This window comes from Cydia strobilella, chromosome 9 (assembly GCF_947568885.1).
Source record: "Cydia strobilella chromosome 9, ilCydStro3.1, whole genome shotgun sequence".
NCBI lineage: Eukaryota > Metazoa > Arthropoda > Insecta > Lepidoptera > Tortricidae > Cydia > Cydia strobilella.
The window spans coordinates 16,956,641-17,078,536 of NC_086049.1; the positions used below are offsets into that span (position 1 = coordinate 16,956,641).

The window sequence follows — 121,896 nt, forward strand, 5'->3', positions numbered from 1 at the left end:
ACATGACGTCTTTAACGATTCTTAGCTTTCTATCAGTTAATAAGTAAAAAGAATCATTGCTAAGCGGACCCCAGCAGCATCCTATGAGGTGGAACGCTGGGAAAAAAGTAAAAAGGATTACTAAAACTCAGTTCATATCGAGGTTTTGGGGTCTCTCCTGACCCCTACAGTAGCTGGGATGTTGGAGAAATAAGAATGTAATTTTGAATCCCATTATGTAAGCGAACGGGGTTAAGCACTGCCACGGCAGATCCCGTATCGCACCTCGCCTACGTTTCACGTCATGTTTCACGAAACCCTGCATTCATAAAGCGGTAGCCACAAAGGCACCTGTCAAAAGTGAACCAACTCCAAAATGTCTCAATAGATGGCGCTGCGTCGAATAACCTTCTAGACTCCTCCGGTACGTACACTTTGCCGGACAAGCATTGCCTACTTAAACGCAAATAATGCAACCTAGATACGCACACACTCATCAAAGAGAAAATATAGAGAGTTATTGTCATAGTAAATTTCGTAGTCACAGTAAATTTACTGCCATCTATCGACAGTATCGACACAGCATTAAAACTAAAAATTTAAATGTATAAAAATATCAAAAAACGTATATATATGGATAAATCATTTTCTTTGTATGCCATATGACTTTGACCCATGTTCTTTCACTGATATGTGTTAAAATTGTTAAACATCAAATGTGTGGCGCCATCTATTCGAGTATAACTTTTTCCTCATATTCCGAGGCACGTTTTTTCCTTAGACATTTATCTTATACGGAGTTGCATCTCTTTGCTATCATCTTACTTACACATGACGTTAAATAGGTAAGCCATTATGCGTTCAGCGCGGGCGCGGAGCGCAGCGTAGCGAGTCGGACGATGTTATTTACATTTTAGGAACGGTATTGGACCAAGAGCTTATAAAAACACTATAGCACGTAAAGCGAAAAGTGAAGGAAATATGACCTTTAGGCACCTATTAATCTCGTTCTGCAAGTTTCAAGTTTTTCTTCGTGTTTTTAAAACTTGAATAATTTTACTTTGTCCATTTTAGTTTACTAAAACGAAACTTTTGTCGTATACCGTTTCGTAGTCTGATCTTATAGGTATTAAACGGAATGTAAAGAAACGTGACTATCACGTAATCTGTGAGATAAAACCACATACAAAATGGCTTTGACTGCATGACCTAGTCAACTGATTATTTTGTTTACGTTCGGTCGAAGTCCTAAAAGACTAGACTAGAATATTGAACTTCTAGCATGCTAGCATTGCCTTTAAAGTGTCTTTATGTGTACCATTGCTGGCCTTATTCATTGTCCTTTGGCTGTAATGACCGCTAGTGTGCTGGCCTCGTCCGCTCGCCGCGCCGTGCGACGCTTAGTTACTAAATTGTACATATTGAATAAAATATTTTTACAAAATCTATGTTTTAGTTTCATTCCTTGCGTTTTAAGTACCTAATTAAAACAAGATGAGAGAAAACATGCCTTATGTAGCATTTTAAAAACATGACTACACACTTATAGCGCGCCATAAAATAGTAGAAATTAAATAAATTGGACTACAAAAAATCCATAATAAATTGTTGCCGTTTTTTTTTTATACTACGTCGGTGGCAATCAAGCATACGGCCCGCCTGATGGTAAGCAGTTACCGTAGCCTATGGACGCCTGCAACACCATGTTTAAGCATTTTGCGTCAAAAATGTGACAGTTACATAGGAAGTGGCGCCCTCAATAATTTTCTACAATTTCTTGTCTGACTATAGCATATCATAGTAATATGTGTGGATAATAAGGCAAACGAGTCTGAGCACCCATTGCATAAAAATTGAGACCTAGACTGCCCAAAAAATGTTGTGCGTAGTGATGATTCTCGGATTTTTTTATTTTATTAATGGGGTAGGCAATTGTTAAAGGTTTGTATAGATGGCGCCAGCATAGGTTTTACTTGTATCTAGTTTGGTTTTATGAGGATAAATTGGAATTGCCTGCACATATATGATGGATAAGAGCGAGTTGCTAACGATAATTAATCCCGTTTTGAACCCGTCTAAAGATTAAAGGATATCAGCCTGTATATATGTCTAAGTTTAAGAAGGGGGCAAATAGAATGAACCTTAAAGATATTAGATATTACACACAGGTATAGGCCTCTTGCAGTGCGTTACCTGTCATTTTAGCTTAAAGAGTAAGAATTTACGTCAGATCCTCCGAACGCAAGTGGGAAAACTCCTCATGGTCTTCATCGTTGTCATATTCGAAGGAAAAAAGCCTCGAGCTCGGCAAATGTGCGTATGGTAGGTACTTTTCGAGAAGTGTAAAAGACTTATTTATAACTAGCGACCCGCCCCGGCTTCGCACGGGTGCAATGCTGATGTATTATACATATAAACCTTCCTTTTCCTCTTGAATCACTATTTAAAAAAAACGCATCAAAATCCGTTGCGTAGTTTTAAAGATCTAAGCATACATAGGGACAGACATACATCCAGACAGCAGGATGCGACTTTGTTTTATACTATGTAATGAAGAAATGTAAACAGCTAGTTATCCCTACCTATATTTTCGTGAACTTAGATGATTTTTTCCAGGTTCGATTCCTGGAAGGTACACCTACTTTGTTCTATTGTACACTCAACGTCAAATACTTTGTAGCAACCAAAGTAGTCAAATAGTTCGGTACACCATATATTATATATTTAGTATGGTGTACCGACCTATTTGGCCACTTTGACTGCTACAGAGTATGTGACGGTGAGTGTACCATGGTCAGGGGTGGTAAACAGGGTTCGAGAGGATAATTATCAATGATAGTTATCTTGACAATTATCGCGATTTTTATGCCTGATAATTATCCATTTAATATTTTGATAATGACCTAAAATTTACGAAATATAATTAGATTGTTACATGATATATTTCAATGGTTAATAAAAAAACTAATCAATGTTAGGTCAGTTTTTATTTGTACATAGCAAAAAACGCCCCAAACATTATTTTTTACTATCAAAGAATTCAAAGATAATAAATATAGCACCATCCATACCTGGGATCATTTTTCGATGTTTATCGGATAATTATCGCGATATTTAATTATACGAACGGGTCTACCGCGATTTAATTTAATTGTTTTTCAGCTGAGTCAGTTGTGGTCACGGAATTAAATCGCGGTAGATCTGTTCGTATAATTAATTAAATATGTGTTCAAAACGCGAGAGTTATTTATCAAAGACTATAATTATCTGGATAATTTCGAACTCTGGTGGTAAATAAAACAAGCTAGTACAATGCATTATTATTAATCTTCTCTCTTGTATATAAAAGTCGTGGCCGGTCCGCGCGGCGCCACCGTGCAACGTGCACCGTGCGCCGTGCACCGTGCGCCGTGCACCGTGCGCCGTGCACCGTGCACCGTGCACCGCCGCCGTCGCGCGCCGGTCGGCGTCCTACTCTAACCCAGCTCGCTTCATGTATTTACATAGCGTTACTCGTACCCCTGCGAACAAAACAGTATTCTAGCAGATTAGAAAAAATACATTAACAAAAAGTCGCACAAAACGGCCAGTGTAGACGTGCTTCGCGAGGCGTCTACACTGGCCGTTTTGTGAGCGAGGAAATTGTGTGGACCCGGCTATTGTACCCATACAATAAATAATACTTATATATTATATAATCTTGTACAAAAAACTCGTTCTCTTGAATAAACTGTTTGCTGTGCCCTACAGGGTGTCATGTTGTACACAATTCTATGTTAAGTATAGGTTAAGATACAATGTGATATGCAATAAAGATTATGAGTATGAGTATTGATAATGACTCATTAGGAGGCGATCAAATATTACGTAACGCAATTTTCGGAGATTTTTGTATTCAACATCAACATCAACATCAAACATTTATTCAGCAAATAGGCCACAGGGGCACTTTTACATGTAAATTTTTACAAGCAATACAAAACCAAAATTTACAAAAAACAATTACAAATATGGAATCAATAAAATATTAGATACTTTGTCAGAGATGTATCCAGTCTAAATGTCGAATTACACAAAAAAAGAAAACTAATAAAAAATATACAAACAACAGATATTAGATCCATAACTAATCCAGATCAAATTACTATTCTCTTATTAAAATCAGAATACGCCTGGAGGTTTTCCTTCACCTTAGAGTAACTGCAAACTACCTAGTATCACTAGACTTATATTGACCGGGATATAGACCGTGATTACCTTTTGTATTATTTGTGAGCTCCCGATATTTCGACGCAGTTACATGCATCATGTTCACGGGTGACTGAAGATAGCGGGTGGGTGTCACAAATAATACAAAAGGTAATTACGGTCTATATCCCGGTCAATATAAGTCTAGTGAAACTAACCGTGAATCATTCAAAACTCTACCTCGTATCACTCACCTACCTAGTATAAAGTTATCACTCACCGTGGCATAGCGCACATCTCACACGCGTCGCGTCGCATGGAGTTGTGGAAAGTGCAGATCCCGCATGTCCACACACCGCTCTCGTCACCCACTGATGCTACCATGTGGTCGTCCTGAAACACATATAAGAATATAAATAACTTCTAAACTATTTATTTTTCCCCTCACTAGCTCGGAAAGTTGTCTTTTATCCTTTAAAACAAGCGGGGAAAAACGCGTTTTATCCACTAGTGGGGAAAGTAATTTGACCTTGGATGGAGCGCGTTTAAGTAGCTTGACAGATAACAAAACGTAAAACGCTCATAATAATGATTCGTTTGATATTAATTATCATTAAACAAATGGTTTGAGAATCTTATAAAAAATACCAAATTTAGCTTTATTTAATGATTTTATGTCATAAACCTTAAAGTTCCATAAGAAACGTTTGTTTTTTTGCATCATTGACATTTCATACGTCAGAAATGTCAACATTGTCAATAAAATTTTTACTTAAAAACTTCTCACGTAAAAATACAGAATTTCCAGTTTTTTGTTATAATATCGTAAAAAATTAATGATTTCAGTGATGAAGATGATCTAACGCCTGTGGATGTGGCACTTTCCTCGCTATAGTGAGGTGAAAAGTTTTGTGTTACACACGGGTGCAAATGTATTTTACTTCTCGTGTGTTGAAACACTTGCTACGCTCAGCTCAGGATTCTATTTTAGAACCACTCGCTTTGCTCGTGGTTCAACTATAGAATCCTTTCGCTTGCTCGTGTTTCAATTCCACACTCGCGGGTAAAATACAACTTTGCACCCTTGTATAACAAATAACTATTAAAATGTCAAAAAAAAAATTTGAAATTCTCATAACGAGCTCTTTCATTTGATATGTAGCACAATATAGTTTTAAAACAGCAAATTGTCCCAAAAATACCAATGATATCCGCAACCGTAAAAGAATATAAAAGAATAATGATTTATAAGACAGGTTATTTAGGACCAACCCCGAAATCGCGAAAAAAAAATTGACTGTTTCATACATTTTGGCTGGTCCATTTTCTATGGGAAGGAATTTTTTTTTAGCGATTTCGTGGTTCTAGCATCGCGCGCGCGCACGGCGACCAGCAGCGCGTCCAGCGACTCCAGCGCGTTGCTGGCGATGAAGAGCAGCGTGTGGAGGTCAACATCAAACATTTATTCAGCAAATAGGCAAGCAATAAAATTAACCAAAAATTACAAAAAACATTTACAAATATGGAATCAATAAAATATTCGATACTTTGTAAGGGATGTATCCAGTCTGTCAAATTACACAAAAAAAACTAAAAAAAAATATACAAACAACAGACAAGTACTTAAATTGTTTAGAGATGTAAAAGTCTCTAAGTGTCAGAGATAAAATATATGTATATAATAAAAAAAAACGATCATCAAATTATTCTTAGAGGTGTGTTGGGTCTCCTGTGTGTGTGTGTGTGTGTGTGTGTGTAGACACTCACCTGAGCACCGCACAAGTGTTCTAGCGTGGCCCAGGCCGGCGTGTCGGCGCGCCACCGCTCGGCGGCCAGCGCGTCGCGCGCGCGCACGGCGCCCAGCAGCGCGTCCAGCGACTCCAGCGGGATCGGCAGCGTCTCGTTGCTGGCGATGTACACCAGCGTGTGGAGGTCGGACATCGCCTGTGTATAAATATTCATTGTGATTTTTACGGAAAAACCAATAATAAAAAAGCCGTAGACTTTAATTGGGACATTTTCTATGAAAAGATATTTTATTGTCGATGGCGCACCGCACAGCGTCGCGCGGCATTGTATTTATATCGGAGCATTGTTTATAAAGGCGTAAGCGCCATCGACAATAAAGTCCCTTTTTATAGAAAATACCACAATTTTCTTCAAATGTTTGCCAAAGTTTTCTTTGCTGATTAAACATTAGGAGGCGAAAGGAACATACGATGACGAAAGAAATAACTATAACTAGTACCTGACGAGACACTAAACTCTCAGAATCATCCAGACTGTTTGTGCAACGCTACCCTCGTCTGTAGATACTGCGGTGCGCGGAGGGGAACGCTGCACGCAGGCTGAGGAGGGGTAAAGCGTGGGTGCTCACACCAAAGCGCACGTCTACTAGTAGGTGGGCTAACTGGGACCCGTCGGAGAGAAACGGAGACTTATTGCCCATAGATCATGACACTAACCTCTAAGAAACTCTCGGAATCTTCCAGATGCTTGTGAAGCGCTTCCCTCGTCTGTAGATACTGCGGCAGCGGGCGGTGCGCGGGGGGGAAGGCCGCCCGCGGGCTGAGGAGGGGTGAAGCGTTGGTGCTAACGCCGCAGGGCACGTCTACTAGTAGGTAGGCTACGGGGACCCGTCGGAGAGAGACGGACACTTCGTTGCCGTAGGCGTCTTTTTCCTGAAAAAATATAGTTTTTAGGGTTCCGTATCCAAAAGATAAAAACGGGTCCCTATTACTAAGTCTCTTCTGTTCGTCTGTCTGTCACCAGGCTGTATCTCATGAACCGTGATAGCTAGACAGTTGAAATTTTCACAGATGATATATTTCTGTTGTCGCTATAACAACAAATACTAAAAAGTACGGTACCCTCGGTGGGCGAGTCCGACCTCGCACTTGTCCGATTTTTATTAGAAATAAACTTCTTCGTAAGCTTTCAGCATTTTGTGCAGTGAGAAATTCAAAAAAACTATGTAAAATACATCCCGTCACCCGTAGACTACGATACGAATACGAACGCTGTGAAGGGTTCGACACTTCGGGATGTATTTTTAATTAATTATACGCGATATAATTCGCTCACATAGTGTTACTCGTATTTCATGAGTAACTATCGCAGTAACCGAAGCTCGAAGACAATAATTATGTTCGAAATTGTTAACGTGTGTCAAAAACAACCTTAATACCTATTAGATATGAGTCGGTAGGAGTTCAAAGTCAATCATTAAAACTAATTTCAAATAAGTAGTAAATAATTCTAGAGCAGAGCCCAACTGGGGAAGTACCTCCACCTTACAGAAAACCGCAGCCAAATAACACTAGACCCTACTCATAGTGTTGTGTTCCTGCCGGTGAGTAAGGTTGCCAGAGCTCGAGGGAGAGGAGTGTTAGGGTGGGCAACGCGCATGTAACTCCTCTGGAGTTGCAGGCGTACATAGGCTACGGAGACTGCTTAACATCAGGCGGGCCGTATGCTTGTTTGCCACCGACGTAGTATAAAATAAAAAATAAGTACTTTTATGGCTATATTTATTTCTGAGTAAAAATTTATGAATAAAAATTCTGAGTAAAATTTTTATAGGAAGACATGAATGAAACAACATTGTGAGATTATGCCTAATTTGTACGCCGAGTCAGGCCTAACTATCGTAAACTATACCTGTGGGAATAATTTCATATAGCCTAGAACCTTGACATCTATGGGGCCGTGGCCTAGATTTCTACTGCGTCCTAAATCCAGGCTCAGAAAACATATAACATATAGCCTTCCCTTTAATATTTGAGAATTCAAATTCATTCACGAATGTAACCACGTAAGGCCCAATATGTGCATTACAATGTACACTCCGATTCAATCTAATAAAAACCTTTTTTCAATCTAAATAAAGTTGCATTCAAGTTGCGTCGTGGCAGGGAGATGGGACAGTGCCCTAATTAGGCACTGGACCTCCCAACATCTTAGTTTAGGTACTAACATAGTAATTTAAGTGTATTTGTAACTAACAAAATATGGATTGTAATATAGTCCGAAATAAATAAAATAAAAAATTTTTTTATTTCTTTTGTTTCATTAAACGAAATTCTTCCCATTTTATTATACAACAAGGTGTAGTTCATAACGTAACTGACGTATGTTTATTCTAGCCAAATCAAAAAAAAAAAAGTTAATTGATACAATAAATCTTATGATTTAAACAAGGTTAAGTAAACTTATTAATAATAAATAATAATAATAAATTATTTATTTGGCAGGCAAGAAACCCAATTTTTACAATTTACAAATAAACAAAAAATACAGTGCAAAATACTAAAACTTACAACCTAAAACAATGAAATAAAACATTTACAAACTTATGGACTAAAGATTATTCTAGTTAAACACTGCTTGATGTTGTTGCAAGATATAGAAATTGCGTGTTACACCTGCACTAGGCTATGCCTGTCTCGCACGATGGCAATTTTCCTAGTTTGCTAGTTTTTTATTGCTAATTTAAAAAATATCTCCACAAGTCCACACAATCATCATCTCAAAAATACAAAAAGATTTACCAAAGATAGATATAACTCCGTAACTCTTATTATATCCTCTTTGGATTTACACTACTACAATCTACGGCAAACAAACGTTCGCTAGTTGCACGATAGGAACAGCGCCATCTGCCATGACATTGGGTAAACAACTATGTTAAGAGTTTTATACACAAGGTTCAAATGGTTCAAATTCAAATTGAGGTTCAAATTAAAATTTGTAAAGATTGTATGTCCTGTTCTCAAAATGAAATGAAATGATCTCATACTAAGTATGTTTAAAAATTGAGGTTAAAAAGCTGCACTCGTAGCGCTATGTCGTAGCAGATAGCATAATTTTCCCGGTACGTATATAGTTTCGTAGAGGAGTAACGAAACGACACCTTGAGGTCGATTTAAATTTAACAATTTATTCTGGTTTTGATACGTACTGGACGATCGTCTAGGCATCATCTTCCTCGCGTTATCCCGGCATTTTTTGCCATGGGGAGCCTCGGGTCCGCTTGACAACTAATCTAGTTAGGGTTCCGTACCCAAAGGGTAAAAACGGGACGGGAAGAATAAAATAAATATTATTTATTTGCCGTTTTTTTGCGTAATGGTACGGAACCCTTTGTGCGCGAGTCCGACTCGCACTTAGCCGGTTTTTTTTTTAATAAAAGCGACTGCCATCTGACCTTCCAACCCAGAAGGAAAACTAGGCCTTTATATATATATATATATATTTTTTTTTTTGACGCAGGGGTAAATGCATTTACGCATCTCACCCCCCGGGCCGGGGAAGCCCATCGGGGGGGTGGTATGTGGGGCTCGCTCCTCCCGTACATCCTCTAACCAGAGGATGGGGACGAGAATACCCACTAACATCCCCTGCGGCGTCACCCTCTCAGACGTTGTATGGGGGCATCATGGGCTCGCGCATTCATTCTTCTACCATGCCCCCCGAGGCCTTTATATTGGGATTAGACCGGTTTCCTCACGATGTTTTCCTTCACCAAAAAGCTGGTAAATATCACATGTTGTTTCGTACATTAGTTCCGAAAAAATTATTGGTACGAGCCGGGATTTTAACCCGCGACCTCCGGATTGAAAATAGTACCCTCTTACTTCTAGGCCACCAGCGCGCCGGTCGTCATAAATATTTCAGTACGACCACGTTACCTGGACTTTATTTATTTTATAAAGTAAAAAAAAAAAACAATACCTGACCTAAAGTGACATAAAACTATTCTTACACACGTACAGTTGACCAAAAACTACAATCATTAATCATATCTTAAGTTAAAATCAACATCGCTCCCAGCCTTCAAACCACCACCAATACGCGTGCGCCCAAACCAGGCATTCAATAAAGCCTAGGATACCTATTACCGCGAAATGCCTAGGTGACCTACATGCACGCAATCGATACGCCTGGGTTGATAACGGACGTCCCAACAAACATTTCTATGTATATATCTTATGTCCAAAGAGATAAGGTCGAAAACGGTAGATGAATTTATGATCGTGATTGTACTGTTTGGTCCTGTGGTGTGCTTACCGAAAAGTCATAACTGCGTACATGTATTTCATACGGACATATGACCTTTTGGTTTCGAGCAGACATTACAACCTCGCGCATATGACAATATAACCTTGCAGATATCCTTTTAAAGCAAAAAAGTTTGAACGCTCTTCGAATCCTATACTGACTTAAGCCTTTTTGTTACTAGAACGCACCCGTTGTCCCAATCTAAAAGGTCATAACTCCCTAATATTTTCATACAGACTTACTCCCCTATGGGTTTGGGTCAGTTGTAAAGTTTCGCGCATCTGACGACAACGTTGCACAGAATGACGCGATCATGAACTAGCGGCTGATAGTTACGCCCTTATGCGGGCGCGTGGGCGGCGTTACGGCATGGCGGGGTGGCTTTGTCATGGGGTAACCTATCAAATCGTGTTTAATGGCGTGACACCTGTTTATTATATTGAACTCTAAACATCAAAGAGACCAATAAAAGAGAGGTCAGGAAAAAAATCGACCTAGCTTAGGTAAAGAATAAGTTCTTGGGGAAAAACTCCAGGGCCAGGGAACAGTACGCGGGATATACAGAAGTTAAAGAAAATATCGTGAAAACAACCCGCATACGGCTGGAAACAAAATCAAAGGTGTGTGTCCGCATTGGGTTAGCGTGAAGACTAACACCCATACTCTCTTGTACAATGAGATGAGGCCAGTGTCACAAGTGGGATGTGTATAGGTAGTTTATGCTGTATCATCAGTCAATCGTCCAAACACGCTCAACTCACAACAAAGTAGCGAGCGGAGAAGAGAACGTGTCATGCGTTAAGGAGGGACAACATGATTAGTAACCTTTCGACTTTTCCCTTTCTACTTCGTTTTCATCCTCCATTCTCTTTTATAAAAAAATGGTCTCATCATCATATTTTGTGAGACCATAGGCCCATGTCGTCTCTTGCAACTAACGACACCGAGTCCGTCTGAGCTAAGATTGCACCGACTCAAACACAACAGTGTGGGAGTAAAGTTATAATAAACGACATATTTTTACAGAAATTCGACATTAATGATGACATTGCAATTTCTTGCAGCGTTATAGCTCCTCTACACGATGGCCCAGCGCTGTTCCAGCAACATGGCCATGCTATGGTTATATTGGTTATGGCTCCTTTACACAATGGCCCAGCGCTGGACCAGCGAGATGGCCATGCGATGGTTGAGAAATGGGCCACGTGAGAAATGCGTCCGCACCATCGCTAGCCCACTACCTTTGATGTGCGGACGAAAAACCGACACCGTGGCCATCCCGCCCATCTTAGTGGGCCAGTATGATGGCTAATCATGTAGAGGACCCATTAGCTTGGTCCGTCTCTACGTCCTCTGTGTATTATCTGTTCTGTGTTGAAGCGACGTCCTTACAAAGTCACAGCGCCAGCTCCATCTGTTGATCGAGCGTCCAGCTCCGCTGTGTTTATAACAGTGATGTGGCAGACCTCGAGGAACTAAGTTTAGTTACGGTAGTTAGTTAGTTGGGGGGATGTGAACGGGTCACTACACTAGTGGGGGAACGAGCGGAAAAGCCGGAAAAGGATGGCCGGTGAAGTGAGTATTTTTCAACTTTGGATATTTTTAAACTATATTAAAAACCGGCCAAGTGCAAGTCGGACTCGCGCACGAAGGGTTCCGTATCATTACGCAAAAAACGGCAAAAAAATCGCGTTTGTTGTATAGGAGCCCCACTTAAATATTTATTTTAATCTGTTTTTTAGTATTTGTTGTTAAAGCGGCAACAGAAATACATCACCTGTGAAAATTTAAACTGTCTAGCTATCACGGTTCATGAGATACAGCCTGGTGACAGACGGACAGACAGAGAGACAGACATCGAAGTCTAATAGGGTCCCGTTTTTACCCTTATTACAATGCGCTTTTCTATGTAAAAAAACTATCATATGTCCTTAAAGATAAACCTCCGTCCCAAAAAATCCGGCGTAAGAAACTCGGCGGGACTTTTTTGTTCAAAAGTTTTGTGTAGGGCGACGGCGCCAGTCATGGACATTTTAAGCACAGTAGTACCCAGTAATGGACAGCAAAGGTGTAATGCCTTATATTATAGCCCACCATCTATACTAGGTATTATATGGCCATCAGGTACCTGAACATAGTGCTGTTAGTTAGAAATATAGTGTAGTCTGCCCCAAACTTTAAATGCACTTTTCGTCGGGTGGTCACACAAATCTCTGTTTTGACATTTTGCTGGGACGTCAGTTAGCCGCGACCACGACCAGCCGGGCTAGCACATGATTGGCGCGAGAGTATCTCGCCGCGACATAGACTACCCGTCCCTCTTTAATTCATACAGTTAGTAAATGACGGGTAGTCGCGGCGAGATACTGTCGCGCCAATCATGTGCTCGGCCTACAGTGAAACCTGTGTCGAAACGTCGGTAAATAAAGGTAACAAAATAAATTCGCGATAGACCCGATTGTAAATGTGATTTAATATGTGTTCAAAACGCGAAAGTTTTAAATGTTATATAGGGTCATCATGGTTCGACCCTGAACCGCTGTCAAACTTCGGTTTTGTATGAAGTTTCCTTTCTGTACGGCATTACTATTATTTATTCTGTGCCTTGACGTTAACGTTGACCGTGTGTTGATCCCAGATGGCGCACTCTCCACCCCCAGGTTCAATTGAGGAGCTGGCCCACTGCTCCAACTGCCACCGCGCCTTCGACGAGGCCGAGCACGAGCCCAAGCTTCTGCAGTGTCGACACTACTTCTGTCTCACTTGCACCCGCCACGTCCTCGGCGCCGGGAGGGAGATATACTGCGTGCATTGCTGGAAGCGAACCATGCCACCTGGAGGATTGGTTGAACATTTACCTACGCACGCTCCTGTGTTGGCTTTAGCGCTTCGTCTTCAGAATCAAGAATCTGATGCGCTGTCAATTGAAGAGCAGGATGTATGCGGCCCGCATGTGATGCCAGCGCTCTGGTGTGCGACATGCAACGTGCTCGCATGCCGTGCGTGCACTGAGCATGCCCCGCATATGCTCCGTCCAGCCGCGGAAGTCCGAGCGATGCTACTCCGAGACGCGAGGGCATTGCATTCGGAGTTGACCCATCTAGCGGAACGCCAGCGGAACTCGCTGCTTCGAACTTTAGACGCCGCTAATACCCTCAAATTGAGACTAGAAGGGGAATTAGCATCGCCGGTCGTCGAACCAGAGCCATCAGCGAATGTAGCATTGCCGGTTATTGCCGCTGAACGTGATCGGTTGAAAGCGCTATACGATCGAACACTGATAAACTGCCGGCTGGATGATTTAGCGCGCTGCTCACTAGCGCCAGTCAATTTCGATTTGCTGCGTAATGCTTTAGCGGCGGCTGAGGTACCAGGGCCACCGGAAGTGGTTGATCCGGTGCTTTTCTTAACAAACTACTGTATGACGCAACTATTCGCTCGCAAGCTGACCGCAACCGCGCCTCCGTCCCCTTCAACAAGACCTCACTTCTTCTTCGCGCTGGAAGTAGACGGAGCTCCTGCGGGTCGTGTGGTCATCGCTTTACGAGAGGACGCAGCGCCGCGTATGTCACGCAACTTTGCAGCTTTAGCTACAGGAGAGCTCGGAGTAGGCTATCGCGGTTGCTGCGTTTTCCAATGCTGGGAAGGCGAGAGCGTTATAACTGGAGATTTCGAACTTAACAACGGTCGCGGCGGACGCAGCGTTTACACTGAAGGTTACTTCATGCCAGATGATTCTCGGCTGCCAGCTGTGCGCGGTTCTGTAGGTATGCGTCGCTCGCAGAAGAGGCACGATATGCTCGGATTGGTCGGTTCCCAGTTTAGGATCGTACTGCGTGAGATGCGCGGTTTCTCAGCGATCTTCGGGAATGTTGTCGAAGGCCTGGAGATTGTCGACCGGCTCAGCAGTACAGGTGACCTGGCCGGAAAGCCTCACAGCTCTATCGTTATCTCCAACTGCGGTCGCCTCTAATTTCTACCTCTACTTTTCGCGGACCAACTTCTACGGTCGGCGCTATTTTTATAGACGTTTTTGAAGTATTTTGAGCTTGTTGTGGTTCGGTTGCCACTTAAATACATACATATATTTTTGTTATCGATGTGAAAGAGGCCCAGCCTCGCGTAGCTATAATTCTAAGTATTAATGTAAATGTAACGGCCCGCTTTAGGGTAAGAAATATATTAACACGCGGCGCCGCTAAGGGTCTAAGACTGTGATGTAGGCTTTACGGAGAGGAACGACTCGATTGTTATATTTTATCGTGTTTATCCGAGTTTATCAGGGTACCTCCCATTGAACTGTAAAGCCGTTTAGGAGTAGTGTTTAAATTCGTATTTCGTTAAATAATGGGAGGTAGTAAAAGTGCTGTGTAGTTTACTTCGACCGCGTAGATACCATTCACACTGTTAACTGGGCGTTTTCCCAAAAAAAAATACATTTCATTCATGTCTTCAAAATATTGACTTCTTGGGCTCATTTTATTTAGATTCATTTGTACATTCACGCCTCATATATGAAAAAATGTGACCCAAGATTTCCTTTACAGATAGTCACATTTTTGTACGAATCATTTATTTATTTGTAATGAACGTGACGCACTGTAATTATATTTTTTATACAAAATTTTGGGACACATTTTTTCATGTATAAGGCGTGAATGTACAAACGATTCTGAGTAAAATGAGCCCAAGAAGTTAATATTTTAAAGACATGAATTAAATGTACAATTTAGGAAAAAAAATTACAAATCGTAATTCTTGTTGCAAAGACGAGTGTTGCTGTTAGTACATAAATCGTATTGTATCGTTGGGGTTATAACAGGTGGACAATAATATGCGTCAGTATTTTATGGCCAAACACCCACCTGTTAAACCCCGTATCGTTTGCTTCATGACACGGTCGTCGTATCATATAGTAGTAATAAGTACATATAATCAAAGAGTTATTAATAGTAAAAGATTGTATAAAGTCTAAGAAAGAATAGTGCCTCGTATTTAAACTAGATGTAGCTGTACGGCCCTTTAGATTATGCAGTAGGTAGGTAATTCTGGTTGTCAGATGCCGATAGATAATTTAGTTACCACAAACAATGGCGCCGTATAGTATATGGTGTATTCATGTAATTTAGAATACTACAGAATCAGATTCCCTTTGGGAGCATAGGTTCGGATCATAGCCATAGTATATACAAGTACCTAGTTATACACATGAAACCGAGCGACCAGGGGTAAGAGAAAGACATATTCATGTATTGACAGTTTCATGGCAGCATAAACCTTTTTCTCTTTCACACTTGTAAATTTCGGTATTTCGCCATCGCCTCCTTGCTATGATGCAATAACCCGACCATGAAAAAAATGCCCGGTCGGTGATAAAGACAAAGCATGGCACTATTTCCTCTTATAGGAATCGCAATAAGACTATCTTTCTCTATCAAAGAGGGTCAGGCCCTATGTTCGGATCCAACCGACTACGCCATGTCATGGTATGCGTCAATGACACTCGAGTTGTACTTCAAGACTGTTTATTGATAATCCAAGGTGGGTGCACAATTCTGAACTACCGACAGGATAGTTCTGAAAATCACCCATAACTCAATTATATTAGAATCCATTTTCGTTATCAAATAATCAAAGTATTCAGATTTGCCCGAATGCACGTTACATCTAGTTCGGGGGCAGCATTTCTTAGGCTTTACGCTTATTCTAGCAATCAGTAACTTTTTGATATAGACCGCGAGCCAGGCGCAAATTTTGTCAGTCATCGCCTCCCTCACTCGTATAGCGGTTAACGGCTATGTATGATAAACCCTCGTGAACGTCAGCTGCCGCTCCGTTGGTGGGTTGAGAAATGGCAGCCACCGAAACGCGTAACGATCTTTCCACCGCGATACAACAGGCTGACAATTTGTTTTATTAACAATAGCATCTAAACTATCATCTGACAAAGTATCAAACGGGAGGCGATGACGCCGATGACTGAATAGAATTTTTATTTTTACATGTTCATGTGACCAGCTGACGGTCTTTCAGCGATACAATCGGCTGACGATTTTGTTTATTCACAAATTTGTTCCTGGCCCGCGGTCTTATAGTAATATAATGTAGCTTGCCGCGGATGGCAATCGTTGTCGTGTCGTTGTTATTGTCCACTTGTGACGCTGTGGATTTCTGATCTGTCAATAAATCTTCAAGCAGCAAAGGTTGTTTTACTGGTCCCTTCCTCTATATTATGTACTATAAACTAGCCATAGAAATGCTAAAATTATGGATATTCAATTATTTATACTTTAACTCTTTTCCAGGCCGCACTAACCTACAAGGTTTTCCCAAAAAATCCAAATATGTGCCATTTTCAACCAAAAGGTACCACATTGTCGCTTGTCGATAAGGTTGATTTCGAATTGAAGCTATATGGAAATAGCGCCTTATTGACAACCGACAATAAGTACCCTTTTGGTTGAAAATGGCACATATATTCCAATTAATCCAGCTTTGATAATGCATTTGAAGACAAGTCACATTTCGGAGAGTGCAATATAATTTGAACCTTAAATCGGAATGCTAAAGTTGAAATTCTATATTTTGTAGCGAAACAAACAGCATATGTTTTTAATGCCCTGGATGCCAGCCCTTTAAGCCAAATCTCATAGAAAAAGGGGCAAGCTATGATGGCGCTATCTCTGCAAACCTTTGACAGTTGCCAACCCCATTACTAAAACATTTGAAGACGAAAGAAAAATCGCGGAGGTACCTTATAATAGACATCGGGCACGGGGCGCTCCGGCGTGGGGTCGCGCACGTAGCCCAGGTCGGGCGCGTCCCTCGTGGGCAGCAGCAGTACCTTATAATAGACATCGGGCACGGGGCGCTCCGGCGTGGGGTCGCGCACGTAGCCCAGGTCGGGCGCGTCCCTCGTGGGCAGCAGCAGTACCTTATAATAGACATCGGGCACGGGGCGCTCCGGCGTGGGGTCGCGCACGTAGCCCAGGTCGGGCGCGTCCCTCGTGGGCAGCAGCAGTACCTTATAATAGACATCGGGCACGGGGCGCTCCGGCGTGGGGTCGCGCACGTAGCCCAGGTCGGGCGCGTCCCTCGTGGGCAGCAGCAGTACCTTATAATAGACATCGGGCACGGGGCGCTCCGGCGTGGGGTCGCGCACGTAGCCCAGGTCGGGCGCGTCCCTCGTGGGCAGCAGCAGTACCTTATAATAGACATCGGGCACGGGGCGCTCCGGCGTGGGGTCGCGCACGTAGCCCAGGTCGGGCGCGTCCCTCGTGGGCAGCAGCAGTACCTTATAATAGACATCGGGCACGGGGCGCTCCGGCGTGGGGTCGCGCACGTAGCCCAGGTCGGGCGCGTCCCTCGTGGGCAGCAGCAGTACCTTATAATAGACATCGGGCACGGGGCGCTCCGGCGTGGGGTCGCGCACGTAGCCCAGGTCGGGCGCGTCCCTCGTGGGCAGCAGCAGTACCTTATAATAGACATCGGGCACGGGGCGCTCCGGCGTGGGGTCGCGCACGTAGCCCAGGTCGGGCGCGTCCCTCGTGGGCAGCAGCAGTACCTTATAATAGACATCGGGCACGGGGCGCTCCGGCGTGGGGTCGCGCACGTAGCCCAGGTCGGGCGCGTCCCTCGTGGGCAGCAGCAGTACCTTATAATAGACATCGGGCACGGGGCGCTCCGGCGTGGGGTCGCGCACGTAGCCCAGGTCGGGCGCGTCCCTCGTGGGCAGCAGCAGTACCTTATAATAGACATCGGGCACGGGGCGCTCCGGCGTGGGGTCGCGCACGTAGCCCAGGTCGGGCGCGTCCCTCGTGGGCAGCAGCAGTACCTTATAATAGACATCGGGCACGGGGCGCTCCGGCGTGGGGTCGCGCACGTAGCCCAGGTCGGGCGCGTCCCTCGTGGGCAGCAGCAGTACCTTATAATAGACATCGGGCACGGGGCGCTCCGGCGTGGGGTCGCGCACGTAGCCCAGGTCGGGCGCGTCCCTCGTGGGCAGCAGCAGTACCTTATAATAGACATCGGGCACGGGGCGCTCCGGCGTGGGGTCGCGCACGTAGCCCAGGTCGGGCGCGTCCCTCGTGGGCAGCAGCAGTACCTTATAATAGACATCGGGCACGGGGCGCTCCGGCGTGGGGTCGCGCACGTAGCCCAGGTCGGGCGCGTCCCTCGTGGGCAGCAGCAGTACCTTATAATAGACATCGGGCACGGGGCGCTCCGGCGTGGGGTCGCGCACGTAGCCCAGGTCGGGCGCGTCCCTCGTGGGCAGCAGCAGTACCTTATAATAGACATCGGGCACGGGGCGCTCCGGCGTGGGGTCGCGCACGTAGCCCAGGTCGGGCGCGTCCCTCGTGGGCAGCAGCAGTACCTTATAATAGACATCGGGCACGGGGCGCTCCGGCGTGGGGTCGCGCACGTAGCCCAGGTCGGGCGCGTCCCTCGTGGGCAGCAGCAGGCCGCAGCGCTCCAGGGCTTGCGCCTGCGCCGACACTTGGTAGCCTTCAAGGTGGATCTGATTCGTGCTGTCGCCTGACAAGAAAAAAAGAAAAGAAAATTGTCACAAAAAGCACCTCTCCCATTGGATCAACTTTTTTGCCATCCGTCAACCAGGTGACTATCCCTATTGTCATCTGGTTGACGTTAATTACATTTCGAAAATAAAATTGATAATTAATTACTTTACTCAATTACGATTACTTTTATTGAATGCAAGTTTTCAATCATCTTTATTTCCATAATCAGATGAAAATTTTGAATGAGTTTTCAATTTGGTTGGGGAATAGCAAATTTTCTAAGTCCCAAGAATGGGAAATGAGCCCGTTCTTGGGACTTAACACCAACTTTTTATTACTTCATTATGGAAGATATGTTAAAATAAGTATCTTTTGTTATGTATAATTTTTCTCTAAGATCAACCACTATGAAGATAGACGGGGTAGTGATCGACAATTTTTCAAGGCGTTAGGGGCCGTTCGTGGAAATTTCAGTGTCATTTTTCTTTGAACGTAACACCAACTTTTTATTACTTCATTGTGGAAGAAATGTTAAAATAAGTATCTTTCGTTATGTATCAGTTTTCTCCAAGATCAACCATTAAGAAGATAGACGGGGTAGTAATCGACAATTTTTAAAGGCGTTAGGAACTTACTAAAGTTAAGTAACAGAAGCAAGATAGGTGCGACGACGAGCGAAGCGAGGAGGAGTGTTAGGTTAACCGCGATCAAGAACAGACATGTTATTGTACCTACTACAAATGATTTCCGGGATAACAAATACGTTATCCAGGGTATAGTGGAATAAAAAAATATTTTTTCTAATAAATACTCCAAGTAAATTTGTTCATCTTCTGTAATTAAATTGCAAACAATTTAATTACATGGAATTAATTTACTAATAAAATTACGCAAGTAATTAATTACGCCTAACACTAGTAAGCGGTTACCGTAGCCTACAACTGTCGGACCTGTCACCGTGGTGAAATAGGGGCCTGGTGTTATTTGGCTGCGGTTTTCTGTATAAGATGGAGTTACAAGATAGACAGTCAACTAACCTGTAACCGCCATGGTGACAAACTTCGATCCATAGTAACCGCTATCCGCGTGCCGGCACGCGTTCGGATACTCGTTCTGGAAGTGCGCCGCCATTATACATTCTTGCGCAGAGAGAAAATGCGTGTCTACGCCCCTGTGGACAAAGGAAGTTAAAATCACGACTTATTACTCAAAAAAACTGGCCAAGTGAGAGTCGGACTCGCGCACCGAGGGTTCCGTACTTTTTAGTATTTGTTGTTATAGCGGCAACAGAAATACATCATCTGTGAAAATTTCAACAGTCTAGCTATCACGGTTCATGAGATACAGCCTGGTGACAGACGGACAGCGGAGTCTTAGTAATAGGGTCCCGTTTTTACCCTTTGGGTACGGATCCCTAAAAAGGAAGGAACAATGTAACTTCCTCACACTCTCAAGTTGCATAGTTCAAATGGTTATAACGGGCTAATAATGTTAATAATGACGAAATTGATAATTCAATAAAAGTCATAATAATAAATTGATAATTCAATTAAAGTTATGTAATCAGTTGTATAACTTACTGACTATTGTTGGATTTTACAATAAGTTATACAACTTAAGTTAAGAGTATTTTCTTAGTATAGTATACAAGGACCGGGCCCCTATTTCACCACGGTGACAGAAGCCACAATTGTCGACATCACTGTTACTGACATCACAGGCCTCCATAGGCTACGGTAACCGCTTACCATCGGACGGGCGGCGGGCGGTGTGCTTGTTTGCCACCAAGATTATGTCATATTATGTATTAATTGTCAGTTAACAGTAGCTCGGAGAAGTGGTGGTGAACTCTCGGGTCTGTGTACGCTACCACCGGTACATACCTCGTGCACTGCACCTGCCCCGGCTGGTCCTGGAGCGGCAGCAGATCAGTGAACAGCCATCCTACCCGACGGAGCCCTAGCTTGGAGCAGATGTGGTCCACGAGCTCTCCTTTAGGGTCGGGGGCTATTGTGACATGGTCGCGAGATGATGTTTGGGGAGGTTCGTAGATCGCTTCCACTCTCGCACGGATACCTGTGGGATAAACGCACCTTTTAGGAAACTATATTATTACAAGGAGATAAAACAGAAGCATACAAGTGAAGAACAATATAGACAGAATATGTAGAATATACATAACTATTATAGATTATGTTGTTTCCTTAAGCATATCTAGCGACATGCAACACTTAACTATTTTAACTATAACAATTACCTATACATTAAATTCATATTTATGATTTATGAATGTTCTGATCTAAAACTGCTTATCTATTTTTTATATAATTTTGTGACAGCAGCCTTGAATGAGGCACGGGAGCACGAGAATAAATCTACATTACAAAGTAACTGGCAAGATAAAATTAGAACGGAATATGGACCAGTGTCTGTAATAAATCCTTTAGAGATGACATTTTAAATTTTGTAGGACAATAATAATAAAAAAACGTCCAATAGGGTATTTGACTGTATTTAAAATAAATTATTTTACACCTTGCATGAAATAAAGCACCAGAAGATTAATAGAATAAAAAAACCGGCCAAGTGCGAGTCGGACTCGCGCACCGAGGGTTCCGTACTTTTAGTATTTGTTGTTGTAGCGGCAACAGAAATACATCATCTGTGAAAATTTCAACTGTCTAGCTATCACGGTTCATGAGATACAGCCTGGTCACAGACGGACAGACAGACAGCGGAGTCTTATTAATAGGGTCCCGTTTTTACCCTTTGGGTACGGAACCCTAAAAACTATTTTTAGACACAATTTCTATTTTAAAACCCGTTTAAAACTATAAAGAGTAGGTAATTTGATTGTCACGTCACATGCTAGTGTTACATTTAAATTCTATAGTAGCAAAATCGTTTTGACAGTTCGAAAAAAGAAACTGATTTGACTAGCAGTCAAATACCCTATTGTAGCCGTTTAGAACACTTTTGAGTTCAACGACAGCTGCCGATTCAACCGGCATATTATTGAAGAATTTAAAAGGTTTTTATGTATTGTTCTAGAGCTTTCTTCTATCTAAAGTACTAACCTAGTGGCACCAGCGGATGATGCTCATATTGTCCAATTAAATAACCGACTCGCTGATGCCCCGAAGTACGCCAGTAGCCCAGGAACCGTTCAACAACAGCCGCTGATTCGACCAGAACGTTGTCAACAAAGCGGAACGGTTGCCGGTTCAGGGTTAAGGCTCCGGGAGCGCATTTGGAGCAGATGCCGCGCGGCCAGGGAGGGTGCTCCGTGCAACCTGAAAACACGAATCATGTGTAAACAAAAAAGTATTGGCTATGTAAAGAATCCGCGGTCTGGGATCTAAATGCTATAATATGCATGGTGTGGGAAATTTTTCTTTCGAGGAGGTGGTGATTAAACCCACCACACCCAATAATTTTTTTAAACTTATTATTCAGAGCCCACTGTGTCCCACTGCTGGGCAAAGGCCTCCCCCCTCTTTTTCCACTCGTCTCTGTTTAATGCTATATCCGGCCAGCCTGTCAAGAAGGAGTCCAAGTTATCCCGCCATCGCCGACGAGGTCTGCCGGATCCCCGGTTAGACTCGTGGGGCTCCCACTCCGTGGTTAACTTGGCCCACAAGTCATCCGGCATTCGGCAGACATGACCAGCCCAGTCCCATTTCAACTTGGCCGCTTTCCGAGCTACGTCTATTATTTGAGTCTTAGAGCGCAGCGTGGTGTTTCGGACTCGATATCTTAATTTTACACCTAATATGCTGCGCTCGATAGCTCTCTGGCAAACCCCGAGTTTGGACTTCTGAGCTTCCGTCAAGGACCAGGTCTGAGCACCGTAGGTGAGAACTCAATAATATATAATATAATAATCTTAAAATAATAATCTTAAATATAATAATCTTAAAAATTAAAAAAATCAAGGCTCGTCATAAAAATAACAGTCCCATACTAATTAAATTTGCTAACCTGGTTTAATGGTAAGGTTCGGCTCGGCCAGCGAGACAAACTTGCCAGAAGTGATCTTGCGCAGATAGGAGTGGAAAGACATGTGCTTGATGTTGTGTTCACGCAAATAACCTTCATCCCAGGGCTCCAGCGGCGAGCAGTGTACGCAGCACCCTGCTGAATTGTGCCTGCACCTGAGGAGAAAATTTTCATTTGAAGATGGCATTTACCTGCTGATGAGGCATTTTTAAACCAGAGTTCATAGGTTCAAATTTTGAATCTGACCTGTGGCTTGGGCTTCTAAATCCAGCTCAAAGTAATGAATTTTTAGAACTCAGGAACTAATGAAATATCATATGATATTTACTAGATGCTTCTCAAAAGGAAAGGATGGGTGAAGATCGGGCAACTAAAAAGGCACACTTGGGTCAACCAACTGAAGGCCATCTTGTTGGTCATCCTAAATATCGTTTGGCGGATTGGCATCTGCGAAAGCTGGTGTGATATCACTGTAGACCGAGCAAAGTGGAGTGCTGTTGTGTTGGACGGAGCAAAGTGGAGTGCTGTTGTGTTGGAGGCCATTTAAACTAGCATCTGCATCTGTTAGTACTAGGTTGCCTAGCGATCCCTAGCAAACCAGGCTTTTTAACCAGCAGTGGACGAGACTTAGCAAAACCAAACACTGCAAGATGATACGAAATGCTTGAATCCTTCACTCCTGCAGCGGGTTTTTTTTTTTTTTTTTTTTTTATCTGGTTTTTATGGAGGCTTTGGACACTAGGTGAACATGTCAGCCTCATGGGATTTAAATTCACACTTAATTTACTCAAAACAATGTATCCCAGCAGAAGGGTTTTATATTATAATCATACCCCAGATTTGTTGCGTGCGGGAATGATTTCATGATTTCGCGTGTTTATAACTTTGTTTATTGTAAAATAGCTACCAAACTATGAATAAAAAATAGTTAGCTTAAGCTCCAAAAGGGGTTTTTAAAAATGTTCAAATAGTTTTTTTTACAGTTTTACCTTTTTTTTTGGCTAGTGTAAAACATCCCAAAAATCCAGAGTATGATTAATTATGACCATAGAGTAACTTATACTAGAGCGGTACTGTCATAGTAAATTTTGTAACCCCAGTAAATTCACTGCCATCTGTCGACACACTTTAAAACTAAAAATTAATATTTTTAAAAATACGATAAAATGTATTAAGATATGGATAAATCATCTTCCTCGCGTTGTCCCGGCATTTTGCCACGGCTCATGGAAGCCTGGGGTCCGATCGGCAACTAATCCCAAGAATTGGCGTAGGCACTAATTTTTAAGAAAGCGACTGCCATCTGACCTTCCAACCCAGAGGGGAAACTAGGCCTTGTTGGGATTAGTCCGGTTTCCTCACGATGTTTTCCTTCACCGAAAGCGACTGGTAAATATCAAATGATATTTCGTACATTAAGTTCCGAAAACCTCATTGGTACGAGCCAGGGTTTGAACCTGCGACCTTCGGATTGCAAGTCGCACGCTCTTACCGCTAGGCCACCAGCGCTTCATTTAGATATGGATAAATGATTTTTTTTATTTGCATTAATTATTTTAATTATTTTGACCCATGTTCTTTCACTGATATGAGTTAAAATTGTTAAATAACAAACGAAACCGTCAACGCCATCTATACGACAGTTGGCCAAAGCTAGTAGCGCCCTCTGAACGAGAATCAAATTTTCTTGATTTTCAAGGCACGTTTTTTCCTTAGACTGTATCCATCTATTACGGAGTTATATCTATCTTTGTTATGACTTACAATTTAGGATCTCTCTGGCGTTCAATATGACCAGGCATCTGATATAGTTGCAGATCTAGTTCTTCCTCGGCCGGCTTGTTTGTTTGTTTACTATTCTTAGACGGAGCCGGGGTAGTTGTGTCCATAGATGTGGACGACCCAGCTTTCACGTGTGATGGTTCCGCAGTAGTGGCCTGGAATATAATCCCGTTGTGAATGTTAACCTAAATAAATAACATTGAACAAACCTTATTTTTTGTTGTTGTTTTGCTGTAATCTATCACACGTTAAAAAATAATGTCATTCAAAACACTACTGTAATGTGTGTTAACAATTTTAATTCCTTTTTTTTCAACCAATGGTTCCTTTCGCTTTTTAATTTTATTTTCAAAAAAGAGGACAAAGAGGTCCAACATGATATTTGAGCAAGTAATGGATAAAGAATAGGCCCGGAACGTTTTTCTTCATACAAAAAATACTGGTATTATTACATTCTTTTTCATTCTTACTAACTAACTAACTATTTTGGCTCAGTGATCCAAAGAGAATCTTGGCCTCCGAAACGAGACAATGAGATTTTTCATTCTTTGGTTTATTATTTCAATTTTAATGGGACAATCTAATAATACAAAGTTGTTACCTAAATACATGATTTAGTCCTACGTAAAGAGCATTCCTATAATTGACAATGTTGGGTTATTTCGGGTTTAAAATAAAAACGGTTCCGAGCCCTGATAGGCACTATGCCCGAATTTAGTATTAGACCTTTTACATAGCCGTCTTCAGAGGAAAATCAAGACTAGGGAGTAAAATAAACACAATTGTATTGCATTGTTATTGTTACCTGTGCAGTGTCTGATGGCTCAAAGATAATAGCACCATTAACAGGGCTGAGATATAGCATGTCGCCGTGACGTACGCCAGCGTCACAGAGCCTCTGCGACTTGCTGGACACGAGCTCATCCTGCTTAGCGCGATCGCGGTGGAGCGCGAACGCGAACGAGCGCAGGTGCAGCGCGTCGTGCACGCGCTCGTACAGCGCCGCCGTCACGTCAGCGCTGGAGATCTCCACGCGCGTCGTGCCCTCTGCTGACTGCACGCGCAGCGTCTGGAACCGCCGATAACAAACCGTCAGACCATCGAAATTGCATTGTCATTCTCGTGTTTCTAGCAAGTCTAGAAAGACAAGGCGTGCAGGGACCATCAGAAATGAAGAGATAAAGGGTAAATTTGAAACGAAAGCGGAGAACAATAGCGTAATCGTTGGAAAATTCAAAAACAGTTGACGGGAAAGTTCTGTCGGATTTAGGGTAAACGGAACAGTTGTCAAGGTTTTGACAAAGGATGAATTTTTGTGCAGGTCTATATCATTAGCCACGCAAGGTTGGAATTATCAGAAATTAACTAATAAGAAAGAAATATTACCAATTTATTTGAACCTGACATTTTGTTCTACACATACACACAGCAATCACATACTGCTGCTGTCATTATCTTTTTTTTTTTTTTCAACACGTTCATAATGTTTCCCACAAGAAATTTATTGTTTTATTTTACGTTACCTTTTTGTTCTTTATATACGAAATGTAGTAGTTTTGAGCCAAATTCAAATGAATTTTTTTAAGTTATTTAAAGATGTGTTAAATTTCAAGGCGATTAGTGCAGATTTATCACGAAATGTTATCATAACAAATGTTCCCAAGTAGGCAGGTTTTCGAACATCTATAAACGGGCTTGTTCACTATCTAATCCTACAAACAAAAAAAAGTACTACGTAACGAATACCTTATGCCTTTACAACAGGTTGACAAAATTAAAGTACGTTTAGATACCTACTAAGCTAACTAGATTACATAGATTTGTTGTTTTGTTTAAGAATGAAATAATACAAGTAGTACGATCAAAACACACTATTGCTTTAAAATTAAGCCATAAACATATGTTTTAATATATAGGAATTAAGAGGCCATGCAATTTTGTGGCTCGCTGTAGATTACTTGGAGTAGATTCGTTTGGTTGACGAACGCACCTTAGTAACTTCAAATTTGTTAAATTGTTAATGTCATGTTGAGTTGAAAAATCAAAACTTGCCCAAATTATTTACTCATCTACCGAAGAAATAGAAACATAAACAAGTTGTAATATTTAAAATATCAATAGCTTTAGAATATAAAATTTCAAAATATCTTGCAGTAATTGTAGACGCTTTTTTGAATTCAGATTTTTAATTAAAAGGTAAAAATATTTTGCTATGAATTTTTTAAATAATATTTTACAATATTACATCATTCCTTATTAGTCAATTTCCAGCTAGTTATGCGAGCTTTCGCGCTAGCTGAAAACTAGCGTGCATCGGACGTCGACGACGTATTAATACTATTATATTTTGGGTGCAGAAGTTTGTAGTATGCGCAGTCCAGTCTGAGTGCCAATCGCGGCGCCTGCTGCCGCCCGCCCTGCACTCGCTCGCGTTAAAGTTCGTTTTACGAAAATAAACGTACGATATAAATTCTTGAAACTTAAAATACTGAATAACAGAATAACTTAGTGTGTTAAGCAGTGAAGTGTTTACAGAAGGATGGCGACTGAATGCGAGTGTCCTGAGGGCGGGGAGCCGGTAGACCTGTATATCTATGACCTGACGCAGGGGCTTGCTGCTCTTCTATCACCAGCTATCATGGGTAAGCAGGGCTCCGAACCAGTTTTTTTTTAAAACTCGAAATACCCCAATATTTTTAATTATTTTATGCTCTTCACGTAGGACTGTATATAGATAATAACTTCGTATTATTAGATTGTCCCATTAAAAATGAAATAATAAACCAAAGAACGTAATAATACCGGTATTTTTCGTATGAAGAAAAACCCGGTTCCGAGCATTGTGGGTAAGTTCTTTCTCTGGTCTTACTTTTGCTTAGCGAGTATAAAGTATTTGTTGCTTTGCAGTAGTTTAATGTCAGTCAGTTTTCTGGGCTTACAATAAGGCAGAGAAAATAATCTAAGCAATTTCATTGCTAATCATATCTCCTGTTTTTTGTATATCAATTACTTTTACTTCTTCCTTAAGACCATTCTAATAAAACCAAACTTGATGTGGTTGCCATTTTCATGTAGTTGGTTCTTTGGCCATCTGCAGGCTGTCTCTGATCAGCTCTATATTAGCGTATTATTGCATTGTCATCAAAATTAAAAAAGAACACCTTTTAGCTTAAATAAAACACAGGGAAACGGTTTAAACTTACAATTCTCCTGTCTCCTCCTGTCTCCTATTGTATAGGGCATGAATTCCAATACCTTCTTACATACATAGAAAGCATCCATAACTAAGGAACAAATATTTTTGATAAACACACAAATAAATTCCCTTTATTATTATTATTATTTAACTTTATCCCACATTAGTGGTCCCCAAGGGTATAAGCCTCCTCCATCTGTCTCCACCTCTCTTTGTCAGTGGCAACATCCATCCATTTTTTTCCCGCAGCCTGTACAATGTCATCTGCCCATCTTTTTCTTTGCCTAAATTCCCTTACGAGGATTCAAACCCTGGGCATCCTGCTTTTTAGGCCTAGTACAAATGTTGTAATGGCCAAAACATTTATGTTTGCTGTTTTTAGGGTTCCAAACCCAAAGGGTAAAAACGGGACTCTATTACTAAGACTCCGCTGTCTGTCCGTCTGTCTGGTCCTTCACCAGGCTGTATCTCATGAACCGTGATAGCTGGACCGGTTTTTTTATAAAGTAAATTTTAAAGTTTGCCAATGTAATTTTAAAGGCTCCGTCACACACGCGCGTTTTGCGGGCGGGGCGTGAGCGGACGCCGGCGCGACGGGAGCGCTCTCATCGCGCTCCGTTCACGCTCCGCCCGCAAAACGCGCCTGTGTGACGGAGCCTTAAAGTCAGAAAAAAATATCCTCATGGCTCAGCTCCTTTTCCTACGAGGACATAGAAGAACTCCTTTCAATTTCAAAGCCTTTTATTATCGAACATACAGTTAATAATATTTAATACAATATTTATTTATTTATTTGTGCTTGCAACAACTGTCGGCTCCACATGTCCTTATGACACAAAGGCCTCCTCCATTGCCTTCCATGCCTCTCTGTCTCTGGCTAGTCGTATCCATAGTGGACCAGCAGTTTTCTTTAAATCATCTGACCATCTTTTGTATTGAAGAAAAAGAACTCCTAAAAGTTGACATATAACTTATTTTCTCTTTTCACATACACACACACACACACATTCACTCGCAACGATTAACTTGATTAAGTCGCACGCTGATGGATAACTTTATAATTCTAATAACTTAGTTAGTTTCAATATAATTTAAGATAGTTTTAGAATGCTTGTTTCTTAATAATTTATTGTAAAAAATGTAAAATTTATTCAGTTTTGTATCTCCTCTTCTTTATGTTATGTTATGTTATGTTATAGGCTTTATGTTAATTAATTGTATAAACTCATTCGAGTCTGGGTTACCTACGAGACAGGCTAAGCCTAGTGTAGGAACCAGAGCAACCTGATTAGTATATTTCTATGCCAGGTACATTTTGTCAACTGTATTTAATTATTAATCTTAAGAAGCCTAAAAATATTTTTGTGTACCTACATTTAAAAAAATTGAAGATTTTTTTGAAGTAACACAACAGTTGGAGTAACATAAGAATTAATTTTTGACAGTTAGGAATTGACCTGTATAGGCATATGAAGCCAAGGCTATCAGTCCAATGCTTCTTAGCTATTATATTTTGTAATCTTAGCTTCATATTGTCCTAAGGCCCCAGACATAAAATTAAATAATCCAAGTCTTTACAATACAATGCAATACAATACAAACACTTTATTGCACACCTCAATAAAAAAACAATACAGAAAGAAAACAGCAGTAGGAGGTACACAACAGGCAGTCTTATCGCTAATAAGCGATCTCTTCCATACATCCAGAGTCCCAGAGTCAAATTTAAGAGAGAGAGAGAGAGTAAAATTTAACAAAACAAAACAAATGTAACTGTATTCCGATTGAAAATGATTTAATAAATAAAATAAAATAAATTTCATTTATTTCAGACATTGTCCATATTTTGTTAGTTGTTAAATAAAACTTATAACTACTAATTTAAACATCGAACTTAATAACTATCTAGTCTAGCCATAAATTCCGTTATAATGTAAATTACACATAACAACTATAAATTTTAATTATATAATTATTTGTAAGAAATATAATTATAATTATATAATTTTTTGTAAGAAAATTGTAATTAAAAATTGTAATTATATAATTTAAATTATATATAATATATTTTTTAAATCAGTCATTAGTTTGTCTATTTAATAATATTGAATTTGTTTCAATAACTTTTAATTTATAGTGAATTATTTATTTACAATACAATAAAAGATACATTTCTTACAAATAATTATATAATAAATAATTCACTATAAATTAAAAGTTATTGAAACAAATTCAATATTATCAAATAGACAAACTAATGACTATTTTAATAAATATAATGATTATATTTTGTCATCTCTTGCGTATTTACGTGCTTTTTAATGAAGCATCGAAGTGCCTCAAGAATACGCACGTCTTTGTCACCACCTCCGTCGGGAATTTCGACCCCATAGCTTTAACAAAATTCTGTATCACTAACAAACTATTTTTTCTGTATCACGTAGAGCAGGCCTTGTTGTCTATGAACGTATAACATACACTACCGCTCATAACTATTCAGGCACTTAATTTTTTCCATACAATTGTATACAAAATCGACTTTCAGAATTATACCGCTAAGTCGCAGTCGGGTAACAGTTTTTTGTGGAGTTTACTTTTTAATTTAACAGACATATCGAGCTTCAAAATGATGTGCAGAATATTCGTGTACATTGCCTATTAACCAAATGGCAAGCGTAAATAAATCCATAAATCGTTTTCCAGTACAAAATCGTTTTATTTTGTATGAACTAGTACATAAGGGTTTTTTAAATCGTTGCATAAAGTAAACTCGAAATTTAAAAGGATGTCTGGCAACAATTTGAGGCTCAATATATTTACCTAAATAAAAAATTCAATCCAAAATGTAAGACAGTCATTTGGCTGCGTGTGAACAGTATGATTTTGAAAATAATTTTTGTATACAATTGTATGGTGAAAATTGCGGGTGCCTAAATACTTTTGAGCGTACATAGTACATACAACTACAAGTAATCTGGCTGCATCCTGCAGGTAAGCGACACCGGCGTCCCACTTTCCAAACTGTTTCAAGGACTGTTTTCTTGGACTACTTTACACACCTATACTTAGACTGCGAGCTGGGACAGAGAAAGTTTTCGTTATGTAACTCTTTGTTCGTTTTAATAACAAAAGTTCCGTGAGACACAGACATATTAAATATAATAATAACGGGGTCACTCACGTATTTTAAGTCGAAAAACGCTCGGCATGTTTCACTCCGTACAGAGGAGTGTCATCAGGAGCTTGCGTTGACGGTGACACTCCTCGGTACGGAGTGAAACATGTCGAGCGTTTTTCGACTTAAAATACGTGAGTGACCCGTTATTATTATATTTAATATCTCTTTGTTCGTTATTTGTTTTTGCAAACTTTTATTTAGCTTCACCTTTTGCTAACACAACACGGAGTTGATCTGATGATGCAGTCGAAAGGCAGCCAAAGACTCCTCGATGGAAAAAACATATCGAGTTTAGGCTCATTGGCAAGGAGCGGAATTCCCATAGCAGAAAGCCAACTTCAAGAGGGATTGACCATTGTGTTTCCAGTTATCGATGTAATCGAATTTTTCGCATATTATCGATCACTACCTTTTGACATTATTCTGTAACATAAGCATCCACCTCCACCACCTTCGAGGTTTCCTCTTTGCATCTCCATATTAAAATCACGTTATGCCATCTATGTCAGTGGAGTTTTCATAAGTCATTTCGGTGCCGTGTTACTAAAATGTTTAATTCTAAAAGAAAAACGATAAACAAATCGATAAAGAAATATTCTTGTCTAAGTTACAATGCAGATTCTTCCACTATATTACATTACTCTAATTGTGAAGTTCATTTAAAACAACTAAAGAAGCATAAAATAAAAGTATTTTCTGTTTTATCCATTATTTTGCTAATCCAAAAGTCAAATTTCATTACTTAAACGATGTCGTGACAAATATTTATCGATAGTCGATAAAACAAAGTAGTCAATCCCTCTTGACAAGCGCTGGTGGCCTAGCGGTAAGGGCGTGCGACTTTCAATCCGAAGGTCGCGGGTTCAAACTTCAAACCCCGGCTCGTACCAATGATATTTCGCAACTTATGTATAAACTTATGTACGAAATATACATTTGATATTTACCAGTCGGTTTGCGGTGAAGGAAAACATCGTAAGGAAACCGGACTAATCCCGATAAGGCCTAGTTTACCCTCTGGGTTGGAAGTCGCTTTCATAAAAACTAGTACCTACACCAATTTTAGGGATTAGTTGCCAAGCGGACCCCAGGCTCCCATGAGCCGTGGCAAAAATGCCGGGACAACGAGAGGAAGATGATGATGAGTCAATTCCTCTTGGCTTAGATTTTTGCTATGAGAATTCTGCTCCTTGCTGATTAGAAAGGTCTTGAGAAGCACTAGTCTAGTCCGGCTTGATAAAAATGCAAATCAGAAAAAGTACCTACAATCAGCAATAAAAGCGTTTGTCACAAATAAGATGGTTATATTTAAGGGCCCGTATCACGTAATGGTTTAATGTTTATTTGGGCACAACACAAACGGTACCCAGTGGCACCAATGGCAATGGCGGTGTAATGGGCAAACAGCGAGAGAATCAGTCATGAGCAGTGGAGGAAAGGGCTCCATTCATGTTGCATGCGGTTTTAAAAAAATACCGGCTAATTAGGTGCAACGAATTAAATCGATCGATCAAATTCTGCAATGGTTGGTCTGTAGCTGCAATGTACGTAATCTGCATGCTATTATTAGTGACATCTGTGGAGGCCTTACTAAACACTGTTTTTGTGCTAATTTTCTACAAATTTTACCTAATCAAACTGTACTGGAATGAACCAGACAGATTGGGAAGTAGATTGGGTCAATGAACCATCTTTTTATTATTGGGGATACGAGTATAAGAACAGAGCTTAATTCTTGATGGCAAAACGGGCAATATGTCCCTGCAATCTTGTAAAGGCTAGGCGCCTTCTCTTACTGGTTTGACATTAACATGATTATTTGAGGGAAGATTCCTTATCATGTGTTTATGCCCTCTGATGTGTATCTACGCGGCCATATCGTAAAACATGAAACAGATCGTATAATGGGTGGTTTGAAAATGCGATGTCTACCCCAAGCTTTAAATACACTTTTCGTCGGGTAGTCACACAAATCTCTGTTTTGACATTTTGCTGGGACATCAATTAGCCGCGACCACGACCAGTGAAACCTGTGTCGAAACGTCGGTAAATAAAGGTAACAAAATAAATTCGCGATAAACCCGATTTTAAATGTGATTTAATATGTGTTCAAAACGCGAAAGTTTTTAATGTTAGATCGTATAATGTATCGTAATAATGGTTTTGAGCATTCCTGAAGCATTGTTTACGATAGCCCGAGAATACTTGTAGCTGTTAACGCTAGAATTATGTTATAAAAAGAAAACAAAGTAAATAAACGTTTTATCTATCTATCTATAAAACTTAAAAATTATATATGTAATTGAAGCATTATCTGTTATGGTTTCACCTTCACCAAATCACTATGTCTCAATGTCGATGTGGGGGAATCTCGTACATGGGGGTCAAATCAGTCCTGCATCTACACATTATAAAACATGAAACGGCCCGACAACGCGCTATTTGATCGCAAATATCGTAATGTATGGTAATGAATGGTTTCGCGCATTCCTAAGAAGCATTGTTTACGCTGGGCCAGGAATACGCGAACAGATATGTTCCCGCTGTAAGGATCGCTAATTTTTATGTTAGTGTAACATTTTTTTTGATAGCCTATCTTGTTTCCCACTGCTGGGCAAAGGCCTCCCCTTTCCTCCGCGCATGCAATGCTCCCGCCAGTCGCTGCAAATAGCGGCGAGGTCATCCCGCCATCTCTTTTTTGGTCTGCCTCTGCCCCGGCTAATCTGCGGTGTCCATTCGGTAGCCAGTTTGACCCAGCGATCCGGGTGCATACGTCAGACGTGTCCCGCCCAATCCCACAGTGTAACATGGGGTTTATTATTTTATTATCAGATAAGAACAGTCGTATTGTAGGTACTAGTTTATCAAAATACTGAATGTGTATCTTGAAGACAAAACAGCAATGTGGTGTAGTATAGCGATAGCATAGAGCATATAGATATAGATGTATTATGTAGCGGAGAGAGGAGACAGTTTAGTAGTAATAAACGTCACGTCGAACAGACTGGTTGTTTCCATTAAGATAGCTCCGCCGTACCCCCCCCCCCCCCCCACCTCACATGGCGACCGTGACAGGGCCCGAACCTGCAATCTTCGGTAATTATACAGCTTGCGGTTTCAGGTTGGTAGCTCCGCCGTACCCCCGCCCCCACCTCACAGCAATACGTACAGGCAATAATACCTTACACAACTAAGCGCGCAAAATTATATCAAATTAATAGCATATCATACGTTATATAATATATTAATGGCTCTACAAAATATGTCATTTTTCATTCTTAAAAATCAGCAATATAAATTTTTCTCATTAATAATATAATAGGATCATCAGATTTCCGATAGACAGTCCTGTAGGATATGCTTAGTCTTTATGGTAAATGAAAATACGCCTTGTGCCTATAATAATAACGCATGTATTTATTTTCCGCAGGTCGGCAGGTGGAGGGGGTGTGGCACACGTCGATGGTGGTGTTTGGCCGCGAGTACTACTACGGAGGCGGGGGCATTGCCTCTGCACCTATCGTAAGTACCTACAAATCACAGGTCCTACAAATCTTAGCTGAAAAATTTGTCTCATTCAACAGAGAACAAGAAACTTGCCACTGTGTTATTAAATAAATAAATAAAATTCATTTATTTCAGACAAACATGGTCCATAATATTTTTGTTAGTTGTTAATTAAAACTTATAACTACGGTTAACTTAAAAATAAACTTAAATAACTATCTTAGGTGCTAAAGATAAATGCAGAGAGGACCAGTGTCTTATCAGGCCACTGTCCCATCTGTCAGCCACGACGGTCAGGAGACTGTGGCGGCTGTCGCGCACCCTGCGGAGCGTCGCGGCGCAGCGCTTGCGCAGTGTCGCGTGGAATCCGTCCACATGAGCATCCGCGAACATGCCCGACGCACTGCAGTACCGAGGCAGCCGCAACAGTACCCTGAACGCGTCATTATATTGTACGCGCATGGCGTTGAAAGCCCTTTGCGTGTACCGAGTCCACAGGCTGCAGGTGTACAGCGATGTACAGAACGCTCGAAATAATATTAATTTTTTATTAATTTATTATTAATTTATTTGCAGGTACAAATAAATTAATAGTTTAAAAAAACACTAGAAAAACACGCTTTTGTAAATGCACGTATAAACCAAAAACACTTCTATGATACGATAATCCATCATGGAATGCCACTGCCTATCTTCCGGCTTCATCATCAGACCTTAAAACCTAATCGTGGTCAAAGTTCATTACAAGACTTTTCTAACAAATCCAAACACATCTATGATACGATGTTCCATCATGAAATTCCAGTTCATATCTTCCGGCTCCATCATCAGATCAGTTCGACAGTACCATATTATTGTATAGTTATCAGAACTACATACAGCTGCATATTTTCATGACGCTACCATCCTTGGAAGATGGTTTAATTAGTTACCTTAGACTCCATTACATACCTATAGTTAGTTACATACAGGTCGACCTAATAAAAGCGTGTTAAAAATACTAGTGGAAACAATGTTCAGTGATCTTCCACACCACCCTTGGTCTTGGATAATTGGAGTATGTTGCGCTACCTGCACCTGATAGTCGGTCAATTCTGAGGAGAATGTTAGTGGTCACAGTTCGTTTCGGTACATGGTCGCCACTCCAGAATGTTACGACCTTATCATCCCTTTTATCCGTTCCTTTTCTAGTGAACTATACTCCTCAGTCCTCACTTCTAATTAAAATAGTCTAGTCTACTAGCGAAACGATAATTCTTTTCAAACTTTCAAATCCTGTATCACAATACCAGCTAAGTGCATCGTCCCACTTCAACTGCGTTCGTAGGTATAACCGACACATGCAGTGGGCACTTCTGGCAACTTTTCTACTAGGTAACTACGTGTTGTCTACCGCTGGACTCGCCAAATCCAACGTAGATCATAGTTCCATAAAAAACTTGTCCCGTTCGTTTTAGATTTATTTACAACACAAAATAACGGAGTGGCTTCTGGCAACGTTTCTACCACGTGTTTGCCTATCGCTGGACGCGCCAAATCCCTTGAGGATTCTAGTTTTGATGTGTTTCAACAACTTCATAAAATACTCGTTTTACATCAATTTACAAGGTTAATGCTTTCTCTTACAACAATGGAACAAATTAATTTTGAAATATTTTTTCGAATGCTTTTCTCTTTCTTTTAAACTCTTTCTAAATACACGACAGTTGGAATTTAAATTGGCAACATTCAACAAATTGTAACGCATCTAGAAGTAACGTGTAACCAGCTCTTGGGCAACAAGAATATAATGTAATTAATTATTTAACTCCGTACCGTGAACGTTCCGAAGTGGAAAACCTTTTCATTTCACGTCTGTACAAGACAGTTCAGTTTCTGTTGTCCAGCGGCCGTTTCTCGGTTATTTATTCCATATGCCCACGCGCGTCTATTCTCGCAGGTATGCGTCCTCTGACGTCGCATTATCTGATCGACACCGTTTCTAGATAGGAAGGTTGAATCATATCATATCGGTCTTTAAGATGTTTACTTACCTAATTATTTTACGATTTAAATTGGGCATATTTTTTATTACTTACTCCGTTGGCTCAGCGACCTAAAATGAGACTTGGCCTCCGACACAAGACAGCGTCACGTCAGCGCCAGCGCCGCGCGTTTTCTCGGTCCTGTGTGACCTCTCGCCAAAGTGCAGATCCGCCTCCAGCATGTCGCACCAGCGATACCTGGGGCGTCCGATAGGACGTCCTCCTGCTGGGCGGCCCAGATATGCTCTTTTCACGTTCCGATCTTCATCCATTCTCTCAAGCCCAACCAATGTTTTTTATTGCAAATAATAACTCTAGGGGTTCATTTCATAACAATTCCCTAAAGTTTTCGCGACGAAAATTCAAGTCTAATGTGCAAGCGACCGGACCGTGCAGACTTGGTTTAGAGGATTCGAGAATAAACGGTAGCTTGGTAACTTATTTTTCTCAAAAATGGACGGCAAAGTCGACGTTGCCGGTTAAAAATTAGGTCGCGAAGTGCGTAGTTTATGGTCAGTCAAAAAATTAAAAAGTTAAAAACATTGCATACAAATTCCATTATTTGTCGAGTTCCAAACTTTTTAAAAGTTGAAGTGGCCATATCAAATGAAGGCATAGGTCCATTAAACAGCCAAACAGATGATCAGTACTTATTATTATAATGTTGGTACTGCGACTATTTAGCTGTCTCAAATAGGTTGGCGTATTTTCGGCAAAAAAATACACTTCGTTTTTCTGTGAAAATATATACGTAAGAACGTTGCTTCTGTAAAATATTTCTATTATATTTGTATTTATTGCGCCATTTTTGAGAAAAGCACTATATATGACTTGGCAGGAAGGCTACTTGCTGGCTTCGGATTCAATTAAACGGACTCCCGAGGTCGTCCGTTTAAAACGAATCCTCAGCCAGCAAGTAGCTACTTCCGAGCCTCGACAATAATGTACTATTCCATGCAGATTTTCAAACGTGTGCGATCTAGTTTATGGTCCGTTCGTTGAACTCAGTTTCCGCAGAACCACGTTTAGCAAGTAGTCCTGGTGAGCAGTAAAACTGTTAACTTCCGTCTTCTCTTCCGTGTCTTGGAAGTTATTTCGAAATCATTTCGAAAATAGTAGTTTCATGTTTTCTATAAGAATTAAAAGTAATAATTCTAACGTAACATAAAGATGACTAACTTAATTTTGTCACAAAGGTGTCATTTATGTTTTATAAGTTTTATGGTTTAAGAAGAACTTTATTCTCAAAAAGAATTTACAAAATTCGCTTACTTGAGAATACAAAAAATTATAATAAGTATATCTTAGGACTAGCGTGCAGACAATGTGACATAAATATTCATTATAAATAATCATTACAAAGATTCGTTTGGTTACAAAGTGGGTAGAAATAGAAAAAGGTTACTAACCATATGGTGCATTCCCAACGCTTACCAAGCGCATGCGAGTTTACGCTATCCAGTATAAGTGTGACTTATGATTAAGCGCGGTCATTAGAAATTGTGAGTCACGTTATGCTGGTTTACCAATCATGCGTCCGACAGCGGGTCAAAGGGAACTCGTTGCCTAACGAATGTCGGCAAGCTACGAAGCAGTTAGCATGGAGAAGGCAATTGGTTTAATTATAATAACGCAGGTCAGATAGTATTAATTATATAGTATTTGTTAGAAATAATATAATAGGTTTTTTTTTTGTATAGTTTTTATTATATATATATATATATATAGTTCTTACATAGTTTTTTTTATTGATGTATATTATTTATATGTATGTAATTTTATGCAATAAAAAATAATTAAATAAAGTTTTTGCATTTATAGTTATAGTATATTGTTATTTATGTTTATTTTGGTATGTTGTTTAATAATATAGTTTGTATTAGTATGTTTAGTATTAATTGTTAATATTTAGCAGTTTTAATATATACAGTATAAAATTTGGTTGTTTTGTGCAATATACATATATTATATTAAATATTAATTTACGTGCGTGATTTTTTTTTTTTTTTTATACGGATAATATATGTTTTCAAAATATTTACCCTACTTAAAAATAACTTTCATAAAGGTAAGGTAACATTGGTTTTGACTGAAATGTTGGATGTTTAGGTAGGTACCCGTTTTTGCTATTTATTGCTCTCAAGTATGCCTAATATAATATGAGTGACGAGGTCCTAAATAATTCGGAAATTAAATTTATAAAGTGCAAAAACTTGCATGTATTTTGTATTTGATCGGTCTATCACCCTGCAAAATAATGAAACGTAGCATGCGGGATTTTACTACTTCTAAATCAATTAGCCTTAAGAAAAACCTTGATTTGATTTCGACGTATAAGAAGTAAAAATAAAGAAATGAATACCTATGTAAGGCATTAAGGGGCCCACTGACTATCAGTCCGCCGGACGATATCGGCCTGTCAGTTAGAATAAAAATTTGACAGTTCCGAACAACTGACAGGCCGATATCGTCCGGTGGACTGATGGTCAGTGGGCCTCTTTAGACAAGCAAGGTACTAAGGCGAAGAACCCACGTAGCGACGTGGCACCGCTTCGCCGCGCGATACAGCGGTGCGACGCCGCTACCACCGTGGGTTCTTCGCCTAACTAGGCATTAATTAATAAGTAATAGTTATTATAATAGATATGACGGGCAAAACTTTAAATAGAAGTATATTTTCAGATTAATTGAGATAAAAGTAAACACGAGCACAACGGCCATATCTTTCGCCACAAGTTTCGCACGGCGGTGGTTTGTTGCCTTCAAATTTCTTGACTACGCCCCCTCTATAGTCCAAATATCCCGGACCCCGTGTTGTGATCATGACGCATTTAAACTGTCATAGTACTCGCGTAATACCATTCCACAATCACACCTATTAATAACTTCCAATCTATCTTTATCCCGCCGTTTTTGCCAAAATATAGCTCACAACTGATACGCGCATATCGCACTTTATTTATATTATATTAGGGGCTATTTTTAAATGTGATTTTACGCGCGTAGTGGCGACATTACGGAATATTGAATAGTCGTGATTTTGTTTTGTAAATCAAATCGAAGGGGCACTCGAAAAAAGTTGTTTAAAAGTTCGGTAAGTGTTATTCATAGAACAATTATTCATAACCACAGCTGCGTAAATCGTTATTGGCATAATAATACAATAAAAACCGATACAAATATTTGTTTAAATTCAAAGCAAAGTAATAAAGTATGCCTATGCAAAGGACCACGCACATACTCCCTGCCCTGACGCATAGCGAATTTTCCTTAGCCACTTCTGGTTCCATTTGTTGTCTATTTGGCGCACGAATTAGTGATTTGGCGCGAGTGGCGCGACATTATAATATTAAAGAGGAATCAAAATAGTTTCTATTTGACAACAACAGATTTCTTGTCAAAAATGTGACAAAACTATCAAACATTGTTATATGTCACATAATGGCAAACTGCCAACGTACAGTAGGCGCTTTATGCGGAAGAAAGAAATATTTAGGTATGACTCTTTGTGGACAGTGGTTTACTATCATCATATGAATACATTCTGTAATTGTAATCTGTAATTTGTGGGCAGCAGACAAACAGCTAACCGGCCAACTATAAGTTTAGTCAGGCAAAGATACATTGATTGAGTAAGATGTGTCAAATCTAAGACAATTTCGTGCTTCGAATTTGGCAGGTAAACGAGATGGCGCTGTACAAGCTCCATACATTTTGCGGTAACTCTGATTGTCAAAAGTTGACGTTTGACAATTCAGTGACCGCAAAACATATGGCGCAGTACAGCGCCATCTGTGGATGTCAAGCCAAGGGGCACGTTTTTAGGGTTCCGTACCCAAAGGGTAAAAACGGACCCTATTACTTAAGACTCCTCTGTCCGTCTGTCTGTCTGTCTGTCTGTCACCAGGCTGTAGGTATCTCTTGAACCGTGATATAACTACTATAACAACATATAGTTATGCGAGTCCGATTCGCACTTGTCCGGTTTTTTTCTTAGACTTTACCTCTATTACAATCGATTATCTTTGGTTCAGGCAAACATTCTGTATATTATCATAATATTGCACGTTTGCCCTCAGTGGCGCCCTCAATTAATTTCAACTTTTTGTCGAAATGTAGCGACGCCGTAAAAAGCGAAATCTACAAGTGTCTGGAGTATCTATCGCAGCATGTGTAAGTTGGGACTTGACGCACTATAAAAAGATGCCTTACTTGCGGTTAGACATGAAAATTTTCGGTTTTTAAACGATAACTTTTTGTTGTCCTAACAAAAATCTACGAAATTTAGTAAAAATCTTGGGAAACTGTTCATAAGGTTCAAATATTACGATTTATTATCAACACCACAAAAAGTAATCATCGGAAGACAAAAATTCTCATGTCCTAACACAAGTACGGCGTAGTTCTACAGGTCCCTCCACACTCATGCGCGAATCACGGCGCGAAGCCGCGAACGCGAGTGTGGAGTCTAGTTCGCTATTCAGCGAAATCGACTCCACATTCGCGTTCGCGGCTTCGCGCCGTGATTCGCGTATGAGTGTGGAGGGCCCTTAAAGTGTGGCGAGGCACAAACTCTTCCAAAGAAGAATGATATCACTGGTTTGTCTGTGAGACTCATAAACATATTGCAACATTGCAGTGTTGAAATATATTCCCACTTCCCGCTATTCAGACAATGGCTGGAGACTGACATACATTATTATAAATCCCTCTCCCAACAGGTGCGCCTAACCGTGCCAAGACTCTAAATTGCAGTGCACTGCACCTCGTGAGTTCCTTACCCCCCTCCCACCTTGCCCTTTCCATCTTCGTTGTGTTATTAAATTAAATTAAATTGTCATTTATTTCAGGCCTAATACACCCATATGTGTTAGTAACTTACATAGCTAATAAAAATAATGTTAGTGCTATTACAAAACAAATTAACATGCAAATTAACTAATGACTAGGAGCTAACTTAGGGCTAGGACACACCGGATGAGCCTTATAAATGTAACATATAACCACAAATTATCATCATTTTTGACTAGAAAATGCAACAAATAATTAAAACTCAACACAATACAAGTGTCCAAAGCCTCCATAAAAACCAGATAAAAAAAAAAAAAAAACAATACAATTCAAATAAAATAATTAAATTAAAAATTCAATAATAATTAAAATTACAATTATTACAATTAAAATTACAAGTATTCACATTTGTCAAATTTTATAATTTAAAAACACAAAGAATATTCAATAGATAATAAATGCTAATTAAGACAACGCAATCCGGAGTGTGTTACCAGTTATAATTTACAGGAGTGCATATTAATCCAGCTTTGGAGCATCGATGAATCCCATCTCTCAGCAAACACTCTTAGGATGCTATTTGGACTCTCCTTCAGCCTACCGAGCAAGGAGGCACAGCGTTTCCTCATGATCGCATGGAAGCCATCCACGCCTGCCTCCGCAAACATGCCCGACGCACTGCACCTCCGTCCAAGTCCAATTAACACCCTAAAAGCGTTATTGTACTGCATACGCAGTTATACCTTTATCTTGCCACTTTTGTCAGGTAGAATCGAAATTGGGATAATTGTTGAAACGGAGCGGTAAAGAAATCAATTCATTCAGTAAATCTCAGTTGACTTCCTTATTATCCCCCGCTCCACATTGTTTTAACGTTATTAACCTGATCGAAATCGGGATAAGTGGTGACAGGGAGCGGTAAAACAGTCGGTTTATTCTGACGTTTTTGTGTCGGTCTTCTTTTGTTCTTGGGTGAACCATATAGCTTACAAAGCCCCATTTATAAAGAGGGTTCAAGAACTTGCATGCGATTTTCGTAGCATTGCGGCATTTGTGATTTATTACTTAGTGATTTATAAGTTTTGTAGTTTAACTTTTCATTGATTTTTGGAATTACTATTTTAATTTTAATATGAATACCACACAAGTCACTAAGTGCTTTGGTGTAATACTGTTAGTGTTAACTATGTGTTAACCTATGTGTAAAGTTTAATAATAATAAAAAAGACGCTACGTAACGTAACGTAGGCGAACAACACGCGAACGCGAAGCGATGCGGCGCGGGGTGAATCAATCCTTTGATACCTATGGAAGTGTCCTACGTGGGCGATCTCGTATTAAATGTATGAAACCGATATGCGTCACGTCACAACACAACACAACACGACACGTCAGACAAATGTGAATCGGGCTTTACTCATCATTGGCCACGACGCCCACGACATCTGTAGCCGATGATTGTTGCAGCGTCGGTTAAAATCAGGTGTTGCTGGGAGGTTAATCGCAACGTCTGCGTCCGAGCTTTCGGTCAATAAATAAAATATGTATGGTATTTATATAATGCTTCTAACTGATAACCATAGGGTAACTTATACTAGAGCGGTACTGTCATAGTAAATTTTGTAACCCCAGTAAATTCACTGCCATCTGTCGACACACTTTAAAACTAAAAATGAAGATTTATAAAAATACGATAGAATGTATTTAAATATAGATAAATGATTTTTTTTATTTGCATTAATTATTTTTATGATTTTGACCCATGTTCTTTCACTGATATGCGTTAAAATTGTTAAATAACAAACGAAACCGTCAACGCCATCTATTCGACTGTAGGCCAAAACTAGTAGCGCCCTCTCAACGAGAATCAAATTTTCTTGATTTTCGAGGCACGTTTTTTCCTTAGACTGTATCTATCTATTACGGAGTTATATCTATCTTTGCTGATAACTAAGCGCATTACATATGTACATTTATTTAGTTATAGACTTTACTACTCTTTATTTGTGTTTCCGTTTTGAAATTCGATCGAAATGGAATCCCTCGTCTATACCTATGTATTTCAAAGTACGGGTTCCACGTTAGTGCATCGTTATAGCCCGGTCTAGATTCCGCAATTCCTGCAATTGTATCTGGAGCGGAGTTATCTAATGCACCGGTTCCTGGTTGGCGCCCGAAATACACCGGCATCTCTCGCTTGTCCCGCTCACACATAAACCTAAAGGTGCTTTTACATGGAACGAGTTTCACGGATTGGGGCTATAATCGTTTATGCCCAAAACCGTGGAACCCCTAAACGTCTATAAACGTCTTTTGGGCCAAATCGAACGTACACTGATATCAGAATGACATCTAAATAACGTTATTCAGATATCCTGCATTTCGCTCGTACTTGTCCGTACATCGTACATCTAATAGCGTGGACGGGCCGCGCTATAACTAAATGACATCATTCAAATATTATTCTGATGTCAGTGATCAGTGTACGTTCAAATTTGCCTGTTTTGCTCATTATGAATAACAAACCGTTAGAATGCTCGCATTAATTAGCTTTTCAAAATTGTTTTAGGTGTTTCATTTGCACGAAGTCAATTTATTTAACCTTTTCGACGCCGTGTCAAACACAAAAGCTGTCATCCAGACGCCACGGTCATGGAGACTGTATAAAGGAGCCAAATCTCTATGTATGAAAAGTGTCCATCAAAAAACAGTAATTAGGCGGCGCCACCATACACCGAAATACTACCAAAAACAACCTACGTAATTTGGTCGGGTTATTTGTTGCATTATATGGTTCATGTTATACTCATGTCCCAGAGCCTAACTAGCGCCACCGGAGAGATTAGCAACTATTATTTAAAGCTTAACGCCGTCACTTTTACAACAATTCTGCCATAAGAGATTGCGATCCTTTCTATACCATCCATAGCCACGGTACTGAAGTGTCAAAACTGAAATTGAACTTTATGCATATACTTGATCGATTAATCGGTCTTTAGCGTTGATCCTACGGTGCGTATATATCGGTCATTGGCGTCCAAAAGGTTAACAGACCAACGCATCATCACTCTCCGTTGTGCGTTATTGCACGTGTAGTTTACTTACGTTAATCAACATATAGATAGATTAAGTAGAAACCGTTTTAGAAAACAATTGATTAAAGATAGAGGCAGACAATAATCGTATTACATCTGCGATTGTTAAAACTCGTTCCATGTAAATGGACCTTAAAAGAAATAGTTTCAGAAGACCGTTTATAACGTAAAGGTGACTTTATTTATTTTTGATGGCGACGGAAACGACATTTAAACGCGGCCGCTCTAATATATGATGTTTTCTTCAATAGAGTCGTAAATGTTTGGTGATGTTTTAAATCTGGCGGCGTTCCGTTGCATACAGAAATAACCGCTGCATTCGTGATGTTCTCAGGCAAAAGTTACGTCGTCTACTGTCATATAGATGTAATTAGAAATTCTTCGATTTGATAACTGACCAAGTGGTATCTTAACAGTGAGGAGAAGTAATGCAACACTTACTCGTAGACATGGAACTGTCGACATCATTGTAAATTTAGAATACTTTAAATACCTTAGCACAGACCAACTAGGCGGTTTTCTGTGGCAGCATTGCTGTTTATTTAAAAATTACACTTCTCATTATTTCCAACCCTTTTTACCAATATGCGCAAACAACAATACAATACAAATACTCTTTATTGCACACCTCAATAAAAAACAATACAAAAAGAAAACAGCAACAGAAGTAGAGGTAGACAACTAATGTAACAGTAATTTAACTCTCGTATTTGTTTGTTTACAGGGCGGCACGATGGCGGGGCAACCTCGGCAGATACAGCGACTCGGCGTGACATATGTCCCGGCGGCCGTGTTTCGCGAGTACTTGCAAGGACTGGCGGCTACCACGTTTGCGTGAGTACTACGAAACCTGAGGAATAGATGAGCCTACTTGTCCCCATACTACAAGATTAGCACAGCACTGCATTGCATACCCTTCCGCTTCCTCATTTCGTAAATGCACGAAGCTTATGCTCCTATTGTAGTTAGACACAGTATAGCCGTGCCATGGGCATACCATCATTATTTGTATGTAACTGTGTACAAGCCTTTATTCACTCCACTGACAACATTATGGTTAATTTTCACTTTTATATAAAATTTATTTCAACTCGTATCTAACGTAACTAGAACTAGCCATGCTGCCGAAAAAAATTGTGACGTGAAAAGGAACTACTAACTGAAGGAACTAATTGATTATGTACGCCTTTATATTAAAATTAGCTTATCTCTTTTTTCCAGTGGCTCGGCGTATTCCCTCCTAGAACACAACTGCAACCACTTCACAGACGAAGTAGCACAGTTTCTATGCGGCGCGCGTATACCCAAGCACATCGTGCAACAACCGGAGACGGACTTACCCCCTCCCTTCCGCGCTGCTTTGGAAAATTTACTGCGGGCGCCAGACGGTGGCCAGGTGAGCTACTAATTGCTAATATTATATGTAATCACAAGCACATCGTGTAAAAATCGTAGATGAACTTATCGCCGCTCTTCACGCGCTTGTGATTCTGCTTCGAGCACCGGACGGTGGTTAGGTGACTTACTACGTTGTTAATATTTTTGACCTAGCAATGCCACGACCAGAAACGTAATTAACACCGCCCTTACGCGCTGCATTGATTTACTTGTGGTTGCCAGGCGGGTGTCAGGTAAGCTGCTTGTAAATGTTATACTGCAGTGGAAGACGGACTTGCCCGCTCCTTTCCGCGGCGTTTTGGTAAATTGGCACCCAATGCTCAGGTAATCTACTGCTTTTGCGTATACTGGGTATGTGTGTGTGCGTTTTTCTAAACTTTACAAGAGTGAGACGTAACATGTGTTAGGAAACTGCGTGTTTAATATATTATGTAACATGATATTTTCATCGCAAAACTATATAAGAGTTAGGCCTTATATACCTGTTTTATTTCATGTAATATGTACCTATGAAATACTGTCTTCAAACACAGCAAGCAGACAAATTATTGAATTTCAGTGTAATAACGTAATATTAGGTACATTAAGTAAGTACATTTTCACAATATTGCAAAGTTCAAATCGAGATTACAATAATTGCAAAAATTGATTTGAGCGCGAAAAATCGCAAAAGTAATTAGTAGAAACGGTGCCATCTGTCGGCACACGCCAAAATTACCCAACGAGTACGTTGACGCGTTTTGTGTACATTCTATTACGAAAGTTCATCTAGGACGAAACGAAACCAGCATTAGGCGCTAGATGTCTCTGATAGCAAAGATTAGAAAGTCCAAGAATCTAAAAAATGGTTGATAATATCATAGAGTAACTTATACTAGAGCGGTACTGTCATAGTAAATTTTGTAACCCCAGTAAATTCACTGCCATCTGTCGACACACTTTAAAACTAAAAATAAATATTTATAAAAATACGATAAAATGTATTTAAATATGGATAAATGATTTTTTTTATTTGCATTAATTATTTTTATGATTTTGACCCATGTTCTTTCACTGATATGCGTTAAAATTATAAATAACAAACGAAACCGTCAACGCCCTCTATACGAGTGTAGGCCAAAACTAGTGGCGCCCTCTGATCGAGAATCAAATTTTCGTGATTTTCGAGGCACGTTTTTTCCTTAGACTGTATCCCATTTATTACGGAGTTATATCTATCTTTGATATTATCTATGGATGGATTATTATTTTATAGACGTTTATCCTCCTAAGCCCTTTATCTTTGATAATATCAACCATATTATAGTTATTGCATTATAAGAAGAGGCCACGCACATTCCATGCATTCATCGGTCATTCTAAATATATACCAATAAAAAGCTGAAACGTGACAATCGTCTTGAGCCTTAATGTACAAATAAAATCAATAGAATTATTAATAATTCGAGTATAATATAATATTATGATAATGTATATACATATATATATATTATTATGAGTATACAATTTAATGTATAAGCACTTTAAATTTTCATCACACTTGCTCAAAGTGTGTAAATACACAATATGGCGGACGATATGCGTTACTTTACCGTATTTAACATTTATCTCGCTTATAACTTTATTTTTTTCTTCCCAAGTGTGATGAAAAACGTTGTGTGTAACACGGGCGGCATTAAAATTGTAACCTTAAGTCACTTAAACCCTCTAACCTAACCTCCGGTTATCATATATTTGTGGTAATTTCTATAAAAAGGAACCTTATTTTCGATGGCGGTTACGCCATTATAAACGATGCTCCGATATAAATACAATGCCGCGCGACGCTGTGCGGCGTAAGCGCCATCGACAATAAGGTCCCTTTCCATAGAAAATGCCCCATTTGTCTAAAATTGACACTCGTTAACAATTTTGCCCATACCGCGCCCTTCGTGCACAATGAACTTACGAACAACTTGATTCCTGACCCACTGTGAAAACTTTTCACATTTATTTTACTTACGTCATTATATTGATTTCGAAGTAAAATTAAGCGCTCCGCGTACGAGGAAACTATTTGATAAAAATAATCGCGGCACACGAGAGGTTTATGTTATATGGTGGGTCACAAATCAGTTCTCTGTTTTCCGTGCGAAAAGCGTCAACGCTGCGTCCAACAGAAAAATAGTACCTATACAATCCCTGGGGCAGTAAATAAGAGTCTCAGATCACACGTTTGGCGACCCCGGCTTCGCCTCAGCCGCCAGTTACGTGTGATCCAAGACATTTCTTACTTTACTGCTCTAGGTATGTAATATACAAATTAGCTCCATGCATGAATTTATTTTTATTTTTGGATTCATAATTTATATCGTTGGAACACCGGAAATGATAAAAATACTTTTGTAAACCTTAACATTATTTTATTAAAAAATATTTAAAATGTTGAAAATTTTTGAGCGGTTGAAACGCTCATAATTTTTGGCGCGAATTCGACAGAGCGTGATGACGTCACACGTTGGGCGGCCCAACTGACGTTTGATAATAATAACACTAATCTGTCGAACGCGTGACGTCACGTGGCGTTTCGAGCGTTTCGTTCACTAGCTTTTCGCGGGCAAATTTTTGTACTTTTTATTTAATTTTAAGTAATTAAATGGTAATTTAAAAACGGAAATGCATTTGTAACATGATATAACGGTAACAAACATCCGAATAAAACATATTTCGTTCAAATATAAACTTCATGCATGAGGCTAATTGTTAGATTGTACTATATCCGGGCGTGGTTGGCAGGGCTCGGGGCCGGCACGGAGCGGCTCGCCGCGGCGGGACCGACCTCACTAACGCTTAACCTCGCTTGCGGCCATTTTTGTGAGTTGCTTATCAAAATAAGATGTAGACATCGTTTTTTTTAATACTACGTCGGTGGCAAACAAGCAGTCTCCGTAGCTTATGTACGCCTGCAACTCCAGAGGAGTTAAATGCGCGTTGCTGACCACCACACCCTCGTTGGCAACCTTACTCACCGGCAGGAACACAACACTATGAGTAGGGTCTAGTGTTATTTTGTTGCGGTTTTCTGTAAGGTAGTGGCAGTTGGCCTTCACTAAATTAAAAAGCTACTTTGTTTCTCTCCCTGGAGTGAGGAAAGTCGCACTTTCGTCACTCCAGGGAGTGACGAAAGTAGGCTTGTTCGAGCTGCTGAGGTGAAAAAGTATGTGACACCCAATCTAATAGAATCGTTTTACAAATAGAGATTACAGTTCACATTCAAACAACATAGGCATCGTCCACCACTATTGCGGCTCATTGCATCCATATGAATATCCTTGGTATGTACCGGGGTGAATCAACTTTTAACACTGATTTCGTGTTTTCGACTCTTAGAAAAATCGATTTTTCAAAAACCATGTTGTTTTATTTTACTTTTTTATTTACACGGGCATTATTAGATATATAAGTATTTTATCAACACATTAAAATTACCAACTTGAACAGATAAAAGTAACATTTTGTACGGTAACGCAGTAGAAAAATACTAAAAATGGTGTGTCCCTGATTTTTGTATGGGAGAAAACTTTTTTCTGCTGCGTTACCGTACAAAATGTAACTTTTATATGATCAAGTTGTTAATTTTAATATGTTAAATAATTACTTATGTATATAGGTATAATAATGCCCGTCAAAAAAGTATAAAATCAACATGATTTTTGAAAAATTTATTTTTCTTTGCTAGGGAGTCTAGGCCTAGGGACACGAAATTAAGTATTCTAAAAGTTGATTCACCCACAGTCAGCAAAACTATTAGCTTTGCACCCCTGCATGCAAAGGTGCTAAGCTAATACTTGTGCTAGCTGTACAAGAATAATATTTACTTAGGACCCAGCTTGTAATGTTTGAAGTATTTTTTAATGATTCCGAATTCCGAAAAAAACAGCCCGGGAGATCTTTGCTTGTTCAATTTCAGGTCTGAACTGCTAATTTTTAGGTACAAATTAACGTTACGATACAATACAACTGAATCGTACAAGTAAAAGGGGACTTAAGAGAACTAATATGAGGTTATCATTAATCAATAATTTATTGCTTTCATACTCGTAGGTACAATAAGGTCTTACATTAGAATCTGATGTTGCTTATGTCCATGGGCGGGGATGACTGCTTCCCATCAGGCGGCTCGTCTGCCCGTTTGCTTCCTATTACATAAAAAAAATGGTGAACAAGCTATGAACCCTGTAAGGGCACTGCAAATTAATCACGTAACTTACAATTTAGGTTGTCTGTTGACAGTCGATCAACGGCGGAGGAGTGCGGTACGACCGGCAGGACAGCCCGGACTACCTTACACTCAACACTCAGATTGAGGAAGCCAGGTCAGTTACTGCAGTTTATAATGTTTTTCAAACGGGAAGGGTATATGTTTTTTTTTTCATTCCATACTGATAACCAATAATGTGGCTTTCACGAACGCAGCTCAACAATCGGTATTAGAAATAGACACATCACTATAGCGCGGCAAGGACTGACAGATGAGCATCGCCGTAATGGCGTCGCCTGTGGAGTTTCCCAAGTTATGTCTGTTTTTATTGTATTAAATCCTTTATTTGATGATGATTGGTGTATTACTTTAACAATACCGTTGACGTTTCAGACCAATCCTTTTTTAACAAAAATAACTAATCCTAATAGGCCAAAAATATATATATTTTCGTAGCTTAGATTATCAATTCAATTCAATTATTTATTCATAAAATTTTACATTTTATACGTCCGTCAGTTTGTGTCTATTATCTCATTATAATTGACACAAATCACCAAAATATATAATATTATGTTATAAAAATAAATTTTAGTAACGTTGATTATCATTATGAAAAACGGAACTCAATTGCAATAGTTTGACTCTACTTATCGACCGAATCGATTCCTCGTGTCAAATCGTTACAGTCGCGCCCAATAGGGAATATTACGCGAAACTCTGCGCAGGGGGCGCCACTACCACAATCTGAGGGTCTATCGCAAAACAAGAAAATCGAAATTTCGTTATCTAACATCTATGTCACTCTTGCATATTCGAGCGATAAAGAGGCAGATTGCGAAATTTCGGATTCGCATTTCCCGGTAGGTTCTCTGTAAACAAAACGCCTTGGTGCATAATTGTCATATTTTATTATTTCTGAAAACTTGTCAAAAAACTTGAAACCACAGTATATATAAGTTACTCTATGGTTTACTAAACGGGCTAGTGCTGCACTCTGGTAACAGAACATTGCAGTAATACCCCATTTTGTGAAGGTATGTTTACTTAAAAATATAAATTATCGCCAATAAAATCGATTATATCGCCTTTGCAGATTTAATCATGAGTCGTAAAAAATCGTTTCTAATTTGCATTGTCACAACCCTATAATCACTTTTTGACATGTGTCATTCTACCCTTTCCGCTTGAAAAACATTATATAATACTTCAGGTGTTTGGTAAACTATCACTATTTGAATGGATTTTTATAAAGCTGAAATAGCTTATGTCCTTTGGCCTACCTCTGTACTGTTATTATTAACCCCGCAGTGATAAGCTTAAGTTTTCGTATGCCTTGTCCCGTATACGTCCCAGACATTTGGATGTACTTAATTTACAATTTTAAAGTTATTAATTCTATAGCAAATTTTTAACATACGCATTGTAAGATTGATAGATTTATTAATTATTAGGTGTGTTTACGTAGCTGCGTGTGGAATCTGTGCATGGAATCCTGCTACAGCGCCTGAATAATTTCGTCAAGCAAAATTCTAAATTTGCTTTGCTTTTGCGTGTGATTACACTTTTGCGTAGGCGTCGAAACGCTAATCCTGTCAAGTAAAATCAATCTATAGTCGTTTTGAGTACTGCTACATATATGTGATAAATAGTATATTTAATTTCTAACGTCAGATATATTTTCATGATTTACCTTCCTTAATACCACATACCTTGTCCTATTCGTACCTATATCTGTCCTCCTTTTGGCCTAGGGTTCCCCCGCACCAGACCCACAGAACACGGACTTACTCTACCGGAATCGGAACGGATCCGGCCCCGGATCGGATATACAGAACACTCATCGCCCTTCCATCTCTCTACGTGTCATTACGACAAAAACTGCTTACAGCTCGAAATCTCCTAGGCCGGCCCAATATTGTAGGACCGTCATGGCGGCCGCCGGATGCGTTTGTCGCGCGATTATTATTCGCGTCACGAGCTGGTCGCACGTTGCTCTTGTTTACCATAATGTTACGTACAATGGCGTTGTTGCGGGCGATGCGACGATTGCGACGGACCAGTGACATCCCACGACGGTGACAGTACAGTACAACTTTAAAGATGCGTTTGTCGCGCGATTATTAATTGCATGCAGTAAGTCGCGCGTTTATTGTGCGTATTGGGTGACATGGAGTGACTGGCATGTAGTCGCAGTCGGCCTGATGGCTTTCCTTGATGAAGGGAACAGAAGAAAGTGTACTTGGTAATACTTACTCAAGAGTTATGGATGAGCATATTTACCTACACATGATTGATTGATACGAAATTTTGAAAAGATTGTAGCGTGATTTTAAACACAGTAAACCAGTGGCTGATTCATGTGAGAAGTCCATAGTTTTCTTTAGATATACTTTCTACAAAAAAAAAAATACGCTATAGGATCGGATTCGGATCCGGCAATGTTCGGACGGATCCGGAACTGCAGAAGACGGTGAATTTTTTTCATTGATGAAATTTCGAAAACTTTATTTCAAGAACAAATATTTGCTATTTTAGTTAAAAAGTTGTTTGTTTCTATTTCTTCGGTTGAATAAATAATGTTTTAATTTTGTCGGTATCATTTAGTGAAAGCGACCGATATTTGTAGCCCCAAACACAAGAGAATTGTAGAAATGAAACAGAAATAAAATGAAAAAATGAAATTGATACGCCTGGGACGGACGCCTCGGGAACAATCGTAAGCAAAAATTGCTATAATTTTGCATGTTTAGTTGACTAATGTACTTCCTAGTTTCTTTAGGTACGTGTTTCGTGTAAGTTATTGTAAGTTCGTACACATTTCTAAGAAATCATAAGTAGAAGGTACATGTATTCATTTAGTTACAATTGAAATGTGGCTATAGTATTGACAGGATTTGCGTTTCTTTGTACAGTCGAAGACAAAAATATCGATCCAGACAAATAGCTCAAAAATATGTGAACACGACTTTATTGTCTAAGGCGTACACATATTTTTGAAACTGGGAATGTATATATATTTATGCCCTTGACTGTACAGTTTGATCTCATTCTTCAACTCCATCAATTAGCACGTATCTATTTCGATGTTATACATGTAGGTATATCACTGAAACAAATAATTTTTAACAGTCCATTTATACCAACATGTAACCGACGCACTGCGGAACGGCGCTATACATGTGACTTCGGTTTTACGATGATAGCATTTTATGTATTTGACAAAGAATCGTAAAAGGGAGGGATAGTCCTGATCAGATTCCCAAGATGCTTACTAAATTTCATAGATTTTTGTTAGGATAATGAATAAATAAATATTAAGTATAGGACATTCTTACACAAATTGACTAAGTCACACGGTAAGCTCAAGAAGGCTTGTGTTGCGGGTACTCAGACAACGATATATATAATATACAAATACATAAATACATAGAAAACACCCAAGACTCAGGAACACACACTCATCTGATCTGAGGATCTGTGCTCATTACACAAATAAATGCCCTTACCGGGATTCGAACCCAGGAGCATCGGCTTCACAGGCAGGGTCACTACCCACTAGGCCAGACCAGTCGTCATAATAAAAAGTTATCGTCGAAAAACAAAAAAAAAACACAATCACAAGATGGCGTCGTTCACCTGTGCGACGTAGCGATGACATTTTCAGCTCAAGAGATTCGATTGACTAAAGAGCGAGACGTAACTAAGTAGTAATGTTGCGATTGGTATATGTCATCATCATCATTCGCTTGCCCTTGTCCCATTCACTTGGGGTCGGCGCAGCATGTCTTTTTTTTCCATACCTCTCTGTCACGCGTCATCTTATCATTCACTTGCGCTCGTTTCATATCCATCGTCCACAGTCCGCACCTTTTCCTCGGTTTTCCTCTGCTCGTACCTCCCTCCACATTCATTCTTAATACCTTTCTCGTCACATGACTCATCCCTCCGCATCACATGCCCGTACCACGCCAGGCCCTTTTGCCCATTTGCCCTTACTCTTTCTGTTATGGGTGCAACTTTAAGGCTTCCTCTTATATACACATTCCTTATCCTATCCATTCTGGTAACGCCACACATCCATCTTAACATTCTCATCTCCGCTACATCAATCTCTTTTCATCCGTCACGTCACCTTTACGATTGGTATATGTACCTATAATAATGTAATAATTCGCCGTGTAGTTTAAACGGGTTTTCTAATAGAATGTTGTCTGCAGGGCCCAATCAACGGTCTTGGAGCAGAGACGTACTGCATTAGCCGATAAGTTGGCCCGCAAGGAGCGCCGCCGCGAAAAGAAACGCCGCAAGCAGGGCGGGGGTGATCCCAGCAATGAACAAGGTAGGTACACTCCTTGATACTGGATTTATGTGTATTTAAATAGGTTTATGTGTATTTAAGTGGCCAAAGCGGAGCCTGTTCCCTTTGTGAGCTGTGACAAGAGAGGACAACGAAGATAATGTGACAACAGAGCTATGAGCAATGATAACCTTTAAGAAATGCTCCGAGCAGTCGCCGGTCGTTAGAGCTTGCCCGGACAGTTGATATACAACTACGGAGGCATGGACAGTACATAATTGGACACAGGTAGATATATAGGTATATGTATACAGGGTGGCTAAAAAATAAGTGTATTCCCGTTGCCAGGGAGGTTTAGGGATTATACTGAGCAACTTTTACTATGGTACCAACTACGAAATCTCGGAATACAGATTTTCAACCCTGACCCATTGAAATAAAGTAAAAAGTGTATAGGCACATATCTATGAACTGGACTATACACAACATCTCAGACAAAAGCTTCTATCGCCTTGACCAAAAACTTACAAAACTTTTGAAAACATTTTGTTAAATCTGAAAAACCATTTAGCCCGCAAATTCACAAAACAATTACTTCGTTAAATCGGATAGCAATTAATTAAGCAAACAGTTTAATTACACCTGTCTCCGAGATTTTATTTTCTTTACCTTACTCACAGGAAGAATCCGAATGCGTACAATTTAAATTGTCCGGTATAAATCAGGGTGCGAACGCGACGAGCGCCCGCCCGCGCTATTATTGCGCGAGTTGAACGCACCGCAAGCGGGACAACATACACATAACCTTTCAAAAATATCATCCAACTTGAAAGGACAAATTCAAATCGAATTTTGAACTATAATGGAATAAGAAAAAACTTCCAAATTAAAAACCGGCCATGTGCGAGTCGGACTCGCGTTCCAAGGGTTCCGTACTTTACACAATTTTCGACAATGTATTTTTTTGTGTGAAATGTGAGTGAAATGTGTTTTTTAAAGACACGTAGGGGTCTGATCAAAAACTAAGTAATTAAGTCCGACTCACGCTTGACTGTACATTTCTAATAGGTTTTCCTGTCATCTATAGGTAAAGAACTATTTTGTGTTTTCATTTTTTTATTATAGACCCAGTAGTTTCGGAGATAAAAGGCTCGAGCCCATTTTTTGTCTATTTTCTTAAATAACTTCTAAACTATTTATTTAAAAATTAAAAAATATATATAGGTATTGAGATTCTCAAAATTTGCTCTTTCATTTGATATGTTTATATTAAAATTAATTTGTTTACGTTACATGTCCGTCTTTGGGTCACAAATTTACACATGTTTTCCAAATTTCAACTTAATTGGTTGGGACGCACGAGTGATCCTATAAGGGTTCCGTTTTTTCCTTTTGAGGTACGGAACCCTAAAAACTAAAAACAATACTCTGGGACTTAGGAGTTTAACTCCCATGATAACAATTTATATATCAGATGTATGCAAGTCAGTTGGTGCAGTTATATCAAATATCTGCATTATGCTGCGTGGGGATCCTTTTTAGTGTCCAAAACGTTTTTTAGGGTTCCGTACCCAAAGGGTAAAAACGGGACCCTATTACTAAGACTCCGCTGTCCGTGTGTCCGTCTGTTCGTCTGTCTGTCTGTCACCAGGCTGTATCTCATGAACCGTGATAGCTAGACAGTTGAAATTTTCACAGATGATGTATTTCTGTTGCCGCTATAACAACAAATACTAAAAAGTACGGAATCCTCGGTGCGCGAGTCCGACTCGCACTTGGCCGGCTTTATTTTTTGTCTGCATGCCTTTGTGGTGTTAAATAAATGTATTTTCTTTCTTTCTTTCTTTCTTTCAATGATCACGAAATATACTGTAACAATTTGCCAAATACCTACAAGCAGAGCCAGAGAGAGAGGTTGCCAGAGCTCAACGAGGGAGAGGAGTGTTAGGGTCGGCAACGCGCGTGTAATATCTCCGGTGTTGCAGGCGTCCATAGGCTACGGTAACTGCTTACCATCAGGCGGGCCGTATGCTTGATTGCCACCGACGTGGTATAAAAAAAAGCAGTGTTGCTAGATGGTCACAAAAGTCACATTGTTTTGTGACTTTTGGCCCTCGTCTGTGACATGATGCGACAATGTTAATGTTACGTGACTTATATTTCGGCCGCACTTGGCCGTTTTCTTATTTTATAATGGAAGAACAAAAATGTGACTTTTGTAATCAAAATGTGACATCAACGAAACGTAACTCATGACTAAGAGCCCTGGCAACACTACATAAATGTTCGAACGAAAGGAAATCGCTTTGGTGCGTGGGGGAGTTCATATGCGCTTATTCAACTCAATTAATGTATTAATTTCTAAGATAACAGGGATCTCATTTATCGCTGTTGCATTGTCAGTATGCGTTGGAGCTACTCGATCTATTTAATACTTTAAGAGAAAGGCTGCAAGGCTGGTAACGCAAAGGAACGTACATATCATTCAAGTTGCGGAAATGAAGATGCTGAGGTGGATGTGCGGCGTTACCAGGCTCGACAAAATCCGCAACGAGTACGTGCGAGGCAGCCTGGGCGTGCGTGACATTGCCGACAAAACGCAGGAGAGTAGGCTGCGATGCTATGGCCACGTAAGGAGACCACCACACTACGTTGGAAATTTTAGCACTACGATTTTCCATCCCCGGTAAAAGAGGCAGAGGTAAACCGAAAACAAGATGGAAGACGTAGTCCTAAAAGATATGATTAAGTGCAAAATATCCGAAAACGACGTCAAGGATAGGGCAAAGTGAGAGCGAAAGATACGGAAAGCTGACCCCATTACCATGTGGGATTTATAGCTTGGAAGAGAGAGAGAAAGGCTGGTAATATATCTCGTGTTGAGCCTAAAGGGTCTGCTTTCCGATTTTCCTTCTCGCAACTTATTTTGTAGTGCCATTGGCACGCAAGTAATCCATCATGAAGTCTATAGCCAGCTTCCGGTGCTTTCTCCTTCTATCATGACAAGAAGCAAGCGGAAAAACCCACTATTATGCCACCTTTATGGTATAAATAGAAAAAAAACTAAAGCTTCAGTGTATTAAAAAAAACGGACAAGTCCGAGTCGGACTCGCCCACCGAGGGTTCCGTACTTTTTAGAAAAAGTATTTGTTGCTATAGCGGCAACATAAATACATCATCTATGAAAATGTCAACTGTCTAGCTATCACGATACATGAGATACAGCCTGGTGACAGACAGACAGATAGTGGAATCTTAGTAATAGGGTCCCGTTTTTACCCTTTGGGTACGGAACATTAAAAAACTACGTTTATTTTAAGAGTATTATTAACAAAACTCGAAGAGTAACTAATCTCTTTTTACTAGCGAACTTTTTGTGGACGGGACATTATGCGAACCGGGCATTTTGTCGACAGAACTCGTTGCCGTAGAACCTTCTAGACAAGGGACGTTTTGTGAAAGGACTAATCGCGGTTACGGACCAAAAAGTCCTCTTAGGAGTGACGCGATTAGTTGCCCAAAACTTTCCAGTTAAAAATCCCAGTTAACCCGCTGATCCTGATCGTGAACGAGGGGAGCGGGGCACATTTATAAATACAAACAGTCCGTTTGGCTTCCATCCAGCGCCATTCCCGCACAGTTCGCCGTACGCGCAACACCAGCTTTTCAGGTATAAAGTGCTAATAGTGGCAGTGTTGTGGTATTTTTAACCGAGTTAAGTTAGGTTAGGTTATTTATTGCGAAAGAACGGTGTAAGTGTCGTCGGTCTACAAATAGACGTGTGAACTTTAGTGTGGTAAAAGGGGAACATGTGCTCCCGCTGATCTGATTTCAGCGCGGTAACGTGACGATGGAATTTTAACGGTTTCTAATTTGGTGTATAGTGTTTTTGTGAGATCGCTTTAAGCTTTTCACTCTCGATTACGGACGCTCTTTAGTATTTTCTGAGGATCGGAAGTCGAACTGTCACTGTAAAATTTTTAAGCCATGGAATATTATCAGACCTAATAAAATCTGGTTCTAGCATTCTCAGCAGTTATAAGACAGCGTTTTGAAACTGCTGTAATGCTTTTCAGTTAGGACTTAAGGTTACAGAATTAAACAGTTTGCTTCTTAAGGCCCGTGCACACCTGCTACGTGCGCGTTGTAATATACAGATCCTGATGAGAGACCGCACACCGCTTGCGTATCGTGTGCGTGCGCAGCTCAAACATTTTGACGACGCCGGTGTGCTTTGGCCTTTAATGCTATTGAAATAGTCGATAACTTGTAGACATTTACATTGACTGTACTATTTGACAGTAAAAATATGAAAGAAGTCAATGTCTTAAAACTGTGTCACAATGCTTTTACACCTGTGTAATAAGGTCGCTACTATTTTAAGAGGTTGAATGAACCATTTTCATCTCGTTTGTCTTATGTGTAATGTGTTTATTCTTCTAAATTTTGTACAGTAATTTTCAATAAATATCTTGCATCATGAAACACAAAAACATATGACACGCTTTTATGACTGTACATATACCTATATAGTAAGGTGCAATGGGGTAACTTCGAAAACGGGGTAGTTAGAACAGAATAGAATAGAACAATGATTTATTGCTACTCACATAGTCATACACAATACAAGAAGATGAAACAGAAAAAATAATAAAAAGAAACAGGGTTTTCTAAAACTAAACAAGACAAGCAGCTAGCGTGACAAAGGGGATGATCTCAGCATTTGCTGTGCGCAGTGTGGACTGGCAGCCACAGCGCTGGTTTTCAGTTCACCCCCAATTACTATTATATATATCAATAAGATTAGCGGGTGATGATGATTAGTTATGATAAGAACAAATTTAATATTTATAAAACCCGAAGCACTTCATATTTTAGCAACATTTATGCTACCGCAACCCTTACCGGGGCATCTAGTCTGTTATAATATATTAGCTATTTTCAAAATGTCACGCGTTCTAAGTTAGTAGATATTTTTGCATGCAAAATACCACACTGTTTAAAGTAATTAAGACATTGACTTACAAATAATATAAGTAGTCTGAGTAACAAAAATTGCTGCAAATCTTTGACTCTATCGAGAATGTCCCTTACGAAATGCTTTTGCCTTGTATGGCAGCTAATTCAATCAAATCCGTAAAACTCGAGAATATACTGCCAATTTGTTAGCAAAGTCATGAAATATTACCAGACCCAATATCATTTTCTGAGCCTTTTCAGAACTATTAGAAGAACGGCGTTTCGTAAGGGACATTCTTGTGGAATGCACCTTAAATGGTATGTCCTGCATGTCCTGCAACTTTAGGACCTGATTGAGGAGTAACAATAAACAATAAAAAAAAGAGGAGGAGAAAGTCTACTAGTATAGTTAACGCTATCTCTACTGAGCTCGTTCACTTACGTACTAACAATGGCATTCTGTTAAACAAAAGCCATTATTTCTTTTGTGTGAGCGCGGGGCCTTTTTGTGCCTGAGGCTCACACACAATGGCCACGCGCTCAGGCTCAAAGGCCACGCGCTCACGTAAAAGAAATAATGGCTTTTGTTTAACAGAATGCCATTGTTAGTACAGGTAAGTGAACGAGCTCAGTAGAGATAGCGTTAACTATAATTAACTTTCAAACTATCTTCAGCAAACAATTCTTCATAAAAAATCTTTAGCAAAAATCAAAACTTCACCAAAAAATGTTGCAATAATCTACAAGAGTTCTATTTGCATTGCTGTTGTTGATATTTTTATTTTCATTGGCTAACTGAATGACCTAATTATCAGTTCAATCGACGTATTGGCACTATTAACTGTTCAGTCGAGTTTTTAGCTTGGTGGTTTAGATATGCAATTATGCACCTTAGCTTATATGCGCCTAGATTCAAAATTAACCGATAAGAGTGATAAGTACATCTTTTTAAAGTGTGGCCAAGACTGCACATTAGATAGTCCCCAAAACAATATCGTCAGATTCATCAGCAATGGTCCTTGTACCTAAAAATATCGCGAATATTCGACGACGATGAAGTTAACTTAAATAATTCTTCGGTATTTTTAGTCACTTGCGCGACATGTTTCGGAGAGCCTAGGTCTCCACCTCAGTCAGTACGTGACGCCCACCCGTCGTGACCGCTACTCACTCAGGCACTGTTAGTGATTGAAAATGGAGACCTAGGCTCTCCGAAACATGTCGCGCCAGTGACTAAAAATACATGAGTGAAAGCGCCGAGTTAGTTAAGTTAATATGTCTCACGATAGTTTAAATTCGAATACTTCGGTATCTAATATTGAGGAAAAACACTCACAAAGAACATCTAAGAACCTAATTTTCGGTTCGTCTAGTCAAGCACTTTCGAGTGACACAGCCATGAGCGGAGCGGCAGGCCACAAGAGTGGGAGATTTCGGTTTATAACGTTACTTTATTATATCGTTTTATGAAATACCGCTATATAACATTATTTATTCGGAAATTTACTACAAAATACCGGTTAAAATAACGTTATTTTATAATGTTACCTATTGCTCATAAAAATATCGGTTTGAAGGATAACGTTACGCGAAACAACCGGTATTAAAAGCCCTGCTTAAGGTCGATGTGGAAAAGACCGGCATAAAATAGTACATTATTGTCGAGGCTCGGAAGTAGCTACTTGCTGGCCGAGGATTCGTTTTAAACGGACGACCTTGGGAGTCCGTTTAATTGAATCCGAAGCCAGCAAGTAGCCTTCCAGCCGAGTCATATATAGTGCTTTTCTCAAAAATGGCGCAATAAATACAAATATAATAGAAATATTTTACAGAAGCAACGTTCTTATGTATATATTTTCACAGAAAAAAGTAATAAGCAAATCGCTTTGCCGCCGTTTTATTTTTTTAATTAAAAATAGAAGTGTATTTTTCTGCTAAAAATACGCCAACCTATTTGAGACACCTAAATAGTCGCGGTACCAACATTATAATTATAAGTACTGATCATTTGTTTGGCTGTTTAATGGACCTATGCCTGCATTTGATATGGCCACTTCAACTTTTAAAAAGTTTGGAACTCGACAAATAATGGAATTTGTATGCAACATTGCAGTCCGGAAATCGAGACTGCAATGTTTTTAACTTTTTAATTTTGTGACTGACCATAAACAACGCACTTCGCGACCTACTTTTTAACTGGCAAAGTCGACTTTGCCGTCCATTTTTGAGAAAAATGTATTGCTGATGGTTACTGCAGACCGTGATAGGACAAGAAGTCTCGTATTTGTAAACGTACGTCCCTCAGTCAGAAAGGAAGAGCTTTACTTCTGCTCTACCGACCTTTTGTAAGTGGAGTATGTGTACAAACAGTGTAAGGATTTCCCCTTATCAATGTTCTGGTTGTCGAGGTTCCACTGTATTTGGTTTTACGTTGGAATATTTTGAGCCGTGTCCGCTGGAGTCAACAAGTGAGTCACGCTTACGTTTATACCTATTTATTTACCAACAGCTGCCGGCGGCTGGAAGACTGGAAGGGAGACAGTCGACACGTACCAAAATATGAAAATATGTTATTTTAGATCTAAAAGATTTAGGAAAGGCTTTTAATAAGAAAAGTCGACCTGGGTAACAGCAACTATGGAATTATTACGTCTTTTTGAGTTAGAGCTCTCGTCATCTAGTCACTAGTGATAAAAGCCTGAGCTACTTGGAAATAAAACGTAAGCGTAACATAGAAGGCAGTTCCGGAGGTTTGACCAATCGTATTCGAGAAATAAATAATACCTAGATGCAATAACTCCATATTTGCATGTATCCCGGTTGACCTTAGGTGCATACAAAATGCACATCCACTTATAATTTGGTAAACTTGTAGGTATCCTGCTATAGAACAACTGGGTTTCGTATTAAAATTTTCTCATAATATTACACATTTTTTTTAGAAATGGAGAGTCAGTTAAACAAAATACATTTTTATTTTCGTTCCATAGACCGTCATGTGTCATGTGTCTTTATCGTGAATTACAGATCAAAACTTTTCAAGCTGCGTTAGCTCTGCACCGGAGTAGTAAAAGCTTCTATCTGTAGCCATTTATCCAAACTGCCATCCAAAATTAGGAAGAGTTTTCGATTCAGGCATATTTATGTAAAAGATATTTATGTAGACAAGTCATGGAGCCAAATAAATAAATTCAAATTTTGGATACGACTGTTACATTGTTCTATATAAATTACTCCCATTTCCCACTACGGTTTTTCGCCTTCTAAATCACATTTTGTCTACAGACATGGCAGAAGCAGTAGAAGCACCTCCACAAGAAGAGCTGCGCGCCCGCGCCGGGCCGAGCAGCGAGCCTGAAGAGGACGAACGTGGTGCTGCCGAGCTGAGACGCAGGGCCAAGGATCCTCCCATCACCTTCAAGGACATCGACGTGAGTGCCACATAGTAGTAGATATGACCCAGCCAGCTAGACGACGGGAGCGACGCCGAGCTGAGACGCAGGGCCAAGGATCCTCCCATCACCTTCAAGGACATCGACGTGAGTGCCACATAGTAGTAGATATGACCCAGCCAGCTAGACGACGGGAGCGACGCCGAGCTGAGACGCAGGGCCAAGGATCCTCCCATCACCTTCAAGGACATCGACGTGAGTGCCACATAGTAGTAGATATAACCCAGCCAGCTAGACGACGGGAGCGACGCCGAGCTAAGACGCAGGGCCAAGGATCCTCCCATCACCTTCAAGGACATCGACGTGAGTGCCACATAGTAGTAGATATAACCCAGCCAGCTAGAAGACGGGAGCGACGCCGAGCTGAGACGCAGGGCCAAGGATCCTCCCATCACCTTCAAGGACATCGATGTTAGATAGAGAGAATATTGAAGAGAGGTGTGTTAAGACTTATGAATAAGGGGCCCGTTTGTTAGATCTTAACGTTTGCTAAAAAAATATTGTAAGTATGTGAAGTTTTACAGTTTTCTATGCGATAACAGATGCCTTACGGTAACCAGTCCATCAGATGCATTTGATTTGGCTCAAAGAAAAAACTTATTTTTAGATCCTATAATCAGGACGCGATGATGAAGCACCGAGGTTAAACAGAACAATTGCCGACTGCCATTTACGACCAATGTGTTCCGATTGTTAGTAAACATAGAAATAATCATAACTATAACTATAACCCTTCCTGTTGCATCTGGCTCATTGCCAGCTCGCTAATGCTGTGTGTCTGCAGTTAAGACAGGATTATATCGACTCGATATAATTACACGGCGACCTTTTACACAGGCAAATGTAACACATGGTAAGATTAATAAATCTAAGGGAGCAAACCGGAAGACAGTTTGTGTAATGCTCATCTTAAGATTAGTTAGATAAGTTAAGTAGTAGTAGTTAGTTATAGTTACGATAGTCATCAAGACACAAGTGTCAAATTACAACTTTTGCATTTGACTTTAGTGCTTACGTCAAAGTTTTTTTAGGGTTCTGTACCCAAAGGGTAAAAAGGGACCCTATTACTAAGACTCCGCTGTCCGTCTGTCTGTCAGCAGGCTGTATCTCATGAACCGTGATAGCTAGACAGTTGAAATTTTCACAGATGATGTATTTCTGTTTCCGCTAAAACAACAAATACTATCTAGTACGGAACCCTCGCTGGGCGAGTCCGATTCGCACTTGGCCGGTTTTTTTATTTATCCTAACCTTTGTCATGTTTATTTCTAAGAAACGAAAATATATAATATATAATAATATAATAGGATATCAACGGCTTGTTATTTTATAGACGTTTATCATCCTAAAACCCATCCCAGTCATACAAATGAAAAATCCAAAATATACTACTAAAATTTGAACCCATAGAAGAAAGGTTTGATTTTGTTTTGTTTGAAAATTATCGTATCATCGAACTCAATAAGTACCTACTATAACTAGGACCGAGAGCCTTAGGTTATGAATAACGTCATAACAGGAACTTTACAGTTTGTTTTCGATGTCTAAATTGAACCGTCATAAATTGTGGATTTGGCAGACAGACTTGTCTAGACTGAGTAAGCCCCAAGCAACCCAATCTCCTACCAACGCAACCTAATCTGGTGTCTAGTAACAATATAGAAGCTTAAAGTAGATAGTGCTAAATATAATAAATATTGTAAGCTGCTGATTTGACAGCTGTAGTAGGTAGATGGCGTTGTACGACAATATTACCACATATAGATAGATTATTAAGACAAGTAGTTATAGACGCGCCACGGAGTGCCCGGGGGTAAGAGAAAGAATATTCATATAAAATTTGGGCAGCATAGGATTTTTTCTCTTTCACTCTTATAAATTTCGGTATTTCGCCATCGCCTACTACCTATGATGCCACCCGGTCGGTGATAAGGACAAAGCATGGCACTATTTTCTCTTTCCTCTTATAGGCATCGCAATAAGACTATCATGCTCTATCAAAAGAGTGTCAGGCCCTTGCTATAAGATAGCTAAACTTATCATAGTTGTCGAAAACGAGCTTTCTTAGCAAAATGACGTAAGAATCATGAAATTAAATGAGCTGATTTGTTGTTAAGCTTTATTCACCATATGACGGTATGGAGCTCTCCAACTATGTGGGGTTCGTCTCGCACTTAACCGATTTTTTTTGCAAAAAATACGAATGACAAACATACCTACCAGACCTAATGTTATGTGAAACTGCTTTTGACCACAAAATTCAGCCAATATTTTAAGGAGTTGCTTTTATCATCGACCATATTGTTAACTTACAATTCGTAATTTTCTTACTTTTTTTTTGCACCATTTTTACGTCTCTGTTTAGCCATATAGTTGACTGGTAGAGACACGAGAATACCATTAGCCAAGTCCGCCATTTGTTTTTTATTTTATTTTGTGCAATAAAGTATAAATAAATAAACCCTCTTGCAAACGCGTAAGGTCCAGTTAGTCAGTCCAAAAAGTTGCTATTATTACGTAGAATGTTCCATTATTCCCCTGGCCTCGTGATCTCATTGCCAATGACCAAATCTCTTGGCATACCTGTTCGGCAGCATTTGTCATACTTCTATTTGTCTCCAATACAATAATCAAATGTTTTCGAGAGCCAAAACCACGGTAATAAAGTTTTCAAAACTTACCTTAAGTACCAGTATAAGATCAACAGCTTTACTCATGGTTGATATTAATACCACAATGGCCTAGCCAAGATAAAAAAAAACCGGCCAAGTGCGAGTCGGACTCGCGTTCCAATGGTTCCGTAGATTGCACAATTTTTTACATGTATTTTTTTATGTGAGCCTTTAAAAAACCGGTAGTTGTCGGATCAAAAACTAAGTAATTAAGTCCGACTCACGCTTGACTGCACATTTCTAATAAGTTTTCCTGTCATGTATAGACCCAGTAGTTTCGGAGATAAGGGGGGGGGGGAATTGGTCACTTTTTGTCTTCAGACAGACGCACGAACGAAAAGTGACGTCGATGGTCACGTCACTTTATTTAAGGTACATTATTTAACCTTCATTTTCGTTTGCTACTAGGACGGATACCTACGCAATAGTGCGGAAATCGTTTTAATGTCTAAGAGCGCACGATGCCTCTATATGCATCAATGTGTTTAAGTTTCTCAGGCATGCCCGGATTTTGAGATGTAGGGCCACTAGCCACTTATTATGGCACTTAATTTATGGGGACCCTCTTCTCCATCTTAAAACCATTGCTCGGTTGCCTGGGCCCTTAGGCCCGGGCCTTGTGGGCCTAGGCGGAAATCCGTCCCTGTTCTCAGGGCAGTCAGTTGATAATATTTAGACGCAACGAAAAAATTAGGAGCCCATGGCACAATATACCTGAACTTTGATTGTGTCAATCCGTCGTCGCGAGGTAAGGTAATTATATTCGGGGCGGGGTCATTCTGTAAGAAATACTATCACTATTTTGTGACCAAGGTAGATATATTGCTCATAGGTATGTTTTGAAAATTCAGTTTCGCCAAGCACCACCAACGTGCGACTGTTTTAGACGTTCCAGAGCGTTCGTCCGTGGGAGTTCGATGACACACTCGCATAAATTCCGTTTTGTTTTATAAATCAATTTAGAATATTCTCAACTTTGTTTGGCACGCTCTGCAGTGTACTCGTACATAAGTAACATTGTATTAAAGCGTGTTTATGTTTCCTAAGACATCATAAATTGTGGGTTTTTTCTAGATTTGCTAAAGAGTAATAAATGATAATGCCACTGCCAAACAACATCTAGGATATCTGACCGCCCCGCTCATGGAATAACATACTACAATATAAACACGATGCGTATGCGAAGTATCAAATCTTTCCTTGATCTAAAATCCGCGTCATGGATTACACATTTGACTTCTTATAAATAGTATGATCTTGCAATCTTACAATAACATGTGCTCCGGCGCGGCGTGATTCTCTGGAAAGTTCATGCACAAAACAAATAACTGAAATAAGTGACCGTATGTAAACCCTATCTCCGTGTAATAAGATATATTGTCACTTAACAACGAAGTCCAGTACCAGTATATCTCAGATCTCTCATTGCGAATACTTGTTACGATACGAGGTGTCAACTCATAATGGACTTAAAACTCTATCCCGGTTTAAGAACGATACAGTACAGGAAAGCTTGGTGTCAAAGTGATGTCACGCCGTGGGAGGGAACGTTTCCGACAGCTGAATTTGTGTCCTAATGGATTATGACGAAGTTAATAGTCCATGTAAACCTGACTTTTTGGACTTCAGAATCTTAACTGTCCCCAGCCTATACATACTGGTTATACTCACGGACTTGGTTAAAAATTTGCACTTGATTGAAACTTCAGAACAAAGGGATAAACGTATAGCTTTGATTGATTATTGACATGTTTTTATGATTGTGACACTAGTCAAATTTTAAATTTTAATGTTTTATGTAATGTAAAAGTGTACGGCTCACCCGGTATTGTATTGTCCTAGTCCTAGCTCTAAGTATATTGATTTGCATGCTAGGTTTTAATTAATTGTACTGTCTAACATTATTATTTAAGTTTTTGTTACTAACACTGCTATGGGCAATGCCTGAAAATAAATGATTATTTAATTTTATTTAATTTTAATAGCTTCTAGACGTGGAGATTTACCTCAGACCGTGAGCACCAAACTTAAAGTAGTCAGGCACGTGGCAGGTTACCAGGCTACTGGACTATTTAATAGGTTACCTGTTGAATTAAAGTCACACACCAATAGCCTCATTTTCAAAAAAAAGTTGAAGTCTTTCTTGCTAGAGAAGTGCTACTATTCGATAGAGGAATTTGTAAACGAACGAATTTCTGACATATAAAATTACAATTCGGTGTTATTAATTTATAAATTTACAATTTGACATCCTACGACATCGTTTTTTTTTTAATTTATGTTTTAATTTTAATATTAGTTGCATGTTTGTTTGTTGTTGTGTTCATGTAGTTTTAAGTAATTTATAAATTCAAACACAATGTAAAATTGTTTTTATGAATAAATGATATGATATGATATGATGAAATAAGCTTACGACCGGCGAATGATCGTTCGTTAACCGACTACAAAAAGGAGGTTCTTAATTCGACGGGATTTTTGTTGACCCTTAGTCTTTGACCTCCATATTCATAGGGAAGTCACCACACTGCTAAACTAAGATGGAAAGATTGGTCCCTTGGTTGGTTGGTTGGTCATTGGAGGGGGCCAACGTTAGTCCCCCTATGTTCCCCGGTTTCTCGTAGGCCGCTGAACTTGATTGGAATATTATTATGTTATTTGAAAGGGTTACATTTCTTAGTAGATTCGATTTTCATCAGTCTAGGATTCCTGGAGAAATCGACGTAATTCTAAAAATACACAACGTATATATTATAGAGATTTAAGTGACTTTGAGAGAACTAATTATTGAATTTGGCACACATCTGCCGATAAGACTCCTGTTATAAAGAACCAGGGATGTTGCGGATGCAGATTTTTTGATATCCACGGATGCGGATGCGGATGTCGAGATTAGGCACATAAAAAACGTCAAATATTACACTTTAGTAATTTTTATTTACGAAACTTTTAGTATTTGAACAAGAATATAGGTGCCCCACGATCGCATTACTATACTAAAGCCCAAATAAAACAAATTATTCACTTCTTGTCGCTGTCCGTCGTAGGCTAAAGTGCTCGATCGACGAATTACAAAAACGAAACGAGATTCCTATTGGCTAATGACGAAATTACCTAACACTTACGCCGCCGCTAAGACGTTCCTGTACCTACCTGTTCCACATCCGCATCCGCATTAAGCTCTGCATCGATTTTATGCGGATGCGGATATTAAAAATAATGCGGAAGTTCCGCGGTTGCGGATGCGTATGCGAATATTCGCAACATCCCTGTGAAGAACCCTTTTTTCCTCGAGAAATCCTCAACGGCATGTTCATTCCACGTCATTACCAATATTTCTATCGCCAGGGTGCCGCAGAGTTCGCGAAGCTGCAAGCGGCCGTGGGCAATCTCACATTATCTCCTGAAGAACATCAGTCCCTCGGCGAGCTGGAACAGTACTTGGTGCATGGAGAAGGCAGCTGGGCACTCGGTGATGAGTTCCTATCATTCATCGGTGAGTAAAACTATGATTTTACAGAGTAATTATTACGCCAACATTAAGATAAACTGTTTTGTTACAGCAAATAGAATTCCGCAAAAGCGCATTGCAAAGGTAAAAAATTGTCAAGGGTCTAAAACTTTTTTAATGTTTTAGGTCGCCTGCTAAACGCCGACAGCTCAGAGGAGATCAGGGTGGCCACACTGCGCTGCCTCGCCGCGATGGCGCTCCGCGACGACGTGTCCCTGCTGCTGCACCAGGACCGGCGCTCGCACGCCGTCATGAACTACGCGCGCCGCATCGACCAGCTGCCCGCGGCCGAGCAGAGCGCGCTCGCTCTGGCGGTAAGGATACCACCACCCACAGATCATGCCAGACCATAATACACTATACCAGACCATACAAACTGCAGCACTTTGCGTTTCTTTATTCGATTAGCCTAATGTAACATATAATTGTCCGCAGCTCTGCAACCTCTTCGAGAACATCTCTTCATCAGAGTGGCTTCTGTACATTAGCGAGTGGGAGGTGGACGGGCAGCCCGCCTCCAACATCCGCGTCACCACCAAGGTAAGGCCTGTTCTAAACCAGGGATGTTGCGAATATTCGCATCCGCATCCGCGGAACTTCCGCATTATTTTCAACATCCGCATCCGCATAAAATCGATGCGGACCTTAATGCGGATGTGGAACAGGTAGGTGCGGGAACGTCTTAGTGGCAACGTAAGTGCTAGGTAATTTCGTCATTAGCCAATAGGAATCTCGTTTCGTTTTTGTGATTCGTCGATTGAGCACTTTAGCCTATGATGGACAGCGACAAGAAGTGAAAAGTTTGTTTTGTTTGGACTTTAGTATAGTAATGCGATTGTAGGGCACCTATATATTCTTGTTCAGATACTAAGTTTAGTTTTTTATAATAAAAAAATACTAAAATGTAATATTTAACGTTTTTTATGTGCCTCATCTTGACATCCGCATCTGCGGATGTGAGCCTTTAAGTATTCGGATCCGCATCCGCGGATGTCAAAAAATCGGCATCCGCAACATCCCTGTTCTAAAGAGACCTACATTGAGAAGCCCTCTTCATTGTGTGGCTCCAACGCACGGGAAATTCTTGTTTGTTCTCCACGTACCGAAGAATATCGTTTCACCATCGTAACGTCACGAACGTGGTAAAATAGCGCCACGAATTTAAGGGTGTTAAATCTAGAATTGTATATTGCAGGTGGCCGTGCACGCGACGCTGAGCGAGGACGCGACGCTGCGCGACATCGGCACCGCGCTCATGTACAACATGGCCACCAAGGAGGTAAAGACCGTGGTCTGTATCTCGCGCTTACCCTTCTACTAACTACACATAACCAGCGATTGATAATAAACATGGATGACGAACTAGCGCTGCAAAATTACCCCACAGATTTCGTGCCACGGTGGGTGGGGCGTAAATATTGTGCCACGGCGCTATTTAGTTCGCAACTAGCGGCCCGTTGTGACAGTCGTAGTAAGAAGTATTTAGATTATTTCTTTAAGGAAAAGATATGCCTTATTGTGCGGTTAAATGTGCTAGCCGTTCCAACAAACACTGAAATAGTAGATTGTTAACCAAGGGACGAAAGGCACTCATTTCTGCCGAGGTATTTTGGCGCTCGAATGCAGTGAGAGCGCCAATAGTCCGAGGCAGAAATGATGCCTTTCACCCGAGTTAAACACTCTACTTTTCATTTCGAATACGAGGAAAGTAAAATGCATGTATTTTTTTTAAAACATGACTAAGTATACATTTTTATAGTATTTCTTGAGGGTACTTTCAATTAACAATTCAGACAAAAGTATCGTTATTTATGGAATGGAGAGTCAAATATCAAAATGAAAAATTTATTACAAATCCATTTAAACTCAAATTTCAATTGCGTATCGTAAAAAAATTAAAAAAGTCGTACTTCGAACGTAAAATGCTCTAGTGCAGACACGTATCATTTTCTGCACACCTTTTAGAACAACAATGACCCTCTTTCAGAGCATGAGAAATGAAAATATTATTACCTTTCACGTATAATTTAGCCAGGATATTTTTTTTTTTTTTTTTTTATTGTATATAAAACATGTTCTGTATTGCATGAAACCGTCTACTAACAGACAGTTTTCATTGTCATGCATTTTCAAGTGACAGTGTTACGGCATGGTTACGGCCAATCAGAGCGACTAATTTTATAATAGACCAATAGTATTTCGGGTCGGTGAAATTGACCAATCATAATCTTGGTCAAAGAAAACCCATACCTAAACTTTGACTTTGTAATTGGTCCGCTGGTGAGCATGCGTATTTTAATTTTGGGGGCTGGGGCCACTTTTAGGCTGATATTTTGTTTGCAGCTAGTCTTCCATGCTTTTTTCGTCCGCTGCACATAACCTACTCTTACAGATAAAAGGAATACTAACAAGGGTAAAGTAATCCATAATAGATGGGCCGAATCGGAATATGGACTTTGCCGAATACGAATATTCGGTTGGGCTAAAACTGCCTAAAAAGCTGAAAATAAGTTCGTACAGGTCCGTGGTCTGCACTCATCACGTGCTTTTGATCCTTCCCCTTCCAACAGACTGGGAAATTTTTATAAAAGAATACCTGAGCGACTACCGTGAACACCGAAGTTAGCAAATAGGGTATTTGACTGAATTTAAAATAAATTATTTTACACCATGCATGAAATAAGGCACCAGAAGATTAATAGAGAAACGTAGACAGCAGTTATTTTTAGACACAATTTCTATTTTAAAACCCGTATAAAACTATAAAGAGTAGGTAATTTGATTGTGACGTCACATGCTAGTGTTTCATATAAACATAGAGTAACTTATACTAGAGCGGTACTGTCATAGTAAATTTTGTAACCCCAGTAAATTCACTGCCATCTGTCACACACACACACACACACACACTTTAAAACTAAAAATGAAGATTTATAAAAATACGATAAAATGTATTTAAATATGGATAAATGATTTTTTTTATTTGCATTAATTATTTTTATGATTTCGACCCATGTTCTTTCACTGATATGCGTTAAAATTGTTAAATAACAAACGAAACCGTCAACGCCATCTATACGACAGTAGGCCAAAGCTAGTAGCGCCCTCTGAACGAGAATCAATTTTTCTTGATTTTCGAGGCACGTTTTTTCCTTAGACTGTATCCATCTATTACGGAGTTATATCTATCTTTGATATAAATTTCATAGTAGCAAAATCGTTTTGACAGTTCGAAAAAAGAAACTGATTTTACTAGTAGTCAAATACCCTATTGCGGGCATCTTTCTCTGTCACCCTTAGTAATTACGCCATAATTGAAGTAAAAGAGAAAGATGCCCGCAATTTGCGTACTTCGGTCGTCGTGGTAGGCCCTCTGATCGCGAAGTGCACGCGCGCCAGTTAGCGTACGCCCTTAAAAAAATTGTTTATTCGGTAAATATTTGGCATTGCGAACCGGATTATTCGGCCGAATACGAACATTGAATAATATGCCGAATACCGAATAATTACCGAATATACGGCCCATCTCTAAATTCCATAACATTGCTGTAAATTTGACATGTAGATGGCGTTGTACAGCTTAATACATTATTCGATAAATAAGTCGTCGAGCGCCAACGTTCGACAAATTAACACATTCACTGCCCCCAACACACATGTGCGTTCACCGTCATACAAGTTTGTACTGGCAGTGAATGCGTGAATTACCGCATAACCTTACAGCGCCGTCATTTTCAGCTGCTATAATATTTGGCACATCTTAGATATCCTTTTATCTGATCTATGGTATGATGTTTCTCAGATTCGTTTGAAAATAAGAATTAAAATTTAATTCTTATTTTTATAACTGTGGAGCACTTTAAAAGATAAATATTTTTGTGCTCTTCATACGTGTTTCTTGGCCGCTGACTGATTTTCCAACTGTATCAATCTTGAAGCTCGGATGCACATTTTGCACGTCAAAATGCAAATGTCACGAACGTGATATAGATATAATATGTAGGTACGTTTAGTTTCTTACATTTGTGGCTTTCTTACTTACAGAATACAGAACTTTATTGGTAAAAGCAAATCGCTAGATCGCTTGGTTAGATCGCTTTTAGGAAGTTGATAACATAATTAATAAGAAAACACGTTATGTTTTTCGCGTTTATCCCCATTTTCAAGCTTATTTATAAGAAAACAAATCCCGACAGTTAGGGCCAGTTGCACCAACCACAATTAACAGACTGATTAACGTCAAGCAGCAAAGAACTATGAAACTTTTCATACAATAAAATTTAGCGAACGGTAAAACGGTGACAGATGGTTTGGTGCAACCGACCCTAAATGTGTGAAAATCGTGAAAGTTTAAATCAGTGTTTAACTGCTGTTAGGTTAGTTCAACTTGTCTTTTTCGCTCCTGTACCGTTAGGCGAGTCAGTGCATTAAATGGTTGCAACGCGAGCGCACGTCTTTCATTTATCACAGTGGCGACGTCCGGGTTTTTTTTTAAAGTACTCACGCGATCATAATGAATTCGACGATCGGAAATCTACCTGTTTTTGAAGTCGGCAATGACTGGAAGGTGTTTAAGGAAAGATTAAGCATCTGGCTCAGTGCAAACGCAATAATTAAAACAGAAACGGGGGGCGATCGTCAACGCGCTGTGTTGCTAAGTGCACTCAACGAGTCCGCGTATAAATTGGTACGCGAACTAGTTTCACCAAAGACGTTGGAAGAACTGTCTTATGAACAAATTGTGGAAGAGGTGGACAAACATTTATTGCCAAAAAAGTCGCTTTTTGCAGAAAGGCACAATTTCCACAGGGCCATTCAACAAGCGGACGAAGATTTAACACAGTGGGCTGCAAGAGTTCGTCAGTTAGCATCCGATTGCAAGTTTGGTTCCGTATTAGATAGCATGCTCCGCGATCGGTTCGTATTGGGCATGCAGGGCGGACCCGTGCGGGACCGATTGTTCACGGAAGATGCAGATACCCTCACGCTAGCACGAGCTCTAGAAATCGCCGTATCGTTGCACAGCGCGAGGACCGCCTCGCGCCAGTCGGCCGCGCCTGGAAACAGCAAGCAGCTGACGGAGTCGGTCGAAGTCTATAAAGTATCAAGAGGGTCATCGTCTAATAGTGGTGTGGAATGTGAAGTGTGCGGGTACAGTAATCATACGGTCGATAAGTGTCGGTTCAAAGGTTACAAGTGCAAAAGCTGTGGCAATAAAGGCCACCTAAAACGTATGTGCAAGCGTAGGAAACGCGTAAATATGCTGCATTCTATCGATGAGAGTAACGATGATGATGGTAAGAATGAGTCCGTTTGTTATTCTGATCATATTTGTAGTTTACGTAGCCATCATGGTGAGGAGATGACTTTGTCCGTTGAGGTAGGTGGGCAAAATATTACATTTTTGGTCGACAGTGGTTCAGGTGTAACAACCCTTCCGCTGCATGTGTATAAGCGATATTTCCCTAATGTTCCCTTAGCTCCGCCCGGAACAAGACTTAAATGCTATTCTGAAAATATTTTGGATACGGTAGGAGTTATGCGAACAACGGTAAAGTACGAAGGTGAAAGTAACTATATAAATATATATGTTGTGAAGACGGGGGCCTCAGCATTGCTTGGAAGAGATTTCTTTGCATCATTCAACTTACAGATATCTAAAATAAACTCTTGCGAGTCCTGCGATAGCCAGTCGGAAATAGATTTTTATACGGTAAAATATCCAAGACTTTTTAGTTCCCGGTTAGGCTGTTTAAATAAATTTAAAGTACAGTTATCATTGAAGCCTAACAGTCAACCGATTTTTTTCCGAGCTCGTACAGTTCCGTTTGCATTGAGGGAGAAAGTTGAAAAGGAAATTGATAGGTTAGTTGAAACGGGAGTACTTCAACCGGTCGACCATTCCGAATATGCGAGTCCCATAGTACCTATTTTGAAGCATTCCGGTGAAATTAGGTTATGCGCGGATTATTCAGTAACGCTTAATAAAGTGCTTCAAATAGAAAAATATCCTTTGCCTAAAACAGGGGAGCTTTTTGCTAAGTTGCACGGCGGGCAACAGTTTTCTCAGTTAGATTTAAGTCAAGCGTACTTGCAACTGAGCTTGGATAAAGATTCTCAGTTACTAACGACGATCAATACCCACAAGGGCTTGTTCAAATTCACCCGCCTCGTTTTTGGATTATCAAATGCCCCGGCAATATTCCAAAAAACCATGGAAAGTTTATTGCAGGGTATTGAAGGAGTGTTGTGCTTGTTAGATGATGTTTTGGTGACAGGGGAAACAAAAGAACAGCATTGCATGAGGTTAGAACAAGTTTTTAGTCGGTTACAAGAGGCAGGGTTAGTGTTAAACAGGGACAAATGTCATCTGTTTAAGGACTCTGTAACATACTTAGGGTTTGTTATCGACAAACATGGCATTCATAAATGCCGCAATAAAATCGAGGCAATGGTTTCCACAAAAGCACCAACGAACGTGAACGAGCTAAGGTCATTCCTAGGGCTAGTGAATTACTACCGAGTATTTGTACCAAACGCCGCATCGATTTTGGGCCCACTGAACCGGTTGTTGCAGAAAGGGGTGAATTGGGAATGGACTAGAGAACATGATAACGCTTTCTCTAAGATTAAGGAAGAACTCGTATCAGAAAGGGTGTTAGCGCATTTTAACCCTAATTCAAAACTGGTACTTAGTATTGACGCGTCCCCTTGGGGCCTAGGTGCCATTTTAGGTCAATTGCAGGGGGGGGTTGAACGGCCGATTGCTTATGCCTCGAGGTCTTTAAATAGCGCTGAACGTAATTACAGTCAGATGGAAAAAGAGGCTACAGCTATAATTTTTGGTATAAGACGTTTTCACCAATATTTATATGGGTTGGAAGTGCCTTTCATCCTTCGTACTGACCATAAACCTTTAATGTACATATTCCACCCACATAAAGGGGTACCAGAAGTATCCGCGAATCGACTTCAGCGTTACGCTTTATTTTTAAACAGTTATAACTACGAAATAGAATACGTTGCAAGCGCAAGTAACTGTGCAGATTTTTTAAGTCGCGCCACAGCTGAGTCGGTCGCTGATAAGGAGGTGACGTCATCTAGCATTCGACCGCCGCCGCCGCAGGGCCACAGATCGCACGCGCCACCCTCGCTAGATCGAGCAACCTACGTTAATTTTGTAACGGACGGTGACCTACCTGTTACCATGAGTGAATTAGTAAATACGATCAAAACCGATAAATGTTTAATAATCGTAAAAAAAATTTCTAATTTCGGGCTGGCCAAAAAAGGTGGTTAACCCGGAAATACAACCATATTTCAATTGTAGATTCGATCTTGTTTTGGAAAAAGACGTGATTATGCGAGGGCACAAAATCGTTATACCTAAATCGTTGCAATCAAAAGTACTAGACGAGTTGCATAGAAGTCATTTAGGTATAAACAAAACGAAGTCAGAGGCTCGCTCGCGATTTTGGTGGCCAAACATAGATCGCGACATTGAATTAAGAGCCAACAGGAGTAGTCATTTCTCCATACAAACGTACTCGACTGTTTCCTCCGTGGTTTTTGAAGCTAGAGGAATGATTTTTTCAACACAGATTAATATTGTCAATATCTGTGTCGGTGTGTTTTGCTTTTTTTGATATTTTTGTTTTTTAAGGCGCTAGAGCCCTTCAAACATGGCCAAAAATGGCCTCACTGACTATGCCGCAATGAGAGGCGTGGTATTCAAAACTGATATCAGTTAGCCAAAAAATCAAAACAGTCCGACACAGACAATTTCATAATCATTTAGATTTCCAAATTTGGTTACGATTGGTTAAGTTTTGGAGGAGGAAACAGTCGAGTACAAAACCTCGATTTTTGAGATTTTTACGCAGGATTTTTCGCCTAAGCTGCAGTTGTCCTTATCGTACTAATTTTAGGGGCGGGGTCAAGTTTCTAAATACGTACACAGACAGAAAAGTGATGGACAATAGTCGATATTGAATGTCGATAATCTAGTGATGTGATAAGATCGATAAACCATAACAGTCGCGATTTGCCTCTTAGTAGGCGATGTAAGTAAAGTGAGTATGCACTTTGGCCTCAGGGGATATCGTTTAATACTATTTATTATTCCTTGGTTCATACAAAGCTGAGCTGACGCACTAGCTACGAGATTAAGTCCTGGCTACCCCCCAAAAAGGAAGGGGAAAAGTCGGCTTCTGCGGTCCAGTTTGCCTCTATTTCTACCTATCTGTTGATCATGATCTATGAGATCAAATTTGGTATAAATTTTGTGTAAATTAGGGATGAATAATTTATTTTAGAAATAATAGTTTCACATTTTCATATACAAATCTGAATATATGAACGAAACATTAAAATAAAATAAATATTTAAATGTCGCTCCCAAACAACAAACGTGATTTTTTTGCCGTTTTTTGCGTAATGGTACGAAACCCTTCGTGCGCGAGTCCGACTCGCACTTGGCCGTTTTTTGTTAATAGCTTTTGAACTTTTTTTATGTGGGAATAAATTAACGCTTCGAATACATTTTTCTAGACATCATTCCGAATCCAATGAGGTATCACACGTATTTTTAGGAATTAGTATCTCTATTAGTGGCAGCCGTACAAGCCCAATTTCAATGAAAAACCGCAAATCGATGTACAGGTTAGCCGTTTGGCACACGCATACTAAGAGTTCAAAACAAAATTTTTGACCCGCAGTTCCTAAAAAAATCCCTTTTTTTGTAAATTAAAACAAATAGAATTTTCAAAACATACTAAGTTTGGGGTCAAGTCAAAGGGTTAAAGAGGTATTTCCCGTTGGATATATGGATATTACGTATCATTGTATGATTAATATGTACCGTATCTGCAGTACAGTTCCATAAGTCTCGTAAAATAGGTATTGAAGTAGATTGTGTCACTTTGTATTGAAAAAAAAAAACTAAATAAAATTATTTTTAAAATTGCTTTTTTGGGGTTTGATATGAGAATATCACGTATCATTTGTGGTATATTGTACAAAAAAAAAAATCAGCCATATCGTAACTGGAGGAGTCCAAACTTGGTATGTTTTGAAAATTCTTTTTGTTTCAATTTAAGAAAAACCGGCCAAGTGCGAGTCGGACTCGCGTTCCAAGGGTTCTGTACATTACAAAATTTAAACAATGTATTTTTTATATGAAACGTGAGTGAAATGTCTTTAAAAAACCCGTAGGGGTCGGATCAAAAACTAAGTAATTAAGTCCGACTCACGCTTGACTGCAATTTCCAATAGATTTTCCTGTAATCTTTTGGTAAAGATCTATTTTGTGTATATATTTTTTTAAATTTTAGATCCAGTAGTTTCGGAGATAAAGGGGGGAATGATCATTTTTTGCCTATTTTCTTGAATAACTTCTAAATTATTTATCCTAAATTATAAAAAAATGTATTAGAGATTCTCACAATGAGCTCTTTCATTTGATATATAACACGATATAGTTTAAAATACTTTATTTTTAATTTTCTCATTTACCCCCCAAAAGTGGCCCCCATGTTTAAAATTCATTTGTTTACGTTACATGTCCGTCTTTGGGTCACAAACTTACATATGTATACCAAATTTCAACTTAATTGGTCCAGTAGTTTCGGAGAATATAGGCTGTGACAGACGGACACACAGACAGACAGACGCACGATCCTATAAGGGTTCCGTTTTTCCTTTTGAGGTACGGAACCCTAAAACTGGCTAAAATGTAATGATGTGGTATTTTCAGAATCGCTTCTAAAAGCCCTTTCGTATGATAGACAAGAGAAGATTACGATAGGTTTGAAAAAAAAAAAATTATATAAAAAAAAAGGTTTCAGCACTCCCTCCTAAGGGAATTTGTTTTAGGAACTGCGGGTCAAAAATTTTGTTTTGACCTCTAGTATACGTGTACCAAACGGGTAACCTGTACATCGATTTGCGGTTTTTTTATGCGAACAGCTTACACTATATTTTTCACCACCTTGAACGTTTTGTAGACTATTGTCCCAAATTGGGGTTTCATATTTATTCCGACCAGAATTAGCTCTTCAAACATTTTTATCAAAATCTGAGTCATAAATAAAAAACGGACAATTAATAAAACTGTATAATTACATCAAAGTAAGAAATATCACATGTCACATGTTTCTTTGTTATGATATTTTATCTAACCTGAGGCTAATTTTTTCTATTCCACGTAGCCGGAGAGCGGCAAATTTGTTTTTAATCACACTTGCTCGAAAAGATCTTATTCTATGCAGGTGTACTGAAGGGAAAAGGCCTTAATGTTCCCGCGGGAGTTATAGCTTTCTTTTTTTATTAGGTATGTCACTAATTCATACGAACCAAGTAAGTTATAAGTAAAATACTTTGTTTAAAGTCAAGGTATAAGGGAGTTTTATTTTTAAAATACTTACGACTATAATTTAATATTTTTGTTTATATTTAAAAATATTTAATTGGATTAATTTAACAGCCGTTATCTTGTATGTTTTTATACAACAATATTTTCTTGTATGTCCATGTTATGTTATGTTTTTTTACTCTTCTGTACCTCGAAATGTTAATTAGATTGCAGGTTGTAGAAGGATATTGAATTCAGTTACTTAAAATCAAAGAGTTAATCACAATAACAGGGAATAAGCAAACGAGTGGTAGCGAGCGAACGAGTTATAATCCAAGAATAAAGTAAGAAAATAACTGGGTGGTGTGTGGCGTGGTATTTGGTATGCATAGCTATAGCGTAGCGGGCCGGCCAGCGGAGGCCGGCGAGGAGCGCAAAATGCGTTCGCGTCTGTGTGCGTGCACCACACACACTGGGATAGTCCCTCGCTACGCGGTACCGCCCCCGTCAGAGCGACGGCGATATTCAACTTGAAATCTCAAAATTGAACCCGGGCTCACCTCCTGTTGGCTCTTAAGAATAGGCAGTTGCATGGTTTGTATTCAATGTAAACCGACACCGCCGCGTGCGCCGTTAACGGTATGGAAGTATCCGACCGAGGCATGGTACAGAGTTCATTTGGATTTTTTCGGACCCATACAAAATACCATGTTCTTTATATTGGTGGACGCATTTTCGAAATGGGTCGAATGTTTTCCCTTAACTAGCAACTATTCGAGTGCGACGGTGATAACAAAACTTGAAGAGGTTATGTCTCGTTTTGGTATAATGCACACTCTAGTGACCGATAATGGTACATCTTTCACATCAAAAGCATTTAAAGATTTTTGCAAATTAAACGGCATAACGCACATAACTTCTCCAACTTATTCACCATCGAGTAATGGCCAAATTGAAATTTATGTGAAAATGTTAAAAAAACATATTAAGGGGTTGCTTATGGAGGGTAAAACAATGAGGGAGATTACTAATGACCGGTTACAAGAATTTTTGTTCAGATACCGAAATAGCAAACATGCAACAACGGACAAGTCACCGGCCGAACTAATGATCGGCCGCCCACTACGTAACCGGTTTGATTTATTGCTAGTAAATAATGATGCACCATCCTCACTCTCAATGGATTTGCAAAGTAATGTAAATTCTAAACAGTATTTGCAGGCTAAATATTATAAGGGGAACCGAAATGTAGAATTTAAAATTGATGAACATGTACTTATAAAAATAGTTAGTAATAATAAGTGGTTAAAAGGAATCGTTAAAAATAAGTTAGGCCGATGTCTATACGAAATATACATACCGGAAAAGGATCAACTTGTAAAGAAACATAAAAATCAAATATATAGATACAAAGGCCACATTGGAACCTCAACCAATAGGTTCAACGAAGATACGGAGGACAGAAGCTTCAATTGGGCGATGCTCCCTTTTCCTGCGGATCAGAGATTAGGAGGGGAGGAAGGAGAGGAGTGGATGGAAGCCGATTCCGATCCGGTAGAAGTCACCACGGCCGGGCAAGGCAGCCAACACGTGCCAACCACACCACAGATACCGCGCGTTTCAGACGCTGCGCACACACCGTCATCGTTGGGCACGTCTGACGCTCCGCCTCCGCTACTATCACCCACCGTACCCATCGCCCCGGCGGAACCCCCGTCATCGAACGTTCCACTCGCGCAACAGGAGTCGACGTCTACGCGCCAGCCAGAGGGTTTTTCCACCGAGGTACCAGCAGACAGTAAGAGCGTTCGGAACGCTCGACTTAGGGAAATACCCCGCGTTAATTATAAATTATAAGTAGTATTAAGGATTTATGGTGGAGGGATGTTAGGTTAGTTCAACTTGTCTTTTTCGCTCCTGTACCGTTAGGCGAGTCAGTGCATTAAATGGTTGCAACGCGAGCGCACGTCTTTCATTTATCACAACTGCTTAGAATAAATTTAAAAGTGGAAAAATTACTGCCTTGGGTGAGACTTGAACTCACGGCCTCTGGTTCAAGTCTCATCCAAGGCAGTAATTTTTCAACTTTTAAATTTATTCTAAGCTTGGTAGCATCGATCGCAGATGTTTCTGCTTGTTAAAAATTGATTTAGTGTTTAACTGCACCTGATGCATACACGTGTATTATGTAGAAACGTGATTACATTACACACAAAGGTATGGTTATTTACAAATATCAATATAGCAAATGATATGTATAGTTTTGTGTACAATTTATACATTTTAATAGACTGCAGCTGTTTACACAGTCGATAAATACATTGTAAGACAGGTTACACTCGTATATATGTGCCATTTTCAACCAAAAGGGTACTTATTGTCGCTTGTCAGTAAGGCGCTATATCCATATAGCTTCAATTAGAAATCAACCTTATCGACAACCGACAATGTGGTACCTTTTGGTTGAAAACGTCACATATTATGTTTCAGTGCACATTCTTTAATATTATTATTTAATAAGCAGCCATCAATTGTAACAGCTGTTGTCGCTGGTATCCAGCGATCTTCTGAATAATATCGATGTTGATTAGTAGACAAAATACATGTGTAGGTATATTGTGCATGTTCTTGTCTAAATTACGTTGGAATTTAAAATTATGAATTTCTCGCTTTTTTTTTGCCAGAATTAGTGTACTATTCCGAAAGCGTAGATAAATTGGATATTCTCAAAAATTATTTATACTTTCCCCTATGTTACGTCAAATTGTGACATAGTTCATCTAAACTTTACATCACGTGCGTCATACTGCGTAGTTCGGTAGCGCGCGTAACTTTTCTATACCTACACATTAGTCAACATATCAGTGAAATACGACTACAATAAAACACGCGGAGTTTTGCAGCAACATACGTTTTACTCTAATTATCTTATTATTTTTTTTCCACATACAATTATCATTACGGGATGAACCCAATGCGATAATTTAGCAAAAAGTTAAATGTATAAACATACAAAATACAAGAACCTATATCTAACAAATCATTTTATTCCTACATAACTACCTATTCAATATAACAAAGATTTAATAATGCTACTTTTGTGAATTCACTCATCGTATATGAGAATAGGTCTATATGCGTGGCTATGAGGTTCAGGGAACGCACGGCGCCTCGCGCAGCAGTTTGGTGCGCCCGCGCGGCACGGCGCACGGCCAGCAGCCCGGGCTGACGGCGCGCCCCGCAAGTGCGCGGAACACAAATACCCACCGACCCCAATATATCCGCATTGTATATCTTACCCCTAAGCAGCTTAAAGATATATGTAACGAGTGCTAGCTCCCTTCTGACTTTCAGCTGATTATGTGGGCTATGAGGTCTAATGCGATTGCGAGTATTCCGTAATCAATCAGAAATATCGCGAAGCACTCAAGTTAAAACTAACCTAACCACATTATGAAGTGATCACTTATAAAATGTCATTTCATGAAATGATCAAATTCCATTAAACTACAAGCTTTTGAAAAACGGGCCCCTGGCCACAACATATGTATGATGATGATGCTCTCCTGACCGATTTCGGCCACAGCGACTGTGTGCTCTGGAGTAAGCAATTTCTAATTCGCGTTATTAGCGTGTAGCTGATCCGCTCTCTGGTGCGCCCTTAGGTGGCTCACGTACCCTATCTTCTTGCTAAATACTCGAGCGCATTTTGGGCACGTCAGCGCACCACCTACATAGTTGTAGGGAATCGAGGTTGGAGCCGAGCCTTAAGCTCATCTCGTTTCCTGTCGAGCTCACTGCGGCGTTCAGTCTCGAAATCGGTGACTCGATCGTGAATGAGGCGCCGCCACTCGCGCCGCTGCGCTGCCTTCCGCTCCCAGACCGAGGGTTGTAGTTTGCATCTCTTCATATGTCTTTTCAGAACATCCTTGTGTCGTAAGTGCTGGCCACCACTTTTACGCTTACCATCCTGGAGTTCTGAAAAGAAGATGCGTTTTGCCACTCTGTCTTCTGACATACATATGTATACAGTTTATTACACTATCTGAGAGATTCTTAAGTCATATGTATGCTATCACTGCATGTGCACGTTACTATAATGTATTGTTTTACGCTATTTATTATATTTTGTATACAATTTAGAGTTTAAAAGAACGCCGATGACAAAATCAATGTATTTTATTTCATTTTCTACCTAAATCTTAACGTTTTTATTACAAATTACCAGCTAAGTTTGAGAGTGCATGTTGTATATAACATTAATAACTTTCTTCTTATCGGTTTACGAAATTAAATATAGAAAAATGCTTGCCAAGATCTACACGTATTTGTTGTATGTTATGTTAATATAATTATATATTGCGTAATATTTTATTTATTTACTAACGGGTAGCGATCTTTCCCGGCAGAGAATATTTTTCGCGGAACGTTATTTTCGCATATCATTATGTAAATATGCATGTTGTTTTAAATTATGAAGCCTAAAACAGGAAACAAGAACTCATTTCAACTAGTACTACCATACAGTAATAATATACACACGTAATTAATTAGGTCGATGATAATTTACTTCTTTAATTAAATTCGTAAATTACTGAGCATTTTCACATCCATTGTGACAGAAACAAAAACTCTTATATCTGTAAATCTTGAGAAAATTCATGTTTGTTCGGGACAACGGTAGATTTCGTAGAATGCTCCTTCAGTAAATACTATGTTACGTACTGTACCATAGAGTAACTTATACTAGAGCGGTACTGTCATAGTGAATTTTGTAACCCCAGTAAATTCACTGCCATCTGTCGACACACTTTAAAACTAAAAATGAAGATTTATAAAAAATACGATAAAATGTATTTAAATATGGATAAATGATTTTTTTTATTTGCATTAATTATTTTTATGATTTTGACCCATGTTGTTTCACTGATATGCGTTAAAATTGTTAAACAAACGAAACTGTCAACGCCATATATACGACAGTAGGCCAAAGCTAGTAGCGCCCTCTGATCGAGAATCAAATTTTCTTGATTTTCGAGGCACGTTTTTTCCTTAGACTGTATCCATCTATTACGGAGTTATATCTATCTTTGACTGTACCTACCAGAAATGTTAAAATATAGGTAAATGTACACTCGGCCCGGAGAGATCGCTACATGCACTCGTGACGTGAACAGTCGTGAAATATTAGACAACTGTGACGCACTAGTCGCGTAAGTAGAAGTCGGAGGCTGCAGCTCTCTCGTGTTGCAGCGGCTCAGCGCCGGGCGCGCGCTGCGGGACCTGCTGCCGCGGCACGCCAAGTCCAAGGTACCCACGCGCACGCGCACGCGCATGCCTATCGCCAAAGGACACTGATCTGAACGGTTGTCCAACCGACTATTTTCATACTCTTTCATTCTAAACTCCTGTACTTAATCGATCTATGCCTTATGTGCAAAGTTTGGAAATCCCAAACTTTTTGATCCGAAAGCCACAATCGAGCTTCCTTGCTTGGCCTCTGGCTATCTTACTTAATTTTCTGCGAGCCAAAACTATAGTCTCGTGGGCCGTATGCGGACGGCGAGCTGTAGTTTTTGAGACTCCTGCCTTTGGCATTTACTTTGCACGCGAATCGAACGAAATCAACATAGGTACTTGATAATTCACATTATGAATACCAACTTAACTTAAGACACGAAATGTTCGCACTCGCCAAGTTGCCACACATCGCCGTTTCGCCGTGTTCGCGGTGGCGCCACCCGAAACAAGGCACACGGTGCACGGTGTGTTTCTAGTCCAGCGCCTCGTGTTATTTCATATTTATATTTTTTGTTTATTATATTGTAATATTACAGGTAATATTACATGTCAATTAGGGCGCACACACACTATTGAAACTCGATGAATAGAGAATAATTGCAGATGGCGTCTATATATATTACTACACTATATGCCCGTAAATAATGGTGGAAAATTTTAAAATTTAGGCGCACAGTTGATATCCAACTTCTCACATTTTTTTACCGATTTACTGACAAATTGATATGTAAGTAAATGTCTGTCGACTTTCATTCTATACATTGACATTATCTCTATTTTTTTTTGTTTAACAATTGTTTAAAACACTAGATAATTTTTTATATCTTAATTTGTATGTTACCTAATATTACCATCAAGGTTATTTTAATCATAAGTATACATTTGCGTTATACACTAATACGCTATTAAATGTGTTTTGCAATCTAACCAGTTTTAACCGAATAAACTGATACAAATAGTTTGTCATTTTTTTTACAGTAGGTACAAACATCAACACTTAACTGTCTATCGGTGGACCTTATGTCTTTTGTAATAAAGTTTACGAACTGTCAGTTAACAGTGTGGGCGATGGTACCGTCGCCATCAGATACATCGGAGCGGCCGAGGTGCTCAAAAATATCTGAACACGCACTCTAGCGCCTTGACAATAGAGGCGTATACAGATATTTGTGAGCATCTCGCTCGCTCCGATATATCTGATGGCGACTGTACTCAGATTGTTTAATATAAAGACATTTGAGGTTTGTTGTTTAGGGGTCATCCATTAATTACTTCACACGTTTAGGAGGGGGGATCAAGAAAATGTGACATGTCAGGGGGAGTCACAAATTTTGTGACGTCATTTTAACTTGTTTAAATTTTTTTATTTGCTCAGTTTTGGGTTATAAAATTACTAATATTTCTTTTGCCAAAAATATTTTAATAAAACATTAGTTAATAATACTTAATTCGATTTGCCATTTCATTGAAAGAATGTGACGTCACACCAGGGGGGAGGGGTTTACGAAATGTGACCAAGTGTGACAAGGGGGGGAGGGGTAAAAAAACCTCGAAATTCGTGTGACGTAATTAATGGATGAACCCTTACTAACTTAATTCAGTCTGACGTTGAATCATTATTTGTAGATGTTTTCTCTTTATTCGTTTGTAGAGGTTATTTTGCCAATTTTAATGCCACTCTTATTATTGGCTCTCTAATAACAAATTAAGCTCTAGTCCCTTACTTCAATAAGTACTAAAGTGTCAAAAAAACCGTGGGTGCCAAAATAACAGATGCCTTCCCGAAATGCACATATAGGTTAACATCATCAACACTTATGATAAGATATATAACGATCACATTAATTGTTAAAACACGGAGGTATTAAGTAGCATTAGTTTCACGTTGTGACAACGTGTCTTTGATTTTTCCTTCGTTATTATCTAGTTAAAAATAGCCAATTATGTACATAATAAATATTAAAGTGTAGATAGGTTATTGTGTATCATCGAGTTTCTGAGATTTTATGAGTTCTATAGGCTCTATAATAATTCTATGAGTTCTAATTAGGCTCTATAATAATTTATGAGTTTTATAGGTTCTATAGTATTATATGCTCTCTAGCGCTTGTCTGTGATTATAGGGTGTTGTTTTCCTTGTAAATACAAGCCTTACTAATCATGTTAAAATTGCCATGATTTGTAAGATAGTTAGGAACGGAAGAATCGATATGCATGCTGCGAGTAAAACTGATTTATTAGGGAGCCCGCCGTTCTCTCAGTGAAAATCCAGACAAAAGCTTTTAAATTTACATTTTAACACGCTTTTATTAGGTCGACCTGTATGTAACTAACTATGTAATGGAATCTAAGGTAACTAATTTAACCATCTTCCCGGTTTCCGATGAAACTGAAAATTTGCATACGCATGTGTCGGGTGACAATGCAATATTATGGTACCATCGAGCTGATCTGATGATGAAGACAGGAGGTGGTCATAGGAACTCTGATAAAACAACGCAACCTAATTGTGTATGGGGTTTTTAGAATTGTCTCGATGAGTATTAGTTGCCTGTGGAAAAAAAGTACAGTCAGCAATAAAAGCTTGTACCAAAAATGAAATTTTTGCCATAAACTTATTGACTTAGGAAGAGAATCGACACGACGACTATTTGCGTGCCATAATATAAATTTTCTCAAAAATGGACGGCAAAGTCGACGTTGCCGGTTAAAAAGTGGGTCGCGAAGTGCGTTGTTTATGGTCAGTCAAAAAATTAAAAAGTTAAAAACATTGCAGTCTTTTCCTTTTCTTGTCAGTTCCAAACTTTTTAAAAGTTGAAGTGGCCATATCAAATGCAGGCATAGGTCCATTAAACAGCCAAACAGATGATCAGTACTTATAATTATAATGTTGGTACCGCGTCTATTTAGGTGTCTCAAATAGGTTGGCGTATTTTCAGCAGAAAAATACACTTCTATTTTTAATTAAAAAATAAAACGGCGGCAAAGCAAATCATTACTTTTTTCTGTGAAAATATATACATAAGAACGTTGCTTCTGTAAAATATTTCTATTATATTTGTATTTATTGCGCCATTTTTGAGAAAAGCACTATATATGACTCGGCTGGAAGGCTACTTGCTGGCTTCGGATTCAATTAAACGGACTCCCAAGGTCGTCCGTTTAAAACGAATCCTCAGCCAGCAAGTAGCTACTTCCGAGCCTCGACAATAATGTACTATTAATGTCGTCGCTGTGATTAGAGATTTTTCCTGCACCGATATAAAAATATTGATAAAATAAGCGAAAAAGTTAGAAAATATTTACATATATGACAGAAGTCCTTAACCTTGTCTTCACTCGTATAAACAAAACACCTGTAGGCCAACAGTATTGGCGCGACAGTATCTCGCCGCGAGATAGACTGCCCGTCTTTTTCCAACTGCATTAATTAAAGAGGGACGGGTAATCTTATCTCGCGTCGAGATACTGTCGCGCCAATCATGTGCTAACCCGGCAGGGATGTTATTTGCTAGTTTCTAATAGATAAACTTGACATTGTGATTGTGCAAAGGATTTCCCCAGTAGCATTATTTCGAAGCCTTATAGACCTGTACCGCTGGCTATATTTTGACCCCTAGGTTATAAAAATATTAAAGTCAATTCTGTTTTCGCTTATGAATACTTTGTTAAGATGTAAATCTTACATTTTGTTTTGTGTCATATATATAATTTGCTTTTCTAGTAATTTGTTATTTTGTGGTAATTATTTTTTATTTTGAATTATCTTGGAGAAAAAAATATTCGAGAGAAAACATGTAACGGTGTTGCATTTAGGATAGTATTTTTAGTGTGAAAACATAGTTTGTGTCAATTACGTCCACTGCAATCTGATACTATGTCATAATATTCTAAATGACACAAAAAAAAATTAGAGTTAAAAAAATTTACTTAGGTCGAATTTAATCGTTGAAATAGGTCCATTAAATGATTTTGTGTCTTATTAAGGCATAGCTTCATAAGATATTTGATGATTTTGTTGTAACAGGCTGTCACCGTTACAAAAGAATATTAAAGATATTAGAGTTTACATCTTATTAATTTGAAATGCAAGATAAATAAGATGTATGAATTTGTGTCACTTGCATCCACTGCATAAACAAATATTACAAAAATATTATTTGCGTTCAAACGAAGCTAGCGGGCGGTCTGAATGGGCAACGGAGGCCGTGCAGGGTGGGGCCGCGGCGTGACCTTGCCGTACGCAACGCATGTTTACTTCGCCTGTGCGCCAAATTAACGCAACTTATTCAAAGAAGTTACGCAAACAACACAACAACAAGCAACAAGCAAGCAAAGAATGCGTCGAATTATCTTTTACCTATTTAAAACTCATAGATATTGTACAATGTCACCATTATGCAAAAGAACTGTAAGTACATGTTTGATTTGCGAGCGAGCTGGCAACATTGCGCAGGGAAATCTTAAAAATATCGCGTTTACGTGAACGCCACATACATTTGTGACAGTGATAGGGAAAAGGTACCACTAAAGTAAAATTTGGTTATTAATACCGTGACTTTCTTTCATTCTTTGATAAAAAAAAATGCTATTTATGCAACAAGTGCGGAAGTCATCTTTACGCACGTGTATCATACAATGTTTTACTATGCATTGTGCGAGTAAATAAAAAAACATGTCATGGCAAATAAGTTTAATTATTAAACGGAGTGTTTTAAATCGACACGAGTTGCGAATTACTTATTCGCACGTGTATCGTACGTTTTACAGTACATATGGCCCTTTAAACTTTCGACATATGCACGGTAAGTGCTCTTTTCCGCACTAGTGCGAGAAAGTAGCACCATATGTACTGTAAAAAAAAATTGGAAACAAAAAGCACTAGTGCGGAAAAGCAGTACTTTCCGCACGATATGGCTCCGTAGGAAACGCACTTTTCGAGCACATGCATTGTAAAAAAATATATAGGACTGTATCTCCTAAACCATGCATCGTAGCGCAAAAATAATAAAATTTTCGTTCCCCTTTATGTAACCCAAAAGTAATACATGAAAAATACAATGAAAAAAAAAAAGAAACAAAATCTTTATAGGGCTGTATTAGCTGTATCTCCTATATCGTGCATCGTAGCGCAAAAATAATCAAATTTTCGCTCCCCTTTAAGAAGCCCCTAATTAAGATTTAAAAACGCAAAAAAGAAAAAAAGAGGAAAAATCTTTATAGGGCTGCATCTCCTAAACCGTGCATCGTAGCACAAAAATAATCAAATTTTCGTTCCCCTTAAGAAACCCTTAATTAAAACTCTAAAAAAAAACAGGAAAAAACTTTATAGAGCTATTATAGCTATATATATAGATATAATATCTCCTAAACCGTGCGTGGTGGCGCAAAAATAATAAAAATTTCGTTCCCCTTTATGAAGCCCCAAAGTAATATAGTAAAAACACAATGAAAAAAAATGAAAAAAAATAACAAAAAAACTTTATAGGGCTGTATCTCCTACACCGTGCATCGTAGCGCAAAAATAATTAAAAAAAATCCCTTTAAGAAACCCCTAATTAAGATTGAAAAACGCAAAAAGAAAAAGAGGAAAAAAAATCATTTTAGGGCTGTATCTCCTAAACCGTGCGTCGTAGCGCAAAAAGAACAAAATTTTCGTTCCCCTTTACGAAACCCCAAAATAATATACAAAAAACACAATGAAAAAAAAAAAACAACAAAAAAAATCTTTATAGGGCTGCATCTCCTAAACCGTGCATCGTAGCACAAAAATAATCAAATTTTCGTTCCCCTTTAAGAAACCCTTAATTAAAACTTAAAAAAAAACCAGGAAAAAAAACTTTATAGACCTATTATAGCTATATATATAGATATAATATCTCCTAAACCGTGCGTGGTGGCGCAAAAATAATAAAATTTTCGTTCTCCTTTATGCAACCCATAATTTATATTTAAAAAAAAAACGCAAAATTAAAAAAAAACATATCATTATCTCTTAAACCATGCGTCGTAGTGCAAAAATAATTTAAAAAAAACCCCTTTAAGAAACCCGTAATTAATACTTTAAAAAAAAAAACAAAAAAAAACCAGGAAAAAAAACTTTATAGAGCTGTATCTCTTAAACCGTGCGTGGTACCGCAAAAACAATAAAATTTTCGTTCCCCTTTAAGAAGCCCCTAATTAAGATTTAAAAACGCAAAAAAGAAAAAAAGAGGAAAAATCTTTATAGGGCTGCATCTCCTAAACCGTGCATCGTAGCACAAAAATAATTAAATTTTCGTTCCCCTTAAGAAACCCTTAATTAAAACTCTAAAAAAAAACAGGAAAAAACTTTATAGAGCTATTATAGCTATATATATAGATATAATATCTCCTAAACCGTGCGTGGTGGCGCAAAAATAATAAAAATTTCGTTCCCCTTTATGAAGCCCCAAAGTAATATAGTAAAAACACAATGAAAAAAAAAGAAAAAAAATAACAAAAAAACTTTATAGGGCTGTATCTCCTACACCGTGCATCGTAGCGCAAAAATAATTAAAAAAAATCCCTTTAAGAAACCCCTTATTGAGATTGAAAAACGCAAAAAGAAAAAGAGGAAAAAAAATCATTTTAGGGCTGTATCTCCTAAACCGTGCGTCGTAGCGCAAAAATAATAAAATTTTCGTTCCCCTTTACGGAACCCCAAAGTAATATACAAAAAACACAATGAAAAAAAAAAACAAAAAAAACTTTATAGGGCTGTATCTCCTAAACCGTCGTAGCGCAAAAATAATCAAATTTTCGTTCCCCTTTGTGGAGCCCCAAACTAATATACAAAAAACACAATGAAAAAAAAACAAAAAAAAAATCTTTATAGGGCTGCATCTCCTAAATCGTGCATCGTAGCGCAAAAATAATCAATTTTTCGTTCCCCTTTAAGGATCCCTTAATTAATACTTAAAAAAAAAAAACTAAAAAAAACAGGAAAAAATCTTTATAGAGCTATATCTCCTAAACCGTGCGTGGTAGCGCAAAAAGAACAAAATTTTCGTTCCCCTTTACGGAACCCCAAAATAATATACAAAAAACACAATGAAAAAAAAAACAACAAAAAAATCTTTATAGGGCTGCATCTCCTAAACCGTGCATCGTAGCACAAAAATAATCAAATTTTCGTTCCCCTTTAAGAAACCCTTAATTAAAACTTAAAAAAAAACCAGGAAAAAAAACTTTATAGACCTATTATAGCTATATATATAGATATAATATCTCCTAAACCGTGCGTGGTGGCGCAAAAATAATAAAATTTTCGTTCTCCTTTATGCAACCCATAATTTATATTTAAAAAAAAAACGCAAAATTAAAAAAAAAACATATCATTATCTCTTAAACCATGCGTCGTAGTGCAAAAATAATTTAAAAAAACCCCCTTAAGAAACCCGTAATTAATACTTAAAAAAAAAAAAAACAAAAAAAAAACCAGGAAATAAAACTTTATAGAGCTGTATCTCTTAAACCGTGCGTGGTACCGCAAAAACAATAAAATTTTCGTTCCCCTTTTTTTTTTTTTTTTTTTTTTATGAAATAGGAGGCAAATGAGCAGACGGATCACCTGATGGAAAGCGATTACCGCCGCCCATGGACACCCGCAACACCAGAGGGGTTGTAAGTGCGTTGCCGGCCTTTAAGATGGGAATACGCTCTTTTCTTGAAGGTTTGAAGGTCATATCGGTCCGGAAATACCGCAGGCGACAGTTCATTCCACAGTTTAGCTGTGCGAGGCAGGAAGTTTCTAGAGAAACGCACAGTTGAGGACTGCCAACCATCTAAGTGGTGAGGGTGGTAATGTTTTCGCGTAGGGCGATGGCGAAAAGAAGCTGCAGGGATTAATCCGAACAATTCCTCGGAGCACTCCCCGTTATACACGCGATAGAAAATGCAGAGCGAGGCCACATCTCTACGCAGCGCCAAGGAGTCAAGCCGTTCCGAAGTACGCTGGCAGTCGACAATTCGAGTCGCTCTTCGCTGGATGCGGTCCAGAGGGAGAAGCTGGTATTGGGGTGCCCCTGCCCATAGATGAGAACAGTATTCCATGTGTGGGCGAACCTGCGCTTTATACAGCTGTAGGCGGTGGGCCGGCGTGAAATACTGTCTCGATCTGTTGAGCACACCGAGCTTTTTTGAGGCTAATTTGGCCTTACCCTCTAAATGGCCGCGGAACTGGACTTCACTCGAAATGTCGACGCCGAGGATTCCGATACTGGCTGCGGCAGTCAGGGGAGTGCTCTCAAAACGAGGTGATACGACAAATTCTAACTTTTTTGCGGTAAACGCGCAAACCTGTGTCTTGGCAGGGTTAAAACGGACTAAGTTTAGTCGACCCCATTCAGAGATTTCTTTTAGGGAAGTCTCAATTTCAGACACAAGTTTGTTCCGGCTCTCGATGACGTTTTCCCGAGAGATATTGGTGCGGCCGGTGTAAGAGGCATCACCCGTACTATCATCAGCATAACAATGAATTCCGCTGATTTGCAGCATGTCATTGATATGCAGAAGGAATAGCGTGGGTGATAGCACACAGCCTTGGGGGACACCAGCATTCACAGACATGGAGTCTGAGCATTCGCCGTCAACTACGACCTTTATGCTTCTGTCTGCTAGAAAGCTACTGACCCATACACATAATCTCTCGGGAAGCCCATAAGATGGTAGCTTCGAAAGAAGTGCTTTGTGCCAGACGCGATCGAAGGCCTTCGCTATATCCAAACTAACAGCCAATGCTTCACCCTTTGTCTCGATTGCCTGTGCCCAACGATGTGTCAGGTAGACTAGAAGATCACCAGCCGAGCGGCCTCTACGGAAACCGTATTGTCGGTCACTAAGCAACTGGTGGTCCTCTAGGTACCGAAGGAGCTGGCAGTTGATAATGGACTCCATTATCTTCGAGAAAAGGGAGGTTATAGCTATTGGCCTGTAGTTGGATGGATTTGAGCGGTCGCCTTTTTTAGGGATCGGGTGCACCAAAGCTGACTTCCACGAGGTCGGGACTACGCCGGAAGAGTAAGAGAGCCGAAAAAGACGCGTTAAGACCGGTGCCAACTCGGGAGCACACGTCTTCAGCACAACCGCAGGGATTCCATCGGGCCCACTCGACTTATGAGTGTCGAGGGAAAGAAGTCCCCTTTATGCAACCCATAATTTATATTAAAAAAAAACGCAAAATTAAAAAAAAAATCTTTATAGGGCTGTATCTCCTAAACCATGCGTCGTAGCGCAAAAATAATAAAATTTTCGTTCCCCTTTATGCAACCCATAATTTATATTTAAAAAAAACGCAAAATAAAAAAAAAATCATTATAGGGCTGTATCTCTTAAACCATGCGTCGTAGCGCAAAAATAATTTAAAAAACCCCTTTAAGAAACCCGTAATGGCCGTAATTAATACTTAAAAAAAAACAAAAAAAAACATGAAAAAAAACTTTATAGAGCTGTATCTCCTAAACCGTGCGTGGTACCGCAAAAACAATAAAATTTTCGTTCCCCTTTATGAAACCCATAATTTATATTTAAAAAAACGCAAAATTTAAAAAAAAATCTTTATAGGGCTGTATCTCCTAAACCATGTGTCGTAGCGCAAAAATAATAAAATTTTCGTTCCCCTTTATGAAACCCCAAAGTAATATACAAAAAACACAATGTAAAAAAGAAAAAAAGAAAAAAAAAACAATAAAAAAATCTTTATAGGGCTGTATCTCCTAAACCATGCGTCGTAGCGCAAAAATAATAAAATTTTCGTTCCCCTTTATGCAACCCATAATTTATATTTAAAAAACAACGCAAAATTTAAAAAAAAATCATTATAGGGCTGTATCTCTTAAACCATGCGTCGTAGCGCAAAAATAATTTAAAAAACCTCTAAGAAACCCGTAATTAATACTTAAAAAAACACAAAAAAAAAACCAGGAAAAAAAACTTTATAGAGCTGTATCTCCTAAACCGTGCGTGGTACCGCAAAAACAATAAAATTTTCGTTCCCCTTTATGCAACTCATAATTTATATTTAAAAAAACGCAAAATTTAAAAAAAAAATCTTTATAGGGCTGTATCTCCTAAACCATGCGTCGTAGCGCAAAAATAATAAAATTTTCGTTCCCCTTTATGAAGCCCCAAAATAATATACAAAAACACAAGAAAAAGAAAGAAAAAAATAATAACAAAAAACATTATAGGGCTGCTATCTCCTAAACCGTGCATCGTAGCGCAAAAATAATCAATATCCGTTCCCCTTTAAGAAGCCCCTAATACATGATCAAACGAACTTCAAAGTGAAGTTCGATCAGTATTATATGAGTAAGCTTCATTCGAAGATATAAAAACCAGGTAGTCCTTTAACCTACTAGGCAACTCATCGCATGTTTAAAGTGGGTAGCAAAAACTTTAACTCAAACAGGTCTATCCCTACTTTTCCCCCTAGTCTTCATGGGGCGCGCGGCTTGCCGCCATTGCTCATTATTTTTAGAGACTTTACTTTCTAAAGCAAAACTTTCTTTCCGGGTATAGGGGAGGGAGGGTAGTTATATCTTCGAATGAAGCTTACTCATATAATACTGATCGAACTTCACTTTGAAGTTCGTTTGATCATGTATTATATTTCTCAAGCTTCATTCTTCAGATATAAAAACCAGGTAGATGTTAAGAGTTGAAAGTTTTGCTGCATTCTTTCCCATTATCAATATTATCATAGCATATTTATTTCTGAAAACATATTTGTATGAATAATTATATACCATGTACATATGTGTATGTTATACACAAGTTTACTGTTCCAATTGAGTTATAAGGCATTGTTAAGAAGCACGGGAAAGTTTAGCAATGCAGGTTCAAAAAGGTATACATATATTAGGTATAGCCAGGTTGTATATATATATATATACTTTTACGTATTAGGATATTTAAACAAAATCTAATTTGTTCTTCATAAAACCTAGTTGACTAAGATTCCATACAATTAGTGGTCAACTTTGCATTAAGTTTAATTCGATTTGAAAAAGTTTAATACGAGTAAACTCATAAGACATATGTCCTTTTGTGAAATGTATTAAAATTCACTGGCAGTGCTTGTCCGCGATACGGAATTTTTGAACGCTTAGAACAGTACACTATTGATGACAAGATTCAGGCTCGTCTAAGTGTAATTATCTACGAAGATAAGAAGTAATTTAGGCTAACGATACAACCCAGCGTTACCTCCAGACAGGGTGGGAACGCTGTGGCTGTGATGTCTTTTCCCGCGTCTTGACGCTTATGACGCGTAGGCCGTGTGATGTCTGTCTCACGCCGACTCATCCTGTTTACGATGATCTCTGAGCAGACGACGACAATGAGAAAATTCAGTTATTAGGCGCGTGCACGCGCAAATCGGCTTACAGCAGCTCCTGATCAACGAATAGTGACCCGGCGTGCAATGGACAAAGACTCACGCGGCCTAGCGCGTTTTCGAGAGCTTCAACTTAACAAAAAAACATGTATTTGCTCGAAACATGTCTAACGTCGTTTATATTTTGATTTTTATCAAATTAAAAAATCCACCACGTTCCTGAAATCTAAAAAATATATGAACGTGCATAAATTATGCTTTCTGTTCAGTTATTAAGCATAAAGCATGTCATATGTGTGGCATCACCAAAGGTATTCTAAACAAAAATAATTTATAAGACTAGCAGTCTACTCAGCTTTCGAAGTAATCTTTCAAATAAGATTGTAATTTACTCAAACTCAAATGTTTATTATTGCGCTCATATTACATATAATGAATGGTCCAAGGTCCATTAATGGTAACAGAATATTTATTTATCATTTAATTATATGTACGTACCTAATGTACATATATTCGAGCTATTAAAATGCATAATAATATCCAGTTAAACCTGAGTAGGTAAAATCAGCGTTTAACAAACATCATTAGGAATTAATTTAGCATATATTTATAAATAGCTGCATGTGACGAGTACCTTTAAATAGAATATATAAATGATATGAACCTTTTTTATTTTATTTAAATTACTATTATTGACCGCAAGGCGCGATTGACCATATATTCACAAATAATGGTGTAGCGGCTTCTATTCTCGCAACGCGAACGGGACAAGCACAGCAATCAACCACGCAATCAATGAAATGAAATGAATATCAATCCACAGAAATTCAGATATTAAGCATCAAATCTAAAAACGTATGCCCTCCATTCAAGTATTCGCTCTGCAAGGAACGAAAGACTGTGCGACGTAATGTTGTATATTTTTAAAATGTAAACATTAAAGCCGGAATAATAATCAAAATTGCCTTTGCTGTATTGCTACTATGGTTGTATTGTTGAGTTCAGAAAACAAATATTATATTAAGTGGATTCATCTTAATATTTTAATCCATGACTTATGTCATGAATGTGCTATATTAATGACATAGCGGTATTGCAAGTGGTGGGTCCCCACCAACTACAGTTACTAAACTTATAATATCAAGGCACATATATTTTAAACTTGGCAAAAACGTATTGCATGGTAACATCGTATTGATGATAGCTGAAAGAGTATCGCGACCGACACATGAGAGTTGAACCATAGGTGCATTAGTCATTTATTGATTTTTTACGGTTTCTATTAGCTTCTTAATTATGTATTTATATTTTTATGTGCATAATCTGAGGGTGATCAATACAATGCAATACAATCATTTATTAATAAAATTAAAATCCTTTAAAAGATAATCGGAAGGTAATCGTTTTGTAGTTTTGATACAGGTTAATAGGTATTTACCTAGTTACCCATTATTTACGACCATAAAAATAAATATTAAATATCTGTGAGAGATGCGAACAAATATATACGTGTGTATTTAGCCAAATTGTACCGAAACCGCTTTATCATTAACTCAGTTAGATGGTACTCTAATGGTCACTTTGTCAGGCTTCGGCATGAACTTGTATTTATGAAGAAATAAGCGTAAAACGTGTTTGCGTTTGTTTCTTAGCTTTCGTTGTAAGTTTAGTTTTTTGCATGCCAGATGCTGGTGAAATATGTGTTACTTATGTATAATATTGTCTGACCACCTTTTGTACCATATTTCATGCAAAATAAAGTTATTTTCTTTCTTTCTTTCTTTCTTTCTTTCATATTCAGTACTCACAAATTGTTTCATTGGGTTTATTAGATAGATAATGATGAATAAACCCATTTTCCTGTAATTCAATTCAGTTAGGTGTCTTTGTTACAATTGGATGATTCAAATTATTTAATTATTCAATATCACTTAAAAAAGTAAAATCATATTTTTAAACAGACACAAGGTACTTAGATACTGACATCGCCTATGCCTTTAAGCGATCACGGTATTATAAATATATTTATATTTTTATATATCCCATAACAATATTAGCGTACGTATCCCAATAATTTGTATGGTTATATGCATATATAAACATTCGAAAATCGTCACCAAAATATATGCATTGTGCAGGGTATTACCACTTAGTTTATTCCATTTCATTTGTGGTAAAAGAGATTTTATCCAGCTTAAGTTTAGGAATTTCGATCTGATTCACATCACGTGACGTGATGTAGGTACACCTATTTAGCAATTCCCAATTTTAGAGACAAGTTATACTTATGTGGGTAATATAAAAACAATATAGGTACTATTGTATTGTTTCAATTATAAATTTACGAGGTAGTCTCGTGTTTATTCAAATTCAACCTCTGGGCGGATAAAAGTACCGTACTATGGGTTAGGTGTGAGTAAAATTTATTGTCACATATAATTGGATATTAAAAATCCAAATATATTTTATATGTAAGGATTTATTTTAAAAGGCAATGTAGTCTTGTGCCGAACGTTTCGGCAGCTAGACCGACGTGTCTCTGACACGCACAAATCAAAAATGAACCGCGGAGCGCTGGTGAAAAAATTTAAAAGAAATATTTTTAATTCGAGGGTAGACTTCGAATGTTTTTCAAAATAAAACCCGTAAGGTTTTAGATTACATAGATTACCTATACATGAATAAAGTATATTTGAACTTGAACTTAAAGGATAATTCTTTATTGCACATAGAAAAACTTGAACTTGGTGTTTTAAAATGTGCGTGGTTTTGATCGAGAACCGCTATAGATTTATTAAATTGTGTTATGCATTGCTATCGTGTTGACTCACGGCCAACCCCAAGCAAGTTCTATCTTCGTGACGACTCTAGGCCGCCCCCCAGGTTTATAGTTACCAGTCGTGGACTCACGGCCCGCGCGGTACTAAGTAAGTGCAAGGTATTTGATCACAAAGTGTAAGTTTTTTACAAAAATAGTTAAAATAGTTACACTTAAGTAAGTATCTGATTTTTCTTCAGGATCTGAAGAATCTATTATCACTCGGCAATTTTGCTTGAGTTTCTTCTGTTGGGCCATCTAAAACCAAATAAAAAGAAAGCCTCCCTCGTCTCTTTAACACAACACAATATGATTATTTAGGGCCCTTTGTTTCGTTGCGCGCTGTCCGATCTAAATTAAACCTTTGGTTGGTTCACGACCAAACCCCGGGCGCAATCGGTGTTCGAAGTACGAACAGACTTTCCATCGTGTTGGTTCACGACCAACCCCCAAGATAATTTTTTCCTTCGTGTTGGTTCACGACCAACCCCCAGGATGATTTATTCCTTCGTGTTGATTCTCGACCAACCCCCAGGATGATTTATTCCTTCGTGTTAGTTCTCGACTAACCTCCAGGATGATGAACAATTTTAATAACAAATATATTGCACAACGAATACGAAACGAATAATCCCACAGCTTACGTGTCGTATTCTCGTATAAATCGTATAACGACTGCACTAACTTTGAAACAAAATTATGATTTTACGTGCGTTCGTTGCCTCGCAAGAATAAAGAATGAGCAATGGCGGCAAGCCGCGCGCCCCATGAAGACTAGGGGGAAAAGTAGGGATAGACCTGTTTGAGTTAAAGTTTTTGCTACCCACTTTAAACATGCGATGAGTTGCCTAGTAGGTTAAAGGACTACCTGGTTTTTATATCTGAAGAATGAAGCTTGAGAAATATAATTAAGATTTAAAAACGCAAAAAAGAAAAAGAGAAAAAAATCATTTTAGGGCTGTATCTCCTAAACCGTGCGTCGTAGCGCAAAAATAATAAAATTTTCGTTCCCTTTTATGAAACCCCAAAGTAATAACAAAAAACGCAATGACAAAAAAAAGAAAAAAAAAACTTATGTATCTCCTAAACCGTGCATGGTAGTGAAAAATAATCAAATTTTCGTTCCCCTTAAGAAGCCCTTAATTAAGATTTAAAAACGTAAAAAAGAAAAAGAAAAAAATCTATATAGGGCTGTATCTCCTAAACCGTGCGTCGTAGCGCAAAAATAATCAACTTTTCGGTCCCCTTTATGTAACCATTAATTTATACAAAAAAAAACGCAAAAAAAAAGTTTTTTTTTATAGGGCTTGATCTCCTAAACCATGCGTCGTAGCGCAAAAATAATTAAATTTTCGTTCCCCTTTATGAAACCCTAAAGTAATATACAAAAAACACAATGTAAAACAGAAAAAAACAATAAAAAAAACTTTATAGGGCTGTATCTCCTAAACCGTGCGTCGTAGCGCAAAAATAATCAAATTTTCTTTCCTCTTTATTCAACCCTTAATTTATATTTAAAAAAAAACGCTTTCACTAAACTGCTGTAACTCGGAAACTTAGAATCCACAAAGGGGACTTTACTAAATTATGACACATATTAAAGCCTGACCAGTAATATATGATCATTGTCAAGAGGGCGCTGTTCATTCTCATGTATAGGGTGACAGTTCAGTATAGTATGAAAAAATATTGTATTTAATGAACATCATCATCAATGTAATTAATGTTGCTTGCCACGCTTAAACATAACAAAAATCACAATAAATTGCGTCTTAAAATAAACTTAAAAAGTCTACTAAAAATCGAAACAAAAGTAATTTTTAAGTCGCTGATGTGACATTCTCAATTAAAAGGTAGGTACCACTTTGTCGTTTACCATAAAGACGAAATTTGATTATATCTTTATACAAATAACCTGTCAGAGAAAGTGGTACCTTTTGATTAGGAACGTCACAAATGTTGGTCAGTATGAGGGCCTACAGTTTATTTTTAATTATATTTATATACCTACTACGGTAAGATTGATAAGACAATGTAATTATGCCTCCGAATGAAATAAATACACTGTATCGCAAAACTAAGTGGCGAGACAACTCATAATGCCATCTCTTGGTTGGTCTTAACTTAACAAGGGTAAAGGAGATAGTATTAAGATCTCAGTCGCCAGCTGATATTGCGGCAAGTATAATAAGCACCCCACCCGCGTAGGTACCCTTCCCCGCGCACGCCCTTCTTGCTCAATTGAGTTTTATTTTGCCAGATAGTAAAAAAACCGTGGATCAAAATGACCCAAATTATGAATGATGTCTCAATGTGGTATTATAATATTATAGACGTAAACTTAATAATATGAATTTTTTTTTGTGGCAGATACAGGGTGTTAATTAGAAAAAAATTTTTTTTAAATAAAAGCGGTGGATGAATTTGACACAGATTTGTTTGAATAACATATAACAATGTTCTGTAAAGTACAACACTTCACTTACCGACTCTAATATTTTTTTAGGCGTTTTAGGATCAATATTAGGTATTTATTAAATGCCATTATACCCGTGGATGAAAATGACACAAAATGCGTGTGTACGTCGGAAGCCACTTTGCCTTTACAGGGAAACAAAGAATTTCGTCTCGAATATTTTTTTTACAGAATGCTGATTGAAAAAAGAAATACCTAAATTTCTACCTAAGCAAATACCTAGGATGACACAAAATATTATTTTTAGGTTTAGTATATGGTCTGGAAACTATATATAAAAAATAAGCAACATTAATATTCTTATAACCTCAGAAGTTATTGGTACAGGTCTATTATCAAGACGGAGCGGTTTATGGCCCCCCATATTACGCGACTATCTCACGGTGTTGTAAATTAATGCACTGATTGTTTACTAAAGATTATTTGAAAGAGGAATTTTGTGACCTTTTTACCCTTGAGATAATGCACAGTATTTCAATTCAATTTATTTATTTTGCTAATATACACAGATGCAATATTGGTCATGTCAGTGTGGTACAAATTCATGAGTGCATATTACGCCACAATAGGCATGCAAAATATTAATCTTACACTAAAATTATAATTAGCCTATATTCTTAGCTAACTAATAGGTATACATAATCACAAATTAATATATTATATATTATACATTAATAATCGACACATTGTGAAACATATAAATAATAAAACGTTCAAAATTACAATTAAAATAAATGAAACAGCCATGACGATAAAAAAAACAAAAATAGTCAACATTATTATATTCATTCGTATATTTTTTCGAAAAATTCCGTTAGAAATAGAAATAAGAAGAATAGAAAGGTCTGCTGATTAAAAATGATTTTAAATTCTGTTTAAATTTATCTAAATTACTGCATTCTGTGATGTCGTTATTTAAAGCATTGTATATTTTTATTCCATTATATTCTGGGCTTCTCTTAAAGTGTACGTAATTATTACATTTTGGTAACTCAATACGATTGTGTTACCAAAATGTAATAATTACGTACACTTTAAGAGAAGCCCGAAAGATGTAAAATATAGATCTCGCAGCAATATTGCAGTTTTATGACAATTTCTTGTACATTTCTAGGTTGATATGTTTATATGTTGGACTAGCAATGTACGATGCATTGTCAATATCAGGTGATAACTGTCAAGTTGGCGATAGTCTCGAAGAGAAGAGTTATGGAATATAAGGGAACCAGTACATTCTATGACTTTTCTCTTTACGCACAGACTATACAGCGGTCTGATTTTCACTGTCACCATTTTGTATTTTGATTGGTGGTGATAACAATAGGTATTAGCGCAGTCAGCACATTTGTGAAGAGGTCTATCTATCAATATTAAGAGGGCCCGGCCCTCTGTCGCTGCAGCATTTTCCATTCCAGCCTATTCTGGGCTTTCGTTTTCACCTCCTGGTATGAATGGCTACCTATTCTTCTATCCGTGTCATGTATGATATTCTAGGTCTTCCTCTTTCTCTTCCTTTCTCAATTCTACCCCCCAGTATAATTTTGTTTAGCCCTTCGTGTCGGAGTATGTGACCTATACAAGTGAAGAGGTCAAAAATATAAATATCAAACTATTCCAAGAGAGACATGTAACTAATGATAAAGGAATTTATGAAGATATACGTGTATTTCTTATTTTATCTTTGCAAATATAATACATTATTATTACGCGTGTTTTCACTTTACAATGTTATCAACCATTTCAACTACATGATTTCTACATCAGTATAGGATTAAGGCCTTTTCTGGTACATCGATTTTTTAATTTCAAAATTCACAGTAACAATACAAATTTCTAGAATTGTCTCAAAACTACTAATAGACTGTTAGATATTGTATTTTCTCGTTTGTCACTTTGTTTCTGACAGACGTTTGTATGGAAGCGGTCGTCCATTATCCTCTCTAAAGTTATATCCATACGCGTCACGTTACCGACAATGTCATTCTGGTGGTCTACTCCAAAATACGATTCCTCAGGTGCAAGGCCGGATTTCCGCCTAGGCCCACAAGGCCCGGGCCGAGGCGGCCTAGCAATGGTTTTGAGATGAAGAAGGCCCCCCCCCCTAAATTCTTAGTGCCATACCAAGCCCCTAAGTCTCTAAATCCGGGCCTGCTCAGGTGGATTGAAGCTAAACCTTGAAATGTATAGTTTGGCAAGCCATATCCGCAGTAGAAAAAGACGGCAAATTTGAAAAATGTAGGCGCCAAGGGTCTTCCATACAAAATTGGTTTGCCAAACTATGGGGAACTTCTACCCTGTTCCCCGCCCGTTCTGTCGTGACTCCTTGCCGCAGGTGTTCGATGACGTGTCCGTGGAGCTGGCGATGGCGCTCCTGCAGCTGCTGGCCGGAGCGCCCGGTGAAGAACTACTGTTCAGGGCCGTGGCAGCGCTGGCGAGGCTCGCACACCACTCGTCAGAGGTCGGCCAGCTGGTGGCCATGGTCGGTCCTCCGCCCGATAACTACAGGTAATTACTCTAAGAACAAATTAAATTATTTTCTATGAAAATATTTTAATTTGTGGTTTTTCAAGTAGACACACTACTATTTAAACTATAAACTGAAATAAATATCATATACGAAGGAAAAAATGACCAAAGCCTCCAGTGTCCAGAGCTGGAATCGAACCAGCGTACCCCGTTTACCGGACAGGTGCCTGAACCGCTCGGCTATTTGGTCATTTTTTCCTTCGTATATGATATTTCAGTTTACAGGTAATTATATGATGATGTACAGTCAAGGGCATAAATATATATACATTCCCAAAGTTTCAAAAATATGTGTACGCTCTTACACCTTAAGCGAGGTTAAGACTAGCAAGAACTTGCATGCAATTTAAGTTACACTGCAGTTACAAGGTTGATCAGATACCGCAATTTAACGAAAATTGCATGCAAGTTCTTGCTAGTCTAAACCTCGCTTTTGACAATAAAGTCGTGTTCACATGTTTTCGAGCCATTTTTCTGGATCGATATTTTCGTCTTCGACTGTAATTGCTGGCCGGAGCGGCCGGAGAAGAACTGCTGTTCCGCGCCGTAGCCGCTTTCTCTGTATGGCTGTCTCTGTATACATACTCTTAGGTACCTTAACATCAAGCTGGCGACGTAAAAGCTAGAAAGGCAAGTCGCTATTGTACCTCTATCAGTCATTATACTTGACAGCTGACTGAGTTATTGAGTATGACATCATATCGACCCGGAGATATCCTCTACTAATGATTTTAAATCTTTGGTCCTGGACGTTGATGACTTACCGGCGTAGTACCAGGAATTTAACCCGGGGTTAACCCTTTATTAACCTTATTTAGTATATTTATGTATTTGTCTAATGGTTCCTTTTCACTATAAGAATAAAAAAAACCGGCCAAGTGAGAGTCGGACTCGCGCACCGAGGGTTCCGTACTTTTTAGTATTTGTTGTAATAGCGGGAACAGAAATAGATCATCCGTGAAATTTTCAACTTTCTAGCTATCACGGTTCATGAGATACAGCCTGGTGACAGACAGACGGACAGCGGAGTCTTAGTAATAGGGTCCCATTTTTACCCTTTGGGTACGGAACCCTAAAAAAGCAGAATTCATATAATCAACATGTCTAAATCTTCCATTATTGTTCACAGAGGCATGAGCCCGCGTTGCGACGAGAAAATAGACCTCATCATGCAAAAAGTGAAGTGAACCTAGATCTTATCACCATAGCATAGAGTATATTTTACCAACGCATTTCTCGCGGTTTCATACCTTGTTTATTGGTACTTAGAAATTTCTTTTCATTAGCGTGGGCCGGTCTTATTTATCATTGTTATTAATTTATTGAAATACATATTTATTTATGTAATATTTGCAATTTTAAATGCATTTGTTCATTGGCCGGCGCTGCGAAGTTAGAATTTGGTTATTGTAAATAAAGTTAGATATCGGTAAGGGAATTTTAGTGTAAGTACCTGATTTAATGAGATGTATTGTATTGTTACTAATAAAGATACGGTTATCGGCGGATGCTGACTGACATTATATTTATGAACTGAATCATTGTGTATCATTTATGATTTAATAATATTGTACCTTTCGTATTATTGTTCGAGACATATGTACCTAGGGTGTCCCATAATGACCCAGCCATAGTTACAGGTAGGCGCGTTTCTGCATATCAAGACACGGCCTTAAGGATGAAACTATTTTTCACAGTTCATATGGTGCTCCATTACGACACCCGTGCTATAATAAGCACATTAAAATTTAAAGGGCCATATGTACTGTAAAACGTTGTACGATACACTTGCGAATAGGTAATTCGCAACACGTGTCGATTTAAAATTCCTTCCTTCTTCCTTCCTTTTTCCTTCGGTCGTGTTTTAAAATTCGTACTTTTCGCACTTGTATCGTAAATAACTAGTACGATACACGTGCGAATAGGTAGTTCGCAACTCGTGTCAAAATAAAACTTAAAAATTCGCTACTCTACGAATTTCGCACCTGTATCGTAAATTACTAATACAAATTTAGAACTAGCTACCAATTTGTTAATAACTGCTGTCTACGTTTCTCTATTAATCTTCCGGTGCTTTGTTTCTTGCATGGTGTAAAAGAATTTATTTTAAATACATTTTAAGACAGTTGCGCCATTTTCTTTGACTGATAAATGAAAAGAAAAACAAAGTTAAGCTCCGGCTTGTCAACGATATTATGCACACATATTTCGAGAAATTTGATAAGGTGACTACACAATTCACGGAGACATGAGAGCCTTCCGAGACTTCCGAGACTCGCGAACCTCGTGACTGACACAAGCCAACGTCATCGCGAACCTGTTAACAGCATCATGACGTAGGCTTGTGTCAATCACGTGGTTCCCGAGTCGGAAGAGAGTACCAGGCGGAGTATATTATTATACCATAGTATGCCCGGAAAATTTAGCATTTTTATTCAAAATTATTAATAATGTTGTAGATGCCCCCGACTTATTACATAGAATTTGCTTTCGTGTCCCCCGTAGGAATGAACGTAGTTGTCGCAGTAAGGCATTATTTAGCATTCCTAACAGCAGAACAAAACACGCACGGCATTCGTATATTGGGCGCGTGTGTAGGCAGTACAATGAAAAATGTATGGACGCAGATTTGTTTAGCAGTTCATTAGGCTTGTTTAAAAGAACTGTATATTCTTTATTAAAATAAGGGTGAAATGTTGCAAGCAACCCGATAGTAAGTACTTGCAATTTCAGTAATTTAAGTCTAAGTAAGTAAAGAAGTATAAGTATAAATCTTTTCTCTTTTTTATACATTTATATGCTATTGTTATTAGCCAGTATACTATTGTTTTCATTATGTACAACTACTAGGTACTACAAGTTCGCACTATTTATCATTACTTTTTAATTGTACCTCGATATGTGAATTAGAAAACTATAGGTCTATAAAAAATCAATTTGTAGCTATTAGCTAAGTTGCTCATGTTTATTTTAAGACTGTTTGTTTCTCAATAAAATAAAAAAAATAAAAAAAATCTCCAGAGAATCCTGCAACAGGGATATATCAAATAGGTTGCTACTCAGCAGCATGAAAAAGCAATATAAATAGTTTTTTGCCTGAAACAAACTCGATGTTCATTGCTGCGACACCAAGCCGATGGGATAAAAATGTTGAAAGATGAATACAATTTTTTTCCACAAATTACCGTTTATTTTATTCAAACAATAGGTACCATTTAGAAGTCATTTCTACAACAAAATAGTTTTTGCCTTGTCCAAAATATTATGCACATATTTTGGAGAAATTTGATAAGACGACTACACAATTCACGGAAACACGAGAGCTACCTCCTCAATCACTGTTATCATTAGCCTTTGTTTAGGGTACGGTACGGTAGGCCAAGGAAAATCTATTGAGATAGAGGAACCACGCCATATCGCCGCTATACTTACACAACCTCGTATCTGCAATACTCATTTGATGACAAAAACACCCGTATTCCGAATGAAAGAAAAGCGACATTTCCATCAAATGATTGTTGCAGACATGAGGTTGAGTAAGTATAGCGAATATACTAATAGTAATACACGGCTTTACATGCTTGTAACCAAAATACTGCTTATTTTCGTAGTCGACATGTCGACATCTAGCGTCAAGTAGCGGATTTATCAGTACCGCTATGTCACGAGTGTTGAGACAAGCGAAGGTGTATTGTTCAATAATTTACAACTAACATTACAAGCGGAAGAAGTTGAAAATAGAGTTCCGACATAACAGATATATAGGGCTCCAAATCCATGAGTTTTCATTTACCCCATTCTTGTAATAAAATACCCATCTCTTTTGTAGATATAAGCAGTAAGATGTTTTTTAACATAGCTATAAATGATAAAAACATCACAACCATTTGTATGCTAGAAGCAAATTTTTTGTTGGTACTCTGAACTAATTAGAAACACTTTACCAGCTCTGGTGACGGATATGTCCAAAAACACGATGATGAAGGACTAAAATTGTTATTTATAGGTTGGACTTATTTTAGCAGAATAACTGTAGAAATTAAATGTTACTTCCTACAGAACCCAACGATCCATTCCTAAACATTCCTTTCCTCAATTAACCCCAATGTACACAACACTGCCTCCATTCACCTGATAACTTCTGTGTACCGAGTTACGTCGAGACGATAACTGATCACATCACCGCCGGCCCGGCCGCAGCACAAGACGTGCATTTATCTAGTAAATTAATTATTAAAACAATAAAGCTGCTATTATTGATTCCCAAGTGGCAGTGAACGCATATCACTTACTCACACTTACTTTTCAAGTCAATCGTCATCGGAACGTACAACGATCAATTCAGAATTTAAATTCTACGTGCTTTTCCTAAACTTTGGATTTTAATCTTAATTGATATTTCATCTGAACATCCTCAGAATACTTCTGTGCCTATGCTCAGTTCCATTCTGTGTAAGAAAGCTGTAGTCCTTAATGTTAATGCCGGAACGGACTACAAATAGTCTTAATTATTGAATATGGAAAAAGAGGAAGAAACTCCGTTCCCGACGACCAAGGCGAAAGGTGGATGGCGTCGCGTGCTTGAACAACGATTGCCTATAATCTCGTGGGCGCCGCGATACAACCGGCTGTCGGCCATTGCTGATCTGGTGGCTGGCATCACGCTTGGACTGACACTGGTGCCGCAGAGCATCGCGTACGCTGCACTGGCGGGGTTGCCGGTGCACTATGGACTCTACTCTTCGTTTATGGGTATTTATATCACTTACTAGCCTGTGCCAGTTGCACTATCCACACTTGACATTGATCATCGTCACCCGGCGCGCCGCGGCGGTTCACTATGACACTTTCCATACAATAAAATTTTGCGAACTTTAACGATGACAAACAGTTTGGTGCAACCTACCCTAAGAACCAGTTGCTCCAATTGATTGCCTGATCAACGTTACTGAGCAGAGAACTGTGAACTTCTTATACCATTAAGTTTTGACAGTCACAGGCGGCGGTGGTCAGAATGTCACGCCAGTAAGGGGCTATAAAATCAATTAAAGGGCAATTTGAAAAGCTCTAAGTTCCAAGGTATTTTTTATCTGATTACGATAATGTTAAAATGGTTACTTACGAATTTAACGATACTAGTGCGAAATTCGCAACGTGTGGCGAATTTTAAAACACGACCGACGGGAGTGTTTTAAATCGACACGAGTTGCGAATTACTTATTCGCACGTGTATCGTACAACGTTTTACAGTACAATGGCCCTTTAAATTTTTGACGTAGTTACGTAATATGCTGTATAGCACAGGGTGTCGTAATGGAGCACCAGATGTACTGTAAAGATTATTATTTTAGCAGTGTATTATAATAAAAAGGGTGGCCAAAATATGTGTGCTTTCTCGTTGCCACAGGCAGGGAGGTTTTGGGATTATACTGAGCAACTTTTACTATGGCACCAACCACGAAATCGCGAAAAAAAAAAATTTACCCTCCCATAGAAAATGGACCAGCCCGACCAGCCAAAATGTATGAAACAGCCAAAAATCTTTTCGCGATTTCGGGGTTGGTCCAATAGTAAAAGTTGCTCAGTATAATCCCAAAATCTCACTGGCAACGGGAATGCATATATTTTTTGGCCAGCCTGTATATATGTGGGTGTATCGTGGATCACACCCACCCGCGTCGAAGCCACTGAGCAGATTTTCATGAATGAGGTGCAATCAGGGCCGTGTTGCAATAATAGTTATTTGTACAAGGGTGCAAAGTTGTATTTTACCCGCGAGTGTGGAATTGAAACACGAGCAAGCGAAAGGATTCTATAGTAGAATCCTGAGCTTAGCGAGTGTTTCAACACACGAGAAGTAAAATACATTCGCACCCGTGTGTAACACAAAACTTTTCGCCTCACTATAGCGAGGAAAGTGCGACATCCACAGGCGTTAGATCATCTTCATCACTGGAATAACTAATTTTTTTACGATATTATAACAAAAACTGGAAATTCTGTATTTTTACGTGAGAAGTTTTTAAGTAAAAACTTTGTTGACAATGTTGACATTTCTGACGTATGAAATGTCAATAATGCGTTTTGAAATTGCATCGACTCAACTTGTGCGTTCCGAATTATATTTAACATCAATATTAAAAAACAAACGTTTCTAATGGAACTTTAAAGTTTATGTCATAAAATCATTACATAAAGCTAAATTTGGTATTTTTTATTAGATTCTCAAACCATTTGTTTAATGATAATTAATATCGAACGAACCATTATTATGAGCGTTTTACGTTTTGTTATCTGTCAAGCTACTTAAACACGCTCCATCCAAGGTCAAATTACTTTCCCCACTAGTGGATAAAATGCGTTTTTCCCCGCTTGTTTTAAAGGATAAAAGACAACTTTCCGCGCTAGTGAGGGGAAAACTAATTTGTAAAACCACTACCACACACTAACCCAATGCCGCTAGATAAGTAAATCAAACCACGGTTTCACTTTAAATAACTAGATTATATTTCGGTCACCTTACTTTACGATCAAATTTGTTCACAGTTTGCAATCCAATAACAGAATGGCGCTTGGACTTGGTATCGGTTACCGGTAAAAAACATCCCTCCTACTTCGTTTTAATAAAAGAGCGCGAACGGAAACCGCTAACCAATTCCAAGTCAACTACAGTACTTTATTATAATTGGAGGAATTAAATCATTTTATTCGTTCATAGAATATGTCTAAATTGATCTAATTATATTTATGATAATGTAGATTTGCTATTTAACAAACATAACTTTTAACCATTGGACAACACTTTAGTACCATATTTGCACACTAGGGGATTTCACTCGAGTTTACTTAGTCAAAATATGACTATTAATTATAAATAAGCTTACAAATATTACAAGCGGAACTCTTATTTCTAATAAGTGGAATTAGAAAAGGAGTTCCGCTTGTAATATTAGTTGTAGTTTATTATGCTATATACGTAACCTATAGTATAGTGAAATGACCTTATGCGTTAGATAACTGCGATAATTGGAAATAGAGCATGTCAATATTGTGCCGAGCCCTCTGCTAAATATATGTAAATTATCGCAAGTTTCAATAATAATGCAACTATCTCGCTAGCTTTTACTGTTCTGCGTTACATTGTGATTGTGAATATGGCAATATTTAATAAACTCTAGGAATACGTATGAATGTTCGCAATGTCTACATAGTACATACCTGCAGTAGGTATACTTCATGCTATTGTGTCTCTCATATGGCCGTAGTTATACGTACATTTCGAAATAAAAAGTCGCGACCATTTGTGCTTAGCTATTCAACCAAAGCAGAATAATAACACATTGTTTCCCTGACAGGTACGCTCCTATACATGTTCTTCGGAACCGTAAAGGAGGTGAGCATTGGGCCGACGAGTCTCATGGCGCTGTTCGTACTGCAGACCTGTCATGGACTGCCCATTCAGTATGTGGTGTTGCTAGCGTTCCTGTCTGGAGCTGTGGTCATGCTTATGGGACTGCTGCGGCTTGGTAAGTTGATAAATTGGATTAAGAGACCCACCACAATAGCGTCTTTTGAGAGTCGGCGTCTACTCAGCGCTATGGAAAATGGTGACACCGCGCGTTACGTCGAGCAACTCGAGCAGCAGACAGCACTGTAGGGGACAGCACAGGAGGTCAGATTTTTGGCGCGAGGCGTATTTGTGTAGTTTGTGCTTCCAATGTAGCCCACAAGATGGCAGCACTTGCTTTGGCGTGAAGTGTCAATGTACATGTGATGTACATGTTTATGGTTCCGATTTAGGCCACAAGATGGCAGACCCTTCAACGCGCACGGTCCCTATAGAGTTGATAAAACGCCGGCGCTCGTGGGAGTTTCTAAACACGCACGTTTGTTCCGATAAATCGGTAATTCGATACCGGGTCTAGGGTCTACAAAGAAGGAGATCGTTATTTTACTCGAAGTCACAAAGAAACGGTAAGTACTCTATAATCTAGTTTACCCTTCTTGGTATTGGAGTGGACTAATAAATTCAGACTTCAAGGATCCTCGATTTATATCTCTTAGGTTTATAAGGACCGGTACAGTTTGTACCTATCAATTTAACAGGCACGGTTTAAAGACCTTGCTTTCAATGACAAAGACGAGCTGGAGGTCTCGAAGGAAAATTTTGGAACTGTTGGATGTCTGGCTAAAAACATGGAGCCAGTAGCAAAACAGGAGCTTTCTCCAGTTTTTTGCGCATCGGCAAAACATGACGGTCTTAAAAAGAGGTTTTTTATGGATTTTGATCTTCCAAAATTTATGAGAGTTTACATTGGTGGCAATTTAGCATTTAAGTTTTATTACATCCAAGTGTTTACCAAAATGATAAAAAAGTCTTAAGATAAAAAAAAGCCTTTACTAACCTACATAATTATTTATAATACGTAACACAATAAAGATAATATTAATAGTAGTACATAATTGCATGTAAAAATACTTGTTTAAACTAACTTTTATATAACACTGATTTGAACTTTTACGATTTTTACTCATTATTATTCACAACGACGGGACTTAATCGAATAAAATAAGTTTTAAATTTACCTCCGACGTTTCGAGGACGGCGTTGTCCCCTTGGTCTCGGAGAAGACTGGCTCAAGTTGACATCAACATCTTCTATAGGCGCGTTTTTCAGCCAGTCTTCTCCGAGACCACGGGGACAACGCCGTCCTCGAAACGTCGTAGGTAAATTTAAAACTTATTTTACGCCATTAAGTCCCGTCGTTGTTAATAATAACTTTTATATAGCCTGATTGACGTATGTAAACCATATGTAAACATATTTTGTGTGCGGCTGATAAAAAAGTGACTGGATGGATTATTAAACAGCTGTTTAGTGTTACGCGCAAACATCTCGACTGACGTTACTTTTTTAATTACAATTGCAAATAATTACATTAAGATAACGTTGCTTTATTAATTTGATTATATTATGAATGGGTGGAGAAGAGTAAACAATACGTCCATCATTTCCATCAAAGAAAAATTCCGCACCTAATGTACATATCTATTTACATTACAATATTTCGAAATAGCTGCGGGTGTTTATTACACGGTTAATTACAAGATAAATAACGACACAAAAAAGCTTTTATCAAAATTTTAAATAATTTATTTACTTCAACTAATTGAAAAATATTGAAGGTGTCATTTATCACAATGAGAACTTTGTCCAAGCAAAACAATTTCACTTGTCCGGAACACCGCAGGCGGAGCATTCGCGCCCTTATGTCGCTGTTCAATGAATTTAATTAATACGACTGCGAGTCAAGAGCTATTCATCACGATATCGCAGCGGAAAATTATTTGAGACCTATAATTAGATATGTTGATTAGGTGCAAGTTTAACTGCGACGCGGTACACTGACCACACTAACTTTGATCAAACTTGGAGTAAGAACGCATACATATCCCTTTAAGGGGCTACCTGAGGTTTTCATCGATTTTTGACAAGTTTTGAATCGTATCTCCTACTTTTGCACTACATATAGAATTATAAGACAAGCGGATATCGGTTCTTCAATCTTTTATCTCCATTTTTGTCTACCGGATTGTGAAAAAAATGAAAACTTATTTATTTATGATTGTTTTAAACATTGTCTAAAGAAACACTTTTTTCGTATCTCGATTCCTTTGAAAGATCTTACTTATACGAAATCTACATATTTGGGTTCGTCTTAGACGTCTCTAAAAATTTTTCTAAGGTTTTGATTTTAACATAACATAACAAAAATTATGGCCAGAAAACCAGTTTTTGGCCTAAAATTGTTCAACTTTGATGCCAAATATTTCGAAAACAATGAACTTTGAAGTAAATATGGGATACTATATTGCTAAAATCCGTTGCTGTTAATATGATAAGCTACAAAAAACATTAGAAAACTAAGGGATTCAAATCGAAGGTCATTGGGGCATGGGATCCCCTTAATACTTAACACTTTTGGCATAAAAAATAGCGTGGTATGAACTGGGTGGTGGAGGCATTTAAAAATAAAAATTCTAAAGAAATGGGTCAGTTTATTAACTTTTATATGGGCGGGCGGAGGTAGGTGTGATAAATTTAAATTCGATTTTCTGACTAACGAACTTCCAGACCAGACGATATAACGGAGCCACGCAGTTTTATCGCCTTAATAGTGTTGTTTCAAGTCTATAGGAATGGATCGTGTTGCCTGATTTAAAATTGAAATAAAATAAAATATAGGTTCCACAGGATATAAACGGAAAAAATTAAAGAAATAATTTAAGAAAATGAACAAAAACAACTAAAAAGTAGGCACCTAGGTGTAACGCGTCAAAAAGAGTTCTTCAATGAAGATAAGGAAATTCCTAAGAAATCAGAAAACTAATTTTATAATAATGTACCACGCTTACTTTGAACAAACTTGGCAGTAAAAATGCATGGGTACATTGGGTACATTACATATCCCTATAAGATCTATACTTGACGTAGCACAGAAATTGAAAACATAGCGTGGTCCGCACGTCTGTCCATTCAATAAAAGTAAAAATAGAGTCCTAGGGTCAAGGCGGAAATAGTGGCTCAGCTCGAACAGTGGCTCAGTCGCCCAAATATCGCCTGGTATTAAAATTAGGTTGAGTGAGCCACTGTACCAGACCTTTTTCGACCGAGCCACCGTTCCCTTGACCCTATTCAAAGATAACATACAGTTTATTAATATACTGTTTGTTTTTATGCAGTCAATCTCATAGCCAAAATAAATGACCAAAACTATGTACTACAGAGCATTGTACTACGATAAGGAGTTATCTTAGTATTTCGCTAGTCTGTTGTCTGCAGGCTGACTAGGTCGATAAGTAGGGTAGGTTTAGGTCGGTAACCAGACTGGTGACACACAAGTGATGTTTGTGGTTATAAAGAAGAGACGACAAGCAAACAACAGTGATAGGGTCAGGTGGATGCTCTGTTGCTTGAATTGTAGGTCACCAGTTACATCGAATAAGTGGCCAAGGTGTTCACAAATACACACACACACACACACACACACACACACACACACACACACACACACACACACACACACACACACACACACACAATCACAAGACGTTAAAATGCATGTTTAGATATTTAGAGCACCTTGGCAGCTCCGATATATCTGATGGCGACTATACAAAGCGTTGGGTATACAGAATGTGCCAGGAAACTGGAAGAGACATTTCCAACAAGGTTTCCATAAGTCCTTGCTCCTGAATTTAGAGGTCCCAGATCTTTTTAGGGTTATAATTTTAAAAGTCAAAAAAACCTCTTTCCAGGGTTCCTAGTAGATCTAATATCGCCTTCAGTGACCAGCGGCTTCACGTCCGGCACCGCCGTCATCATCGTCGTGACCCAACTGAAGGGACTTCTCGGTCTCAGCTTCTCTGCGGAGTCCATTCCTGAGAACCTGACCAATATTGTGCAAAAGTGGGGGCAGGTGCAGGTGCCTGATGTGCTGCTGAGTACTGTGTGCTGCACGGTGCTACTGCTGCTTAGGGTAAGTCGTGTAACATCTTTAGGGTTGCCAGTGGATAACATCGCCTTCAGTGACGAGTGGTTTCACGTCTGGGACTGCACGGTGTTACTGCTTTAACTGCTACTTAGGGTACATCAAGATCAACATTTTTCATCCTCCTAGTAGGTAATATCCCGGCTTTTTGCCACGGCTCCTGGAAGCACAGATTTAATATATACGCTAGATGACGCAAATATCACGATTTGTATTGAAAACAAGCGTGCCGACTTTTTCATACAAAATTTACGCATAATAATTTAAAACTACTTACCTGTGATAGCAAATATGTTTTTGTCTTTGGGCTGTTGCAGTTAATTATCACGCAACGAGGCATTTTTTAAGTTTTCACGGACGTCGGGCTGCAACAACTGACGCGCGTGGACTGTCAAGAGCGACAGTCAACCCCGAAGCTTTGTCGGGGTTGGGACACACGCGAAGTAGATGCATTTGCGTCATTTATGGTATAAGTATCTGTGCCTGGGAGCCTAAGCCTACAGGGGTCCGTTGGGCAACTAATCCTATGAATTGGCGTAAGCACAATTTTTTACGAAAGCGACTGTAATTTTTCTACGAAATACACAAAATAATGAAGTCTTTATTTTCCTTCGCAGAAGCTAAAGGACATTGACGTAGGCCCAAAACGTGCCGTCCTGGAACGAGCTCTATGGTTGATCTCCATCAGTCGTAACGCGTTAGTTGTCACGTGTGCGGCCTTCTTTGCGTACCACGCCTGCGACCATGAAAAACCATTCATTAAACTTTCTGGTATGTATCATGAGTCCTCTTCATTCTGTTTAAATAGCTTTAATAAACCCTCGTAGTGGCAGGATGCCGGGAAACGCTTCAAAATTAAGCTAATCAGTAATAAATTCTGTTCTGATTACTTAGACGCCCAAATAGAGTCTTGACTTTCGACTTTACATAACGTCACAGGGTTTTTCTGTCTCAGAATTTCTAGTTAATTGCAAGTAGCTTGAGTGTTGTTACTTTGGGTATCAATATACAACAAGGACTGAGAAAGCTTTATATATAGGGGCCGTGCGTTTGGAGGGTCTGCCATCTTGTGGGCTACATCGGAAGCATAAACTTCACATTTACGCCTTGCGCGAAAAATCAGACGACTCCTGTGCTGCCCCCTACAGTAATTCATGCACGCTCCCTATAGTCCGTAGAGATCGCATAGTAGGGTTGTTTTCTACTCATGCAATCAGTTGTGCCATGAGTCATGACAGTGCCACCAATAATCGAACCTCTTTTACCTCAGCTTGGATAACGATAACAAGAACAAATCTGAGTCAGGTCAGGTATCCTACATACCGTTTAAGTCCTGTGACATCATATAACTTAACTTTGATTACGGTAATAAAACTAATTATAAATAACCTAGTTGCTTATAAAATAAAATAAAAATAAATAAAATAAAAAGCTTTTATTTCAGGCATTTACCCATATTGCGTACAAAATTAAATACTACTTAACAACTAATTGACACTGTAAAGGGGTGCTAGTCATGTTAAAAATAAGTCTAAAGTCTAAATCTAGTTCAGTCATTTTCTGTTCTGATCCATGTGAACAGAAATCCAGCGCTTAAACACCGGACTCCTTATATCGTCAGAAACAGCCACAAGTATTTTGTTGTCGGAACAGCGCAGTCTCCTCCAGAACGAGGCAACGCGGGATCTAATTATCGCGAAAAAGTCGGGGACCCCCGCGTTATACATTAACATGATTTTGTTAGTCAGGTCATCGCAAAGTACAAACTAAGAAAGTACTTTTTAGATGAAGAAAAACAGTGCTTAATAAGCCCCTTATTTTTTACAGGCAAAGTGGAACCAGGCCTGCCGCCCCTCTCACTGCCACCATTCAGCGTACCTCACGGGAACGGCACCACTAGCTTCATCGAGATGGTCCAAGAGCTAGGCTCGGCGGTCATCATGCTGCCGATCGTCATGGTGCTCGCGAACATCGCTATCGCTAAGGCTTTCTGTGAGTATCTCTCATCTCATCATCTATATCTTAGCGTCTATCTCGCTTATTCAGCGTACCTCACGGGAACGGCACCACTAGCTTCATCGAGATGGTCCAAGAGCTAGGCTCGGCGGTCATCATGCTGCCGATCGTCATGGTGCTCGCGAACATCGCTATCACTAAGGCTTTCTGTGGGTATCTCTCATCTCATCATCTATATCTTAGCGTCTATCTCGCTCATTCAGCGTTCCTTGCGGTAAGGCAACGGCATCACGAGCTTCAGATGGTTCAAAAACTAGCCTCGACATGGTGCTCGCGAACATCGCTATCGCTAAGGCTTTCTGTGGGTATCTCTCATCTCATCATCTATATCTTAGCGTCTATCTCGCTCATTCAGCGTGCCTCACGGCACGCCAACGGCACCACGAGCTTCAGATGGTTCAAAAACTAGCCTCGTCATGGTGCTCGCGAACATCGCTATCGCTAAGGCTTTCTGTGGGTATCTCTCATCTCATCATCTATATCTTAGCGTCTATCTCGCTCATTCAGCGTGCCTCACGGCACGCCAACGGCATCACGAGTGGTTCAAAAACTAGCCTCGTCATGGTGCTCGCGAACATCGCTATACAGGTCATATAAGTCACTAGACAAACCCTTTGTGAAAATATAAAAGAAAATATAGTTGGTCAAGCAAATCTTGTCAGTAAATAAGAATAAAAAAACCATACTCATCCTTTTCTTTTGGGTGCAGGGTGGGTTGTAGTACTAGTGTAAGACAAAGATAGCATGATTCTCTCTGTCTATGTTTGAAATGAGACAGTCCTTTGACAAACTATAAATAGGTAGTTCGCTCCTCGCCTGCTACCGTTTGACGTTACCCAACATGTTCTGTAATCTGTGTTAGTCATAAATTGAATCTTCTGAAACATTAATTATTTCTGATATTATGTTCCTTAACTTTGAAGCACCGCGTTTCTGACGCAAAGAGTGACGTCTCTAATGGAATACTAGTCCAGCCCAATCACTTGACGTGTTTTAAAATAAAATTTTTAGTTTATAAAGTATAAGTAATTAGGTAAGGTAAAGTAAGGTAGGTAAGGTAGGTAGGTTTATAATAATAAAAAAAAAACAAAAAAAAAAAGGTAGGTAAGGAGGTTGCTTTACAGGGTGCCTAGTCAAGATGCCAATGCACTAATATGTAAGAGTGATAGAGACAGAAAGCGTTTTGTTGTAGCACAAACGAACGTATTTTCGCGAATTATTGATGGAAAATTATTAAACCCCAAACCTGAGTCGTTGTCAGCTTTCTTCCATCTTCCTGGCCTTCGTAGTAAAGTAAGGTTTGGAAATTACGCTCACTCAAATTTCTCTCTACTTTTAATCTGAAACCGCCCTACGTTTCAACGGACTTACCTATTTCTCATTTCAGCATCGGGCGGCCGCGTAGACGCAACGCAAGAAATGCTGACACTGGGTATATGTAACATGGCGGGGTCGTTCGTACACTCCATGCCCACCACCGGCGCCTTCACGCGCTCCGCTGTCTCGCACTCCAGTGGCGTCCAGACGCCGGCCGCTGGGCTATACTCAGGTAAACAGTAATAATATATTATAGAGATGTTAGAAATGCTGACACTAGGCATATGTAAGTAACATGGCGGGGTCTCTTACATTCCATGCCCACCACCGGCTAATTGAAGATTCCAAAGAGTGAAGTAAGTATGAAGAAGAAGATTCCTCCGTTCAGGTATCAGGTAATAGAAGCAAGAAAATAGCACTTACCTTTTTAGCCTCCACCAGACAGGAATGAAGGGAGGTTTTACTCAGTCTTTCCACTGGATGAAATTTTATTATCGGGATTCAAACACATTTAGAAATATATAATATATAAAGCGCAATTTTATCTGTATCGGATTTGCTCAATAAAAAATGTTTTTATAATATTTTAATGTAAAATACATTCTTTTGTTTGAGCTTTATTGAATTTTATAAAATTAATTGATTCATCAATATTTTTAACGGAACTTACAGAACTAAAATAAAATGAGTGAATGAACAAATGTTTCATTCGCTTTATTGCCATATTATGAATTTATATTTACCCTGCTTTGTTCCAATATATTGTTATAGTCTGCCAAACAACTTTGTCCGTAGACAAAGGCGCGAAATTCAAATTTTCTGTGGGACGACAACCCTTTCGCGCCTACATTATTTAAATTTGCTGCTTTATTCTACTGAAGAAAATGGCTTGACGGACTATATTGAATTAAATAGTGTCGATATAAAATACATAAATCACCGTGATAAACATTTCAGCTGTCATCGTGCTAATGGCGCTGCGATTTATGACATACTACTTCAAGTTCATTCCAAAAGCCTGTCTCTCGTCGGTACTCATCTGCGCCGTAATTTTCATGGTATGTAACTATTTCAGAACATTTTTTTATGTTGGTAACTGTATTTTAGACGACCAGTTTGGCCTAGTTGGTAGTGACCCTGCCTGTGAAGCCGATGGTCCTGGGTTCGAATCCCGGTAAGGGCATTTATTTGTGTGATACTTGCAGGACGACCAGCTTCATGGGTAGACTTTGTAACATGATAATCCCTAACAAAATGACATTTTAACTAATATAATGATTTTATATATTTCTTCGCAGATTGACTATGGTACGGTGTTGCGTCTATGGCGAACGTGTCGCTCGGAGCTAGCGGTTCTACTGCTGACATTCGTTGTGTGCCTTGTGGACAGCGTAGAGCGCGCTGTACTAGTTGGCGTGCTGGCCGCCACCGCCGTCCTGCTGCGCGGGGTCATGCGGCCCGCGATTCACCGACACACTGTGCAGGTCACTCAGCACCCTAGCATATGTGGGCTGCGACAGTATGTTGCGCGTGAGATTCTTTCGCGGCCAACATGTGCTCAATGATGTGATGTGCATTTTGATTAGCTTCTCTTAAAAGTTCTACACGATAGACAAACTAGACCTAGATGCCAGTGACATAGAAGTTTGCATCTTCGACATAAACTGTGCACAAAACGATAATCTTATAAAGGTCGCTGATTACGGAATCTGTAAAATTTTGAAACCGATTAAGTGAAGATACTTGGGAAGCTTGCATCTAGTAGAAAGCGTCTATAATAATGACGATAATAATAAAATTAACGGATTCAATCATTTTAAAACAGACAACATAATAGGGACGTTAAGTACCTAAATAAAATTTGTCTGCTCTCTGAGATTCGACTGTAAACCACAGAAAACGTCTAACAACAGTAACAACATTATTTTACAGGTGGGCGGTATAGAAGCGACGCGCGTGCGACCTACGCTGGCGCTAATATTCCTGAACGTAGAACACGTTACGGCCCGCGTGACTGCGGCTGCGCGGACGCGGCCTAACGCGCCGCTGTTGCTGGACTGTAGCGCGTTGTCGCTCATAGACGACGCCTCACGACAGGTAAACTTACAAATTGGAATAATAAATGTTCAATTCTTAAAATACAATTATCATTATTAACTCTGCCTTTATTATATGACCTACCCTACCTACAGCTAGGCGTAGGTCTCAAATTATTAGATTTACTACTACAGTCATGACCTCTTTGAGTGGCCATGATCTTCTCATCAAGAAGCTATAAAGATCGTGCGAACACAATTTAGACTATTATAATTATGATTCTAGAAAACTAGAATTGCGAACGCGCCTGATACATTAGAATAGCAAAAGCTCACGACCATTTTCCATTCTGCAGGCGTTGGAGCGTTTAGTCAAAAAGTTCAAGAGCGTTGACCAGAAACTGATCGCGTACAACGCGTCTCCGGAGGTATTAAAGAATCTTCAACGAGTTGAAGGATTAGATCAACGAGCATTAAGTGCCACCACTGCGATAGATGCGCTTACAGCTGTTACCGAAACAAACGAACACATTGTCGAGACCACGGCGCTGCTGAAAACTTAGCCGATTGAATGGATAAGGATATATTTTAATGAACGAATGTAGTTTTCCGAAGTGTTCGATGTGATGGCTTTAAGCTTCTGTAATAAACCCTTTGATATGATGATTCTTATTGATGAAAATACTAGTTTAAAGTTTTATGTATGAAGTGTGCTGTGCTGTGATTTTTAGACTAATATTAATATTATTAATTAAGTAATATTAACAAAATCTCAGTATTATACAACTGAGTGGTAATATAAACAAGTATGATAATAGTTGTAAGTAACATGCCAAAAAAGGAATTATGTATGATACATTTTTAAGATGTAGGGTTGTGCGGTTGTGCGTAAAGTTTATGAAACTTATTTTTTATTTGTATAATCTTTAAACCATTGTACTTTTAGTGTTGAAAATACATAGTGTCCACACTGTTAGAAATAAGTAAATAACTACATATTTCGGAATTGTTAATAAAATTCTTAACTTCACTAAGCCTTTTTTTTAACCCAGTACAAAATAAAAAAACTTATTACGATTTTAATTTACTTCGAAATCCTTTTAAAAGCGGTCTGTCTGTAGATGCGACAATTTTACCGTAATTATTAATCAGTCAATAAATACGGACGGAAATGGGACCGTTACTTAAAATTACATAATATTTTTCTTTCCTTCTAAATAAGTCCTACTTAAGGCCGTTCCCTGAGCCAGAAGGCGAAAAATCTCCTTATATGATCATATTTATCTAAGAGACTATT

At 39.0% G+C, this 121,896-nt stretch overlaps 4 protein-coding genes across 5 annotated transcripts; 3 read left to right on the plus strand and 1 right to left on the minus strand.

Moving 5' to 3' along the window:
• Nucleotides 1–3,287: 3,287 nt before the first annotated feature.
• On the minus strand, nucleotides 3,288–25,993 carry LOC134744456 (nuclear protein localization protein 4 homolog). Its single transcript, XM_063678271.1, has 12 exons — nucleotides 25,914–25,993; nucleotides 25,333–25,596; nucleotides 24,510–24,682; nucleotides 22,728–22,900; nucleotides 21,824–22,039; nucleotides 20,630–20,822; nucleotides 19,784–19,917; nucleotides 18,602–18,762; nucleotides 6,633–6,848; nucleotides 5,935–6,111; nucleotides 4,448–4,560; nucleotides 3,288–3,500 (listed from the first exon to the last, which is right to left on the minus strand). Exons 1-12 carry the CDS (start codon nucleotides 25,932–25,934, stop codon nucleotides 3,479–3,481), a joined length of 1,863 nt encoding a protein of 620 aa, XP_063534341.1. The 5' UTR covers nucleotides 25,935–25,993; the 3' UTR covers nucleotides 3,288–3,478.
• On the plus strand, nucleotides 11,666–14,722 carry LOC134744442 (uncharacterized). Its single transcript, XM_063678254.1, has 2 exons — nucleotides 11,666–11,802; nucleotides 12,866–14,722. Exons 1-2 carry the CDS (start codon nucleotides 11,791–11,793, stop codon nucleotides 14,198–14,200), a joined length of 1,347 nt encoding a protein of 448 aa, XP_063534324.1. The 5' UTR covers nucleotides 11,666–11,790; the 3' UTR covers nucleotides 14,201–14,722.
• Nucleotides 25,994–26,598: 605 nt separating the features above from the next.
• LOC134744459 (uncharacterized) lies at nucleotides 26,599–105,216 on the plus strand. 2 transcript variants are annotated; one of them, XM_063678273.1, is made up of 14 exons: nucleotides 26,599–26,723; nucleotides 27,063–27,169; nucleotides 34,332–34,423; nucleotides 45,043–45,152; nucleotides 45,540–45,714; nucleotides 49,989–50,071; nucleotides 54,177–54,298; nucleotides 62,501–62,646; nucleotides 68,688–68,835; nucleotides 68,977–69,164; nucleotides 69,286–69,390; nucleotides 70,046–70,141; nucleotides 103,485–103,657; nucleotides 104,808–105,216. In XM_063678273.1, exons 2-14 carry the CDS (start codon nucleotides 27,067–27,069, stop codon nucleotides 104,863–104,865), a joined length of 1,599 nt encoding a protein of 532 aa, XP_063534343.1. In that variant the 5' UTR covers nucleotides 26,599–26,723; nucleotides 27,063–27,066; the 3' UTR covers nucleotides 104,866–105,216. The 2 variants fall into 2 exon arrangements, with proteins under 2 accessions (XP_063534343.1, XP_063534344.1); XM_063678274.1 differs by lacking the exons at nucleotides 26,599–26,723; nucleotides 104,808–105,216 and adding an exon at nucleotides 103,904–103,920 and having other exon boundaries at nucleotides 27,014–27,169.
• A 2,573-nt stretch (nucleotides 105,217–107,789) lies between these two features.
• On the plus strand, nucleotides 107,790–121,629 carry LOC134744443 (sodium-independent sulfate anion transporter-like). The gene is made up of 10 exons (XM_063678255.1): nucleotides 107,790–108,430; nucleotides 111,034–111,204; nucleotides 114,998–115,218; nucleotides 115,848–116,001; nucleotides 117,058–117,222; nucleotides 118,634–118,795; nucleotides 119,521–119,621; nucleotides 119,862–120,047; nucleotides 120,496–120,660; nucleotides 120,956–121,629. The coding sequence occupies exons 1-10, from the start codon at nucleotides 108,196–108,198 to the stop codon at nucleotides 121,160–121,162; spliced, it is 1,767 nt and encodes a 588-aa protein (XP_063534325.1). The 5' UTR covers nucleotides 107,790–108,195; the 3' UTR covers nucleotides 121,163–121,629.
• Nucleotides 121,630–121,896: the final 267 nt, after the last annotated feature.

Bases quoted from the DNA above. Each gene is read 5' to 3' on its own strand.
- LOC134744456 (XM_063678271.1), bottom strand. From the start codon at position 25,934: ATGTCAGGTTCAAATAAATTG. The intron at 22,901-24,509 runs GTAAGTCATAAC...TTTTCTCCTCAG, and splicing joins CGCCAGAGAGATCCTAAATT to GTGCAGGCACAATTCAGCAG. The intron at 18,763-19,783 runs GTTAGTTGACTG...TTTTCTTGTCAG, and splicing joins TGTCACCATGGCGGTTACAG to GCGACAGCACGAATCAGATC.
- LOC134744459 (XM_063678273.1), top strand. From the start codon at position 27,067: ATGGCGACTGAATGCGAGTGTCCTGAGGGCGGGGAGCCGGTAGACCTG. The intron at 50,072-54,176 runs GTCAGTTACTGC...TGTTGTCTGCAG, and splicing joins ACTCAGATTGAGGAAGCCAG to GGCCCAATCAACGGTCTTGG. The intron at 69,165-69,285 runs GTAAGGATACCA...AATTGTCCGCAG, and splicing joins AGAGCGCGCTCGCTCTGGCG to CTCTGCAACCTCTTCGAGAA.
- LOC134744443 (XM_063678255.1), top strand. From the start codon at position 108,196: ATGGAAAAAGAGGAAGAAACTCCGTTCCCGACGACCAAGGCGAAAGGT. The intron at 118,796-119,520 runs GTAAACAGTAAT...TAAACATTTCAG, and splicing joins GGCCGCTGGGCTATACTCAG to CTGTCATCGTGCTAATGGCG. The intron at 120,661-120,955 runs GTAAACTTACAA...TCCATTCTGCAG, and splicing joins TAGACGACGCCTCACGACAG to GCGTTGGAGCGTTTAGTCAA.